Raw genomic sequence first — 144,179 nt, forward strand, 5'->3', positions numbered from 1 at the left:
ATCCCTTGGCTTCTTTCTTAGATGCTACTATACTAGCTTGTTGCCTCAGTCCATATTCATCATTTTTTTCCTTTATATTCGAGAACTGATTTGGCTCAAAGGAATCAAACGCCTACTGGACCATTTGCCTTTAACTGTTCAGATCCAGCCTACCATCCCTGAGCAAGAAAAAGAACAGATAAAATACTAGAAAGCATCCATCTAGCCTGGTAACCCACTGCCTTATTCAGGCTATTGACTATTTCATTGCTGATTCATAAATTTAAGATGAATGATTTGTAAAGTGAATTAATTAATAGATTTGTGATTTCTAGACCGCATCTAAAGTCAGAATGGTATTATCTACTGATAAATAATAGTGTTCCTTTACAGAGTACAATGTTGGAGTTATGAAAAAACTGATTTAGATATCTGCATCTCCAATATTTTATAGCTATAGCTTCTCAAAACACCGTATTTTTCCCTTCTGATCAAGGGAACTTTGGGTATGGAGGTCAAACATTTTCTATCAGATAATTTAATAAACAGGTACTATTTGGAAGAATGGGATAACATGCCCCCAAATCCCACTGTTAGTTTCAACTTTAGCAAATGGAAAAAAAAAGAAAAAGAAATCTTAAGAAGTCTGTTTCATGAATGATTACAGGAATAAAACCCAAACTATCCTGTGATTCAAAGTAAGATAAATCCATAATCTTACACCAACAATCTGTAAACCCTTTTATGTATAACTGGACCCACCCCCACAAACTCCATGTTGGTGAAAGCAAAGAAAAACAAATTTTTTCTAGCATCACGGGAGAGACTTGTATCTGGCACTAAAACAGGGTTACAGCTTTGAGTTGTTACAGAAAGCAACTTCATGCTAAAACTTTTTGTCTTTTTAAACTTTTTTTTAATAGGGAAAGAACCCTGCTAACACCTACTTTCACATACCTAAAACTGCAACACCAAAGGGTGCAGGAGACACAGATGCTGTGAATAAGGAAGTATAATATTCAAGTATATGAGGAAGTATCACAAATGGCCACAGAGAAATATATATATATTTATATCTATAATACTGTATCAAACAGATGGAAAAGGGGTGTGAAACTGGTAGTGTGTACACAAATCTAGCTGATCAACCAACGTTCTAATCAGACACGAGTCCACCCTAATGAAAGTGCTTCACTCCTAAGAGATGCACTTTATACCACTTCCTCAACCACAGCTCAAATGCGTCGTAACTATTTCTTAATTAGTTAAATAATTTATTGGATTGACTTATACTCTGATATAATTATCCAGGTCCCAAATGTTAATAACTTAATTGAATCTTTCTTCCCATTTATACAAAATAACGCTTTAAAAAAAACTTATTTCTTACATGCTCTTCCCTTCCTGCAATCAGACTCCTTGATTTAATTTAACCTGTAATAAGTTACAATGGGCAGCTTTTTATCTTTTCACCCAGCAACAAAATAGTGAAATGAGCAGCTTGGATTTTAACAAGGCCTTTCAGGATGTAGTGGATAGCCTTCAGGCACATGAAAGGTAGAAATGCAATTTTTAAAATAATATTACTCCATGCAAAACAGAGCAGAGCAAAAATAATTGTCCAATTGTACTCATGTAAAGCCAGTATCTTCCTTTTACAAATGGAAATCAAGTCAATTTCTGCATATACTATTCTTTTTTAATATAAAATTGTAACAATTACTACAGTTTGGGAATGAGATTATTTATTTTATGGTTTGTAAAGAATGAATATAACACCTGCTCAGAGCCCACTCCTGCCAAGAGCTCATGCCTAAATAGTATTACTTCAATGCTAAACAAGAAATATTCACAAGCCCTGCTTAGCGAGTGCGGCAGTGACATCCTCGGCCAGGGTGGCAAGCTGGGGGGATTCGAGCAGATTGATGCTTCCAGAAGAGGAGACGTTGCTGAGTCGTCGGGGGGATGCCACGCTGGATCTGCCTGGGGACTGCGTAATGATCTCAGCCCCGTGGTCCACACGGGCCTTAGCATGCTCTCTGAAGTTCAACTTTTGGCTGTCAATCTGTTTAAGACAAGCATCAGTCCTCGTTAACTCAAGCATCTTAACTGTTGCTTAGCTCTTTCTCTATATCCCAGAGCTGACGTTCATGTCACTTCTATCCAGCTCTACCATCCCTACTTCTAGATGTCCAGGCCTTCAATTTGGGACCCATTTTGATGAAGAGTATTTCAGAAGGATTTTTTAAAAAGGCAAGATCGGCTCAGGATCTTGTTTCTTACCTTGACATTACCACCTCCAGGTACGTGGTGAGCATTGTCAAGTGAACCAACTTTAGCTTGGGCCTTTTCTTTGAAATCCAGTTTCACACTCTCAATTTTCACACGCCCACCACCTACGTAGGAGAGGAGAAAGGCTTTTAAATGCCTTGCTAAAATTAAATCTTATATTTGTGGTGACTAGTTCCCCAAAATGATTATAGTAGGTAGACCATGGCAAATGACAAACTTAATGAACTCTACTATCCCTCCGACCATGGATGTGAAAGGAATCTTTTAGATTTCTAGACTATACCATTTTCCCCACACCATCTACGGTAGTGACATCCTTTTTGTACCATTACGTGGATTGCTCTACATGTTAATTCCTTTCTCCTCTACTCATGTCTAACCCAAAATATCAGAGGGGTTTTTCTTGTCTGTGTGATAAAAACTCTAAAAATAACACAATGAAAGTATCATATGTATCCTTTCTCAAACTTGGCACATTTAGTCTCTTATTTCTAAGGGAGCAAATTAAATTGCAATGAAGCTCTTCTTTATTTCTCTTAATGGTAATAGGTCACTTGTTCAAAGAACTATTAGGCTAGCAATGGAGTGCATGTGGGTAATATTACCATTTGTCAATTTTCAGCACTGATAGCTTGACTGATGAAACTGGAGTCAGGGGCTAAGTTGCTTAAGAGCTTCCATTTTAATTAGCAGATGGAGTGATAGGAAGAGACTCTCAGGAGATCCCATTCTTTTCCAGATGCCATAGGACCAATGTGACTCTGACTTTGATCTGATAATACTGAGACGGAGTTTTGACCATGCCATTTCCTTAAATGCTAATTAGTCTGAAACTCGAGGATCTGCCGATAGATGAGAGTGCCATGAGCCACCCTTCTGTGGCACTCCCCATTTCTGCACACCTTTCTCAGGCTTAGGAATGTAAGGAGTTCTACATTGAGTTGTCCTTTAGCCTGTTCTTGAGCCTGTCTGCTGATGTCTTTGACCTGGAAGGAAGCTGGATTAGATACCTTTACCTGTCTCCACCTAAGAGATTAGCTTTGACTTGCATTATTAACTTGGTTTTGGCGCTATGCATTTTTTTGCAAGGCCAGTGGTAAGCCATGTGACCCTCTACTATCATTGCATCTCTCCTGGGATTTTGATTTGGGAAGAATACCTGAGGGACTCTATGGAAACATGGAAGAGATTTTTCAATTTTGGACTCTTGCTGCTTATTTATCTCTGTAGACGAGAGAAAGGTCTGTTAAAACTTTACAGGTCTCTTAGGCCTGTGGTGTTTTTCTCATGTGATACCTGGACATTTATATTAACACCCAATTACCTGGCCAGGGGCCCCTTGAAATTGTATGGTGTTACTGGATTAAATTTTGAAGATTCATTCATTCTCCTCCTGAAGGCTTAGGATGTACATGATGTTATTTAACTCACGCTTACAGAAGACATGTAGTTGTCCTTCCCTCAAAAGATGCATAACTGCAGGAGTGTTATCCTTCCAACATTTTACTTGGCCCCATGGGTCTCACTTGTTGGTTGTTACAGGATTAGTGTGATTCATAAAACATAATTATATTGGTTAGAGTCTAGAAGATGTTGAGCTTTCAGCTACATGAGATCAACTTTCTTAGGATCTTACTTTTCTATTTTTTGGTGGCCTCTGATAGAAATTGTCTTTTCAAGTTTTCTTTTATGGTTATATGTTGTATCTATGTAACCTTGTTAAAATTTTTTTGAACTGTATTTTGAGAGAGAGAGAAAAAAAAAATAACAATGTAACATTGACCCAAAATATATTCAGAAAAGGAAGACTGAGAACTCTATTTCTGTTGAAGTCCTACTAGGTATTTTTACGTAACTCTTAGAGAAGCCCATTTGAATTCAGACATCTCTGCCTTTGGTTCTGAAAAATTCTGGCCCCCTCAGGAGCAGTAACTGCAGAAGACTATAATCCCTGTCAAGCTTCATATGTCCCGAAGTGAAGTCCACAAGACCGGATATTTCAATCTGTGGCTCCAGGTATCAAACTGTTTCCTTTATTTTCTCCTTAGATATTCCACAATCCAAAGTAACTTTGTGAAAAGCTTGCTATTGACAAGGATCATTGTGCTAATACATCTTTATGAACTTAGTCACCTGGTTCATTTATTACGAAGTAAGAGCTAGATTTAGAAAAAGGTGGGAGTCCATGACAATAGCCTTTTATGACCAGTAAAACATACACAGAATATTTTCTTATCTATATAAGATTTTTCTGTGCATCAAGACCCCAGGTGAATTTAACTAAATGTATACTTACTGTGTGGAATGAAAGAATCCGATATTGTCTTTTGTATTCTGGAAGAAAGTAGGCAGCATAGCCAAATACTTCTATCATACTGTTGACACAGTACAAAGTCAACTAAATGTTTGTAGACTTAAGTAATAGATGGGGGGTTGTGAAGATACCCACATGGGAACATATCCCTGCTGTTTCCTAAATGACAGAGAGCTAATTCCAGGGTAGCAATTCTGAAACCAGGAATGGAGATTCCTTACTCGTAGTTTCTAACTCCTTGACTTGCCTTATGAACACCGTTTGACAAAGAGAAGCCCAATTTCTAGATATGTTTCCAGTTCGTTTATCTATTTTGAAACATATCCTATCTACCTTTGTTTTTCAACTAATAAATTCTTCTTAATAATCTCCTGGTCAGAAATCTCATTGGGCTCAATTATTCTTATACCTTGTTTTGATAACATTTGAGACAATGATTAATGGGAATAACCTATTACCTGGTTTAATTAAGATGCCAAGCATAGATGGTTAAAACCAATTGCTTCCTCTTGTCCTTCAATGGTATATATAAATTGTGTCAAAATATTCTCAAGAAAATTTACAAATTTGACAGTTGTCCATTATTTACATATGCATGGAGGTGGATTTAGCAAAAACATAATACATGATACTCAGAAAAAGTGACTCATAATACATTAGAGGGAATTAAAGAGGGAAAAATCCCCAGCAAGAAGAGTAGAAATTCTACCTTAGAGCATCAGTCTTATGAGATATTCTAGAAAAACAAGAAGTCCATGGTCAAATAAGTTGGGGGAGACATTGCATTCTGAGGATTCACAATACTTATAGACCTGGATCTGAGAAATTCAGCAGAAAAGTTAATTTTTTCAGCTTTGCTTAAGCACAATCCTTTTTTCACATAATGCAGAAAAATAATTTCTTGAAAAATCTTTGGAAATGCTTCTTTCAGTGTATGTATTATGTATAAATACATGGCCCAGTGTATTTTATAGACTATATATTTCCAACGAGCTCCAACATGCATGTTGCGTACATCGAGATAAACGCATCTCATGTACCTTTTAATTTTTATTTATTTATTTAATTTTATTTTTTTGTCTTTTTCTCTCTTTTTTTTATTGTACCTTTTAATTTTTAACATGTCCTATGATACGTGGCCTGTGTGTGGTAACTAAGTTTACTTGTCCAAGTGAAGATGCCTTGAAATTTCTCATGTAAATTTCTATTAATAAAAGCATGACGTATCAGGATTTGGAAAAGTCCTTCCAATTAGATATTTCACAGCAACACAAATTTCGCTTGTCAATTTCTTGAATCCAATCTAATATCTCCCAGACTACTAAAAAGTACGGATTTACCTGGCCTGTGGCGGATGTTTTTCAGAGAGCCGCATTTGGATGTCACGTGGCTTAGGTCTATCTTCTTGGTGACAATCTGTACCTGTGTGAACCACATAAAATGTGCTTAAAATAGTTTAGACATAAACAACCCCCAAGATCATACGTCAAATCTAGAAACATATCCAAACTCACAACATACAACAACATATACATACAAATGGGAAAACACAATCTTCCATAGATCCTCCCACATGTTTGGTTGGAAAGAAAAACCAAAGTGAAGGAAAATCCTAGAATAGAAGATTTTATTAGCAGAAAACAGATCATGCCCCAAGGGGATAGAAACACCTGGATGCATACGGCAAGCTTCCACCCAGAGAACGAAGCCACATCGTGTCAAACCTTTCCATAAGCAAAGAGCCAAGTGAAGAGAGAAATTATGCTTTAAAAAGTGATTTTTACATAAAAGTGACCAACTTTGCTCATAGAAACAAGAAGCCCAACACTGCTTTAAGATAACAAGAAGAAGAAAGCTCTAAACATGCTTTTTTAAAATACTATTGTCATGTCTTGGCTAAATGGAATTTTTATTGCACACCAAATTATCAATATAAAATGACAGCATTTTTTCTTCTTTGTGTCTTGTTGAAATTATTTCATCTCCCAATATTTGAAACAGTGCTTTCCAAGTGTGGTTCCTGGTCCATTTGCATCAGAAATACATGGGAATTACTTAATTGAACACTGGAAATGGCGTCAGGGAATCTGCACATTTGAACAAGTGATTCTTCTCTAGGGGAAAGTTTCAGACTACTGTTTTGGAGGTTGGAAGCTCCCTTACTTACTTTAGAGATCATTAGTTATCTCAATTTATCCTTTTCCATGTAGGTGTTTTGACCGGCAGCACCTGTAGTAGAGGGCAGCTGGGTCTACCCTCTGATACCCTCAAATTATTTCCTAGGACCAAGATTGCTTCTGTGAAAGTACCACATGGTGTGAGCTTACAGTCAGGGCAACAGGAAGGAGGGCAACCTTGTCAGTGTAAATGCTGAGCCTGAAGCTTAGCCCTGCACCCTGGAAAGAGCCCAGAAAACCTTGCTGTGGTCCTCCCACATGGCATATTTTCACACCCAGTGGAGCTACTCTGAACATCAGGCGACAGCTCCTGCTAGAAGGCACTTGCTTGTCTCTCCTTTCACTGCTTGACTCCATCTCTGCCCAGTTGAGGAGCAAGGAACCAAGAGTTATTAGATAGGTGAGAATTCCGGATTTGATAATCTATAAATTACCTGAGTCACAGACGGTCAGAATCTGAAGTTTAGGTGACAGGATCTGTAGTATAGAGAGTCACCCAGTTCGCCTTTTTTGTTATTCTAATTTTACAAAGAACCATGCTTTCTTTAGCTTGAGTTTGCCTGTTTCAACTCTTCCTCAACTACATTTGAGAAACACGGATTCATCTTTCCCTTTCTCTCATAGGATATTATTTTCACTCAATTTAAGAGACAGGAAAAAATTCCATCAAGTCCAGTCCAGAGTATACTGGGACTTGAATCTTTTCACTGAATTACAGATGAGCCATGCTTCACCAGTTTTGTATTATTCCAAATGATATCCCAACTCTCATGAATAATGAAGCACAAAATATTGACATTATACAGTTTGGGTACTTTCAAGTACATCAGACTTTGCCCCAAGAGTAACTTAAATGGAGCTAGAAAACTGTGTGCACAGCTGACTTTTACAGGGGCGTAGAGACAGCATGAGAAAATACCTTGAAGCCAAAGGCCAGCAAACAAATTGGCAAGTGAGGTGGGTTTTCCATCTCCCCGAAAACCATGGCGTACCCCATTAAAAAAGCAAGAATTCGCCAGTGATCTTAGAGGGAAGGATGGGAAGGCCATCACCAAAAATGCAAGGTTGACAAGCTCCCAAACCAGGGGGACGTGTGGAGCAGCAACAAGAAGGGGGGAGTGTGTTGGGAGGGAGGCAGGAAAGGAGACCAAGTGCCTGCTGTGCAGATGGCTCCACACAATCAGGACGGCTCCTAACAGAAGCTTCTACTTACATTTCCGCCCCCAGCAGAATGTTTGATGTTATCCCTGGAACCACATCTGGACTGAACCTTGCTAAGATCAATCTTCTGGTTTAAAATCCTAACCTAAAAGGAATTGGAAGTAACTTCACTGTGCATTTTTCTTTCCATATGCTGGGTACAGGGAACCAGAAATGGGCAGCACCAGAGGCTCCAAACTCCCTTCCACCTACGTAATCATTTAAGAGAAAAAACTAACACTGAAACTGAAGAGCAGATCTATCATATGAATATGAGCCCCTTTTCTCCTGCACCCCGCTCCCCCAAGGGCCAAATGCTTGAGAGCCTTAGATATCCCAGCCGTAGGCTGCTATAATCTGGAAACAATATAGGAAAAGAAAAATAAAACTTGAATTATCTGTGAGGAGGAGGCTTCTGATATTGTGGGCAACGCTGGGACTCAGGTCCACTCTCTGGAAGGGCCAAGATTGTAGTTCAGCCCAGGATCCTGAAGGATACACCAGTGCCCTTAATCCCCCTTAATCCCTAAAGGGTCACCCATCACAATTGTGAATCACCTGGTACACTTGACTTGACTATGATTGGTCCACATAGAACAGGTGAGGTTCACATTGGTCTGGCTGAATGCTACAGGTGAGGGTTCTCATTCATCCAGGGGAAGAAGCCCTGGTTTCCCAAGACGGTCAACAAGGAGGCTCTGAGCCTCCTCTCCTGAAAGGATTTATGATTCCCTTGCTGGTCTGGCTCGGTAGCCTTTTGAAAGGCCTCTCTCTGACAACTGCTCATAAATAGCCCTTATTCTTGGATTTGGTGTGAAAGCATTATTTCCGTCTTTAGAGGGGAGAAAACCAAGGACCATTAGCTAGCTGACTTGTACTGAGTCATGAACAGGTAGTCCAGGCCTTGGTTGGGCCCAACAGATACGAGGTTAGGTGTTCTATGTCTATTTTCAGCAAGTCCAGTACTCACCTTGAAGGCAATAGTAAATCCAGGTAATAGCAACTCCAGATCTGGAAAGATATTACTCCGGTGTAATGTAATGTGCAAAGTAATAACTCTTGTAGCTTCTTTCATGTGTTTTTGAGTTGTGCGTGTTTTGGAGGGCCAACAAGCAATGTAAGAATGGAAGGAAAGGTTTATTTTTGTTTGTTTTATCTTACTTTGGCTACAACTACCCCCCAATAGCTAAAGGGAAATCCCGTCTTTAGTGGACAATTTATCCTCTTATATATGAAAAAAAAAGCTTAATAAAATTACCCTACATATACAGCTGTCTCTAAGAATGGTATCACATCTCTTGGTATTCGCAAAAAAGAGTAAAAAATTCAAGAGCACATTGAATCCTGACTATTTTTAACTAGACAAAGCTTAAATTGCAGCATCTGCCTAACATTGACAAGATAGCTCGTTCCTTTCAGGAAAGTATCATTCACAGCTCTCATCGGCAGCCCAAGGGAAGGGCCTCTCGTCAAAATCTGAATTCAGAAGACATGATGATTGGGCCACTCTCTAGGGTATAATACAAATTCCTATTAAAAAAAGGGGGGCTATCACAGAGTCTGTATCTAGCCATATGTGTAGTTGCACTGTAAGAGTTTCACATAAATTGTAGATGCAGATAATGAAGTCACTAAGGGCCACTACATTTCAAACCTCACAGGTAAGTTATTTTTAGAAAGCAAATAATTTTGATTTGTTATTTCTAATAATAATACTTTAAATTATTCTCCATAAGGATCTATTTATTTTGGCAATGAAACAGAATTCATCTAAGCCATTTTTCTAATCCTTGGGGATATACAGAGTCTCATATTTCATCTACAAATTTTAATTTAGAGATCATAAGAGTACCAATCAAGTGACTCATTACCAAGTGACCAAAAGCCAAATGTTAAATCTGACTCATCTGTTGCAAAAACGGAAATTCCAAATTCAGTTATATAAATTTGTTTGACTCTAACTTTTAATCAATTGTTTGACAATTTTTATGATTTCGAAAACGAATGATTCAAACCCAAAGGGGACACATTGCCTGCATTATTTAGAGATGATTTAAATCTTAAATTCTAAAACTTCAAGGCCAACTTCAAAGTCGATTTTCCCGAGAATCATAGATTTTCTAGCGGAAAAAACTAGCTGGCCTTTTTTTTGTTTTTTTTGGTACGCAGGCCTCTCACTGTTGTGGCCTCTCCCGTTGCGGAACACAGGCTCCGGACGTGCAGGCCCAGCGGCCATGGCTCACAGGCCCAGCCGCTCCGCGGCATGTGGGATCTTCCCAGACCGGAGCACGAACCAGTGTCCCCTGAATCGGCAGGCGGACTCTCAACCACTGCACCACCAGGGAAGCCCTAGCTGGCCTTTTTTGATGGTAGACTATATTAATCCATGTTTGCTTAATTTGACATGCATTAATAACACATTCTTTACATATTTCCATAATTGAAAAAACTTCATGGTATATATATATATATATATGTATATATATATATATATAAAGAAGATGTTGGGGGTAGGAGTTTTTATTAATTAATTAACTAATTTTTGCTGTGTTGGGTCTTCGTTTCTGTGCGAGGGCTTTCTCTAGTTGTGGCAAGCGGGGTCCACTCTTCATCGTGGTGCGCGGGCCTCTCACTACTGTGGCCTCTCTTGTTGTGGAGCACAGGCTCCAGACCTGCAGGCTCACGCACAGGCTCACGCACAGGCTCCAGACGCGTGAGTTGTGGCTCACGGGCCTAGTTGCTCCGTGGCATGTGGGATCCTCCCAGACCAGGGCTCAAACCCGTGTCCCCTGCATTAGTTGGCAGATTCTCAACCACTGCGCCACCAGGGAAGCCCCATGGTATATTGCTTTTGTCTAAAATGAGGCAAAGTATGACATTCATTTTGCTTAATGGTTGAGTGGACAGAAATAAAACCACTCTGGGCAGTGAATGTTTGATGTTCAGTAAGTTTTAAACTCGAGCTTGACAACTTATATCTGAGCCATGTGACTCACATTTATGCCTTAGCAAAATTACAAAATACTTCATGCCAAATATCTCTAGGATCACTGGCAAATAACACCTTAGAGAGTTAATTCCACAAATACAGGCAGTCTTCAGCAACCATCCCATAAAATAGAAAAATAGATGACTGCTGTGAAGCATAAGGCTTTATTTCAGATTAGTTTTTTTTTTTATCAGAGTTGAGTTTAACTTTCTGTTCTCTGTGGATAGATTGAAATAAAAACTACTTTGTTTGGGAAGAAATTTTCATTGGACTTTTGTTTTCCTAAAGCCTATGTCAAGAAAAATTATGTTAACATCTTAGAGACTGCCTAGAAAAAATATAATGACCTTCTAATTTACAAATGAACTAATTTTCTATTTAAATGATATGAAGGAAAAATTATTTGAATAATCATTATCCAACATTAACTCTAAATCACACTTTAATCTTTGTTAATTTCTTTCAATCAAAATTTTTACTTGCTCTATTAATGCAAAGAATATGACAACCTTTCCTCCTGCATACTTCATAGTGGAAGTGAAATGTATTATTGTATCAATCAACTGGATCATCCTCCTAAAGCTCTGACTTATTCAAAATTCTACCAAACTCCCTATTTCCTATTAAATGCAACAAAACTTTTAGCCAGGCAACCAGGGTTTGTAGCAATTCTGACTTTTGAGTCCTCTCCTAATACTTTACATTTCATCCAGACTGTCTTCTAGTCCATATTAAGGGCCTTGTTACATTTTCAGGTTCACCCCCATGCTTTCTTCATGTTCTTACCTCTTGACAGAATGCCCTCTTTCCAAGTTTAGTCTGTAACAGATCATCCTTCAAGGCTCAGCCAAACCAGTCCCTCGAAGTGGGAGACTGGCAAAAAAGGACTTTATTCTCATGGGCATACATTGATTACTTGTATGCACACACCACTGACTTTTCATTCATATAAGGGTCTTATGAGCATGAAGAGTTATAAAGAATAGGTTAATGTAATTGAATAATTAATCAGAATTATTTAATTTTAATTAATTCTATGTATTCCTCCACAATGTTAGGGAAGAACAGAATAGTTACTTTCTGGATATTCTTGATGTGAGTCTAGTTGAATTTTACCATAATGGTTCAATTGAAGTGATCTGCCACTGTACTCTCTCTGCATATAAGTTTAATTGCTCCTTTAGAGAAATGAGCTTTTTGTTTTCCCCCCCAATATGGGGTTACTCTAAGAAAGAGCAGGAATACAAAATGCAGGCTATGCCTGTAGACAGGAAAAGATCTCTTACTAGAGATTACTTGGAAATATGAAACATGAAAAATGAAAGAAAATACAATCCTAACATAGTTTTTAGTAAAACAGTAAATAAACCAGAGGCATTAATCACAGCGTCAACAGGATTTCTTGAGCAACAGAAACTTGATTTTTTTGACACTCTCTGCTGCTGCTTATTTAAGTAAAAATATCCCCATGTCAGCTCAAGATAGCAAGATATGGAAAGTAACTGGGAGTCCGAAAGTTTGGATTCTGTTCTCAGCTCCTTTACAATCTGGTACTAGGTCTTTCAGGTATCTTCTAGGTATGAACCTCAATTACAAGAAATTTCTTTCTTTCTCCATCCAAGGTTGTCTTAGAAAGAAATTCTTTTTGAAAGGTAGTGGACAGTGACACTCAATTGACTTCCCTTCAACTTTATGGGGAATTAAGCTTTTCCTTTGGGTTTGCATCATTTCTCAGGAAGGCTTATTAAGCTTTCCTTTATACTTGCATTATAAAAACACTTTTCTGTCTTTCTCAAAAGTATTTCCTATTCCATAACATTCAATTTTAATGAAAACTATTTAGCCTCTATAGAGTCCAGAGGTATCATATATTAAAACAAAAATATTATTATATCATATATTCCTGAAGATTGAAAGTTCTCTGGAACAGATGATGTTCATCAAATATTCATCTGTTAACAACCCTGTGCTCTGGTCAAAATGCATACAGGTATACAAACATTATAGTCCCTTCTGAATTTTAATTAACTCTACCAACACTGATCAATAATTTCTTCAAAACTAAGTATATAAATATAAACAATAAGTATATTTCAATACACATTTTAATAGAAATAATAGTCTATGTGAAAACATACAATTCCACAGATCTCTAAGGAAAAGAATATGGAAGAGGGCCTATTAAGGCATCAGCCCAATTTTCCTGTGCAGACTGTCAAAAAGCACAGAAGGTAAAACCTTGTTGAGAAACCTTGGGGTGAATGCACAATGCTGAAAAATTTGGAAAGAACTTTTTGGTGAAACAGACATTGAGTTTAGCCATTAGAAGCACTGTTAAATATTTTAAGTGGTCTGCCCATGGGCACTGGAAGGAAAGTTATGAATATAGCAGTCATTGTGACTCATGAAAATTAACAGATAATGAGCTTTATCAAGTTCATATGTCAAAATCGTAACATTACATTTTTTTCTTTAGTTTAAAATTTTAAGGAATACTGGACCAAGTTGGTAAGAAAGTAACTTTTTGAGAGCCTGTTCAGTTGTTTGAAAACAACCTGAGATTCAGTGCTGTTCCCATGTCCTTGCTTGGTTTGTAAATGAACAGCAAACAAAAAGAGACTCTACAGGCCACAACTTTGTAAACCCAAAGTAATAATTTTTCCATAGTTTTAAATAATTAATATTTATGAAGCTTAGCTCAATAACTTTTCATTACCTTAGAAAAGATACTTGAATTACAGTTATAAAATTCTATTGCATAAAGACAGGGTCCCTCAAAGAGAGAGAGAGGCATGGACATATATACACTACCAAACGTAAGGTAGATAGCTAGTGGGAAGCAGCCACATAGCACAGGGAGATCAGGTCGGTGCTTTGTGACGGCCTGGAGGGGTGGGATAGGGAGGGTGGGAGGGAGGGAGACGCAAGAGGGAAGAGATATGGGAACATATGTATATGTATAACTGATTCACTTTGTTATAAAGCAGAAACTAACACACCATTGTAAAGCAATTATACTCCAATAAAAAAAAAAAAAACCTGAGGGGGAAAAAAAAAAAAGACAGGGTCCCTGATCTCAAGGAGCTTTCATTTTGAGATAATGATGAATTTGAGAGCAAAAAAATGCCTTGTAATGTATTTTGGTGAACAGTTTTTCTTCATGCTGGGCTGCATTTTACAGTGAATGGGATATTTTATTATACTTCTTATTTAGCATTTATTTGGAGGCCTAAGGAGATGGAAAGAATGGCTTGGAAAAAAACTTAAAATTAAATAAAGGCAGGGAACTAGGGGAGGACAAGAAAAAACAAACAAACACTTTTTTTCTGCCTAGATTGTAGAGGCCAGGGGATGTTATTGTCATCCATTCCCCTTTTATCGTATAGTGCCCAGCATAGTCTTCGTAAATGATGAAAGAATAAATATACAAATGAGAAAAAAGATCTAAATAAGCTTCAGTCTTTCTTTTTTTTAATGAAATTTATAATTTGTAAATTTGCCTATATATTAATAGCACTCAGTAGACCTTCACAGTGGTGACCATCATAATTTTATATAATGAGAAAAAAATCCTGTTTTACTATAACTTATCAGTTGCCTCCAGAATTAATTCCATTCTTTCATTTGAATATAAAATTGAAAGCAACTCATTCAAGTTAGCATGTGAAAGGCCAAAAAAAGTCTCAGGATAATGCCTAAAACTTTATAAGAAAATATAAAAAAGATTCCATTCTACATTTCACACATTTCATTCTCTCCTTCCTCCTTCCCATTGCTCCCCCTTCCTCAATTACACTCCTATTTCAGAAACACTGCTTTTTCACTCAACTTCAGCTGGCCCTTTGTGGCACAAATATTTATGGAGTCTATTAGAGTACCTAAATGAATGTTTTTTGATGAGCTGCAATGCAAAAACACTGTAGAACCATGGATCTGAGAGCTTAAATTATCCACATAGTTTATTTAAATGAGGTGGTGCTATATACAGAAACAAGTATTATTTTGTTGCTTCTATCCTACAAATAAGAAAGTTGAGGGCTACCCTGGTGGCGCAGTGGTTAAGAATCCGCCTGCCAACGCAGGGGACACGGGTTCGAGCCCTGGCCTGGGAAGATCCCACATGCTGCAGTGCAACTAAGCCCGTGCACCACAACTACTGAGCCTGCGTGCACTCTAGAGCCCACGAGCCACAACTACTGAAGCCCACACACCTAGAGCCCGTGCTCCACGACAAGAGAAGCCTGTGCACTGCAACTAGAGAAAGCCCACACACAGCAACGCAGACCCAATGCAGCCCAAAATAAATAAATAAATAATTTTTAAAAATAATAATAAACTAAAAAAAAAGTCGAGGACCAGAGAGGTCAGTACCTAAGGTCACACAATAATTTAGCAAAAAAGCTGGACCAAGAACTCAGCTCTTACATTCTGATCCAACATTCTCTCAGCCAAAATTCACTGTGGTCCCAGCGTGGGGTGTTTCTTTGGGTAATAACTGTAACAGCTTTAGGCAGTCACACTCATTCAACAAGTCACTAGAAAGAATGCATCTCTCGATGCATACAGTATACTACATTCATTCAACTTTCACTCAACAAATATGCCAAATACCTACCATATACTGAACACTGAGGACAAAACAGACCTCAGTCCTGATTTTATGGAGCTTATGGTCTAGTAGGTGAAACAAGACAGACATTAAATAATCAATTATACAATGGAATGTATAAATATGGTGAGAAGCCCTGGCTACAGTATCGAGAGTATATCAGATAGAGAAAATAGCAGAAATATTCTACTCAATATTCTGTAATAACCTATATGGGAAAAGAATCTGAAAAAAATGGATATATGTATATGTGTAACTGAGTCACTTTGCTGTACACCTGCTACTAAGACAACATTGTATATCAACTATACTCCAATATAAAATAAAAATTAAAAAAAAAGAGAAAAGAACAGATGAAGGGAGACTAGTTGACAACTATTGCAGTGATATCAACAAGAGATGACATACCCTGTGCTACGGTGGTGGAGAGTGGACTGAAAGAAATGGGTAGAATACGTGCTGTTTGGGGCACAAAATCATTAGCACCTAAAGATGGCCAGGATATGGAATGAAGGAAAGGGAGATGAAAAGAAAACTCTTTGTTCTGATTTGTGAAACCACCTCATTAGTAACTTTCAACTATCACAAGGTGCTTTGTATACTGATCTTCATAAAGCTGACAGAGAAGAAACTTGTCAAAACGTGTAGGAGTATTCCATATAAATCCAAGTGCCTGTAAAAAAAATCTGACCCACAGACAGAAAAAGTACCATTCGTTGAGCTGTTGCTTAAATTTTTTATGCCACACATTTAGAGAAATTGTTTATTTTCTTACCTTTGTTTAAATCAAGCAGCCTAGTCCTTAAAAAGCTAACACTTTTTATTCTAAAATTTAGCTTTAGATTTAATGTAGCTTAAGGAGCTAGGTGCATTGAGATAGTTTTAAATTAATACACTTAATAAGATAGCTTTACCTATGCCTTGAGTTAAATCAACCAAGCTTACTATCTATAGTGAATCTGAGATGACATATGTTCTTTACAGTAGAATGAATTTATATTTTAGCTGAAAAGATTAACTTTATTGCTTTCTGTAAAGCTCCTCATATCTTCAGCTAGCTTATCTATTCCATTAGGCATTGATTTGCCTCACTGAACTAAACCCTGAGCTGAGCCTCTTTGCCAATAGAAAATTGGACTTCAACAGAAGAGATAATAGCCATAAGCACAAACCTTATACATATGGAAGAGCAATAAATGTTCAAAATGGGGCAAATAATAAAGCTTCCCAACTTGGAAAGTTGTTGAATTCCTAAGACACTATATCTTTCATTATACATTTCTTCTCCCTAATATTAGTGATTGCACAAACTTTAAAACAACAATAATAAAGCTTTTAAAATTAAATTATTTACATACAATTAAACCACTCTGAATTTTATGACAATAGAGTCTGTGCAGATAGTTTGAATTAATTAAATTAAGGTTACATCTACCAATTTACTCCCATCTTCACCAATAAGAGTTGTGTGACTTTTTTTCTTAATAACTATAGATGACATACGTCTATTACAAAACTGGGCTCCTACAGAAGGTATCAATGTTGTCTTGGTCCTCTTCAGTGATTCTGGGTTGGTCACTGTCCATTCAAATATCCTAGTATATACAATTACTATTGGGGACAACATGCCACTGGCTTCAATTTCCCCAACAGGGTGCACTTATGGATTCTCTGTCAGATAACAAGGGTCTTTAGCATATTATCTTGACAATTTCTAAGAAGCTTTAACATAAAAATTTCTCTTAGTCATTTTATAAAGTTGAACCTTAAAATCCAATCAAAATCCCCAGTTTAACATGTACAGAAAAAGACCCTTTCCTCACTCCCTGTATTTGAGAAGATCATACACTATAAGGAGGCTTCTAGGGGGATAGTGTTAAAGTGTTGACTGAAATACTTTTCCTACAAAAACAGTTCAACTGTAGTGCATCTCAATTTCCCAATTCATTTTCCTGTCTAGTTTAAATGCATTGATGCCATCTATCACAAAATAGAAGGCAAATATGTTCCCTCCATCTATTTCTTATCTTGGTGAGGAAATACCTCCTGCTTCTCCAACAAAAGTCACTTTATAACTCCACTGTTGGAGATTTTTTCCAAGTCACCTGAAGATGCCATAGGATAATTTTGCATCAGGTTACCACTTGCCTCATGGAACAAGAGATTTTCTTCAAATGACATGATGATTTGAGGCTATTTTTGTTCCTTCTGTAATTTTTTGTGTCATATCTTTACTAACCCTAATTACCATAATCTCTAGGGCAGCATTAGTTCAGCTCAAACGAGTGAGACATCTTTATATCAATTTTATCAATTAACAAATATAGTAGAAGTCAATTAAAATTAGACATAGAAATATTCACAGCCAGATATCATAATGAAGTAGAAAGAGAAAATAAATAAGTCTTCATATTCTGGGCTTCGTTTAACTTAATGATTCTAGCAAAGCTGAGGCCAAAACAATTTTTTGTCTGTCTTGAAAAGTCCTTTGAATAAAATCATTTATTGTCAAATTATATCAATAATTATTCCCTTCTTATTAGATTTTCTTTTTAGTTTCAATAAAATATCTTTGAGGCACTTAATATTCCCTTGTGATTCTAAGAAGAAACAGGTTCTTTTAAGTATCAATATTTTCCAGAAGATAAGCAAGTAAACCTCACATTTAGTTAAGGAGAATACCAGGACACTGGGATATTTATAAAAAGAGAATTGATTTTAAATACACATGATAATTACTCTATTTTAGGGGGTAGCTCAAAAGAGCTAAAATAATAAACTTGCAAATTGGTACTAAATTTATTTTATTCAACTTACTCTTTTCAATTATTTATGTATAAATATAAAAATAATATGGCATTTGGATATTTCCAAAAGGCTCAAAATATTTCCTTCTCTTGGATGTGCAAAACTATGACAAAGGCAAGAGTATGAGATTTTTCGAATTACAGGCTTAAACTTGGTAGAACTATTTTTGTTTTATGCTTAAAAAGTGTTTCTTGTAGCTCATATTTTAATAACATTTTTCTATGAAAAAGCATCTTTCTGTGACTATATTATTATAGAATGTTATAGTTGTTCTGAAAATGGCATACTGAGTCCTTCGTTCCTTCTTTGGTTGATTTTTGCTTAACTCTTTGGACTTTCTTGAACAGAATCACAATGAGAAAGCAAAGAAGTCTGTTGCTAAAGGAAGAAGCAATATTAAACTTTTGTTTCAACACTGAGTAGGAGTCTTCGACAGCCTCACGTTTTGGCAAGACATTTCTTCTAAACCTGCTGAAAATACATTTTCTTTGGCATGAGAGAGGGATACCAGAAATCAGTGGCAGGAAATACAAGAGATAAGAAAAAGAGTGGAAGAAAATAATATTGAGGTTAAAAAGAAAAGCTGTTTTGGTATATTGAAAGGGCATTACTAGTTTGCTAATATATAAAGGAAATGATTGCTTTCTCTCTTCTTTCACTAACGGATGGGTGTTTTATCTCTTCATTGACAATACAAGTCAAACTATGGGTATATCAATATCACAAGGGAAATATTAAATGATATTTGTATTTGTATTGTATTAGTCCTTCCAGGCTAATTGCTTTGTCCAAACACATAGTGTAAAAGCAAAGTTCAGGTTAAGGTAGAACTCAAAGCCCTCTGGTTGGAAAAATATGTGAATGTTTGCTCTGAAGCTGAAGTTAAGAGTTAGTAGGTAGAATTTTACTAAGAACCCTATTCAATACAATTAATCTGAAATAGATTTTCCAGTAGAACCATATAGAACTGTCTATTAATTATCAACATGAATATTTGCCCTTTGCAATGTCTGGGCAATAGCAGCCAGAGAAGAAACTTGGGGAACCATGTTCTGATTTGGAATGAACATAGGAAAATGGTAGAAGATGTCATAGGAAATCCTTGGGGAGAAGGAAGGAGATAAAAGTGGAATTACTAAAAGATGGTCAAAGGAACTCACAGTCAGGATCTAAAATAGATCACTCAAATTCATATCAGAAGTGTAACTTTAATCTCTTAAGTTAAAATCCACAAGGCAATAGAGATACATTTAGAAAAGATCTGTTAGGTAGTCAACTAAAAGATTCTCTTATACGGTTAAATCAATTTTTATCTAGTAACAACCACAAGCCATATGATTTCCATCATATTTCATAAGCTATCTTTCTCAGATAAGACCCATACCCTCAGCAATAAATCATAACCAGTAACGCTTTAAAACCTCCATCTCCCTTTTGTTTCAAGAACCGTTAGCCTATAATATGAGGATGGCAACATAATAAGTAACGGGATTTTACTTTGGCAGCAAATACGTGTGTTCATGTGATTCTTACCTGCCCCCCTTTAGGCTGGTATTTGATGTTCTCTGTCGATCCAATTTTGGATTTGACATTCTTCAGGTCTGGCAGTGGTTGGTTGATAAGCCGAAGTTGCTTGGGAGTAGCAGGAGATTTTGGAGGCGTACGTATAATGGCAACTTTCTTCTCACTGGGCACCAAGATGGCAGACTTGGGGGTTCCTGGTGTGTGAGGGGTCCTGGGGTAGCTAGGGGTTCCAGGAGTGCCTGGTGTGCGTGAAGAATAGCTTGGTGGGGTACCAGGAGTGATGGCGGTTGATCCGGGGGTAGTGGGTGTTGAAGTGCCACTTTTTCCTGCTCTGCGAATTGGCTCTGACCCTATATTAACAAACAAAACAGAACCCAAACCACAGTGTCAGAAAGTTCTCCTCGAGACACCCCCCTTCCCATCCATTGTTAGAACTCATAATTCATTAAATTTCTAAAGGGTTTAGAATATTTATGAATGACAGCAATGCTCGAAAAGGTGAGAACCTCCTATTTTTAGGCCCATAAACTGGTGACATTCTTTTGATTCTATCAATGTGAAGATAATACTTGGGTTTTCCTGATTTATTTATTTATTTATCTATCTATCTATTTATTTATTTATTTAGCGGTACGCGGGCCTCTCACTGTTGGGGCCTCTCCCGTTGCGGAGCACAGGCTCCGGACGCGCAGGCTCAGCAGCCATGGCTCACGGGCCCAGCCGCTCCGCGGCATGTGGGATCCTCCCGGACCGGGGCACGAACCCGCGTCCCCTGCATCGGCAGGCGGACTCTCAACCACTGCGCCACCAGGGAAGCCCCTGATTTATACTTAATTCTCATTATGAATGTGTCAAAAGTATTTTCTTCTTGTGTGATCATTTAGGCATATGGACCTGCCTTTAGTTGGAAAAACAGTCTGCACTTAACGTTCTTTGTGGGCTCATATTTACTGAAGAGTCTTTGAATGACATGCAGAACACTTGTTCTTTTGTGTAGTGAGTTTATTCCGAGATCCAGGTGGATACACAACATAAAATTGTATATTTAGATCACATGCTTTTGGCTTGCATAGAAAATTATTTAACTCTAAAAAAAAAAATCTAGTTCTCTCCTTAGAAAAGTGGGATGTTATAAAAATTTATTCACAGTCAATCTTGTACCTGATTGTGTTTGCAAATATTTCCTTTACAAGGAAATATATCTTAGCTCTTATTAGAAAAAACAAAACAATTTCTTTCCTTAGAAAAGTAGGGTGTTGTAGCAATATGTTCACAGTGAATCTTGTGATTGCGTTTTCTCCCATACTTCCATTACTAGTTTGCAGTTTGGAGTCAAATCAATAATCCTTCACTGTCTATTAATAATAAAGATATTGTGAGGTGTATTTCTTTGCCTCAACTTGATGTTAACCTCATTTTATCATTTAACTCATTTTCCCTCATTTTCCTATGCTATGTTTCTCACATTGTTTTTTTAATGTGGGTTTAAATGCCATTTCAAATGCTTTTTTGAAAGAATAATGATATAAATGAGGATACACCTTAACAGATTTCAAAGCACTTTTGTGAATACCGAACATTTGATAACCAAACATACACACACGCAGTAGAGGCAGCTCTTATTATGTCTAACTTAACAGTAAGGACATTGAGCTTCATGTACCCAGATGATACTAAATGCTAAGCCAGATATGATATTTAGCTTCTTAACATTTGTTGAACTTTCTCTTAACTCTAAAAATCTTTTGTCTAAAATAATACATTGACTCCAATAATAGAACACTGATTTACATTGTTTACATTTATTATACAAATTCTTTCACTTTTTAAAATATTTTATAGAAGGGCATGATTTTTATTTTTTACTACTGAGTATGTAACTTTGTAAAATCAATGAATCTTCTGGAAATTTTGTAGAGGATAAAGATATAACTCATTAATTTTAAAATCAATGAAGTAAAAGGGATCGTAGAGTCATCTGATGTAATTAATCATCAGTGCAGAAAGTTCTTCCTGAGAAAGGAGACAATTAATCTTTGCTTAAATATTTACAAGGAGTGAGCTCAAGAGCGCTTCTGAGAGAATTGTAGTCTGCAGACAAAGTAAATCTACCCATTGGTCTAGACTCAGTCTCCTGGATAACCAGAATAATTTTACTTCCTCTCTCAGTGAACAGTTTTCACATATCAAGGCAAAGTTGCCCCGTGTCCTTTTGGTCTTTTAGTAAAAGGGCATGACATGGGTAGACTATTCAACTGGCAATATGAAATGGGATTTGAGAAGAGTAAAGTGATAAATTAGTGATTTTTATTGCTTTCCACAAATATGACATTTCAAGACCAGGATAATACAACCACATTCAACTTGTCTTTCTGTAGATTCCTGGCTATAACATTTGTTTATGGAGGTTTTGATGTTGGTTTGAGTCAGTCACTATGTCCTGAAATATCTCTTCAGAAATTTATTTCTTCCTCAAATGTATTCTCTATCACGTCATCACTTTTAAATAGCTCAGGTCTTTTGGGGAGAGGGATCATCTCTGTATTATTTGCCGCTCTACCTAACACTGGTGTCTTTTATGGGGCCTGAACACAGCAGGAGCTTAACATATTTTTTTTTAATGGTATGAATTTGATTCAGAATTTATCCAAGTGTGCTGAGGTATTTTCCACTTCATGGAGACCGAGTTAAAGCAATAATCTGGATGTGCATAACAATATTTACTAAAAGAAACATTTGTGTAAAAGTAAGAGTTATTTCTATACCCCCAGAAAATGCCTTTAAGTTTTGAAAAAGTAAAGGAGGAAGGTTCTGTGTTATATCTGGAGAATGAGAAAAAAACACAAGTATTAAGAAGCTCTTAATGCTGCTGTTCAATAGATATGATCAATTTTTATTGTAATAAATTATGTTCTAGTCATCAAAAATGACAAATTTGACTGTTTCTTATTAGTTCTGAAATGGAGAAGATTAAATTAAATTACTAAAACGATTTTAAAAATATTTATGAGTTACTCTCTGACACTATGTTCTTATTTATCTTGTCATCTCTTCAGTGACAATGTCTTTCCCTCCTCTTGGGCTGAATGAACTTCCTGCATAGCACTTTCTTTCAAATCTTTTCAATAGCTGTACAAAATGCTAGAATATTCCTGTGTGCAGTTAAGGAGATGATCGGCAAATGGGAGGAGGCAAACTGCTTGTTCTGCTAACTGTCCCTATGCCTTTTAGCTATTGCTATGTAGAGCTAAAATAGACCCTACGTCCTAGATTATCAGAGTATCCTTTATGTTCACTGCCAAATAATACAATGTTGTATGCTTATGAGCATAAGTAAAGGTAAAAAGTCAAGGTAGAATTGGCTCAGAACATAAAAAGCAATTTGTATACAGATACATTTTAAAAGGCAGAGTACAGTGGCTCAAAGATGTGGATTTATGTAAGAAAGTGTCATTTTGCTTCCATGGCAACAAATACAAGCATAATTCAAGGTGTGTTTGGGAAGCACTCGGGCCTTTGTGTTGGCTCAACATCCCTGGGGTAATTGCTGATGCTCAATTCCAACTCCAGGTATTTGGAGTTAAATTCTCTTCTCTGGAGATTACTAACTCTTAAACGTCTTCTTTGCTAGTTCATTTGCCTACTTTACATGTGTTAAGGTGAAAAAGAGTGATTTCAAAGGCCTAGCATGTATTTCAAAGGATGTTAATGCTTCATGAATCCAAACGCTGTGGGACACAATGGCTTTAATTATAATAAACACTTTCACTGTAGGCAAAAAACACTGTTTAAGTGTCATACAAAATAGTCACATTTGAAGTGGGGCAATTATCATTAAATACTCAGAAAATAGGTGGTGAAATCAACTATAATGTGATAGTAGTAGCAATTTCCAACACTTTCGTAATGGATTTTAAATGACAGAAAGGCTATTCTCCAAATGTTTCCACAATTTTGTAATAGTTTTTAAATGACAGGGATACTATTCTCCGAGTGGTTCTACAGAACAGTTCCCTAATACTATTTCTTCTAAATAAATATAGAGAAGACATTAAGAGGACAGGTTGTGAACTTATCAGTGGGCTGAAAACCAAATTCAGCCGCTTACTAGCTGTGTAGTATTGAACAAGTTACTGTCTTTAAAAGGTCAGTTTTCTCATCAGTAGATTTAATGAGGTTATTAATACCTAACCATCAGCATTGTTAATTAAACTGATTGAAAAATGTGTCTTAAGATTTTAGCACATATATGTGATTAATAAATGGTAGTATAATGATTGGAACTTTTTTATATTCTTTACATAGACTGTGATAATTGCTGACCATTACATTATGAAATCAAAAGAAATTGAAGCTATTGCACAGAACATGCTATGTTTACAGCCTCATTGGAATGCAAATTCTTACCAAATTGAGCAGGATCCTTAATTTTGATTGTTGATTTTCTAGTTAGATTTTAGGACTTGGAATTCTAATAAAGGTTAAGTTTTTATATTTAAAAAGTCCCTGGACTTCCCTGGTGGTCCAGCGGTTAAGACTCGGAGCTTCCACTGCAGAGAGCACAGGTTCTATCCCTGGTTGGGGAAGTTCGGTACGCCATGCGGTGTGGCCAAAAAAAAAAAAATCCCTGACTATTGGTTTTCTCTACTAATTAGTTCTTTCGAATTTTCTTTTTTACTTTAAACTTCAAGAGAGAATATATATTCTGAAAATGACTTTATTTCAATCCTATTTAAGGGATAATGAGGTAGTATTCCTCCCTCAGTTGTTTTGACTCAAATAATGGTTTTGGACCCATTGATAGCCTGGATCTCTGATTCTTAGGACAAATATAATCTGATTTTAATGCATATTTTATTTGCAAATGTAAAATATAAGTACACTATAAGCTACTCCACTTAAGAGATTTTTAAAAAATGAATGAAAACGAAGCCAAAGCAAAATAAACCTACTAGTGGTCCGCCGTGCAGAAGAGGAGATAGAACTGTTGAGAGAGAAGGAGTTCTCATCTCTGTCTCCTGATACGCCTCGGCGAGGAGGGAGAATGGAGGACGGTCTCGGCAGAGAAGAGCGCTTTTCTGGGCTCTTGGTTACTCCATCCTGGTTGGGGAAAATAAAACGACGTTGGGATCCTGTGAATCTTCGTTTTAATTATGCAAAGTAATTACATTGCTCTGGCTAAGTTTCCTCCTGTATTGATAGATGAATTTCTTTTAATCCACACTACTGACTTTTATATACTTATAAGCATTTCTGCTTCAAAACTTAGAAAGAATTCAGATTTGCCTAGAGGTTTTATAAAAATATATTATTTTGGAGTTAGTGCTAAAAATCGATTGTGAAATTCAAATTCTAAATGATAACATTATGATAAAAATAATATGCTCAAGTAGTCTCCAGGTAATTAATAATTTTAACTGAGAAGTCTTCATCAGCATGATAATGTATTAATCAGAAAGGACTGGCAGAAGAGCACTGCATGTGCAGTATTTAGCAATGATAACCACCATATACTGTGCACTTACGTGACAGGAATGCTAAGTACTTTACATCCATTTATGATTTAATTTTTACAAAAAATGTTACATGCATTTTAGAGCTGAGGAAACAGCTTTCATCAGTTTATGTAATTTTTTCAAAAATCACTGAGCTGAGAGGTAGCAGAGTTAGTATTAAATCTTGATGTGTCTGATACTGAGCCCAAACTGTCTATTATATTATATATAATATAATTTGGTACAATATTATATATAATATGCCACATGTAACATCATATATAGTATATTTTGTATTTGAAATTTTATTAAATATCAAATAAATAATAAATTAATTATGCATTGTATATCTTACAAAAAGACATTTATTTTTTAATGATTAGACTATTTATAACTATTGAAACACTTAATTTGTACTTGTTTTTAATAAGGTCTATTGATTATATGTCAAACACTTCAGAACTGAAAGTCTTTGCTTTCATACATTTACTGAATTGTGTCCTTCTCCCAAATTATGTTCCTTTCTGCACCTTTGATTGGCTTGCTGCCTTACCTTGTTCCCTGATTCTGAGTATGGTAAACGGTCTGTGGAGCCCGCTGAGGTGGGCTGTATGAATAAACTGTCAGAAAATGTAGCCCTTTTAGTCGTACTAGGGCAGGCTGAGCTGCATCGTGGGGACTTTGTGCTACCCTGTAAGGCAGGAATCTTTGACAAGGTAGAATTCTAGCCATGAAAGAAAACAAACAAAAGCACAAAATAAACCAAACTATGAAGTAAAAGGAAAATTAAAAAAAAACATGTAAACATATAAGAAATTAAATGTCTGCTTTTAATAAGAACACATGATAAATGGTTATAATCAATGATAGAGACGTATATTATGTGAGAACAAGAGATTTTCATTGAACACATCTTTTTAACTGGAACTAACTTAAGAATACACATATAATGAGAATATAGATTAAAATATTATTTATAAATTCTATGTATAAGGTCTCTGATTAAGCCATAAACCTTATAATGATTCCATATTTGGAAAATATCCTGAGAGTCTCTTGGAATTGTTCCTTTAATAAACACAGCCCTTAAATGGTATATATAATCAACATTTTGATCACATTTCAAGAACTTTAGAACAAAGTATATTTAAGGCCTAATAATGGAAAATAGTTCTTTTTTAAGTTGAGAAAATGTATTTTCAGATTATCTACACTGATTTCATCAGAAAATTGCAGATTTTATATATAATGAGTTCATTTTATGAGTCAAATGTATACCAGGGACCAAGTTATATCATAGAATTAATAACATTTTTATGCGGAGACCACAGTTTGTATGATGTGCTATAAATTCTAAAAATGAAAGTCAACACTGACTAGATTGCCCATAAAAATCACAAGACTTATTTCACAGGTGTTGATAATCCCTGGGAAGATTGTCGGCAAGAGCAAGTGTAAGTGGGTTGGACATATATATACAGCTTTTGGAGAAAGCTATGCTGGCATGCCACATGTCTCAGGGGAGACTGTTAAAACTACAGACAAGTATGACAAAGCCGAGGAGGTTTTTATCTTCAAATAATTAATATGATTTAGCCGATACAAAAATAGCAGTTGAAACTAAGATTTTTATCTCAAGTTGTAACCTCCGTAGACACTTCAAAGAGGCATAAGTATTCACAGATTGCACGAATCACTTCTTGTTTTACAGACCCAGCACCTTGAGTGGGAAGTATAACTGGGTCAGCACAAGTCATTCTTTTTTGACTGATGCTACCCACAAATTAGTGAATTTCAAAAGTGTGGAATAGGAAAGAAAAACAGAGTAATTGGATTGCCTCAAATTATGAAAGACATCTACTAATCTCCTGCTAAAAACAAAAACAAAATAAAATGAACAAACAAACAAAAAAACTCAAATGAAATGAAAGATTATAGGTTAGGTTCACAATAAAGATCAATTGAAAAATCGGAGAGAACTGTTCTGATGGATGTACTGAGTTAATCTTGAGGTTTTAGGAAACACAGGAGGAGGATGAGGTTACAAGGAAAAAGGAGGATTTTAAATGAGAAAAAGTGAGAAAGAATGGTGGTCTAATCTCTCTTCTTCAGAAGGATGAGATGGGCATTTACAAGGAAAAAGGTTAGTTTTGGTGTCAGATGTATATGGTCTCTGTCCAAGTGTAAGCATTGAATGCTAATTCTTGTTGAGTTACTTGAAGACCAACGGACTTGAAAATTTCTGAAAGATTTTGCAAACAATGTAATCTTAAAAATTATTTTCCTACCAAGAGAAAGCTCAGACTTACTTTCCGTATTTGCTCCTAAAGACTTCCACTTTAAAAAAAAATAATAATAACTATTGCTGTTTATTGAATAAATACTATGTTCTAAGCACTATAGAATGTATTATTTCATAAAATTACTGTACTTAGTATTTACAACTCACTTATGATATAGGAATTTTTACTCCTCCCTTTATTTTTGGAAAATTAAGACACAGGAAGAAAAAGACCATATAGTTAATAAACGTTCAAAACTTGGATCTGGCCTGTTTCATGGCCCTGCTCTTAACCAACACAACCCACTAGTTCCCCATCAGAAACAGAAGGGAAAGAGATACAAATCTTGAAATAGCAGTGTGGTCAAAATAAGGACTAAAATTACCAAAGCGATAAATGGATTCTATTGCTTGCCATAAGTTCAGGACTATGTCTGAAAACATTTATATAATAATCAAATATACATATATTTTTTAATCAACATAAAGTCCCATGGCTTCAATATGATATAAAAGGTTTGGCTGTCATTGAAAATGAATTCCTATTTTTCACAATAAATAAAAAGAAGTCTAAAATTTTATTAGTTTTTAGAAAGCTAAACAAAGAATTGTGATTTACATATCATACATGATGGCTAAGACCCAGAACACTGTGATACATTACTAATTATCATCACTCAAATGATTTGTTGTAATTTTAGGATTCCATGATAAATCTTTTAACTTTTTTACTTCAATAAGAAAGAAGTAAAATACTTTGTGTTGGTTTTGGTCTTTTGAAAGTTTAAAAAACATGATTAATAATACAAAAATAAAATTTGCAAAATAAGAAATATAAAAGATTTATAAACATAGAAGAAGCTAAACATCATTAATACAACCAAATTAAAACAAAATATTTCATCTCCATAACTTGGTAAAAATAGAAAAAGTATAGAGATATCTAGTAATAACGAATACAAGCATGTTCATATACAGCTGGAGGACATCTAAGCTGTAGAACCTTTCTGGAGGACAATTTGACAATATGCAGCAAAAAGTTTAAATGTGGACTTTCTTTTTGAAACAATGATTTTGCTACTAGAATATTATCCTAAGGAAATGCATATGGATACATTCATAGATGTAGCCAAAAAGATTTCTACAGTAATACTGCTAAAATAACAGAAAACTAGTTTGAATGTCAAGTAATGGGAAATTGATTAAGTACATCACTGTAAAAATATAAAATGCAATATTATGTAGTCATTAAAATGATGTACAAGAATGTTTAATGACATGGAAATCTGTTTATTGTTTAATTAAAAAACCGATATGTGGTGTTTCCATCTTTGTTATTAAACCTATAAATGTGTAAAAAAAATTAAGATTTTATGTCAAAATGGTAACTGCAGCATTATCTCCTAGATAAGGAGATAATATAATTTTACTTATTTTTCTCATCTACATTAATTTTCTCATATTCTTATTTTGTAAAACAACAATGAAAATGTGTTGTAAAATACAGTTTAGTGTTGATTATAATGGTTTATCTTGATTCTATGAAAGTAAATAAATTGGGCTCCCCCGCTTTTGCCATATCATTATGGTGTTTCACATGTTTTTGTTTTACTAACAAAGAGGCAGCCTAAATCCCAGCTCTGCCCTCACCAGCTACCATCACATTCCAGAAGACATTCGGACGTGCTTGATTGAATGCCATCGAGAATCAATCTGGGTGAGTGAATGATCTAAAATGTTTTAAAAGAGTAAACATCTAAAGTCTAAATTTTATCTAAAATTATTAAAACATTGCCACTAATACCAAAGGGAATGTTGAATGAAGAGCAAGGAAAAAATTATTTTACTCACAGACACTTTGTCCTTTGCCTGTTTAAATACACTGGGAGCCTGAGCTGATTCAGCACCTGCTGCTGTTGAGAGAGGAGACAAAAACAACCCCCCACTTAGTGGCTAAAGACCACATAAATGCATTTTTAATGCCTTTTGGATATTCAGTTGTGTCAACAGACTAGTGCAAAGCGAATTTTGTTTATATTGAGACTCAAATTCAGTAACTGAAGAAACTCGAATAATAAGAACATTATAGCATGTGGCTCCCACTATAGAGTGTGCTAATTACTATAACCCAGTGTTTACCAAAGCACAGGTAAGCACACCAAGTGATTTTCTATCTGTTACCAATGTACCCTTAAATTAGTATTGATCCTTCAGAATGGAAATCATAGGACAGTAATCCGAATGCTGCAGAATTTAAGGAAAAGGGGAGTGATTGGTTTCTAGGGTGGGCATCACATAAGAATATTCACAGAGATTCCCAAACCTTCTTTATGTAGCCACTGTCATATCTACAGATATTTCTGCATTTTACATTTTAAACTGTCATGGTCTGCCAACCCCTTTCCCTCTGCACCCCTTCATTTCACAATATGAATGACACACTTGTTTGACGTGAAACGGACCACATGAGAAGGGAAGGGAAGAAAAATGGCTTGTCAAGAAGAGAAAACATGAGAAGAATTTTAAGTTCAGTAAAATAGACCATGTTCTACACATGCACTTCCTGTATGAAATTATTACCACATCTGTTACTGTTGTTTCTCTTGCTGCTGTTTTATACTTCTGGTTTCAATTTTAAACTCCATCATCTCTAGCATAATTTCTGCTGATGACTTACCTGACTTGACTTAAATATCTTTCACGACTGAACACAACCCTTTGTTTGGGGAAACTGTCCCTATTTAACAATTGGGCTAAGAAAATAAAAGGCATAAACTTGTGTGTTTACTTCCACCTTAATTTTCTTTCACAAGAGAGAAATCCTCTGGAAAAAAAATACTTATCCTTATAAGCACTCCAAATGAGTTTCAAAAAGGTTTCTTATGCCATGTGCAGTTCTAACACAAAAATAGTAACGGTCTACAATATGTTCTATGCTATTTAGGACTGGCTAGTAAGATTATTCGCAGACTCTGAAACTAATTTTTTTTTAAAAGAAGCAGTGCAAATTATGCCTCTTTACTATTTCTACAATATAGCTCATTTTTTCTGCGACATATATACTTTGCTTTAAGTCAATGAAACTCATCTTTGGTATATGCTTTCTGTTTGGGTATCTTAATATTTGAATAAAAAAGGAAGATCCTAATTAGTCCAAAGATCTTAACTTTCCTTTAATGAATGAAATAAAAAGGCAAGTTATTCTCAGTGTGGCATATTGAATACTAATGACATGCAGGTACTTCACCAAACCATTTGACATTTCCTCTGAGATTGTACGATCCTAATATATTTTTCATCTTTTTAGGTGGCGTATAGGGCTTTTATGCCCCAACCAAGAGATTCTGCCTGTGTAAGCATTTTTCTAACTAGAAGAAAAATTCCAAGTTTAATGAAAATGTACTAAGTAAGATGCACTATAAGATTTAGAGATGTCATGTTAATTCCTAAGTCTTAACTTAGAGGAACCCCTCATTCTAATAAACCTTCATCGTCAAGGTGTGTGTATAATTATGTCTTCTACTTTCAAATCCTGCCTTACATACTAGTTCTTGAAGGATGCTCATGAGATAGTTCCTATATGAAGAACACAAATGAAAAATACTTGAAATTTTTAGTGGCTATCATGAAACCATCAACCTTGATTTTTTTTCTTACAAGGGTTAATGCTGCTCCTAACCCTTTAAAGCCACCCAAAGATTCATATAAAGGCACTTCTAATGTATAATGGATTGGGAAATATTCCTTTCTGACTTAAGAACTCTGATGCCTTCTTTTGTAGACTGCAAGTGTGCCATTTAATCAATGCTAACATAAAATATATTCTAAATGAAGAGTATCCTAATATAATTATACATTTAAAATAAATACTTTGCACTGAAATTTAGGAATAGAGTTTACATTATAGATATTACGTATGGTCTTTTGTGATGGTTTGTAACATGGTTCACTCCTTCATTCCACTAATTTTTTAAACAGCAAAAAACAAGTATATCTGAAGAAGACAGAACAATAAGAAGGTAGGAAAATAGAAATAAACCTAAATTCTAAGATATTGGGAGGGAAGGGGTTTATTAAATTTTAAAGTTATTAAATTTTTGAATACTACGTTATGTAGGGAATTTAGCAGTTTGGATTCAACACATTTAAGAAAATCCCAAGGACAAAATGTCAGCTAAGAAATGTAGTATCACCAGAAAGCCTGGCTAATTTTGGATATGAAAAATAAAATCTGGTGGGAATACCAGACAATTTACTTTTCCATTTTTTTCTTTCATCCAAAAGCAAAGTAATTTTTCAACCACAATTTCACCCCAGATTTGCTTTTCATTTTCCATCTCAAAATCACTATGCATTCTTGGTGGTTCTCAGTAAATTCATCAACATCAGTAACAGATTTGGCAATAACAATATAGAAAATAGGACAAATACATATGGGTTTTTAAGCATGAGGGAGATAAATAAGCAAAATAATGAGAATGCATACCACGGTTATATTCATCGCCATCGTCTAACCAAAAACACAGAATGAAAATAGGAATCCCCAGAATGTGACACTAGAGCACAATGCCAAGATACAATCACTGTTAAGTCTGAGCATGACAAAGAAACAGATGGTCATGACCTCTTCTGCAGGGAGGGAAAAAAAAAAAAGAATAATGATACAAGACACTTAATAGCGAAATTGTTCATGACTGCTGAGATTCTTGGAAGGAAAACAAAACAAAGCTGCTACAGTAATGAGATAAAAAAAATACACGTCCATGTTTGCCAGCCACATTGCAGAATTGAACAGTCACCTGTCGTTTTCCGCTTAACACAGGAGAGATGAGTTGGTCTAGTATATTTGATAGCAGGTTTTAAAATGAATTTCCTGGAGGGAGAGTGGGCCTGAACTTCTGTTTTTTTAGCAAGTTCAGCCTTCTTATAAACTGCTATGAATAAGAAAACACAAAAAGCATACCATCAGGAAAAAGTAAACACTTGGAGCAAAACCGAATGAAATTTCATCAATAATTAGTTACCATGGTTAGGCAGTTTCTTCTACAAAAGAGTAATAATGAATTACTTCAAAAACATTTTTTAAAGAAGTGATTGTTAAATGAACCTTTTTTCCTTCTCACTTCATCTCTGGAGACTGTGCTAGGTTCCTTTTTAGCTATTTTTCTTTCAGGAGTGGAAATTCTGCCTCTCCCGGTTTTAAAAGGCTTTTCTTTTCTATGTTTCTCAAGAGATGGTCTCCGAGCTTCCTTTTCAGCTTTCTCCTCTTTAGGAATAGTTTCTAACTGTTCTGTCATGATGCTCCTATCATCATCTGTGGATCAAAGCAAACCATGACAACAACAACAACGAAAACATTAGTAACAAATGTACAAAATCCTTCATCTATATAAAAAATGCAAAATCAAGAGATAAAGGGTCATTTTAAAATGTTTAAAAATGAAAAAAAAAATTCCACTAGGTTACTGGATTTTATTTGGGAGTAGAAAATTTAAAAAGATAATGCACACCTTGAGTGTCCACCCAGAGGCTGTCAGCGTCCATGATGGAGTCATCAATGGTGGTCTCGTCTTTGTAATCGTCATAGGTTTCTGTCTTATATTCTGAGAGTCCAACCTCTTCTCTCTCAGGGGAAGCCGGAGCTTCTGGGGAGCCATCCTTGGGTTCAGCCTGGGCTTCAGCCGCCTCTTCTACTTCAAGCTCTTCCTCAGCACGGGGGGATGGTCTCCTTTCTACCTCAGGCTGCTCTAAGGCTGCAAAACGCACACTGTGGGAACCCGACTCCCCTTCATCAGTTGTGGTTTGCACGACAGTGATGAAATCATCCTCGATGGTTACAACGGACTCAATCACTCCCTTGTGTTCACCAGGGCAGGTCTCCACAAATTCCTCCCTGACACCTGGGACACCCAGGTCAGTAATCTGAAGGGTGTCTGAGCGGAAGAGGAGTTTATCATAATCTCCCCGGGCTTCTATCTCTTCTTCCTCATTCTCAGCCTCTGCTGGTTCAGCTCCAGTGGCTTCAGGCAATGGTTCTGTAACATCAGAGGGCGTGATAGATATGTCTGGGGTCTCCTTGTTTTCTTCTTTTGGCAGCTGAATAAGTTCCATCTGGACGTCAGCTCTCTCATCTGCGGCTAAATCAGCCTCTGAAACAGCAGGTGCACAGGGTATTTCCACAGACAATTTGATGGCAATCTCGTCTTGAATCAGAGAAGATTCTGGGGAAATTTCCTTCTTGCCCTCATCAGCTTTCAAGGACTCCATGGTGAGGCTTTCATGCTCACCGCTGGACTCATAGGACTCCTCTTTGTCTACAGCCTCCTGGTGCACCAGGTCAGGCTTGGCCACCTTCTCCTTGACTTCTGTCTCACTAACTTTTGTGCCTTCTTTCACGTGGCCAGACTCAACACCCATAAACACATCTGCCTCCTGAGGTGCTGTGGATGAGGGGGCGAGGTCCTGGGTAGCCTTGAGTTTAAGCTCTGCTGCCTTTCCAGCATCTATGTGTAGCCCTGAGGCCATCTGTCCAAAGTCACTGATTTTAACATCTAACTGACCCTGGTCAGCTTTCTTTGCAGCAAAATCCAGCTCTGGTTCAGCTTTCTGGGATGGTTCTACTTCAGCTACCTCTGGCACGGAACTAAGACCTTTCTCTGCTTTCTCAGCCATGAGAGGTGATGCATCTTTTGAGACTGCCAGTTCTTTGGCTGAAGCTTGCTCATGGGTTACTCCTAATCCAAAAGTTTCAACTTTATCACCAGCCTCTTCTGTTTCCTTGGCATGTTCTTTTGAATCGGCATGTTCTTCACTTTTTTCTAGTAAAGTATCCAGCTTATCATTCGCTTTCTTCTCCTGATCAAACTCCCTACTCAGTCCTGATTTGTCACCAGAGATAGGCGGGGATGCTTCTTTCTCAGCACTGAGTTCATCTTTGACTCTTCCAGCAGCTGCCAGTTTGACTTCAATCAATGAAAGATCCGTGACCAAATCTCTTCGTGCTTTATCATCAGTGCCTTCATAAAAGGAACCACTCTCCCCAGATAAATTCTCACTGTCTTGAACAGGTGATGGGAGTGGGACTGTGTATTTATTGAACACACAGTAGCCCAGGTCTTCGAGCTGACTGTCAGTTTTAACAATGACGTGGTTTTCATCAGTGACAGGGGGGAAGCCAGTACTACTCTCCTCCACCACAGTCTCTGATGGGACTGATTTTCTCCTGGCAACCTCAGCATCTGCACTCATGGAAGCTAATCTTGACCTTGTGCCTGCCAGGTCTAGCATCTCAGGCAGGTCAGGTGCCATGACAGTACCATTTTTGTAATAATCTTTGGCTAGGAAAGGTGACTCACACGATGGCTCGACTTGGGTGTTTTCCTCTCCAGTAGCTTTTTCCCCCTTTATCTGTTCTTTTTCTTCTTTGCTTTCTGTTGGGAAGCAAGGGGCTTTGTCCACTGCAGGTGTCGTGGCCGGAAGGTAATCATCTCCTTCGTCCATACTTCCACTAGTGTTGGTTAGAATATCAGAAGCAAGGGGAGAAAGATCATGCCCCCGACCAAAGTTAAATCCAAGGGCTATGGAATCCAGGCAAGACATGGGCAAATTGATTGACATGCTCCTTTGCTCTATTGCAGACCTACCACCAAGTCCTAAACTCCTGCTCAGTGTCAAATCATCCTTATTCTTACTGTGGAGATCCCTTTTCTCCCCATACACTTTTGGATCAATAGTGAACATTCTTTCTTGAGGAGAAATGGGTTCTTCAGGTAAGTCAGATGGATAACTCTGTGCAAGAGTGCTGTAGCCTCCTTCTTGTGCTACAGCACTGGGCTGGGAGTCTTTCTCTGCCGTAAGTGCCTTGTCGCCGTTTTTATACATGGAAGATACGGTATCAAAAGACTCTTGGGCACCTTCTCTTGTGTCACTCAGTTCATAGTAATCACTGCCTGGCTGGATACTTTTTGTCACTTCTTCTTTCAAGGCAGATGTTTCAAAGTACTTGGACATTCCTGACTTATCTTCATAAAATGGCATGTCAAGCTCAGCTGATGTTACAGCTCCAACTCCTTCAACATTATCTTTGTCAGCAACTTTTTCTTCAAAAAGCTCCTGGGTGGCACTCTTTTCACTTAGTGCAGCTGGTTCAGTCATGACTTTTTCTGGTGTCTTAGAGGTCACGGCTGAATCGGTAACTGCTTGCTCCAAACTTACAGGGAATGAGTCCTGTTTTAATATATCTGTGGGAAGCTCCTGGCCTGTCGGTTCTTCTTTGGAGTAAGTGTGCTCTGTGGAGGGCTGAATTACACCTGTTTCTTCATCTGTCAATTTTGGGGCTTCACTCTCTTTTGACACAGCTTCTTCGTCAGAAATGGTTGTTTGTTCTTCAAGCTTTAGGTGAGGTTCCTTTTCAGTAAGCATAGATTCCTGTTCCCTGAAGGTGGGAGTCTCTTTTATCTGCACACTCTCTTGCTTTATTGCCCCTTTCTCTTCTCCTAAACCTTTCTCCGGAACATAGTCTTCCACAATCGAAATGTGAGCATCTTTGGGTGATGTAACTGCCTCTGAGGCTGGTGCTTCTGCCATTTTGTCAGGTTGATCCATATGGGGCTCTTCAACTTTAGAACTATCTTTGGCAGTCGCTGGGCTACCAGTTTCTTCCAAAGATTTTTTGTCATCTGGCTGTAATAGGGCGGGGGCAAAGGGTGATGCTGCTGCAACAATGTCATTCTTTGTGACATCAAAAGGAAGAGTGAAGCTTCCACCCTGAAAGGGACTTGGCATGGGAGAATCAAATTGTTTCCCTTCCCATTTGGGGATGTCCTCAAGTACGTCTTTTTCCTTCATGGGTGTTAGGGGGCCAGGAGATACTGGAGCAACTAAACCCCACTCGTCCTTTTTTGCTTCCATTGGCATTTGGATGAACCAGTCCTTTTGCTCTTTTGCAGCTGAGGGCTCTGCGGGAAGGCCAATACCAGGTACCACTAGGCTCGGTTCTGTCTTCTGTTTTGTGTCTTCTAGGCTGGCACCCAGAGTATGCCCAAACAGAGTGGGAGGTACTTTTTCTTCTTCTGTGTCTTGCATGTCCTTTTTATCAGGGGAAGGTTTAGTTGTCTCAGGCTGAGAAACTAAGGCAGCATGTTTAAGGTCTTCACCAGGCTTACTTTCTTCCTCTGACTCCTTTTCCTCCTTTTCTAATGGCTCGGCTGGAGAGGGAGTCAATTCCTGTTGATCATGAAACTCCATCTTCGAGGCTGTAAGCAAACCTGAAGTAATTGGGTTGATTTTTAAACAAATAATAGGCAAGTGCTTTCAGGCAGTAAGCTTAAAATTATATTTTGAAATGGCAAATGAATGGTAGGGTATAAAGAAAAACTATGAAACATGCAAGCATGCTACTCATTTAAAAATCAATATGAAAATGTCAGGACTGAGATATATTTGTACGATGGCTAAAATGAACTCCCATTGTGAATTAATGTGTACAGAAATTGTAAAAAGAGTATATTTTGAATACTTTTTTTCCCTTTGTTTGGTCTCTCTAAACAGTATGTGATGTATACTGTAGTAGAAAAAAAATTTCATGTGCCTTCTACAGATAAAATTACAAATTAAAGAATATTGAATAAGTACTTACATTAAGGTACAAAAGAATCTATATAGTAATCTAAATATGGGAAATAATTTATTTCTACTGAACTTTTTCTTTTGTTTTCTAATTTGTAAGTGAATTTGCAGGCCATGGGCAGAAGGACAATTAGGTTATAGTTATATGTGTTAAATAAATTCAGTTAACTGGATTGACAAGTTCCAGGACCAATTTTGGGGGCACTGAAAGGTTACTAGAATAAATTTTTAGAAGTCATCTGAGATGAAATTTCGGTAATACAAATAAATGATTACTACTGACTTTATATGATATGACCTAAATATTGACAAGTCAATTTCTATCACATATCAAAATTCTTCAGTCCTAATCATTACTTACTCTGTATGGTAGATGTAAGAAAATCTGAATTATACTGATAATACTGGGAAGTCATGTGACTAACAAAATTTTAAAGAGTCAACTCTTAAAATTCTTTCTCTCCTTGGTCATGACCTCATTCTCTGGAATGTGACCAACTGGCGAAGCACTGACCAGTATTGGCTTTAGAGATGCTTCACAGAGATTCAATGACTCTTTTTAATTTTTATTTGTTCACCAATCCAAAAGGCTTCAGAGTCTCAATTGTATTTTAAGGTCAAAGTTATTTTACTGTGGTGAATAGGGCTAAATGAAAGTATCTGGAAAATAAAACTCAGTCATCTCCTGAAGAGCAAGTGAATGGATGATTATTACCTTATATACTTGTGTGTCTTGTTGTCACGATAGAAAAGAAATACTACACGAACTTTCTCATAAAGATTAGATGAATGAAAACTCAAGAGATATGGTGATTATCAAAGGAGTTGGCTGCCATGGAAAGGAAATGATATGAGAAGCATCAGCAGGCGCTTTTAAGGAAACCAAATCGTATTCACTGAAGCATAAAAAAATAGAGCACACTGCGGTTGCAAACAAAAACGATTCTACCGTTTAAGCCTGTATGTGCCAAAATCCATCTCTACAGTCTGAAAGAAAAGCATATGAATTGCTGTCCCCCAAAATAAAAATAAAAATATACATGTATTGCAATGTGACTGGCAAACATTTGAGATGAAGAGCGGGGGCGGATAAAAGCTCACATAGTGTCATCAGCCTGGCTGCAAAGCGTATTGTATCATGGCAAAGTAAAACCAGGAATCAGCTGCAGCAGTGGAAAATCAAGCTGCCACACAGCACCGGCACAAGCCACACTCTCTGCTCGTTAAGTCTCAAACAGTGGTTTTGGGATCATGAGAAGACCCAGCGATGGAATAGCATTGGAAAGGCATCAGGTTGGTAAGCTGCTGGAGAGATCTATCTTTTGCAACAAAACACATGCAAATCCTAAGAAAGACACACCTTCCCCGGCAGAGGAAGGGGTTTTTACTTCTGGAGACACCTCCGCGACCTCTTTTATACTTTTCTCCTGTGGGGTCCCTGCTGGGGCGCTCTCTTCAGGAGCTATTTGGGCCTCCGCACTAGACTCCACTTGGCCCTCACTGAGGCCCTTGGGCTGGTCTGAGGCCTTGGCAGCCTCACACTCTTTCCCAGGAAGAGTGGCAGGTTTCTCTTCCTCGGCCATTGGACTCGCTAGCATTTCTTCTTCTTAGGGAGGAAAAAGATGTTGACATCATGACCACAGAAACATACATGAAACAACAGAAATATTATTCAAGGAACACTTTCAGCTCGATTATATTGACCTCACAAGAACCTCTTTTACCATTTGGATGTGCAAATTAATATCTTAATGCAATGGACATTATGTATTGCTTGGAAAATTATTATGCATAATCTGCAAATCATGATGCCTTTTACAGTCTCATGAAAAGGCTCTTTATTTTAAAACTTGAGAGCTGAAAGGGTTTTATTGCACTATTACCCTCAGTGGAAATGGCAGTAAGTTGTACACAATGTGGAAAGCTGGCTGGAAATAAAGAGATGGTACTGCCAGATAACAGATGGTTGTGAAAAGATAGAAGCATTGATGTGCTGAAACAAACCTTTAAATTTGTTAGACATGTGCTGTTTTCTCCAATGCAGGAAGCCCCTACATACGAATTTCTGGTTACTTAATTTAAAACACGCAAACTTCGCTAAAGAGATCTTTGGGAATAAAAAGCCTGGTCTCAAAATAATATCCAATCAACTACCTTATTATCAGCTTTATCATGAAATCCATCAGAACTCTCTAAAATATAATTTATTTAGTATTTTTAAGGCCAAAGACTACCAAACTTAATTTTACCTTCATTGCATTATATGACTGGAGTATGTAAAAATTTTCAAGAAGTAAGTAAAGTATTTTGAAAAACAAGGTCCAGGTAAGAGTTAATTTCACTACTATTGAGAGAAGTCTACCTCTGGGACATGACTGTTATCAGATTGTTCAAACCACTGAAATATCAGTAATATAGTTCTTGTATAGTTCTCTTTGACACTGAAGAAAGGAAATGTGCATATCATAAAGCCTCATTTCTGCAATTCAAAACAAAACCACCAAGGAAAGATAATTGAGTGGAAACAAAACTGCCAAAATATCCTCCCCAAAGATGTATATCACACAGAAGAATGTTAACAATCAAAACGTAAAAAACAAATTTATGAAGGCCATGAATTATCGTGTTCATTTGTTTCTCATTTACACTTCAAATGTCAGTAAAATAAATCTCATTTTATTGCTTACGAAATTAGAGGGAGGGACTTCCTTGGTGGCACAGTGGTTAAGAATCCGCCTGCCGATGCAGGGGACACGAGTTCGAGCCCTGATCTGGGAAGATCCCACATGCCGCGGAGCAACTAAGCCCATGCGCCACAACTACTGAGCCTGATCTCTAGAAATCGCGAGCCACAACTACCAAGCCAAGGGGCTCTCTAGAGCCCGTGGGCCACAACTACTGAGCCCATGAGCCATAACTACTGAAGCCTGCAGGCCTAGAGCCCGTGCTTCACAAGAGAAGCCACCACAATGAGAAGCCCGTGCACCGCATAGAAGAGTAGCCCCCGCTCGCCACAACAAGAAAAAGCCTACACGCAGCAACGGAGACCCAATGCAGTCAAAAATAATAAATAAATAAATTCATATATACAAAAAAAACAAATTAGAGGGAAATATATAAGCTGTTTTCTAGTTCTGCAAATGAATGACTCTTATGAAATTCCTATGAAACGATTATACATTGTTTAAATGGACCTATGAGAAAGACTACAGATGGAAAGAAATTTTTTGAGAAATATTAAAATCCTTAGAGGGGGAAAAAAAGAAGACGACTTCTATTTTCTCACATTTAGCACTCAGAAACTTTCATTGTTGTAATTTAATTATGTCAGTAACATTTTAAGCATTCAGATTCTAACTCATTATTAAGGCAATTTTTATAATGCCATAGAATTAGACATTTTGATTAAAGCTAAGAGACTTTTAATATAGCTGCTTTAATATAGCACCTTATTGGATGAAATCTTATCAACTTAATTTACATGTTTTCCAAATCATGTAATTTTTTAGCTTTCCATTTTCTCATTTTGTCTAAATCATGTTTATTTCCACACCTGTTCTTTATTCAAAAATTCACATAGTTTTCTGAATTGTTTTAAGTTCACTTAGCTGTACTCAATATAGGTTATATTTCTCCATCAGAGTGTCTGAGCCACTGATGCTCTTGCCTTGGAACTCTCTGCCCTTACATTAAATATTGTGCCATATAAAAATAAACTCTTCATCTAAGCAAGTTATCTTTCCTCATTTGAAAATAACTTCTTCACCTAAGCAAAAAAAACCTTGAGCGCTGTTTTTTTTCCTTATAAAACGACCTTGTTAGAATGAGACAAATTGCAGCCCACTGCCCACTTATTTTATCCTCACCAGAGCCAACGAAACATAGGGTCTCCGCCTTCATGAGACCGGAATGACAAAAGCTTTGGAGCATTTCCCTCATTTTAGCTCACTTCTACTTATTTGAAGCAAGATTTAGGTCACCGAGGGAAGCCTCTGTAGTTTCTGTAGATGATTAAGTGATTTGGAGAAATAAATTCATTCCATAACATTTATTCTACCCTAAACAGACCTTTCTCTTTTAAAGAGTTATCACATTAACATAGCACTAAAAAGAAACCTCACTCTATTGAAGTCTGGTCCTGGAAATATTACGTATCCAAGAGGATAAAATTATATTAAAGTTCATGTTCTTTGGTTTGGGTAAGAGAATATATTCTTCCCCCACTGATTTATTTGCAAGGAGCAGAAAGAAGTCATACTTTATTTGAACTTTTTTTTGCTTCCTTCTCAGAAGCCGTGAAAAAAAAAGGAAGTACTCACATGTCTCAAATAAGGCTTCTTAGACATAAATTGTTGAGGCATTTGGATGGACTGAGCTATATAGGGACTTCACTTTCATATGGAGAAAGCAGGCTCCTGTCCCTCCCACTCCACACATGAAGGCACACTTAGTATGATGCATGTGGTCAGAGCTGCAGGCAGGGGAGGGGGAGCAAAAGGGGACCATGCTTGGTTCACCTTTCTCCTGGTCTAAGTGGGCCTCTGCACTCTGCGCTGGGACACTGGGGAGCACACTAGAGGTAGTCCACTGTGAACTGAACAAAGGATTCTCATAGTACTCCCCATCGGAATTTGAAGGGTCATCATCAGGCACAGACACCGAGATGGTGGAGGGGGCTAGGAGCCTACGCCTCTCCCCACTGGTGGCAGGTTCGTGGCTGGGCAACCTGTGTAGAGGACCCACTTGATCCTCAGCCCCTTCATCTACAAACAGACACACAGGAAGAAACTGCAGGGAGAACTGCAGGGAGAACTGGACAAGACAGACACAAGACAGACGAGACAGACACCTGCACGAGGACATGGGGCCATGGAAGCAGCAGAGCAGGATGGAGGATGGGAGACAGTGAAGTCTCATGCTTCAGTAGCCGCTGCATTTCAGCTATCCCTTCAGTAATCTTGCCATTGATCTAAATGAATCAAATGCTCTGACACCCCCACTGCATAATAGAAATTATCTTTACATTCCCCTCAAACAAGTTAAAACAACAACAGGACACTGGAATAGAAACAAAGCACTATCAAACAAATACATTTGTTAGAAGAAATTCTTTCAAGTACATAAATTTTCCTCATGCTTTTATCAATATATGTATAAGTTAAAAAAGAGGAAAGCTGTTAGGATCTGATGCCTGCACAATTATGGGGGAAATCCGTCCTGTTGACGTAGAACCTTAATTATCTAGTATGCTCACATGTTTAGCATTTTGGTTGATTTAATTCTTAGTTAATGACTTCAACCAGAAAGTAAGTTTTAATTTCAGTCCTGTTAAGAAAAATCTAGAATGCATTATCTTTCTTTCCTGTCTTGCTTAGGGGAGCACAGTTGGCACAGCTTTTTCTTTGGATGCAAACTCCTAGGCATCTTTTTAAACCCTGGTTCTCATTTGCATGGCTGTGAAAATATTAGAAAGTTTTAGAAAGTACCTAGCAATATACAGTTGTTTTCCTGTGTTCTGCTTCTCTTCTGAAAGCTTAATAGAGATTACAATTAGCTGAGAATTTCTACTGAGTTGGCTTCAGATTCATCAGTATTTTATTCAATGCAGTTTCACTTGCACTACTGGCTTCTGACTGTTTTTATACCTCAAACACCTCATTGCATATTTCTCATTGAAATGCCAAAGGAACTGCTCTCATTTCTCTCCTTTCCTGTGTCTTGGCTTAGAAATCTGCATTATTTAAATATACTTCCTTAGTTACACGAGTGTAGATAGTGTAGATCAATCAGTTTGCTTAGCACTTGGATTCTTGCATATTTCAATGAGCCTCAGGGATGATGACAAAGAACAATATTTGGCTGCTGATGTAGTGCAGACACTACACCTCAGGTCTACATGGCAGGTTACTAAATTTGCTAATCACTATTTATTTACTTATATAGAGAAATAATTTTAGAATTTTGTGATTTTCAAAATTTGTACTATCTATATAATTTTTATTTCTATCAAAATTTAAGTTGACAAAATTACAGCAATAATTTGAAAATGCACTGTATTTTTAGGGCAATAACTTATTTTCAGCAAACTGAGTGCTGACAGCTGGAAATGAACCTGAAATCATAAGGATGCTAAAATAACATTTTGAAAGGAGAATACTTTTAATCTTTTGAGCACATTATTTACTGATTGTTCAATGGAAGTTGTTTCTGGATGGGTGCTCAGAACTTTCTCAGCCAGGATGCTTATTATAACATGGGATAGAAGAAACCTAAAATTACATTTGATATTCTTAGTTCAACTCAGCATGATTTCTCAGCTGAGCAGACAACTGGCTGAGATGTGGCCTACAATGCTGGCTGAATCCTAAGTCCTGGGCTTGTCACAAGTCCCAGCCATTCATATTTCCTCTAGTGACTCCTGAGGCTGTAGACTCCCTATGGACACAAGTTCCTCCTAAAACTTCTAATACTTTCAACAGATTGCATGGACAATCAATTAGTGAAAATGACATATTTGCCTCTCTGCTTTTCAACATGTGCTGGGAAGTAGAGCAGACTACAGTTCAAAACTAAAGAATTTAAAGCTGAGAGCTGATAGCTTAAAGGCAATACCCCGTGGGTGTTTTAACCTTTTGAAGATTTCGGCTTCCTCTTTCTTGTTGCTTGTTGCTCTTTTTTGCAAGTGCCAAAATGTGAAAACAGCCCAGAGTCTTGCTTCTGATCTATAATATTTCAAAGAAACAGTACTTTCTATTCTGAAAACTTTGACTAATCAGAGAACAACAAAAACAACAAAAACTTTAAGTGCTTCAGTGGAAAAGTAGCTTCTCTGTAGTATTTGTCTGGCCCTTAGCCAGGCAACGCCAAAAAAGAATGTCTGGCAAACCCCAGTCCCGTCTGGGTACTGTGAGCTGTATGCACTCCAAGTCTCTGTTTAGGACCTATGAGCCTGCAGTCCATCTACATTACAAGTCCCAGAGATGTGCCAGGCAAGTGAAACTTAGAGGATCATGGCTGGCTAAGTTCAGACAGTGTACCAGTGCACGGGCTTCCAATGATAATGCTAGAAGACAAGAGATCCTCGTTTGCTACAGAACTGTGTATGGCAGGTGGTCTCAGTTCATACCCAAATAGAGGTGGGACACATAATAAATAAATTGTAAATGAGTAAATTATAAATACATAATAATTATAAATATATTATAAATGAATGAATTATTTACATGGGAGTGGTTTGGATAAAAAGGAAATCAGTCCAGTGGCTTGTAACCAACAAACTCTCATTAGAAGATCACTTCACATTCATTGTCCCACAGTAAAAGCCTAAATAACATACAACTTTAGGGATGCAGTGAGGCTGTTTGTAGGGAGTTAGATTTGGATTTAAATTCTGGATAAGCCACTTACTAGCCATGACATCCTGGGCAAGAGTGGAAGTGAGAATTATCTGTATGGGTTGCTTGGAGGATTAAATGGGAAGGTATTTGAGAAAGCACCAAGTATCATGCTCAATTCCATATACATTAGCATCTCTGTCTTCAGTATATCAGACAAGTTGTCATGTACCTTTGCTCTTTACTTTCATTTGACACATCAAAGCTAGACTTGAGAGATTTATGAAAAATGAATTCATAACAGTTTTGTTCTTTAAGACCAGGATTGAATGTCTCCTTTTACTATAAGTACACTTGCTTATGGAATCTCTGCTTCTGCCACCAAATAGTCTGTTTCATTTAATAATGTGATATTTTAAAGGATAGGGTAGCCTTATGAACCTTGGACTTTTACATAAATTTCTTTGCATAATGATAATCTTTAAAAATGAAGTTTACCTGGTTTCAGTGGAAGAATACATTTTCCCTAATTGGCTTTCACACAAACCTTTTTTTTTTTTTTAAAGCATTTGAAAATTTATATTGGGTAAAGTTTGCCACACAAAATTCAGTCTTGGTATGTCAGTCCCCTTTGGTACAAATGAGTAGTCACTTTTATGAGAGACTGAGTCTCTTGGGGTATCAGTGACTCAGTGATTTTGCCTGTCCTGGCATCACCGCTTCCGCCCCATGCCCTGGGGCAACTGGCTCCACTTACATTGTTTCCTACCATCTCTAAGCCCTTTCCATTCTACAAGCTTTTGATGAGGACTCCTCAGTTGGCCCTCTGTGTCTGCTGCCCCAGAATGTTATGGAGGGAAACTGCTTCAGATCAGCAGTTATAATGTGGCCAAATCATTGACATAGGAAATCATCACCCTAGGATTTGGAGCAAACCTAAGAGGGCAGAAGGATTCCTGGTTCTGTTTCCAGATGTTTCCACTGTTCGTGCACGGGCTTCCAAGTTCTAACAGTTCAGTCCAAATGACAACTATTATGGTTAGGCCAAAAAGAAAAAGGAGATTAATTTGAAAATATCGTAAATAATACAATATTGGTTCACTGTACCTGGGTTTCATTTCTATGCGTGCTACTTATTTAATTTTTTCATTAAAATCCCTTTGTTTCCCAGAATAAGCACAAATTCTGGGAATTATGAATATTAAATCAGTTATAATAAATGGATATTCATAAATGACAGTAATTAACATCTTAAATTATTTTTAGTGAGAGCTTTCATGCTTCCCCTTTGGGAAAGAACAGCTTTTAAAATGTTTGATAATTAATAAAAAGTAAGGATATCCTCAAAATCATTGAATTACTCAATTTAAGAACTCTTTTACGTTTGTATAAAAGTGTTGAATTGTGACATTCACTGTGCCTTTAGATTAAAGTTGCTTTGAGAGTGTTTTGAGGAGGGTAAAAAATCTCCTAGATGAAAAAATCCACATGCTTTCTTTCCACCCAGTGCACTATGAGCAGTAGTATATCAATGGAATTTTGGCTTGGTCTTTACAAACCAACTGGTTTGAATAATTGAAAAGCTGAATCCTGTCATGCGGTTTTTCACTAATTTTTTCTGATAAAACAAATAAGTTGTTATATGTACTTTAAGAGCGGTTTAAAATAAAAGAGAGGGACTAGTTTGATTGCCTAGATCACATATCTTTCATATATTTAAGGTGAGAATATCTGGTCTTTTAAATGAATGAGGTAGAGTTTATAAAGTACATACTTTTTTTCTATATAACTCAAAACTATGGTTATCCTTTTAAAAGCAAATCATTAGGCCTTCGTATAGGTTAATGCTTTTGTTTGAAAAAATAAAAAATAATAATTCAATAAAAATACAGGTTTGGTTTGAAAAATGTTAAAAATAAGATATCTTCCAATTACTTTCAGTAGGAAGTAAGTTGACATTTTCCCTAAATATACTGAAACGGCTCCAAGAAAACAATCCCGAAATGTGAAGGAACAGTTACTTTGGAAAGTGACACCTAAGTTACCAAAATGTGAAAGTGATTCTATATTTTATTTATATTTTCATTATATCCACTGTACCACCCTGCAGAAACAGACTGGGTCAATCTCGGATGGGAGGACCCTGCTGCCCTTTCGGCTCCAACTCCCATAAAAGAGTAAGAAGAATAAATTACGTGACCTCTAGCTGACTTTGGAGTCAACATCATACCGTTCTCTGGGCTAAGAGGATTCTCTGACACTTGGAAGGTTTTAAGTACAGGTTCAGAAACATTTTCAGTGACCTGAGGGAAGCACAGCTGTCACGGAAGGGTTTCTAATGCATTCAATAAAAGCCAGGTCCCTGAACCAAGTCAGCTGCTGCTTACTCCCAAGCTCCTTCAATCCTCTACCCTTTCTCACACATTAGTCATAGGACTCCTTCAGTTCCTAGAGCACTTCATGCGCTTGTCCACCTGAGAGCCCTTGCACATCCTGGACCCTCTGCCCAAAATGCCCCTTTCCTCCTTCTTTGCTTGGCCAACACCTTCTCAGGCTTCTGAGATCAGCTCCCAAGTTGTCTTCTCCCCATCCAATAAACTAAGATTACTCTTCTCTCTTAAAGCTCCCTGTTCTTTTCCTTCCTAGTGCTAAGCTTATTGATTGGATATCTGCTCTCCACCAGACTGCATGCTCCTTATAAGCATGGATCATGTCTGTTTTGTTCACTAGTGTATACCTAGAACTTGAAGACTGCAAGGAACCTTGGGCTTCATAGGTATGTGCTGAATGAGCAGAAGAACATAAGGCCAAGATGGATCTTTCAAATCTATGAATTAAAAGATCAAGTCACATTTTCAGGGAGTTAACTAATAATCAGTGGCTATAATGATGCTGATTATATGCACTGCTTGTAGCCCTCAAATTTTCTTTTATTCCTTAGACTAATTTAGTTTAACATTATATCAGGCAGCAAAATTAGAAAAAAAGGCCTCAATTTAAGAAAAAAAGACCTTGCTAAAAAAAGGTTTAAGTTTATAAATCTGTGACAAAAATAAATTATATTTATTGATAGTTTATAGTTCAGTAATTTAGAATAATCTCCATGTAGGAATTCAAAAAGTATTTTAAACAAACCTAATTACAGATTATAAAAAGACAGTGGGTCTTTTGTGACATTCTTCCATTTTTAGCACAACAAAATGAGCTCTAAAAGGGACAACAAAAGGAAAAATAAGTGAAGAAATAAATGAATAAAATGGAGAAGTATCAACATTCTGATTTTAGTATACAAAAACTAAATTATATTGAAACAAGTAAGCTTTCAATATATTTTAAAAGCTTTCTTCTGCCTTCTCCTGTAACTCTCAAACAATAGACAAAAGTTACCTGATCTAAGTCAGAGAACCAATAATAGTTTGCTTTTAAATAGTGCCTTTCATCTCGGATTCTAAATGAATATTCTTCAAAGGCATCTGTCTGCTTCATCACTGAGAACTGAAGAGCTGACATGGCATTCCATGGTGAGTAAATGCATTAAAAAATTCATGGACAATAACAGGTCTCAGCAGGAAAGAAGCCATGATCGCAGTTTCCAGTTCACTACTCTCAATATCAGATTCATTCACTGACTTCTTCATTTATTCATTAATATTTATTGAGAGTTTGCTACAGGCCATGCCCTGGGGAAGCCCAATACAATAGTGAGCACAGCAGAGACAGTTCCTGCCAACCCTTCCATAAAAATGTGTTGATTTCATCAATAAATGTATTTTGGTTCAGTCACTTATAAAATTAAATTGTATCTTTTCTGTCAAAACATTCTACATGAAGTAAACTGGTTCTCTGTAGTTATTTTAGTTAGCCATTTAAACACAAAGTTATCTTTTCCTTTATCGAGCAGATTTTTCCTTTTTTATTTTACCATATTCATCGACTTTTGATTTTGTATAGAGAAGTGATAATACATTTAATTAAAGTCTTTGTTTCTTCTTGACTATTTGAAACAGACAGCTCCCAAACTGCGTCACATACTAACCCATACAGAAGTACAGCGCGTATGGGTTGAGGTTTATTTACCCTTATTAGAAGACAAACCTCAGAGTCCAGCAAGCCTTACCTTCCTCCACTGTGACAGTCTGTTCTGAGGCTGGTGATGGGGGTGGAGAAGGAGGCAGATTAGCTGTCTCTTCAGCTGCTGAAGAGCAAACAAACGAAAAAATGAGATACAACAATTAATCCTATTAGGCCAGTAGATGTGTAGGCAGTTTTGCTATCTGTAAAAAGGACTCGTTGTTAAATTCAGGGAAAGACTCAATAGCAAGCTGCATTTGACTTATTTTTAGCCCCATTACCTGGTTCACGTATTTTTGAAAACCTAAAAAAAAGAAGAGCATTTCATATTTAAAAAAAAATCATTTTGTCCTCTCCATAAAAATGGATTAGAGATGGCTGCTAAAATTCTATCATTGATCCCATTAATTTGTGTCTGCTTGTTCAATTAATAAAATATTTCATTCTGGTCCTAATTTACTATATTCAAACCTACCCAGGCAAGCATTTTAGTTTGGATTTGGCTTGACTGATTAAAAAAATGTTAGAGCTCTCTATTGTTCATTTTGATATGGAAACTAATCACAGTTATTTTAGGAGATGTATTTTTTAAATAACATTTTGTCCACTGATGATAATGTTGAAACCCATCCTCTGTATGTATTCTTAGAAAAGAAAAATGAAGCTGTCACAGCTTGAGGCAACCTTAGATAGAAACATGTACTAGTGGGAGCTGAGAAATATTCTACCCTTGGCACTACACGTGAAGAAGGACCAAAGAGAGAAAGGTTCTAAAAGATGGAATTCATTCACATTTCACTCCAAGTTTTCCTCTTCAAGACCCTTACCTTCTTTATGACCACTCATATGAAGGTAAGGGATTTTAAAAGGAAATATTTATCAGTCAAGGCCAGTGGTAAAATTTATTTTAAATAAGCCCTGTGGGCTTCTAAGGCATATTTTAAAGTTTCCATTTTTAAAAAAAATTTATTTATTTTATTTATTTATTTTTGGCTGCATTGGGTCTTCATTGCTGTGAGCAGGCTTCCTCTAGTTGAGGCAAGCTGGGGCTTCTCTTCTTTGCAGTGCGCGGGCTTCTCATTGCAGTGGCTTCTCTTGTTGCGGAGCATGGGCTCTAGGCACGCAGGCTTAGTAGTTGTGGCATGCGGGTTCAGTAGTTGTGGCTCGCGGGATCTAGAGCACAGGCTCAGTAGTTGTGGCGCACGGGCTTAGTTGCTCCGCGGCATGTGGGATCTTCCGAGACCAGGGCTGGAACCCGTGTCCCCTGCATTGGCAGGTGGATTCTTAACCACTGCGCCACCAGGGAAGCCCTCAATCCTTTTTTTAAAAGAGATTTTTCTTTTAAAAATGAATGAAATTTTGTCATTTGTAGCACCATGGGTGGACTTGGAGGGCATTATGCTAAGTGAAAGAAGTCAGAGAAAGACAAATAGTGTATATCACTTACATGTGGAATCTAAAAAATATAGCAAACTAGTGAATGTAACAAAAAAGAAGCGACTCACGGATACAGAGAACAAACTGGTGGTTACCAGTGAGTAGGGGGAAGGGGCAACATAAGGTTGAGGGTGTGGGAGCTATAAACTACTGGGTGTAAGATAGGCTCAAGGATGTATTGTACAGTTCGGGGAATGTAGCCCATATTTTGTAATAACTGTAAATGGAAAGTAACCTTTAAATTGTAGTAAAAATTAAAAAAAATTTAAAAAGGGGGGTTTTGTTTTATTTGAAAGAATACAAGTAAACCACAGAAAGAAGGTTAATGTTTTAGATAAGTTTTTCCCTCTCTGTTTTAGAAGAAAATAATCCTTGATAATCAAAGAACATTTTATTGACTATAATGAGATTATTTTTAATTACTATTCTGGGAGAGGAGAAATTTTTATTGTTTAATTTTTAATAGACAATGGAGTGCTAATCAGAAAATCAAATATTAAGGATACATTAGATTGAAAGACAGAAAAATAGATATGTACTATTTTTAGGCTTTAAAAACCATACCTTTCAATGTGTTAGTTATATGCACCTGTGAAATAAACATATATGTTCAACATAAGAGAATTTCCTTTTTTATGCATCTCTGCATGTACATACATCTACATTTAGCATCTATCTGTCTCTTTATCTATCTATCTGTCTATCCAGAGTAGGGACAGGGAGCCTTTGGTTGAGAATGCTTTCCTTGGTGACCACCATTATGTTACCTGTTTGGCCCTGCAGGGCATTTGACTCGTAATGGAGAGGGCAAATGCTATCTCATTTTCCTTAAATGAACCAAGTGAAGACCAGTACACTATATGAGATACAATGTCACTGATGATTCTAACAACCTCTGGCTATAGGTTTTGTGTAGCCTGTTCAGGGAGACCAAAAAGAGACTGTAGTATAGACAATAATTAACGAAAACCCATAAAGGGAAAAAAATCATCTCTAATTAAAGCATTAGAACATTTTCTTTATGAGTAGGGGCCATGACATCAAAATGCACTGGCTTTATTTTTATAATAACTATCTCCAGTGGTCTGGAAAAGGAAAATTAAGGGCAATTTAGGGGCAAAGTCTAATTATAAGTTGACTGTCCTAAAGACTACCGAAATACCACGAGTCTGTTGAGGAAGGTGAAAATAGATCCCAGGGCGTCCCAACAGAGATGTTTGAAGAATGTCACAGTTAGGGATGAAGTAGGAGATATGGCCTGTCTTTGAACGCGAAGACTTGATTCTGTGATCAGGGTGCAGCAGACACAGCCCCTGACCCGAGGCTCTTTCTCATTTACCTAAAGGCAGAGCTGCAGGCTGATCTTTATGCTGAGCTTCTTTCTCTTGTTCACCTTTCAGAACTGCTACAGCTTCCGCCGTGACTACTTGAACTATCCTTGCAGACACCTCCTCTGTAATAAATAGTAACAAAAGAAAATAAAATGATGAGCCATCCAAAACAGGTAGCAACAAGGAAAAATAATCAAACAGTATAGTCAATTAAGATTTTATTTTCACTGTCTTTCTCCCAAAGAAGTACAACAGAATTTATTAAATTGCAGATAAATACACACACACACACACACACACATACACACACACACACACACACACACACACCACACACATATAAACCAAAAAAAAAAAAAAAGTGAGAGAGAGAGAAAATAAAAGGAGTTGGCATTCTGGGAGCTAAGCAAAATTAACACAGAACGAAGGAAAAATAATGAACCTGTATGGCAGCTTAAATTTTAAAAACTGTTTATACAAACAGAAACAATGTAACATTTTGTACCTAGTAAAACAAATTCTAAGAGAAGAGAGGATTCATTTTAGATTTAACTTAAAATACTGTTTTATAGTTTTCTTACAGTTTTATAGAAAAGTATATTAAAATAATCTTCTATGCTAATTTGCAGAAATACCATGATTTAAAATCGAAAGATGCTTCAAAATGTGAATTTATGATTAAACAGCACTATCTGGGATTAGTTTGAACACAAGAGATTAAGAAAAATCTGGGAAGATAAAATCTGAGTGAAATACATGGAAATGATATATCAGATGGTCTCTTTCTAAAGAGCTACTACTTTTCTAGACAGTGGATGGTTTAAAGATCTTTAAGGTCATATGATATATATTCAACCTAGTCAGTGCAATAGTTTCATTAAAAAAAAGCCAGGGTGGGAGGGAGGGTCATCATTAAAATGATCAGTCTGTGAGATGCCTGATAACTAGTTTTTGGCCTGAAATGGCATCCGCTGAACCATTAACAATGCTAACTTCATATAACCTAGTCAGAAAAAATTCAGGAAATGATGTTCCATATATCATCAACTAAAAAGGAAAGAAGCCTTTTGAGATTAAAAATATTTTCTAAATTAGAAATAAATCCTACAGAATTTAACTTTTCATCATCTTTATATAAAAACATCTACCGTACTAGGAAATAAACCCACTTATAGCCTTAATAGAAACAAGTTGTCCTGGATAAGGGGATGGGTAGGGATTTGTTCTCATAATTTTAATCAAGATTTTAGAATAAATATTTCATTGAAATTATGGTTCCTGATTGGAATTAACACATTCACAAGCAGGTTGGGGGAGATCTGCCTGTTTTTACCTGGCTGGTTCATTTAGACACAGCCTCCTGTAGAAAGGCTTCATCACCCCACCCAGGATGAGAGAGACCATAGTGCTTGAGAAGCAGGCTTCTGGGTAAGCAATCCACTTGGACAACATTTATCTGAATTTTAAAAGCTGGATTACCTGATTGAATACATTTGCCTCTATATGTTTAACTTCCTGATTTTTTAAATAGCCACTTGACACTATACCCTATGTATATAGTCTTAAGGGATGCACTTTAAACACTCTTATCTACAGCCAGTAGCAGTAATAGCAGGAGAAGCAGTATTTTAAAAATATTATAGTGCTCACTACGTGCCAAACACTTTGCTAAGGTGGTTGCTCTCATCATTCTAATGCATTATTTACTATTATTACTCCCATCTTTCAGATGAGGAAACAGAGGACAATAGGATTAGATCATATAATCAGACATTCTTATACATATCATAGTTAGAATACCAATTTTCAAGTAATTAGTATATTATAAAATGCCTTAAATACTAAAACTAAACTAAGTGTGATTTAATATATTTTAAAAATTATTTATTTTGTTTATTTTTATTTTTGGCTGTGTTGAGTCTTCATTGCTGCGCATGGGATTGCTCTAGTTGTGGCGAGCAGGGGCTACTCTTCGTTGCGGTGCGTGGGCTTCTCATTGTGGTGGCTTCTCTTGTTGCAGAGCACGGGCTCTAGGTGTGCGGGCTTCAGCAGTTGCGGCTCGCGAGCTCAGTAGTTTTGGCTCGCGGGCTCTAGAGCGCAGGCTCCGTAGTTGTGGCACACAGGCTTAGTTGCTCCACAGCATGTGGGATCTTCCCGGACTAGGGTCCCCTGCATTGGCAGGCAGATTCTTAACCACTGCACCACCAGGAAAGCCCTGATTTAATATTTTTTTATGTTTGAAGTATAATTTTAAGAAGCTGGAGTCCTAATTTAAATTTCAAGTATCCAAAGAGCAAGTATGGATAGGCTACTTAAAATTATTTCTGAAAAAGCTTTAATTTCTAAGCAAGGCTCCAGCAAATTCATTTCATACATTTATATAACAAGTATTTTTCATAAAGCAATTTTTCAGACAATACACTTTGCACTCAATTTAGTTTCAACAAGGAAGGATCTTTTTTCTTTACTATTGCAAAAATGTACAGAATAATTTTAATATCAAATAGTAATGATACAATTCATCCTTATAAGGATGTTTTAAACTATACAATTTAATTCATAGCATCACATAATTTTAGAGCTGAAAGAGCTCTGAGAGATTTTGTCTAAATCCTCTCATTTTGCAGATGAGGAAACAAAGGCTGGGTATACTGATGAGATTTGCTCAAGTTCAGACAGCTGATGGAGGTAAACAGACTAGAACCCAGGTTTCCTATTATGGTGTTTTTTCTCTTAAATAGAAGAACAGAAGGACTAATAGAGAAACAACCAGAAAATTCTCTAGTAGTCGTGTGAATGGCTACTGGAAATATATGATCTTTAAAGGTATGAACCAAGGAAACATACTCTCAGACCTGCTTGTCTATTCATCTATCTAATGTACACTATTACCATTCCTGATTATATTTTGAGACTATGTACCAAGTGATTGACCATGATTGAGTAATTATCTATCTATCTGTAATTATCTATCTATTTATCTATCTAATCATCTACCTATATATCTTGTAGACCATGTTAGATACTGTAATAGATAATTTAACTCAAGAAGATGAATACTTTATTTCTGAGACAGTACTATTTTATTAGAATTTTTGTTCTATTTTAGTGTTTGAGCAGAAATTTTCATAGTTGTTCCAGGTAAATAAATGACAATAACAATCATCAAAGCACTGTAAGGAATACTAACTGCTGTGCTATTTGGTGGGGAGGGCAGAAGAGGAGGAAGGGCTGCGTGTTTTCATGAAGCCAGGCTGTTGGGGAGGCTTTCTCTGAAAAATCCCTGAAAGGCTAGTCTCTCAAAGTGACATTTTCAATGGGAAAGAATACTGCAAAAAGGGCTACAGAAAGTTAAATCCACTTTGAGACACCTCTTTGTTGTCTACACTGCTTAATAATATGGCAAAAAGAATTATTTTATGTTTTGCGAATTGCCACTTGCATATATTAATTTTCAATGCAATTCAGACCTTTAAAAATCAAGAGTGCTTTTTAGCACTTCTAGCATCCAGGTGTTTTATGGAAAACTGGATATAATGGAGAGGTGGAGCAAGAATTGCAGAAAATGGGACATATGTAGAACCCATGCGTCTTCTGGATCATTCCTGCATCTCCTTGTTGGCACGTATACAAAATTTAGTATCTCTCTATGGCATTTAGTAAATACATCTTGCATGGAATTGTGTCAGTACACAAGCCTTATCTCCACTACCATGTAAAGTTTCCCAAGTCAAGGACTTTCTCTCTGTCATACCTGCAATTCTCGAAGCTTCTCTCATTGAACTTTACCCAGACTGAATGCTTAACACAAGTTTTTGAAAGGATGAAAAATTAACATGAAAGGAAGGCTTGTTTATGATGCTTACACAAATTCAGAAATAATCTGTGCTTGTTACTATATTTACTAACTTAACCCCCCCAATTTATATCATTTATTGTATTCTTGTTTAAGTTTTTGATGCATTTTAGAATACTACTTCTTAAATGGGGGTTCCAAATTCTTCTGTACCTACTGAAGAATTTTCCAGGATCTAAGAGTAGTTAACATAAATTAAATTTGTTTAAATTGGGAAAATAATCCAATAAAAATAAGTATCTACTAGTTTATGTGAACAAATTACAACTGAGCTATACTACATTATTCCAGTCTTTTTGTTTGAGATTGTATTTAGAATAATTTTGAAACCGTGGAGAACTAGTTTATATGTTGTTGGCTAATGAGAACAGAGGTGAACTTAATAAAGAATGCATTCGCATGAGGTGTAGGCCAAATGACATCATTAGGCACTGTACAGACTTTCAAAATATTCTAAACAGAGATAAGGGAAAATTGAATCATTACTTATCTCCAGTCAGTTTAGACATGTCCAACCTAAATAAAATGCACTGTATCAGCTGGTACCACATATCTTGTGAGTGATAATTTAGTCTTAGCAAAACAATATTATTTATTTAGATGGGAAGAGACAGGACATTTGAATTTTATTGGTTTTGTTGTTTCAGAGAACATTAATTTATAAATGTGTTCGAGTTTCATAGTTGAATAAGCTGATTTTATATTTGTATGTATTTAATCATAACTAGTAAGAAAATAATTTAGCCCACTCTTGGGATAATTGATCATTTTTTTTCTTTAAAAGAATTTAACAGATTATAAGAAACGTTACTTTAGAATAATCAAACGGGCTGTATGGGAGTCAAGTTCGTGACGTGTTATCTTCCGTTTGGGGTAAAAATAATACTGTTAAAACTTTAAAAACAACTATTTTCTAGTGTTAATTTCATAGTGTTAGGAAAACATGAGTATAGGATTGCTCTGGGGGTTTCAATTGGTCCAGTCAATTCAAAAATCTTCCTCTAAGAAAGGGCTGTCATCAGTGCAGAGATGGTAGCTTCCCCCACGGAGGATGGCCTTTTCTCAATGGAGGCCTAATCAGCAGATCTCCTGAGTGAGGCTCACCGTTATAGCCTGGCTCCTGGAACAGGAGCAAATTCACTCAGGGTTCAGGTAAAGTTCAGGGAAGATTAATGGTAAACGTGTCAAACATATACAAAAGATAAAGGAAGGCAGTCACAAAATCAGACCTTAAAAATGATAACATAAGAGCTACAATGTGTGTGTGTGATTATATATGTGTATATATATATAATTATATGTACTTAATTTTATAATTATATAATTTCTTTATTCATTCTACAAGTATTTATTAAACGCCTCCATCCATCCTCCCATTCATCCATCCACCCATCTATCGTATCTTTCTATCTAGGAGATTACTGTCTTTTATAGTGTGCATTAGACAAAGTCACATGGACTTTTAATTCATAGAAATGTGGGTATAAACTCCAGCATTGCTACTTTCTAGTTACTTCATCCTAGGAATTTTACTCAAACTCACTGAATTTCAATTCTTCAATCAAAAAATGGAAATGATAATAGTACCCATCTCACAGGTTTTTGTGAGGAACTCAATTACAAAAATATATAACAGGCCTGGCACATCAAAGAACTCAAATAAAAAGAAGATCTCCCACTAGTTCTTTACCAAGATGTTTTTATTTTCTCTCAGCCATATATTGTTCTGAGTCTTCTACCTTTATATTTCTACTTTAAAGAAAGAGCAACAGTGATATGCCCTAAGGGTCCAGCCCAACTAGGCTATCATTATGATGAATATCAGATAATATGGTTAGTCTGCAATCATCTATGTTGATGGCTAAGGGCAGTTTTTTGTTTTTTTTGTTTTTTTCTAGACAAAGCTAGAGGGATGTTATTATTTATTCTCTGGCTTTATACCCACTTCTTTGGCCGTGTAGGTTCTGGTCTACCATCTGCTATAGATTGCAGCCAGTAAGTCCCAATTTAGGACTGTCTTCGAGACAGTGTTCCTAAAGGCATGATAACCCCTATCTACTGCTGAGGACAATTAGCAACATGAAACATTCTTTTTGTAATTAAGAGATTAGACATTTTAATTTTTCATCGCTCACTTGTTCTACCTCCTTATTGCCTTTCCTACTTTCTAGTCTAATTCTTTGTTGTTATTTTTTCTTCCAAACATTATACGTATAAAATTTTGAATAGGACTTAGCTGTTCAGAAGATTAAAGATGAATACAGATTATGCATAAACTGAAAAAGTACTATTCATTATACTTCATTGAAAGTTAGCATTGATCTTCACAGCTGAAAACATGACACATCTTACTGTAATCTGAAATTTTGAAAGGCTCGGTTATGTTTCTTTTGAACGTCTAAAATTTTCTGGAAGTGGACACTTTTAGTCTATGTTAGAAATTGTCTTAGTTAAGGAGCTTGTATAATATGTGTTTTATTCTCTCTTTTGTTAATGTCAAGGATTTCGAATTTCAGTGAAAACCTTACAACCAGTATTTGAGTATTAACTTGGCGTTATTTTATTAGCAGTGTCATTATGGTAATGAGACAGTTTTTATAAATAATACAAAAATGGCTCATGAAATGGCTGTAAAGTCCCATTATGCCTAAGCAAATGAATAACTTGGAATTGATCTGATAAGTGATCTCCCTGTAAATCAGCTGGAATAAAAACATTAAAAGCCTCATTTTTTTTAAACAAATTCATCTTATAACCTCCAAATAATGTTATTGATAATCGGCTGATATAAAACAAGGGATTTAAAGACACAGCCCAGGGAATAGAGCAACAGGTGATATCATATCATCACTATATAGATAAACAGCTACAGGTAAAAAGTGAAGTCTGTCTTGTAAATGTATTCTGGATAACAGATATGGGGTCAGTATTCACAAGAGGATCAAAGCAGTCCTCAGTAGACTGAATTGAATTCTGGAAAGAAGAATGTTTTTTCTTGTTATTGGATAAATATATTTGTGGAAACATATACCACCAATAGGAGTAAATAGGTATAAGAAACTAATTGAGGGACTTCCCTGTTGACTCAGTGGTTAAGAATCCCCTGCATCGGGTTCGAGCCCTGGTCCAGGAAGATCCCACATGCCGCGGAGAGACTAAGCCCGTGCGCCACAATTACTGAGCCTGCGCTCTAGAGTCCGTGAGCCACAACTACTGAGCCCGCACGCCTAGAACCTGTGCTCCGCAACAACAGAAGCCACCGCAATGAGAAGCCTGCGCACTGCAACGAAGAGTAGCCCCCGCTTGCTGCAACTAGAGAAAGTCCACGCGCAGCAATGAAGACCCAATGCAGCCAAAAATAAATAAATAAATTTATAAAAAAAAAAGCAACTAATTGAGACATGCTCTCATCCACAGGAACCTACTTGATAATACCTCAAAGATATGATGTTAAGATACTTACATTATCATAAATAATGAATAAGCATCATACTGCAATACAAGGTTATTAAACAAGTTGCTACACTAGGCACTTTTATTTCCTGTCAATATTATTTAATCCACACAGTAACACATTTTCCAGGTTGGAAAACTGGCAAAATAACAGATAAAGGCAATTTACTGTCTCATTTGAATATCATTTTGATTTACGTCAGTGCAGTACAAATATTTTATATCAGAGTAGATTCTGGTGTCAGAAAATCTGGAATAAAATTCTCTCTTTATCTCTTATTATCTGCAAGTAAGTGACAATCTCTCTAACCCTCAGTTTCCCTATCTGTGAAGGGGAATAGAAGTGATATTCATCTTTTGGTATGTTGTGACAATTAAATTAAATTTATATATCAAGTGTTTATTTAAATTACATATTACTGTTTTAATCACTTTTACAGTCTTGTTATCACCAAGTCTACTATCATCATTTGATTGCAAAATGCAGGTAAAGACCTGAGGGTTTTTGTTGTACATTAGGACGATTCTCTCATTTTTCCCAGTGAGTACTTTCTTGCCTGAATTTTGTGTCACTGTCTAACAGACTCTATCAGGCTCCTGCCACTTATTATTTAAACTAAAAAAGTAAATTTTACTCTACCCTTGTACCATACTATTCAGCATTTACAGTTGGGTTGCAGCCCTCTGTTTTCTTCCATGATGCTGATTCATGCTACACCACTGCTATGCTCTGCTGGTCACATTATTTTATCACATCAAATTTTGTTGCCAGTCTCAGAACCAGTTTTTAGCACCTATTTTTAATTTAGTTATTTTGTTATATTAATCTATCAATATTGTTTCATTGATTTATAATAAAAACAATGGCGTTGAAACTTTCTCTGTGGTCCTGACAATTCCAAGTTTGTCCTGAGCAACACAGGACATTGTTGGTATGCACAGAAGTCTGATTTTGAATGTGTACCTTTTGGGTTTTCATCAGAACCAGCTGTGATTACTTGAACATGTAAAGTCTCATCAATTAGACTGTGAACAAAAAAATCCAAGCAAGTTGGCATATGCCTGAGAACATATTTTTGTTGATTTCTTTCAGGTTGTTTAAGGGAAAAGTAAGAGACATAGACAATAAATTCAACCACATGGAATATAAAAGCCAGCAAGTGTTTCTGCTTTTAAGAATAATGAGCATAATAGTGCTGTGTTAAAAGAAATGACAAGTAAGCCTACCATACACTTGTGAAAGAAGGAAAACAAAACAATTTTAGAACGCTCCTGTCAAGAAAAGGTTTTTCTCAGTAGGGTACAGAATGGTTGCCTAGGAAACCGATGCTAATTGCTGCTGCTGATGGAAACTAGTCAACAAGGAAAGCACTGTGTTCGAAGCGCCCTGCCAAACAAATACCTTAGATAAATTCATAAAAACAGGAAAGAAGGAAAGTTCCTTGCTTTTACTCCTTGCTTAATTTGGAGAGTAAATATTCTCTCTGAAGCTATTTCCTGTAATCAACTGGTGATGAAGGAAATTAAAAGAGCAGATTGGATTTTTGTTGTTGTTTTGTTTGTTTCTCTGGCACCTTAGCACTTATTAAAGAGGCCAGTGTTGGCATATCCCTCGCTAGTCAGACTCCCATTGATTCCAAAGGGTCACCCCGGCCAACACTACAGCTGTAGATCTCTGCATACCAGCTTTTTCAAAGATTTCTTCCTAAGACTTACTGACTAAACCCAGGATAAATTTAATCTATGGGGGGAAATGCTTTTGCAGTAAAGTTAGTCTATGGAGATAAATGCACTTAAGATACACGATCATGACTGCACAAAGTTTATTCTGATGGGTACTTAAATTTAAGAGAATTTATATCGCATCCACTATAAATGATGGAACTATGCTTAGTCATTACGGGGGCTACAAACATGAGTAAGACATGGTGTTCCTACATTAAAATTGTGCTTGAAAGCGGGGCAATCTCATTGAAGGGCATGGTTTTGTTTTTTAAGATTTTTCTTGTAATGGCCACCGATTTTAGCTGATCTCACCATAATCACTCATATGGTCCTCTTCTGAAATGCATCTGGGCTAGGATTAGGAGTACGGTGTACGATTATAGGAGAATTTTCCCTCTTTCGCTCTCTTTTTTCCTATTTCAACCTGTGTGCTTAAATCCATAATCTTGTTTAGACTGACAATTTAATTTACTCAAATGGAATTTTTAGAACTTGGATAGAATTGGCCTAACATTTAAATTTAGTCAAAGGGAAAGGCTTAGTAAATTAAGATGGTTATCAGTGAAAGCATACTGCAGGTTAAGGATATTATAGTATGGAATCAAAAGTAATTACAAAAGCAAAGCATGGATCAAAAATAGTACCTACTGGAAAATTTTACTTGTAATTTTAAGGGTACAGCAGAAGAAATATAGTAAGCAAATATGGTCTAGCTTTATACTTACATATTCTAGTTAAAGATTTGTGCTCTTGTTGGTATTGGGGGAACCCAATATAGTAATGTGTGTATATTTATATTGTTGTTTGTACTTCATATATTAAACATTTACTAATTAAATCAGCTTGTAATATTTTATTGATCTTAAATTAATTTGAGAAAGAAATGTCTTGGGGAATATGCCCCTCTGAAAATTTCAAATAGCTTAATATTAATAAATTGAATGCAATAATTAAGGCACTGAGGGAATTGATAAAATGCTTTTAGAGCTTTGAAACGCTCAGTTTTGCATTTTGTCAAAATCATTACAAATGTACTACTTCTTGTAGACTTTGAGAATTTGGATTATCTTCTGCATTATCTTGAACACATCACACTCTTGAAGGAAGGTAGCATAAGACATTATTAATAACATTGATGAAAAGGTGAAATATCAATAAAACTAAGAGAGCTTGAAAAAATTCATCCTTAGAGTAACTGTGGGATAAACAATACAAAATGTACCATGCGTGCAGAACAGCACTTGCGTACACGTGTGCTTATGTGAGTGTGAGTGTGTGAATTCTGCATATATGTGTGTGTGTGAATTTACGTATGTGCCATCATTCATGCACATGAGGGTCTCTCCGTGTCTTCAAAGCTTCATCTGTATTTGGGTATCTCAAAGGACTTGGGCACGAGGCGCAAGTCTAAGATTTCATATGGGGAAATCATTGCTTCTACAGTTGCAAAACCTAGGAATGTCTGAGGCAGAGGATACAATGGAAAAATGGAAAAACATTCTAGATTCCAAAAAAAGTCACTGGAGTGAACTTTTAAAGTATAAGTGCTCCATACACCAGGAAGAGTCTTTACTAGTTACTCCTATTAATTTAAATATTTCATCTAGGGAAAAACTGTTAGAATAAAATGGTAAAAATCACCGGCTTAGCTACCTTTTGTTTGCTCCTTCTAACTCATTCCCAGCATAATAACTTAAGTAAATCTTTGGAGGCCTTGTGACCTAGAAGCATACAGAATTTAGGAACTATGTGATGAGAAAATCACGTTGTTCACAATACATCATACGGTACATTCAATCAGCAAACAGATAAACCAACATAACTTCTGTGTAATTACAGTTTGCTTAAGCCTCTAGTCCTAACATCATTCTGAGAATGAACGTGCAAATAGCAACATAACAGCATCTACCTTATGTGCTTTCTTCTTAGCCAGTCTCTTGTGAACTGTAAATATTTTAAATAAGTGATTCTCCATCTTCCATAACTGCCTATTTTATTTTTGCCATTGGAGCTCTATAAAATATTGTCCACAAATATTCTCTTTATATCAGCCCTAAAAGGACTTGGCAGACTTTAAGTCACTAAGTGCACATGGTAATTCTTTATAATTTTCAAATTATAACTGAATATATATAACCTGAGAACAATGTTTCAATCATACTGTGGGTAAAGGGACAATGGAATTAATTACATTGTGAAATTCTGAAAACTAAAATGCTATGGTGAAAAAGAAAACAAAAGAAAATGAGAAGATAATTTTGAGTCATCCTTCTTTTATCCTTTACTAATGTTTGTTAAATTAAGCTCAGTCACAACCTGAGAGAAGGAGGACCGCTTCCCTGGAAAAATTCCAAACAAGCAAAACTGTTGATAGTTAAAGACTTTTTTCCATCGTGTCTGAATAGCAAAATCAATAGACTTTGCAAGTGAGAAAATAATTTTTTAAAGTAAGAAAATAAGTGTTAGGTCCAATGTTATATTTGTACTATTATGATAGTATTTAAAAAGCAAAGACTTTAATATAATTTTAAAATTTCTTTATGCCAAAAATTATTCTAGAATAAAATTTTCTTTTGTGTTCTGGATTAATACATCCCATGGAAAATACTATTAAATGAATTTCTCTCCAATCATGGGATACAAAAGTTCATTATGTTAAGACAAACAAGAACAATAATAGTAATTTCAAAGTTATCTTCAGAAAATTTAAAATAACATACAAATCCTACTTTAGAAAATGCCCCTTAGGGATCTGTTGAAATAAAATTTTACATTGATGATTTTGCTTCAATGTTGTTTACTTATTTCAGCCTATACCTCTTCTCTGTGTAGTGGGTCTCATTGTTACCAAGCACACCTCTAGAAATACTTGCCAATTGTGGGTGCCCAGGGTGATATATCGCACTTAAAACTGTCAAAATATTCATTCTTTATTTGAAGACACTGACGCTTTATATCAGAAAGCAAATGATATCTAGGAAGCATAAAATTGTAACTCATTATGGCAATAGCTCTGGTTGTTCTACTGTAGGAATGCAGCAGAAAGAGAAAGGTAGATCAATATTGATGGAGTGGCAGTGTTGAGAAAAATGCGAGAATGTAACGCTAGCTAGGTAGGTAGCCTAACATGGGGCAAGGCAACTGCGCTTTGCAAATGGCATTGAGAGTGGGATCCTGGGCATATGTGGTATCTGCAGGTGACTGCTGACAACCTGAAGAAAATGAAGAAATAGGATTCAGGAAGCAAATGGGAGGGTGCTCAAGGCAAGTTCTATTTACTTCATAATTTAGCTTTGGATTGGCAGATGCTACTGTAATCATACGCTATGCAAAGTCAAAAAACACAGAGCTTCATTTGTCATAAAAAACACAGTCCTGGGGAAGAGTTATAAGGGGCTCCCTGATAATATGAAAATTCAAGTTTCCTAAAAAGGTCCTGAATTTTTCTTAGTAAAATATAGCAATGAAAATTCAATTTACTATGAAAATATCTATTATTTTCTTCCTGACATATAAAAAAAAAATTTCTAAATCAGGACTTGTATTTTTTCAAAATGAAATTACAATTTCAATATTTCATATACAATAGCCCTGATTAAGAAGAGGCTGGCCAAGTTTTGGTTCTAAGAATATGACCCAAAATAGCTTGGTTTCTCTGATTCATCTTCATTCCCCTGCTACATTATCAGTCACTCCTTCCCAACTTTTACAGAGGTCCTTCACCCTTAAAAAATGTTTTATTTGAGCTTGTACTTGGGTCTGATTTCCTAAAGAGAAGTTTGTTGTATAAGTAAGAACTCTTACGAAACCAGGGAACTTTGTGCTCTTTTTTTTCTTGGATAATTCTGAAATGCAACGTGAAATGCAGAAGCAGGGCTGACTTGGTCTGACAGTAACAAGGTGATCAAAAGCTACGGGAAGAGAAGTTCAGTTTTAATGCAATCATTATATTATTTGAAGCATTACAGTTAAAATTTTATAGAAAAAAAATAAAAGAAACACCTTGACATTTTAATCAAATAGATATTAAAAATACTTTCTAACATTTTCCACAGACCTAACGAAGAAAGGCATTTTGTATTTATAGTTTTTTTCACACCTATTTACATCAGAGAACATAAGGAAGAGTTGAAACACCATTATCTGAGCATAGGAGACTCAAGCATTTCTAGTTAGAATTGAAGAAATGCTCATTATTTTAAAATTTACTTTAAAAAAGTTAGACATAATTTGGGAGGTTTTTATTCCTTCACTTAAAAAAAATAAATCAAACTTCTCTGGTGATTCCAGTCCTAAGACGCTAAATTATCAGCTAGGGTAGCTTCAATTCACTCATAAACAGTGAAATCCAACTAGAAAGGAAACGTGTGTCACCAAAACAGCCAAATCCTTGAGCAGTGTTTTCAATACAGCATTCAGATCATATGTGCAAGTTCACTGTGGTCCAAAAGCATTTCAAGTACTAAATTTTTCTTAGGTCGGAGAGCAGATATTTTCATGAGGTCAGAAATCACTGTTATCTTGATTGAATGAACTTCCTCTCCTAAAATGTGACTTTTGAAAGTGGCATCTGTATTTGCTTCAAATCCATTTCTCTGTTTCTTGTTTTACTATGATCAAGACATAAGAATTGGGTGAGAACTGGCCTGGAGGACTATCTTACATGCTTTGTGACTTAGGCCAAATTAGTGCAATTTTCTTTTTGAGAAAAGGAAATTCTGGTAAAGCTCTCAGGGGAGGTTTATTCCAATCTTTTCAGTGCATTAGTCACAAACCTTGGTTTTTCAAGCTGATGAGAAAAACAGCCAATAGGTAATTCTTAAAGAAAGAGAAAAATATAATTTGGCTTTAAGGTAAAGAATAGCAACGTGCAAAATGCAACAAGGAGAAAAAGTATCCAATGAATTGATTCATTTCAAAAATTGCTTATAAAAGTAATAGTAGTTGTTTTTCTTGTCCTTTTATTATTTTCCTCCTTGGAGAAAAAGAAAGTCCTCTAAATACTGAAAAAATTAATGATTAGAATTAGAAAATGTAAATGGGAGCATCTTTCATTTTAATATGTCAAAAAGAAAAAAAATTATCGATTACGAACAGCTTTTATCATTTTTTAAAATAACAAAACTAGAGAAGTATATCTAATTGAAATTGAAATATTTTCCCTAAAGTTAGTGAATAAATATCCCTGTTATTCAATAGGGAAATGCTGTTTATTACCTAAGAACTTATCATTTTCAAATAATTTTATAGACTCACAGATGAAGTAGAGTAAAAAAGAACATTGGTGATATTTTATTCAGGTTAACCTTCAAAAGCAGGATACATAACATCTCTCCAAGATAATACTGGTATATTCCTTTACAGAAGTATAATTAAGCCTATGATTTAGAACATCAATTTGCTTTAAGATTCAGTTTGTCCATTTGTCAGAAATGAAATTTGTGTGACCTCCTGATCTATAGCAGTGAGGCAATCCTTACCTTACAGCCAGAGGATAGGATCAACAAAGACGTTCATTTTAGAGTTTTGTTTGCAGGATATTTCAGTATCATTTTCTATCGAGGCCAACTCTATTACATGAGGCTCAATTTTGCAGGAATGAACAAGAAAAGTTGTTCAATATCTGTATACTTCTTAGCTGTTAGGTTATTGATGTCTCTTAGAAAGGTCATTTATCCTGTTTTTTCATATTCTTCCCAGTTCAGCTGTTTTCATCATCAAGACAATATTTCTAATCAAATGTCTTACTGCTATTTTAAATCAAAGATATATTTTCTTTCTTTGCTTCAAACCTTCACTCCTATTTTCAGAACATATCAGAACATATCAAGTCTTCTGCTATATCCCTCCATGACATTCCCTTTATAACCATATTTCAGAGTTCCTACTTGATTGTCCTAATCAAGTTCTATAGTCTTTACTTTGAAGCTAGCCTCCTCTCGTTGTTCCTCCATCTGCCTCTTTAGTTCCAGTATTCCTTTCTAACATCATCTTTCCCACAAATGTATTGCTTACACTGTGGTGTAATTTTTGTAGCCCCATTTTGTTGATGTCATTTCCATTCTCAAAACAGAACATGGATACTAACGCTCTTTTTCTTTATCTCACTTCAAAAAAATGTTTATTAGCACCTACTATGGAACATAAGCATTGCATTATATACCAGAAGGAACATGAAGATGAATGAAGCACAGCTTCTACCTCAAAACACGTAGAACCTAGTGATGGGGATTAAAACAAGTAACAAGTAACCTCAGTAAAATGTTCTGATATGATCGATGCTATTATTAGCAAGATATAAACATGGTACATGGGGATGTTTGAAAGAAGAAGAGATTCATTGGAGAAAATAAAATTAATCAGCTCTGGATCTTTGAACATGGACTTCTGATAATCTCTTCTGTTGTATGTACCCTTTCAAAATATTTTTCCATCACTTGTTTCACGATGCTGCACACGAATGAAACCATAACAGATTGCTTGGGCAAATTATCTTTGCTTGCAAAAGAGAAGATTGTTAGTTCAATCAAAGGACTGACCATTCATGCTAGAGTCACTTATGCAAGAATCAGAGGTGCTCAGCTCCCAGCACCGCTTGGACCTATGTTTCCAAACACAAAATCTGGACTGAAAATATTGAGTCTAATTTTCAGGCTGCTGAGGCCGAATCATCTCTATTATACATGATTTTTCTCTGAACCTTGATTCCTCCCTTGGTATCCATTTTGCCTAATATCTTCTGAAGTTTGAGTTTTGCTGAAATCAACTGTAAAAGCAGATATTTAACTCTCATTTCTGTGTTCTAATAACCACCTACCATTTGCATATTTGTTCAAAGTTGCCATGAGAGCCTAGGACATATGCTTTCCTCTTTCTCTGCTTATCAGCTTGGCTGGTTTTAGAACTGTATTTTCTCTGAGGGTTGTTGAACGGTGACTCATTCCGTGAGGCGAGTAACACAGTGAGAGGGCAGCGAGCGTGCCGTGTCCTTTTCCCCTGGGGGCTCATGATGCCAAGTCAGATCATGCTTCAACTACCAGGTCTGCAATGCAGCACCAGTTGTTCTGTTCATCTGCTCCTGGTATGAATTTCCAGGCTCCCCAGACAGTCAAAGCAGTGTTTTACGTAACATGCTAAGGTGCAGTGAAGTGTGAGAGAGCAAGAGGGCTTGATATACTGAAGCAGAAAGTCAGTTCATCTCAAGTAGCTCGGGGAGAAAAGAGGGAGGTGTGATGACTGTTTGGTACTCCCCAGCCTACTAACCTCCCAACAGCAATAAAATCAAACCTGAAGCCAACCCTCAAGGGGGTATTTGGTATACAGATACTTTTCTCAGGTATATACAAGCAATATAATCAATTTATATATACATCATACTTTTCAAAAAACACATTATTGATTGATGATGAATACATTCCCCAGATATTAGGGAAACTTATTTGTTCCAAATTAGCATTAAAGTTTTTCTCATCTTTTTTTTTTTTTTTGTCTTTTCTCTTTTGTGAGGAGAGAATGCTTAGAAATTGAACAAGGGACAGATAAAGGCTGTGCATAATCCTAACCAAAACACGGGCTTAGAGGGTTGAAAAATGAATCAAGGAAAACTTGTTTCCATGACTGATTACTGTCATCTACTCACTACGAATAAAAAAGATTTTATGAACTGCTTAGAGATCTTCTCTTAGTGGAGATTTTAAAAACCTCAAATAATTGGAATATATTAAAAGAAAAATATGATGACCCACCATGACAGCAAATTAGGAGAAAATCTGATAAGGTCTGAAAAATACAGGATTAGGAGAAAGGCTCAAGTAAAAACTACAATGGTATTAAATTATATTTACATCTAGAAACAAGCGAGACAATAATTTTTACAAGTAGTTCTGCATTATTCTTAGCTCAAATCTGTTGCATTGATTAAGATTCAAATTCAACACAATTTTTCAAAGTGTCAGTAGACCAAACAAAATGATAAAATAGGTTTTTTTTAAAGTGTTTGTGACGTGGTTCTGACATTTAACGCAAAACAAGACAATAAAGAAAAGAGAATGATTTCCGCAAGCGCATGGGAGGAATTTTCTGGAGGACCATACATGGGAGTAAATGCGTATGCAAATTAACCTTAATTTTAAAATATCATATATTATATTGTGTTACATCGAGCCTTGCTTTTCACAACTCGAAGTGTTTGTAGGCAATTAAAATTCCAAGGAATAAAATCATGTTTTATTTGTTGCATCATTGGGTTTAGCCAAAAGGAGTCTAGAGAAACCAAGTTTTCCTTAAATTTTGTTTCATAATTACCGGCTTAAGACAATCACATTCTACTCTAAGACTTCGGCCGAAGAGCAAAGAAAGATATAAGGTAATTTTTTATAGGAAGAACTACCCTCTAACTGCACATTTAAATAAACAACTGTATCTGGTACCTGTCTTTTCTTCTAATTTGTAAAACGTTATAAGCTCTAGTTAGCAATACCTGCTATAAACAAGCTCATACCTTACCAAGGTTCTTTATGACAATGTCCACGCAAGCTAGCCCCCAGTTAGGTTCAGATCCTTCTATTTACCAACAAGACAAGTCACAGATGATTGAAGCCAATCTCCAAACCTGCCTTCAAATAGTATAGAGACCACATAGGACAAAGCAAACGTGACAAATACAAACCTCATGCCTTTTCTATCAATCCTTGTTTTTCTCACTCTTTCTAGCCCCCGATGCCTAACCTTTCGAAGGAAAACATTGAAAAGATCCCCATTCTCTGTCCTTATCCATCGGCGCCGCCGGGCCAGACACTCTGCAGTGAGGCTGTGTGCTTTTCTGCAGATCCGCCCTGAATGCTAAATAACTGCTCAGCACACTCCTCTCTGTGGAGCTCAGGGAAATGGCAGCCAGAGCAATGAGTGGTTGGCATGACAACAAGGAAAGGAAAATCTGCAACCTCTTGTATTGTTAGGCCAGCTTGTTTATTTGCCTTAGGGGTCGTGCGGATGCCTTCAGTCGTTTCACAGGAGAAATGGTCCTGTACTATTTCGCTCTGCCTACGTTAATATATATTACATACCATATGCCACAGTTTAAATGGGATGGTGACTCCTACCAGTAACTCTCAAATCTGAGGATGGAGGAGGGGAGAATGGGGAGGTCAGAAAAGGCTGAATTTTCCAAGATCGAAAAGGGAAAGAGAGAAGTTTAAAGGTATATTCATATTTTTGCTTGTAAGTGATGACAACATTTTTCTCCACTGTGCATTTTCAAGCTTAAATTTATAAATTCAGCAACAATAAACTTAGATATCCGACTATGTTCGTGACTTGGCTGCTTGAGTCATGCAGATGTGAAAGGGCAGGCCAGGCTTTAGAAGGCGCATCTCCATTGGAAAACTCTAGAAAAACTGACCATGCATAACCCAGAAGAGCTTTTACAGATCTCACTGCTTTGACAGGGAGTAGACCTGGGAAGAATCCAGGGAAATGTTGGGGAAACACAGCAGCCCTGGGAAATCAAGGGGCAGTTACTGAAGGAATGCCCTTGAATCTTTAAATTTACTCAAAGAGATACCTGATGCTGGCTTTTGATGATCATGAAGGCACTTTATACTGTGACTGGTGTTTTTACTAGTATTCAAAGCATTGTACCTTAAAACAGTCAAAATCACGAAAGCATGATTTTAAATACTTCAAAGTTTTGCTATCTGTAAACTTCTCAGAATTGCCTCCTTTCTTTCTCCATTCACGCTGAAAACTGGGAATAAAGGTCTCATTTTCTGTCATGCTTCAAGGTACATGGATGTGACCATTCTGTAATGGAAGAAGAATTGCCTTCTTTGGCTATCACTGGTAACAGTCGCAGCTGGGCGTGTGGCTCTGAATCAGGCTGCGTGGGGCAGTGGTAAGATCACTCGCCTATAAAGCAGGAGACCTGCATGTTGGCGGTAGCCATGTGATCTTGGATGGGTTGCTAAACCCATAAAGAAGAGTGTGAAAGGTCATCTTACAAGCTAACATCCAGTTATCTTGATATTATCATGATATGAATTCTCATATGAGTTTGGGCCCCACCTATGAATAAGAAGCTTAAAGATGAGGCTCCTAATTTTCACTCAGAGTTCAAACTCTATAGCGACCAAAATGCATTCTGCTTGCTTTCTTCAACGAAGATAAGGTGGAAAAGAGAGGAAGGGTTTATTACAAGACTTTACTCTTATTATTCATGTAGGGAAAACAATTTAAAAATGACTGCTTTAGTCACATGTTTTATTCACTTATCAATAATAATAACTTTACTAAATGGCCTGATTCTCAATGTTTTCTCACTTCTTTTGCTAGGCTTCTGTGGCATGGCTTCTAAAAAGGACACGTCAATAAACAAATGTAAGAAAAATTCTTAAAGTAATAGGTGAGCATTTAATACTATCTACCTTTCCATGGATTAGCTTTAAATTGGAAGCTAATTTGGAAAGAGACAAAAATCTAGAAGGGTAAGCTGTAAAGAAATATAATGTAAAGTATAATTTCCTTCCAGCTCTTCCTGTGCAACTCCTACCCTCCTGCTGCCTCCCCCACCACCTCAGGGCATAAGATCAAAGATAAGCTGACTATGGCCTTGTACCTTTACAAATTAAAAGTTATTATGGCCCAGAAATGAAGGTGCACATTGAAAAGGGTAGATGAGAGACAATGAGGCAGACCTTTGGGTGAAGTAAGCCCACTCTGATAAAGGAAGGAAGAAGGAGGGGGAACTGATGATTACAATTCATTTGTTATGTGATCTTGTTTATAGAGATAAAAATAAACAATGTTGAGGAAAAGGTTTATTTCTCAGAATGAAGAGAAGGCTACAGCAAAGAAGGAAAGTAGAAGAAAGGTCTTCAGCTTTAATCAGGAATGCTCTGGACACGATAGCATATAGCTGAGGATGTCACTGGGAAACGTTTCATGTTCACAATGTCCTGAGAAATATCCATTATAGGGGAAATTGCAATATACCAATACATTATATGGAATGATAAAAGAGTGGGCTAATATATAGCCTGGTCCTCTTTCAAATAATCACCTCAAATTATTGATATAATGCCAGCTCGTATCAATGGTCTCCATCATCAAAGGACAGCATTTTTAAAGAACATATCTAAGATTTGAGAACATTTCTTTTTACTGGGGATAACTTTTGTTTGTGATTTGTGAAACAGTTATATATAAACCATCATAATATAATTTATTCTTTTATTAAGCTAAAGTTTGGAGAGAAATTTAATTGCACATTAACTTATCACTGGGAAATCCTCTGTGGGTATGAGAAGATAATATTTTACACTTTTTCCTCTCCTACTGCTTTCCACATGTGGATAATTGATGGATTCAATACTTGGCCTGTTCTTTCTGGAGGGACATTGATTTAAAATCACATCATAATTTGGACTGAAACATCACTCTGGTAACCTAGAGCAGGCTGTTTACACAACCTTTGTCACTTTGAATATACGTACAAAACTTACATAATTGGTCTCCCAAAGGTAATGTAATATTCATTTGATATATATTAAGATGAATTCAAAACTGTCTCTGGATGGTCCTGAACCCACAATTTAAAGAAACATCTGTTAGTCTCTTTTTCATTTATATTATTTTCTCAAAGAAGCTGGCAAGGACACACTGACCTGGCAAATACATTTTTCTGATGCTCTTAAATAATTAAGACCATTGAAAAAAATGAAATAGTGAATGACGTTGGTTCTCTACTGCTTGACCAAGCATGCTACAGTGGTTTTTTTACTTGAGTATGTAATAAGCCTCCATAATAGTCAGTGAGAGTCAACTAGGGAGACTTCAAGAGACAAAATAAGACTTTCCAATAGTTTTCACCATTAATTTGAAAAGGACTTTCTTCTTTTTGCAGCATTCATTCAACCACTCACTCAACACACATTTATTGAGTCCTCGAGGTATAATGTCAAGTGCTGCGGGGGACGATGATGAGAAAAATCTTGGTCTCACGTTATCTCCTTCCTTCCCACAACCATTTTGTTCTAACATGTCCTCAACTCTTTGTGCCTCAATCCCTTCAAAAGTTTCCCAGTTAGTGCTCCTGACACCCAAGTCCCACCCTCTTCAAGTTGAATTACACTCAGCTGTAGAAAAATATTCCTAGACCCAGAGTGCCCTGTTGTCCATATAGATACAACTACCACCACTGATAATCATAATAACAATAATGGTAATTAATAGACTATTTCTTGAGTCATTCATTTTATATACTCTACTATCTCTTTCAATCCTCCTTGTAACCATGAAAAGTAAAAATAATATTTTTATTTCATTCTTAACCACAATTTCTTACTAATGCGACATTTGTGCCTATAGGGCATTGTACAGCTTTTCAAATCTTTGAATTAGATTGGACACTGCCACCCTCTTTTTCCATTCCACATACATCTCTGCAGGGTATTTGTTTTTTTATCACAGCAACTGCCAAAATGCAGCTTCACAAAGACAGGGCATCTTGAAAAGGAATGTGGTGTGATCTAGTAGTGATATGGAACTATCTTGAACTAATAGTTCACGTAGTATTTGAAAGCCATTGAGTATCACGGTGTTTCTTCTGAGTATTTAGAACACTCTGCCGTACTCTTGTGCCTTTGCCGTGGCACCTCAAGATGCTTCCGTGCACAATTTGGGAATTTTGTTTGGAAACAATCCCTCTCTAGCTTTGTCCTCCTATACTGCTTATTTGATACTTAACACACTGTGCTCTGTATCTGAATTAATTGTATGCACATGTCTAATGTCTGCTACTAGATCATCTGCTCTGTGAAGTTCAGAGTCCATTCCTTGCACATACCCTGGCACAGCTTGTACGTAGAAAATGCCCAATAGTAGTTTGTTGAATGAGTGGATTAAAAAAAAAACATACTATATTTGAAATGCCTTTCATACTTGCCCATTAAAATTTAAATATATTTTTTGAACTGAGTGTACAGTGCACGTGTTACTAACTAACTGACTGTAGAAAACCAATCTTTGAATAAGTACGGGACGATTTTGAAGGCGGTATAGCCTTTCTAACTAGTAGTTTACTTACTCTCTTTGGAGTAGCATGTCAGCAAGTTGCTGTGTTTCAAATGCATTAAATTCTGAATTACGCAAAGAAGGGAAATAATGGTGTAGAATATTATAGGGCAGGCTAGTGTTTCTCTAAGCCATTAATGACAATATCATCAATAGTAAAGAGGACTATTGGTAGAAATTACACTTTGAAAGGAAGTACTTAAGATTATATTACATTATGTTCTCCTTTAAGCATTTGTATATTAGTTCTTAAAAAGCTATCTGAGGAAGTATTAAGTGGTTCCTGTGTATGTATGTGTGTGTTTGTTTTCTTTGCTTTTTCTCTTTTATTTTTTAAAGGCTGGGAGATAGACTCTACATTCCTTTCTGCCCTAAAAAGTAAGTATGCTTCTTATCAATTTATCGATTTAAGTCCAGTATCATTCAAGAGTATCAATAAGAAACTATTCGTGAAGTTTTCTTTCAGTAAGTTACAGTGCTGACAGTTACTAGCAAAACATGCACACATCAAGCCATTTGTCTACCAAAATTAAAGTGGTAAAAACTAAATAGGGAGATGAGATTGAGCATACAACTAATTTGGGGGAAATGTCAGGCTAGTTCCCATGATTTTTCTCTCCTTTTGGTGTCTATTTCCCCTGACCGACTAGAATTTCAGTCCTAGCACTAGTGAAAGAAGATCAGTGCTGTAAATTAATTCACTTTCAGCCTAAACAGACTTCAAAGCACAAAGCAAGCCCTGGTGACAGAAGAGCCGTTAGTTACCTGCTGTTTCTCTGTCAGCTGAGGTCAGCTCTCCATTGATCCCATTCTCTTTGGTATTTGAGTAGGTGTCCTGTGACCCATGTTCTCCAAAGGCGCCCTCTTCATCCTCCCTGTACGGGAATCCATTGGCGCTTCTGACAAGTCCTTCCCCTGCCCCACCTTGATCCTTGATCTCAGGTGGATGTGGGTGGGCGGATGCCTCTGTTAGTTGAGCTGAGGTCCAGTGAGGCGCCTTTGCTTCATCTTTCCGATCATCTGCCATTCTTCAACGTCCTGTGACTTCTCCTGTGATTGGAAGAGGAAAAACGGCAGCCATGACTTTGGAGAAAGCTTATCTGATATTAGTCGTACTAAGATAGGGAAAATTTATAGCAAACTCACTAGTTAGCTATGGTCAAAAAACATATTCGACAACCCACTTTTTTTTTCCATTTTTTGCGGTACTCGGGCCTCTCACCGCTGTGGCCTCTCCCGTTGCGGAGCACAGGCTCCGGACGCGCAGGCTCACGGGCCCAGCTGCTCCGCGGCATGTGGGATCTTCCCGGACCGGGGCACGAACCCACGTCCCCTGCATCGGCAGGCGGACTCTCAACCACAGCGCCACCAGGGAAGCCCAACAACCCACTTTTAATATCAAGAGGTAGCTATTGTTAACACCTTGGTTTTTACAGATCTTTTCTGGAATATCTATTCTTTTAATATAAGATCACCATCAGTTTACATATACTCTTTTTTTTTTTTTTTTTTAAACTAGTGCTTGGCATTTAAGGACATACCTGAGCTAACTTTCACTGACATGTGACATTGTACAGTAAAGGAATTCTTTAGTATAGGGAAAATCTGTAGGGTGACAAAACTGGATAGAAAAGAGTGGGGAAAAGAATGGCTGAGGGGAAATGCTGGATTATGGAAAATTATCCCAAATACTCTTTTAAACCACAATTCTGTGAAACCTAGAAAAGACAATGGCCAATATATTAGCCCTTTCAGTTTCAAAGATGATCAATTCAAACCAGGTAGATATGTTTTTCTGGATACTGTGTATTAAGAGAAAGATCGTTTTGACAATTTTTCAGCAAACTTTTCTAAGCCCTATGTCTAGATTACAAGGGAATGAAATTTTCTCAGTATAAATCTTACATAGAGAATAAAAATTATAATATCAGGCCTATGTCATAACTTACAGTTTTATTTCACAATTAAGTCAATTAAGTTAAATCACTAACATATATTAGGTGGCCGTAAATTATAGTAAAGTTTGAATAAGTCGTGGGGTAGGTGTTCTGTACATGTTAAGCAAATGGCAGATACCGCACGGCCTTCACTTATATGCCGATGCCACTAAATTTAGAGATGCAGTTGATGAGAGGTGATAAATCACTCAGTTTTGAAAAGCTGTTGCCAGCAATGTAGCTTTGTTGATGGTCTATCGTCCCCACACTCATGATAACATAGACAATGAGAGTCTCTGATGGAAACTAAGAACACTTTCCTTTCTTTCAAAAACAGTAACTCAAGCAAAACCCTCTAAACAAGGAAACAAAAACTGTATTAAAAGAAATCTACTTTTGGCTACCAAGCTCTGCTTAGAGACATCAAAAATAAATTAAGCTGTAAAGGAAGCAAGCTTCCTATCAGATTCCTAGTAAGGATCTGTCTGTTTTTTACTGAATTTCAATCTATTCTCAGGTCCCTATTCTAATTTTCTGTTCATACTAGGAAGAACTAGATGAATCAACTCATTTAAACTAATTTGATGATAACACACCCCGAACCCCAGCAATTGCTTCCCATAAGGATTCTGTTTATTGTCTCTATGAGCATATTTAAATAGGAGATAAGAAGTTTAACTTTTAAAATATTGATTGAAGGGCTTGTGAATAAACCAAAGAGCATCTGCACAGCACTGATGATGTACAAAGAACTGTATGCGCGGAAGAGTTTCCTCATATATAAAATGAGGACAACGATGCCTAGTTTATTGGTTTGTTGTGAAGTTTAAACAGAATAAAATAAAGGGCTCAGCACAAGTCCCTGGCAAGCTCAATAAATAGTAGTTACTGCCTTTGTTATTATTATTATAATTACACTAACAGTCATCATACCACCAGTCATTACATATAAAATATTTTCAGTAGTTTTACTGGAATTGCTGGCATAGGAAGAAGAGCCTGAAAACTTGGTAAGTCCAATAATAATTACTTGCAAATCTGCTTCCAGATATCACAGAAAACTGAATGAACGTCCCAAGACAGACACGGCAAGTGACTGGGACATGAAAGCCTGATGGGAGGAGTGTGTCCTCAGAACTAACCACTCCATGTGTACACCTGAAAACTTAGCTACATCTTTTATAAAGACAGTTCTGCAGTGTTCTAGACTCCACTCTGCCATTGTCTTCTAGTCAACTATCAAAGGACCTAAATTGGGAGTCTGAAGATTATGTTTCTTCTGAGAAACATAATCTTGTTTCGGCATCTTCATATATCTAATGGGCTGAATAAATTATTTACATTCAAAGCATGACTCTGATCACAATATTTTATTGCTAGCGAGACTGTTGCCTCAGCACCCTTATCTTTACATGCCTTGATTCCTTTCCTTTTCCTTTACCAGAACAGCTTAAATAAAATTTCCATATTCTTCTACGGTCCAAAATATTTTTTGTGCAGAGTGAATACCTGTAAATAGAAAAAGTTTTCCACAAAAAAGTACATGCCTGGCTAATACTGTTTTTTACAAACTTTATATTTTTAGAAGAGTTTTATATTTATAGAAAAATTGAGCAGACAGTACAGAGATTTCCTATGTATCCCCTGTACGCAATTTTCTGTTATTAGTATCTTACATTAGTATGATACATTTGTTATAATTAATGAAACAATACTGATGCATTATTATTAAGTAAAGTCCATAGTTTATTTAGATTATCTTAGTTTTTTCCTAATGTCCTCTTTCGCTTCTAGAACCCCCATCCAGGATTTTACATTACATTTAGTTTTCCTGTCTCTTCAGGTTCTTCTTGGCTGTGAGAGGTTCTCAGACTTTCCTTGTTTTTGATGACCTTGAGAAATACTGGTCAGGTAAATTATAGATGCCCCTCTACTGAAATCTGTCTGATATTTTTTCATGAATAGTCTTTGATTATGTGTTTTGGGGAGGAAGATTACCAGCAGTAAAGTGCTCAAATAAGCTTGAGAGATGCTGAGTTACATGGGCATGTATAACACAAGCTTTCTGAGAGCTTTTGCTATTCTACTGCGCATGGGACTCTCAGGGAAGGCAAGTGGTGTGCAAAGCATCTCAAGCAATTGGCTATAGAACCTTCATCTGATGCCATGTTTATTAACATCTCCAAAAGGATTTGGAAAATACTTAGGTTTGCACTTTAGCCCATGTTTAACTCTGGGCATTCTAGCCATAGATATTCAAAGGAAATAAAATAATATGAGTACCCATAACTCCCAGCTAAAATTGGCAATTCTTCCCCTAGGGGTATCTGGAAGAGATTTTTCAATGACTAAAACTCTTCAATTTGAACCTAAAGATCCAACATGGAAATGCGCAGTGTGTTACTTGGTAATCATCCATTTGGCACAGTGGTTGAGGGTCCGCCTGCCGATGCAGGGGACACGGGTTCATGCCCCAGTCCGGGAAGATCCCACATGCCGCGGAGCGGCTGGGCCCGTGAGCCATGGCGGCTGAGCCTGCGCATCCGGAGCCTGTGCTCCGCAACGGGAGAGGCCACAACAGTGAGAGGCCCGCGTACCGCAAAAAAAAAAAAAAAAAAAAAAAGTTATGATAATTTGTTTTCAAGAGACCAGGCATTCAAAAAGTGAATTCCTTAGTGTTTAATACTTTAGAGTTTTTAATTCTTTCTTTTTAAGTAATCAATAAAAACTAATGTTGGAAGAAGAAAGGGCAGGCTGGCTACACTGATTTCACTTACTATCAGAGGCACAAATAAAGTGAATTTATTATCTAAAATGCATCATCTGGCTTCCTGATAAGACTACTCAGATAATACTCCTTAAAATGTATACAGATCAGTCAGATATCACTTTCTAATTTGTTGGGCTTTTGAAATGTACATAGTCTAACTCTCTATTAAGTGACAATCATTTTAGGAGATTTCAAGCTAGAACTGGCATTGCTGACAAGACCGACAGAAAATATGATTTGCAAAGATTTCCTTAGGTTTTACTGAAAAGCAGCTGGAAACAGAGGAGACACTATTTAGCTTCTCTCACTTAAAATCACAACATGGTATTATTAAAATACCACCCATTCATGGTAAATTTCACTTAAACTCCCAATCAATGTTTTGGGGTCACAGATTATCTCTACTCCTCAAAACGGTGTTAAAACATAGTTAAAAGTGATCACAGCTTCCTTTAATTTCTTCTTCCTGATGTATAATATTACTTTTACCTGAATCTCTCTGAAAATTGTGCTTGTGGAATTAAAGAAGATAAGAAAACTGAGATAAAGGCAAATTCTCTCCAACTCTATTAAAGACAACTTGTGAGGTACCAGGAATTGTAACATCCCATTCCTACTGTGTAATGGAAAAGACTCCTCTCTCCATATTGCAAAAGATCACAAATCCTCTTTGCTCCTAACTGCTGAACAGCTGGGCATCCGCCGTACAATCTTCTGGATGGACAAAGCAAGCTGAGAAACTACCTACACTCTTCTCCTTCTCCTCTTCCCAAAAGCCTAGCTTGATAATGTGAGCAAGGAAATTCCTGAGTTTTAAAAAAAAGGTACTAAGGCCAAGACATTGACCTACAATTCATAATAAGTTGCAACGGAATCTTAGCTGTTAGGGCTAAACACAAATGCCAATATGAATGAGGATACAGATACCTGTAATACGGATTTTTAAAAAGAAATCCAAGAAGTTCAAATTTCTATTTATTTGATTTGAGAATGAGATATTTCACTTGACTCTATCATATCATGGCTATTATGCTACATAAAACAGGGCCCCAGTCTTCTTCCCAATTAAGATATACAGTTGGAAAGAAAAGCTAAGAGAAGGTCTTGTGCCACCACAAATGTTATAGACTTGAGTGGTGAGCTTCAATCTTTGCCACCATTTGTTATTAAACAATTTCCTTCTGATATTTGAAAGTTCTCTAAGGACAGACATTTCTTCTTTCATCAAAATCCCAGCTTTTAAAATTCCAGTTCTTCCAGTTTTTCCCTTAATAAGCCTCAGACCTGGCTCTCTCAATCTAGTGCTCCTTGGTAAGAGCATGCAGGTTTTTTTTCACACCAGCTGTTGAACCTACTAATCATGGCTACATTCTGATTCATATCACTGATGGATAATTATGAAAAAATGTAAGATTCTTTAGTGTTTGGCAACCTGTCATTATCCTTTGATTATAATGACATGAGCCAGACATTACGATGTGGCATTGATCAGATTTCTAACTTGCTGAAGATTCAACCTGTATCCTCTTATATCATGATAATAAAACTGCTATAACCTTAATGGAAACAGTCTTTCTACAGAGTAATTTCTACGTTGAAACGGTATAAAAACTAATTTCTTGTCTATTTAATGTATGTAAAATTCATCAGTTTTGTTTTTAGGTAGATTTAATGCATATATGTTTAATGTTGCAGAGTAAAAAATAAGTACCTTCCCGCATGTTGATTAGAAGGTTTTTATTTCTATGGATCAGTAGCCTAAGAATTAGCCAAGGCCCTTAGATAATTCTAATTAAGAAATACTGAGAGAGAGACAAAAAGCAAATAAAAGACTGGAAGGAACAACAACAAAGAGCAAAAGAAAGAACAGAAAGAAAAAAGGAAATATCCAGCTCAACATAAAACAAGGCTGTGATGGCAAAACTCAATTCATGGTTTGGGATAGACATATTCTAATTTTCAATTACTTAATAGAAAGTGTTTATCTTATATGATAATTAATGTAGGTTCTCGGAGACCGATTTTGTAGCTTATGGGTAGGTCTGTCAGTCAGTACTGCTATTACTTAGATTTCTAGAATATTGACTACAACATCCATAATTTGATTTCTACTATATGGAGAATCACTTGTATTTAAATGCATCTGCTTTAAAAATTGTCCAGGCCTAAGACTATAATGTTCTATGTTTCAAAACTCTGAGACTTTACTTGAGTACCTGTCCAGATACTTAAATAAATTCATATTTTTGTGTGTGTAAGAAAAAATATGGATTTGCCCACAAGCAACCTAAAAGTCTGCCTCCAAATCTGTAAAATCACTCTTGAAAACAGTCTTTTGTGATATGATTGTTCCTTGCTTAAGGATACACCCAATAAGTTAATTTATATTAGAATTTAGAAATAAGATGAGATAATGTATTTTGCTTATTTCTGATATTTCTTAGTCAGGTAATATATCTGTTCCCACATTTCCCCTTAATCACCAGGAACTCTTTTAATGCTTAACTCCAGTATTTACCTCATTCTAAGTCTTCGGTACTGTGTCTGTTTATAGAAATAAATTATATATAAATATAATTTATATATAATTTAATTGTAAAACTTATCAAATCTTTCCTCAAGTCAGGCAGGATATATATTATAAATAAATAATAACTGTATCTGTTGCCTTCTGACATTTTATTATAGGGTACCATTCTTTTGAGCAAATTACATAATATTATTTAGCACACAATAGCTCTGATATTAACCTTCATGTATATAAAGTGAATAAAATACAAAACAGACATCGATCTTTTTCATACAACATGTTTTATAAAACTTCACTTAATATTCTAGATCTTTCAGACAGGTTATAAGTTAAATTCCAATAAAAATATAATTTCTTAGAAAAAATAACACATGGCTTTTTAAAAAAGTATCTCTCCTTTATTCATTTTCCCTAGAACACTCTTTTAATTAACATCCAAGCAAATGCTGCTAATAAGGGAATGATAACTTTAGAATGACAAAGTATTTATTATTTTGAAGGTGGCCAAATAATACAGTTTTGCTGGTTCTCCCTAAAGGTTACAAAACCATATGTGTACATTAAAACTTAATGTGTTTAAAGGCTAGTTTAAAAAGAGAAGCATTTTCATCTGGACCTTGATCTATCATTGAACTGCCTGCATATTGTACATTAAAACAAATTTGACATGCTTTGATAGTTCCTGTATTTTTTGTTCTTTAAAGCAAGTGGTGAATGTATTTATTTAAGTGAACCAAACAGTAGTTCCTGAGCACATATGTCCCAAGGGCTTTCAGATACAAAGAAATAAAATAAAATAAGGTACATCTGTCACATTTCCTCCACTATAAAGAGAAGAAACAAGAACTAAACAGAAACACTCAGAAGAAAATGTCCCTGACTGCTCTGCTGTCTGAGCTACCAATGAATTTCATTTCTCAGGGCAAATCCAGGACTAAGAATGCAAATCAGAGATACATTTTTACTAAAAAAGAAACCATTCTCTAATTTTCTGCCTACTTGGTTGGAGCTTTTCATATTTTTCCTTCAAAGTATGAAAAGGGTTATGTAAAAGTAAGATGCACACAAGCAAACCATGACAGTAATATTCAAACCTACCAAAGGGCCATTTAGTCATAAGCTGGGCTTCAAACGTTTGTTGAATATTGAATTAATTAATACATCCAGATAAACACAGGGAAAAAGATTCTGTCAGCTATAGATATTTGGCCAATATTAGCTCAATCAGTGAGAGAAGAATGGTTTTGAAACCTAATTTTCAGGCATGGTAGAAGAAGCGACTCAAGTTCTAACTCCACTGAGAGTGTATGAAAAATAATGCTTAGTAGAACAAACTTCTAGACCTAGCATACATAGTAGTGACCATGCAACATACAGGTTTAGAAATATCTTTAAGATAAACAGTTTCATCCCTCTCAGAAAAAGGCTTTGAAACATGAAACTAAAACGCTCTTTGGGGATCATCTATTCCAATGTAACTTAAAGTGTCTTCAGCCAATCACCTCCAACATCCATCCAATAAATGAGAATTTCCGGGTATAGGGCTTGGAAATTGGTATTTTAACAGGTTTAACAGATGACTCTGAAACACTGAAGTTTGAAGATTGGTGCTTTCAGGCAAGCCTGCTGCACAGGACCTCAGGAAAGAATGGGGAGTGATAGAAATGCACACATGAAATATCCCTGTAGAATAACTGGAGTAAGGGGTTAAGGCAATTATCTTGATAGGTCAGGCAGTCATTCTCAAAAATAGAAGCTGGATCTCTCATTGCCTTAGTCCAGGACATTTATGATGGTGGGATGGAGTCCAATCACTGCTTTCAGTCAGCTTCCTGGGAACACGCCAGTCCTTTGTTGTGTCTAATCCTACTTGAGGGAAGCAGAAATGTCTCAGAAGAATGTTTAAAGTTACCCATCTTCTGTGGTAAAAAACCTACTGCACACTGTGAAAACAGTGACTAGTCCTTGGTCAGTTTAACAACATATTCAAGCTGTCTTTAGAATATTTATTTCAGATACTTCTTGGCACTCGTTAACGGTTTAGGACAAAAATACACTTTGCCTAAAATACCTCAAATCCAGTTATAATCTTCTTTATCTGTTAGATCACTTTGGAGATGGATGTGGGGTAATAGGCATGGTGTGAATATGTGATATTCTGAACTAGCAAAGCCCTCAAAGGAGTAACTGAAGGATTTAATATCTAGATAGTTGAGATGTGTGCCGAAAATGTCATTTAGTCAAGAAGAACTTTTTTCTCTTGGGATTCCCACAAAACCACAAACCTCACTGTTTTTCTTTGGATTACAACATTAGAAAGGTCACAAAACACAGAAAGAGTCACTGATTATAGTTATTACCAGGCAACATTAAATACTCTCAAAAATTGGCAAAAGGAGAAACAATGAAAGCTTGGAAAATCTAAAGGAAAAATACACTGTGTGCTAGATAAGCATGTCTCCATTTTTATAATGCACTTGGCATTAGCAATTCTAGAATGTTTTCTGTGATATGCTCTGCCCTGTCATCATGTAATGTGCCAGTTCAGTAAAAACACTGGGATTCTAATTTTGTACTGATACATATCCAAGGATGAACAAAAGAATACAACAACAAGTCCTATAATACAATTAAGCATATGAATATCGTTTCCCTTTCCCATGTAGGCTCAATTATGCTTCATACTACTAACTATCCATATCAGTACTACAAAACAGAAACTTTTGTTTGGGTCCCTCACAATATAAGAAATTTATGCAGAATCTGTATCTTTCCTAACAAATGCTGAGGAGTTCTAAGCTTAAATAGCTGTTGACTAACAAATTACAACCCTATGTATTTTCTCTTTGTCTCTATACAAAACTGAGGAAAAGTTCTTGATGACATGAAAATGTGAAAATCCAGGTATTTGTTTCATGTCTTTTCTGCTCTTTTCAGGCTGATTGTAAAATACCGACAAGGATGATCCATTCTTCACCACACACCATGACTAATAAACAATTCACATCAAGAGAGTTGTTGAGTGCATCATTATTTCTGATGATAATGGACACAGAGTATACAACAAGCCAATGCTATGTTATTGATAGAATTAGATAAGGTAATACAAATAAAGCATAATTCCAGGCAAGTTGGAAGTGCTCAACAAATGTTACCTATTATTTGTTATTTTGTGGCTTTTATTTGAACATTTTTAGCAATAGGATTCAATGTATGGTCTGCCACATACTGAAAAACTGAGGCCAGAGAGAGTAAATTATTTGACAGTTAGACACTTCCAGGGAGATCTGGAATGAGAAGCCAAATCTACTAATATCCATTCCATTGCTTGCTCTTTCGCCAAGGAGTTGGTGGAATGGGGTAGGAACTAGGAGAATCCAGTCCAGATGACACTAACTTCATACATCCATTCCACTGATAACAGTCTATCATATTAAACTGGGTAAGGAGCTTTATGTGACCATGGCATACAACCTGTACTTCACAGTTGTATATTATTTCTGGCCCTTTTTCATATTATATAAAAGAACTAATAAATACAGAATACATACCAGAAATAAATAATATTTAAATGCTCTAAAGCTTTAGCCTCTACTGATGATATTTCGCTAAGGACCTGGAGATATAGTGTAATAAGTAATAGATTTCTAACAAGAAAATTAGGGTTGAATACTGGTTCTCCCATTTACTAGGTGTACAAACTTAGACATGAACAAAACCTGAGTGTGTTTCATAAGCAAGGGAACTCTTGAAGGGATAAATTTTGACCCTTACATCAATACTTTTCTTTTACCATATAAAGAAAAATTCAATCATAATAATTTTAATACAATTTTCTTTAAGCATAAATAAAAAGGATAAAAAGCGTAGGAGGGAAATTTTAATTTGGATTTTGACAATTAATAATTTTGTTTTAAACTTTTTCCAGTTTGAAATCTGATTCCAGATTTGTCAGACTTTGTCCAGTGTCACATAATAAAGCACTGTAAAAATAAATCTCCTTTGGGTACAAAGCTAAGGCCTATTCTATAGAATTACAGGTTTTCCAAAAAAAAAGTATGTCCTAAGTATTTACTGGCACCACCATCAGATGAAGATCCTTTAGTTTCAGACACCTGAGAACCACCTTATAGGGAACTGGTGGGGTGTTAAAGGGGCTACAATGTAAGAACAGCAATCAGTGCTTGAGGACAAGATGCTTCAGAGATTTCTTTACAGGAGGTGGGAGCAGGGTCATGACCCAGGTAAACTTGGAGACTGTGCTATACATCACAAAATAAGATGCTAGAATTAAAGACAAACAAACAAACAAAACAAAACGTGAAAAGTTGGAGAAGAAAATAGGAGTTATGAAAAGAAAAAAAGAAAGGATGGAGAGTTGGAAGTGAAGGATTTATTTAAAAACTAAATACTTTATGGTTTTCCATGAATAGGATCTTCTTTCAGCTATTTAAGACAAGAAAGGATGAAGTCCTGGGAAGTTATAAACAATATGCCACTTGTGCTCTTTTCTGCCACTTTATCTGATCTGCTCAGTCCCTTTATCTTTTGATGAACAATTCCTCTTTCACAAACACAAGCCATGCGACTGAAGCTCTGCCTCTGAACATGTTCAGATCAAAATCTTGTTCTAAATATAGTAAGTGTATATGGACTTCTAGGATAATCAGTTGCCCCATTTGTTTTCTGCACTTCTTTGAACTTAATGCACTCTTTGTCAGTGGATGTGTTCAAGCACAAGTTGAATGCCCATCCTGTCATGAACGTTATAGAATCAAGGGGATGTTGGCCTATATGACTTCTAAAATGCCTTCCAACTGAGGTTACAAATCTTAATTCATTAACCAATTAATTGTTTGAGAAATGTCTCCCAAACATTAATGGAAAGGCTCTATGTATCATAGGGAATGCACTGGGGATACAAGAAAAAATATATAGCACTTATGCTGAAGGAGCTCACAGACAAACCGACAACAAAAAGTCATGTGGTCCATGCTGTGACGCAGATAAGGACAGGAAATTGTGGAGGCACACAGGCAGTTCTTATCACACTGGGAAGTCAATACTTTCCGGAGGAGGTAACATCGAGTTGAATTTAAAGGACAAGTAGGAGTTAGCCAAAGGAAGGAGGGGAAGCTTTCTAGGAAGAAAGAGTCTGGGTGACCACATCCTGTGCTATTTTTGACTTGGGCTAGGCAACACCTTCCAGGAAGATACCATAATGAGCACGATTTTGGCATCCCTAACTCCAGTTTTCACTCTATGTTAGATGTTCCTCCCTATTCGTCTGTCTTCCTCAAGAAGCTGTGAGCTCCTGGAGGGAGAGGGTTTCATATCTGCATCACCTGCACCTGGTACAGTGTGTCGCACAGAGTAAGCTCAACAACACATGTTTACTACACGAATGAATGAGGAACGTGTAGAGCACAGGATTGTTCGCTGTGGTCCAGAAGTGAAGTGGGACATGGGGAAAGGAGGCGGACAGGCAGGCAAGGGTAGAATCATAAAGGGGTATAGTAAGCCATACTTAGACTCTCCTGAAGGCCAGAGGGCACCACAAAAGATGTGACATAATCAAGTTTATTTTTTAGAAAGATTGATCCAGCAATGGTATTAAAAGTGAATTGGAAGGATGCATGATTCAATATGGAAGCAACCCTTACTGAAAGCTACTCTAGAAAAGGAGCATATAGACCTGGACTTGGTGATGAGATCAGGACTGAAATGAGAGGCTAGATTCCACGGTCAAAAACTTAATTAAAATAAAACCTGTCTTCTTTTACCAGACTGCTTATAAATTAAAGTTTCTCTATTTTACCTATCCATCTATCTACCTATCTTATCATCTATCTATTTACAAACCTTACTACCAATCTGTTTGTTGTGAGAAGTATCATGGTTTATACTATTTTGACAGGCCTTTACTTTATTATTTTCTTGAGGTCAGTTTGTAACTCAAGTTCAGATTTCTTAAGTTCAGTCACATACCATGTTCTGAAGAGTGCTTTGAAGAGTGCTCTTTCATTAAACTACACAGTGTTAGGGAATATTTTGCTTGATTTTTGATGAACACTGTAAGATGGGATTCTTTTTTTTTTTCTTTTTGGTTTGTTTTTGTTCAGCGTGAGTCTCATGAGGTTCTTTTAGACACCACTTTTAAAATTTTATTTATTTTGTTGTTATTTGAAATGTGCTAGTGGGTTACAGAGACACATGAGCCCGGTCAGATCTGGATTCATCTGATGAGACACTGAAGCAAGAAAATGGAGAACGCTGAGAAAAACAGAGCCTGAACAGACTGAAGAACTGGACTTTTCCTTAAGAGGCACTATTTATAAATTGCTTTAACAAAGTACGTATTGAGCCTTCATTTAACTTTCAGGTTGTCATCAATTATCGATTTATTTATTGTGCTTTCTAGAATCTTATTCAATAAACATTTATTAAATACCAGCTTCACACCAAGCTATTAGGCGCTAGGAATACAATGATGATTAAATTATGGATTCTGGCCACGAACAGCTCACACTATACTGAAGAGGTCAGATGTGTTTGTAATATATACGCTACAAGATAACACAGTTAATGCAGTGATAGAGGCCATCACAGGTGCTACATGAATATAGACCTAAGTCATATATTTAGAAAGAAAAATGGATAGATGCAAAATATTTGTATAACATCCATTTTTAAATATACTAAACTACTGCATCCAGGGAGAGTCCAAAATCTAGTTAATCATAATAAATACTAATTTTCTTCTAGGGAAAGGTAAAGTATGAGTCATATAAAGCAGATCCACTTTTTTCTATTTTCTTTCTTTTCGGATTTGGGTCAGGCTGTGTGCCATGTTGCACAGTGCGTCTGCTGGCTCTAATTGTGACTCAGGAGAATTCTGAGTTAAGCTGAAAGTAGCCTTGTTCACTCCATCGCTGAGTTGGGCCGAAAAAAAAAAAAAAACCACACCTCACAGAATCCTTATCATTTGGAATTCCCTCACAACTCATGTCTGATCCAAGTGGGTCCGTCAGTCCTCATATACTGTTTGAGATATTTCTTTGAGCTGACATATCTTTATGTACCCTGGAGTGAATTCTAGAAATCAGTTCAACTTTTATGGCTTGTGACTTGTATTCTGCTAACCTTCTGGAGTGATATGATGTGACATAAATTTGCTAAATCCTCCAGGCCTGAAATATATGTAATTAGACTATGTTTATGAGATGATTAAAAATGAGCTGAAAGAAATATTCACAATAATTAATTTTTCTACAAAGACAAATATTCCAATCTTACATGTAGAAGTCTTAATGCATGTATAGGCATTGATGTGGCAAAATTATATGGTGAGCTCACAGATAAAAACATTTTGATATAAAAACAGACCCATCTTAGGCAATTAAGGCAAATGGGACCTGGCCAAGAGCAAATAAAAACATGGTTTGGAATGTAAAAAATGCTAAATTAATTTTTAAATGAAACATGTTTCTATGAAAGTCACAAGAATTTTGAGGAAGCACGTTAATTTTTTAAATATGTTCTTTGGGCGGTGCTTACTTTTTTTTTATTAAACCCAATACGTTTTTAACACTTCATTATAACCATTGCATTGTTAAAGGATAGGAACTTTATGCTTTTTTAATGGCAGTAGAAGGGGAGAAAAGGGGACAGATAAGGCTGATGATAAACCTCTGGGCAGGTTAGAGGTGTTGCTGGTGATAATATCTCTGAAAAGGAAAGAGAAAAAGGGCTACTGTGGACTGTGCCTCGTCTGCCTGGGATTGCAGATGACCTGAGGCAAAAGGAACACAGTAGCAGTAAACCTGCTTCATTCAGGTAGGTTGTGTCTGAGCTTTTGGTTGGCACTCTGATTTTTAGATTTCTAATCTATACATCCAAGAATTCACCTCAGTGTTCTTACAGAAGCAATAAATAGGCAAATCTGGAGAATCTTTCTGTCTCTGCCACCGTTAATCTCTAAAACGTTTTTTGAAATTCTTTTCAATTCCATGCTGAAGAACTTGGGTACCACAAGTAAATCCATAGATTAAGAATTGGCTTTTCAGCAACAAGCAAGCATATGGATTATTTCTACATTGTCTTCTTTTTAAATGCTTAGAACCTATTGTTTCAATACAATAGGGTTTTTTTCAAAATGAAGAACAGTTCACAAAACTTCTACTTAGGTTTCTCAAAACCCTTAGACATTGATCATTACAATGAGGAAATTTTTTTTATTATTTCTGGAAGCCTATAAAGAAAGTGATGTACTATTATAAAAGAGAAATATCAGACTGTGGCATCAGATCAGAGGACATGGGTGATAGGACTTTCAGAGCATGGCTTATGGGTCTCCATTTGGTCAAACCAAGTACTAATAGACCACTCATTTCCACTTGGCAGTTCTCTTGACACTAGATGAGACTATTGAAAAGTGTCGGACAGAAATAGATGGAAAAAGCACTACCCTCACCCACTGAAGTATGGGACCAAAAGAATTTGCTTCTTTTATTTTTTTAAAATCTTTTACTTTAACTAAACTAAGAGGTAAACCAAGGCGAGGAAATACTCCAAATTTAGGTTAGAAAGTCAGCGTTAAGCTATGTAAAAAATGAGAACTCAGGATGGGATCAAGAAATTCAGTGAAATAAGGTAACTGCATTACTCCAAGAAAATGGCCATAAACAATTGTCATTTAGCTTCACATGAGATCCATATTTCCAGTAGGCATTTTGGTTGAGAATTTCTAAGCAGCAAGATTTAATTTTATCTTTGTTACCTTTTTCTCTCTGTTTTATCTTTAAAAAATTAGAATGAATAGTTTAGCTTTTAAAACTAAAACTATATTCCATGTCTGGCATTTTAATTGTAGAGGCCAAGGGAAACAGACATTTCAATTAAACATAAATATTTTCTTGGTAAGGTCAGGATAATGCAAATTAAGATGCACAGATATATCTCCTTTGAGGAACTACAGACCTCAAATGTAAAGGAAACCAAAATTTCTTAGGAAAAAATAAGTCTTTTCAGAAATAATTTGTAAATAAGAAAGAGACTGCCTCACTCATTCTTAACTAAAAGAAAAAAAAGTGACACAAGTGCCTTAATCATAAGCAGTAGAAGAGAGACATATGAGGTTAGAAAATGTTCTCTTTTGGTGAAATTTAACAATATTTATTAAACACCTATTATGTCACAGGCATGTTTCTAGATGCTCAGGATAGGTAAGTACTAGCAAGACTCAGCTTTTGGTCTTAAGAAGCTACTGAGAGAAATCAACATGACGTCATACAGTTAAGTGACGATATGATAAGTGTTTTAATAGAGGTATACGGGATTCTATGGAAGTTCCTATGAAATCAAAAAATTTGTGGGAGGCTTCATAATGGCAAAATGTGCTTTCAGTCTTGAAGGGCGTTCATGGTGGATAAGGGCGTAATTCTAATTACAAGATCAGCAACACTAAGACATGGGGGTAGGAGAGAACTGGCAACATGCTAGAAAATATCAAGGATGTTTCAGAATGCCAGAAATAGGAGAGTGGATGTGCTGCAGAGAAGCAAATGTCCAGATGATGAAGCATCTTGTCAGCCTGTGTAGGATAAATTTAAACATTATTAATGGTACATCACTGAGAAACTTTAAGCCAATGATGAATGAGAAAATGAGCCATAGGAAGGGTTACAGAAGGTTATGATCAGAAACAGGAAAAGTAGATAGATGGTCAATAATGTGATAATCAATGAGAGTGCATATAAGAATTTGAATTAAAGTAGTGCTGGTGGGATTGGAGATGGGGGAAGGATATAAGATATTTATTTTGAAACACAGGTAGGTCACTCAGTGCCCCACAGGTCATGCAAAATTCCCATCCTCATGAAAGTTACATTTTAATGAGGTAATCATATAGTTACCAAACACCTAATTAAAATATTAAATTTCATATGATTAAATATTAATTTATATTAAATTATTACATCTTGCATTTCATATATGAAATAGCCAAAATAATCTTGAGAAAGAAGAACAGAGCTGGAGGACTCACACTCCCTGACTTCAGACTATACTACAAAGCTACAGTAATCAAAACAGTATAATACTGGCACAAAAACAGACACAGATCAGTGGAACAGAATAGAGAAGCCAGAAATAAACCCACACACTTACGGCCAATCAATCCATGACAAAGGACGCAAGAATATACAATGGAGAAAAGACAGTCTCTTCAATAAGTGGTGCTGGGAAAACTGGACAGCTACATGTAAGAAAATGAAATTAGAACATTCTCTAACACCAGATACAAAAATAAACCCAAAGTGGATTAAGGACCAAAATGTAAGACCAGATACTATAAAACTCCTAGAGGAAAACAGGCAGAACACTCTGACATAAATTGCAGCAATATTGTTTTGGATCCGTCTCCTAAAGTAAAGAAAATAAAAGCAAAAACAAACAAATGGGATCTAAATTACATAATATAGTTACTCAGGTCTAAAATGAGAAAATTATATAAAAATTATACATCAGTATGTTACTTCCCTACAGAGCTTCATTGAAGAACTTCCCTGCCCTCGTGCTCCATTCAAATAACACTTTTGTAGTGTATATTTAAATGATCCGTAGATATATGTCTATATGTTATAGTTAAGTGTGCATGTATGTTATGTTATATTATCTTAAATTACTCTATTTTTCAATTTCTCTTCCTTTTAAAACAAAGTTTCCTTTAGAATTCTTAGGTTTCAAAAGCAAGACCTGCTCTAGTTGTAAACATATGCCAAAAAGGAATACACAAGCCTGAAACAAAGAGGCTTACACACTGCTTCCCAGTAGCAAGAACTTTCTAGTACCACAGCAGTCTGTCTTGGAAAAAAGTCTTTTTGATTGTTTTGGTCCTTTGCTCTTTATTCAAGATTGATTACTACCGGATCTTTCCTAGGGCGCTGTTCACAATGGTTTTAAATGACTCAAGCTTTGGCACCCCCTCACTAAAGTATTTGCTTTAGTGAATTCTAAATTTCTCTTACAGAGACTACAACTGTCTCGGAATCAAACTGCCTTCTGTAGTAATTACTGAGCACATGGTACAACAGGAGTCCTTGACATTCATTAAAAAAAGTGCAGCGGGTGGGTGAGGAAAAAAAAGAGTAAGAAAAATTAATCACAAGAAATTAGCATGTTTAAGTAAATCATTATAGTGCTCAGGAAGAAAGGTCTGACAGAGACACTCAGAAGGAATCAGCCTCCAGGTTCAGCCAAGTTGGAGTTTTGCTTATCACTTCTCATTCTTCTTATACAGGCTGACGCACTAAACCATTTTTCCTTATATACTTGCAGGAAGGTCCATTTTTATTAGGGTTCCTTCATTTTAAAATGCTCTCTGATGCCATAAGAACTTGATTAAATTGCTACCCATTCTTAAAGGGAAAAGGAGTTTTAATCTTCAAGGAAAAAACAGTGATCATACACTTACTGCAATGCAATATGCTCACAAAAACCCAAGCGTTCCACAGTCACAGGAACCTGAAGCTTTGCGACAGAATTATTAGCAGGTAAGTTGATTTTGCAGAATGTTTACCTGATTGAATGGCTTTTAAACAACACTGTAACACAATATTCTGGTCACATAAAATTATATGCACAGCTACCCTCCATATAAACAGCAATATTTACTACTCTCCAAATAAATGGTACTGATAAAACAAATAAAAAATATAATATGGGGCCTATATTATTTGTGAATTCATCCAAAAATCAAAATTCTTTAAAACTTTTTGCAAAAGTACAAACTGTGGGGTTTTTCCTCAATATTTTACCTTTACTTATTTTTCTTTAAAAGGGCACCTCTTTTTTCAGCTCAAAATGAGTTTTTACTTTACCATCCCAACTCAAGTCTTTTTATAATGCATTTTAGAAACTCATCAGAGTACAAATATTTATTTTGTTCTACAATGATGCTTTCTACATTTATCAATTAATAATTTGATTCTTTTAGCAAGCAGTTATTGAAGAAATCCAAGAGCAGTACCAGGCACTATGCTTTTTGAGCCATTATCCTTTTGGATACAACATTTATTTCTATAAGGAGTGTTTTAAAAAATATCTTATTTGTGTACTACTGTATGAATTAACTTCGATAAACTGAAGTATCTCATATATTTACTATTTTAACATGATACTGAGATTATGATTCATAGTTTTATCTCTATGGTATGAATGGCATGTATTCTTGTCAGGGCTTGAACTATTTGATCCATATGTTCAAATATATTAATTCCATAGACAGATTTTCTTTTGGTATAACAGAGACTGCTAGCAGTTTATCAAAATCTTTGTCTTCTTTTTCCTCAGCACACAGCAGGATTACATCACCTAACCTCCCTTGCAGTTAGATGTGGTCACATGACCCAGCTCTAATGGAATGTGAGAAGACGTCATATGTTCACTGCTAGGTCTCACTTACACACATTTCCATGTGCTCCTCCTTGGTCTTTGCCCTTCTACCAGCTGGATGGAGACAATAACAAAGTCACAAATAAAAGGAGTCTGGATACCTAGTTGACTATGAAGAGGGAAGACAGCTTCCCAACCCAAACACTAAGCTAGGACTGTTAAATGAGCAAGAAATAAAGTGATAACACACTTCTGAATCTACTTGTTTTAGCAACTAGCCAATCCTAACTAATATAGTTGCAGAAAAGTTTGAAGAACTATATTATGAGATTAGAAAAAAAAAAGAATGAGACTAATAGAAGCAACAGGGTTAAATGAAAGAAATTTCAGTAACTATCCTCCATTTGTTGCCTACACAGCAAATCCCGACAGCACTAGGACAGTCCATGGGTGTTGGAGTGGGAGAAGGGAGAGAGTCAACTTGAGGCAAGAGCATTTCCTGCTGCTCTTCCTAAATTACCTTCTTCATGCCCCTCACTTTTCCTGGTATGGATGGTGCCAAGAGTCCAGCCTTCAGGTTGGTCCTATTCAAATGCCTGCCTTGAGGCCAAGGTGGAGACAGAATTTGCAATCATTTTCAGAGAATCTTAGGACAGTTTGATGGTTGCCAAGGACAAAGTGAAAGCACTGCCTTTCCTGAGATGATAGAAGACTTTACACCTGGTCTATTTCCTGTCTCCACAGTCCTTCTTCATCCTCCCTTATTGTCTTCACTTTATCTTAGAACAGGTGGCCCTTGCTTTTGTTAATATTAATATCTCCACTTGTTCTTTAGCAGATCTTTTCCCACCTCCTCCAAAGCTTTGTTTCCTTAAATATTCCCTTTTGGAATCACAGTGTCAGCTTCCTCCTTCCTTCTGACTATAAACATACTCTTTTTTCTTATCCACAACAAACAAACAATCACACACACAAGAGAAATGACAATTAAAAAACAACTACCGTCATAAAACCTATTTTGTAAATCTGCTACCTTGGGCTAGAGCTCATTTGTTTTTCACCTCTTTAACCCCTCATTTATATACCACCTACTCACTCTTTCAATCATTATTTACTCATTATTTATTGTTGTTATTAGCTATTAACAATTTGTTCAATATTAATTTGTTTCACATCGAATAGCACGTTTCTGGAGGCACAAATATGATGAAGACAAAACTTTTGCCTTTGAGGACTTCACAGAGCTGGGGAGAAAGACAGATGAAAATAATTACACAGCAAGATGATTTTTCTGTAGTCTAGATACACTTAAAGGGCTATGAAAGTGCCTCCTCCCTCAAAAGGTACAATTAATACTACTTTTCAGGCTGGAGAAGAAAGCTTCATAGAAGGAATGACATTTGAATTGAAAAGACATAAGCTTTTGTAAGCCAGACAAGAGGAAAAAGAGTATTTAGGCAGGAGTCGCAGAAATAACAAAGGCAATAAGTAATGTGAGAAAAACATGGTGTACAAAGAAATAATTAAGTTGAAGAAACAACAAGTAGTCTGCTGTGGTTAGAATGAAGGAAAGGCAATTGAGTAAGAGACAGGGATTGGAGATTGTCCAGAAGTGGCTACTTAGAGCCCTAGTTTGAAGGGTCTTTAGTGAGTTTGGACCTTTATATTATAGAAAAGTTTTAAATAGGGAAAAGAAGCGATATTATCTATATGAAAAAGTCACATGATGGAGAGTCAGGTTATACAAGAGTCAGGAAGAGGGAAGCTCATCAAAGGCCATTGAAAGCTTCAGGTAAATGTACTGGAGGCCCATACTGAGGGTTAAGAGAGTCCCGCACTTGCATTATGAAGTACCTCAGTGACCATAAAATAATTTTCCCTCTTCTGCTTAAGCAAAAAGTAGACTTATTGACTTTGACTCCTTCCCCAAATTGACTGAGAAAAGGCTACTGCAACAGGTCTACAGAAATTTCTAAAGGCAAACATCCAACAACATTTGGCTTTTAAGACCTCCCACAGTAAGCCTCCCTTATTAAGTGACTTGTAGTTATGGCCAAATAAAAGAACTAAATGCATAATAACTATTACTTATTCTAAGCATTAGAAAAAGTGCTCATCAGCACCCAATTTTTGTCTTTTCCTATCTCCATCTGGCCAAACTGTTAAAAGGCAAGACTTAATAACAGCACCCTCATGAACGAGAACTAGAGCCTTTTGCAGCAGGTGGTGCCCACCTCTGCCTACAGAATTGCAGCCCAAACAATCTGCTGGGAATTGCAGAGAACTCAGTAGAATGTGCTTATGACTCAGCCTGTTAAGTAGGAGGACTGTCATTGTTATTTTAACTCCTGCCAGAGTATGTGGGCAATGCTCCCTCTTTCTGTCTTGAGTTAACCAAGAGACATCCCTCTTCAAAACCTCACCCCAGAATAGGTCCTTGCTCAGTTAGAGCCAGAACAGTTTGGGGTCTGGGTATGACTGCCAGCTGATAGTGCAGATTAGAAAAGGCTTTCATAAAGGGAACATCTGATATCCTAATTTACCAATAGAATTTTATTTTTAGAATGTTTAATCTGCCTTTAAAACTATTCACACAGAGTGCCACAGACCAGAGCTGAATGCTGATGAGACAGTAATCAGCACAAGTCAAGGTACTTATTTTCGGAAAGGATGGTGAAAATACCAGGGTTTCTTTCTCTTTCCCTTAACTCTTGGGGTATTGTGGTCCTCCTGTTTGTCTTTCTCTTGCCAAATGTTCTCAACAGTGTAAACGTTCATCAAGTGCTGCTCCTAAGGAATACTGTAAAAATGAAACCAAAAAATCAGCCTATTTTACAGAATATTGTCTTAAAGGATAAACTTCACCCATTGATGTATGATGAAAAGATGTAAATCTATTCTGAAGATAAAGCAAAATCTAAGCAATGTCAGGTTGTGGCAAGTCTTAGTATTATGTAGACAAAAGACGGTGTGGAATAGGAAAACAAATATGTTCTGCTTTCAAAACGGTTTTCTCATTTCCACTCAGCTAATTTTTCTCTGTGTTTCTGGTGCTATAAATTACGATTCAAGATTACATATCAGTAGAATAAAATTTTGTCATAATGCTATAAAATCATGTGTCAAAAAGATGCAGGAAAGCTCCTCAGTATTCCAGAAGCGAGGGACTCTATTAAGACAAACTGAAAGAATCGTGAAAAGGGCAACAACCATCACTGGTGTGCGTGAAAGATAGCATGTGTATTCCAAAGTAACCTCTCTAGGCCTTCAAAAAGTGAGGGTCCACCAAGATAGAGATACCATTCTAGACACAGCTCAGAACATCACATAGTCTCTGCCCTCAGTGGGGAAAGAGAGGATGTTGAGATGACATCAGGGAGGTAGAAGATGTCAGCTTATATAGCACCTTCCTGGCCACAGCAGGAGTGTGGGTTTTCTTCTGACTATTAAGGGCAGTCATTGGTGGATTCTGAACAAAAGAGTCATATCAACTGATTTATAAAAGATCAGACTATGTGAACAATACATTATACAAAAGCAATACTGAGCACAGGAGGCTACTGCATTTGCTAAAATGAGAGAGAGTAGATTCCAATGATACAGGTAAAGACAATGAGAAATGATTAGATTCTGGACAGAGATGAGCTTGTTACTGCTATTATCTGAAATAAGGCTTAAGAAGGTTAAATAATATGCCTCTAATAGGTAGTGAAGGCCAGAAATAAAGCAATCGTCAGGGTCGTTTACTACACTTTAAATGTCTACATGGGACTTTTGTGTCAAAAAGATGCTGATATTCTATGAAGTAGTCAGACTTAAATGTTGGCGAGATATAACAACCTTTATACTAAGAACTACATGTATTAGGTTTGAAAAATTCAATTCTAAATTTTACAGAATTAGTAATATTAGCACATAATTATAAAGATTTTGTCATTTACAAAGCATTTTCACTCCTATTATCCCATTCAATGTTAGCACAGCAAAATAGAGATATCTAACAGTCACATTTATGATATCACTGAAGTGTCAACTACAAATGGGCACTCGCCATTGGCACTTGCCATCTACCTCTACAAGGATCAGATCAGGTACTGCAGCTGCTGATTTTCAACACCCCCTGAAAGGAGTTCGGGGTGGACAGCAGAAAGGAGGCACTCTGTGCTCCGGGGCGGGGGTGGGGGGTGGCGTAAACAGGCAGAACAGGCCTTCAGATAGTTAGATATTCTCAGGAGCTGATTTTATGAGCCCAATTCTTATATATTCTCAGATCTAGAAAAGCAGTAAAATCCTTCATGGTGACTTCTGCTTCCCGTGACTAGCAGTAACCTGCACAAGACTAGCAGAAACCTTCTGTAAAAAAATATGTGCTTGATTGCGTGTATTCCCCCTTCACCAAAATCACGTATATACTGACCTTCCCCCCTGCCTCCTTGGAGCGGTTTCTCAGAGCTATCTGAAATGCTGTCTCCCCGGCTGCAGTCCTCATTTAGCCCCAAATAAAACTTAACTTACAACTCTCATGTTGTGCATTTTTTAAGTCGACAGAAGGAATCTTTGCCATCCTCAGTAGTTTGTTTTCTTTTTTTAACATCTTTATTGGAGTATAATTGCTTTACAGTGGTGTGTTAGTTTCTGCTGTATAATAAAGTGGATCAGCTATACGTATACATATACCCCCATATCTCCTGCCTCTTGCGTCTCCCTCCCACCCTCCCTATCCCACCCTTCTGGTTGGACACAAAGCACCAAGCTGATCTCCCTGTGCTATGCGGCTGCTTCCCACTAGCTATCTATTTTACATTTTGTAGTGTATATATAAGTCCATGCCACTTTCTCACTTCGTCCCAGCTTACCCTTCCCCCTCCCTGTGTCCTCAAGTCCATTCTCTGTGTCTGCGTCTTTTTCCTGTCCTGCAGCTAGGTTCTTCAGAAGCATGTTTTTTTTTTTTTAGATTCCATATATATGTGTCAGCGTATGGTATTTGTTTTTCTCTTTCTGACTTACTTCACTCTGTTTGACAGTCTCTAGGTCCATCCACCTTGCTACAAATAACTCAGTTTCATTTCTTTTTATGGCTGAGTAATATTCCATTGTGTATACGTGCCACATCTTCTTTATCCATTCATCTGTTGATGGACACGTAGGTTGCTTCCATGTCCTGACTATTGTAAATAGAGCTGCAATGAACACTGTGGTACATGACTCTTTTTGAATTATGGTCTTCTCAGGGTATATGCCCAGTAGTGGGATTGCTGGGTCGTATGGTAGCTCTATTTTTAGTTTTTTGAGGAACCTCCATACTGTTCTCCATATGGCTGTATCAATTTACACTCCCACCAAGAGTGCAAGAGGGTTCCCTTTTCTCCACACCCTCTCCAGCATTTATTGTTTCTAGATTTTTTGATGATGGCCATTCCGACTGGTGTAAGGTGATACCTTATTATAGTTTTTTGTTTGTTTGTTTGTTTTGGGGGTACGCAGGCTTCTCACTGTTGTGGCCTTTCTTGTTGCGGAGCACAGGCTCCAAACGCGCAGGCTCAGTGGCCATGGCTCATGGGCCTAGCCGCTTCGCGGCATGTGGGATCTTCCCAGACCAGGGCACAAACCCGTGTCCCCTGCATCAGCAGGCAGACCTCTCAACCACTGTGCCACCAGGGAAGCCCGTCATTATAGTTTTGATTAGCATTTCTCTAATGATTAGTGATGTTGAGCATCCTTTCATATGTTTGTTGGCAATCTGTATATCTTCTTTGGAGAAATGTCTATTTAGGTCTTCTGCCCATTTTTGGATTGGATTGTTTGGTTTTTTTTGATATTGAGCTGCATGAGCTGCTTGTATATTTTGGAGATTAATCCTTTATCAGTTGCTTCATTTGCAAATAATTTCTCCCATTCTGAGGGTTGTCTTTTCATCTTGTTTATGGTTTCCTTTGCTGTGCAAAAGCTTTTAAGTTTCTTATGTCCCATTTGTTTATTTTTGTTTTTGTTTCCATTTCTCTAGGAGGTGGGTCAAAAAGGATCTTGCTGTGATTTACATCATAGAGTGTTCTGCCTATGATTTCCTCTAAGAGTTTTATAGGGCCTGGCCTTACATTTAGGTCTTTAATCTATTTTGAGTTTACTTTTGTGTATGGTGTTAGGGAGTGTTCTAATTTCATTCTTTTAAATGTAGCTGTCCAGTTTTCCCAGAACCACTTATTGAAGATGCTATCTTTTCCCCATTGTATATTCTTGCCTCCTTCATCAAAGATAAGGTGACCATATGTGCATGGGTTTATCTCTGGGCTTTCTATTTTGTTCCATTGATCTATATTTCTGTTTTTGTGCCAGTAGCATACTGTCTTGGTTACTGTAGCTTTGTAGTATAGTCTGAAGTCAGGGAGCCTGATTCCTCCAGCTCCGTTTTTCTTTCTCAAGATTGCTTGGGCTATTCAGGGTCTTTTGTGTTTCCATACAAATTGTGAAATTTTTTGTTCTAGTTCTGTGAAAAATGCCAGTGGTAGTTTGATAGGGATTGCACTGAATCTGTAGATTGCTTTGGGTAATATAGTCATTTTCACAATGTTGATTCTTCCAATCCAAGAACATGGTATGTCTCTCCATCACTTTGTGTCATCTTTAATTTCTTTCATCAGTGTCTTATAGTTTTCTGCATACAGGTCTTTTTTCTCCTTAGGTAGGTTTATTCCTAAGTATTTTATTCTTTTTGTTGCAGTGGTAAATGGGAGTGCTTCTTTAATTTCTCTTTCAGATTTTTCATCATTAGTATATAGGCATGCAAGAGATTTCTGTGCATTAATTTTGTATTCTGCTACTTTACCAAATTCATTGATTAGCTCTAGTAGTTTTCTGGTAGCATCTTTAGGATTCTCTATGTATAGTATCATGTCATCTGCAAACAGTGACAGTTTTACTTCTTCTTTTCTGATTTGGATTCCTTTTATTTCTTTTTCTTCTCTGATTGCTGTGGCTAAAAATTCCAAAACTATGTTGAATAATAGCGGTGAGGGCTTCCCTGGTGGCACAGTGGTTGAGAGTCTGCCTGCCAATGCAGGGGACACGGGTTCGTGCCCCGGTCCGGGAAGGTCCCACATGCTGCGGAGCGGCTGGGCCCGTGAGCCATGGCCGCTGAGCCTGCGTGTCCGGAGCCTGTGCTCCGCAATGGGAGAAGCCACAACAGTGAGAGGCCCGCAAACTGGAAAAAAAAAAAAAAAAAAAAAGTGGTGAGAGTGGGCAACCTTGTCTTGTTCCTGATCTTAGTGGAAATGGTTTCAGTTTTTCACCATTGAGAATGATGTTGAATAGCTTGTTTTCTCTCTCTGGGTAGATACTGTGTCTTCCTTACTTTTCTAACACCAGTCCCCTCAACTCCCATAAATGAATCCTAATAATATTGGTGGAATAAATGAAACTGCAATTTAGGTATCAAACAGGTTAAGTTTTCCCCATTCTTTTTCTGGTAGGAGTATAGCTTTGAAGTCTGAGAGAGATGAATTTGAATCTGGGCTCTGCAATCACTATCTGATGGTAGTAAGTTACCGAATATATATTGGTCTTGATTTCCCATCTGCAAAATTGCATTGCACTTGTGACCTGCAAGCTTGCATCAAATCTTACAGGTACTCATATTTGCTCAGCAAGGGTTAGTTAATCTCTTCTTTCTCTCCCAACTCCGTCAGAGTAGTTATTTACTCCCTTCAGAAAATAAAATTGTTATGAAATATTCTATGTCTATAAATATTATTATATATTGATATTTCTTTTACCTTAAACGAATTGTAACATTAAATGTAGTGATAGAGAAAATTAGAAAAAAATCCTTTTATAAAGTTTCTCTCATGATTTTTGAAGGGCATATGAACAGATAACATGGGCCAAACAAAAGTGTTTTTCTTTTATGTATCTTTCAAATTTCAAGGGTAGTATTTACATTGTTTTTGGGAATAGTCAGTATTTCACCTATGGGGAAATAAAACAAATTTCAATATTGTGTTATGGCAAAAGCAGTAAAAAATACGAGTACCATTAGTTAGCAATATCCTTACAGCCAAAAAAACAAAACAACAACAAAAAAATCTTTTCTAATAGGAAAAAATGAAACAAATAGAATTGGCATGACATCACATATTAAGATAGTTGGATCTCTTATATAGAAATCTGGGAGAAGCTCTGAAAGCCATACTTAAACCATTTTAGCATTAAACCTTCAAAATGCTGAAAGTTGTTTAGAAATAATAGTTAATAATACTGAGCACCAGATGATTGAAACATTACAATGAGTCAACTTTACCACAGAGTGAGTCAACCAGATCTTTATGTATCAATATGGATGAATCTCTAAATATAATGTTGGGTGAAGGCAAGGTGCAAAAGAATATCTGCAGTATGATGCCATTTATACAAATTTTCAAAATGTAAATGATTATACGGGACATTGTTTCATATATATGTCATCAAATTTAGGACATCATTAAACATAGGAAGGTTATATCATCTTCAGGATTATGACACATTTTAGGAAGAAGGGAAAGGTTTATTTCTTTAGAAAAGATTTCAACAAAGCTGAATGTTAGCATTTTTTCAAATTCATGTGGCTGATACTCAGGTATTTCTTATAATATTTCCCATATTTCACTTTGGAAATTTTGTAAGCTTTCTTGATTAAAAATAAAATAATAAAGAAATAATGAAAAGAGAAAAGTGCATACAGCTACAGCGGATTTAAGACTGGATATTCAGTACTTCCAGTAACAAGAGATTACATGAAAATGCAGCCTTCATGTCCTAGAATAAGAAATCATTCATCTGTACTCTTTCTGAAATATTATTCTGCTTTTATCAGAGGAATTTTGAGTTCAAAGACGTAACATGAAAGAAAATATTCTTTCTGCTTGTAAACTGAGCTAAAGTGTACACACTCCTTTATTTACTCATGCAACAACTGTAAAGTAACAAGTACAAACCTAAAATAAACGGTTCCCTGCCATCTCTTTGGGTAAGTGCATTGTCTTTTTTTCTTCCTTAATCAGAGAGAACCAACTCAACACAAACAAGAATCTGATGACTAGGCATTTCTACCACAACTAGCCTCACAATAATAGCTGGGCTGACATTCTTTCCAGTGCCTTGATCCCAGATCCTAGGATACAACCTTGGGTGAACTTCTATACCTATACCTACCTACCTCCTCTCTCTCTGCCTCATGCCCCTAATCTATAAAAGGAGCACCCTTATATCTACTCACAGGGTTGTTATACAGAATAAATGGTTTAGTTTATGTGAAGTAAGTCATGTAGGATCACAAATGGCACATAGGAAGTGTTGAGAAGACACTATTGGTATTGTTAACCACAGCAGGAGAGACAGGCTTAGTTCAATCCTCACTTCAGAGAAAGATTTTTTCATTCATTTACTATGAAATCATTCAAAGCATTATGAAATGCTATTTTAATAATCCTAAGTCTATTAGCTGTAGAATGCATGTATATTTTTCCCTTATCAAAATGAATTGATACTTATTTAATAAAGATTTTTTTAAAAATGTGGTTAACAAAGGTTTAGTTTCCACAATTGTGGGTTAACTCTTTTATTGTAGAGAGGATAGGGTCTTACCTACTCAAAGAAGTAGTAAAATGGTAAAGTTTGTTATATTGTGTTCTCAAAGGGTTGATAATATGTTCTGGTTTCTTTCTGTAAAAAAAAGAAGTTAGGAAATTAATAATTTAATCTCTGATCCATGTATATCAATTACATCATGTAGGTCAATACTAAATTCAACTCATGGCTTTATTCTTATATTGGGTAACTGAGACTATGAGATAAATTTCATGATGGTTCCTTATAGTCATACACTGAACTAGGTCCTTTTCTGAGTGTTTCGAATAGAGAAGTGAAAATGCTAACTGTTGCAGATTTTTTCTTATTTTTTAGCTTCACTCCAGTGAAGCTTTTAAAAAGAAAAAATAATATTTTAAATTGTTTTCAGCTAATAAATAGTAGGCAATTGTATTCTCTCCCAAGAGAATATATTTGTCCTGGTAAATTGTTAATTACATCCAGTAAGCTTTAAAGCACTGGGCCTCTAGCCCAGTCTGCACTGATTCTCTACAGCACAGGATGGAAGGGAATTTTTTAACAACTAATTACATTTTCTGTCTAGAGTACTAAACTTATTTTGACATTCAGAATCCTAACAGTCATTCTGGATTAGTAGTTCTGCTTAGAAATTCCACTAGAACAATACAAAGTATTTCTTACTGAAATAAACACAATTACTAGAAGGCACTAGCTTTGTTTTGTACCTTATAAGCCATTCAGGTGTACTCGCCCTCAATATATGAGTGTATTAAATGAAAGGGGCAGAGCTGAGCCTCATTTTTAAGTCCTGCTCTCTTACAATAGATGTCTAAATCTACACATCACTATGTGTCTCCACCAAGGACTGTGCGATTTTCACATCTGGTAAAACAGACCCCATCCTGTTCTCAAGGAAGATGTTGCTCTACTAGTAAGGAGACCTAAGAGTTAAACTGAGAGCTATTAATTCTTCTTCAAGACCCAGAAGGAAAGGCAAACTTGGAAAGACATAAAGCAGGTGCCTCAGTTCTTCTCTGTGACGCTTCAAAGAAAAATGTGTATATGGATATGAGCAGACAAGGTTTTGATTCAAAAGTGACAAACACTGACTGGGCCAGGACCTGTATTAAGTGCTTTTACATGTATTAGCTTACCTAATCTGTGAGCATCCACATACAATGTACAGTAGCAAACAAATCTATTAACGCATATTAAAGATAGAAAGGCTTAACATTTAAAAAAAATAAAGAAAATTCTGCAGGCAAGAAGAAACACAGTAGAATTTTCCATTCCCTCAAATAACTTGATAGATATTTTAGGGAAAAAAAATTTGACTACCCAGACCTCTGTACACAGCTATTTTTTCCTTTAGTCCAGCTCAGTCGTTCTCAAATTTGGAATATATATAACATTATTATACAGAGTGCTATACACAATAACAAGACTCTATAATATAGAGTTCTATGCACAATAACAAGACTAAAGAACTTTTCTTTTTGCAAATGCTCGATGACTTTTGTTGAATTGTTAATGATTTCAATAACTGGAAACAACATCAATAAATTAGTTAAATAAATGACAATACATTTGAAGACTAGAATATTTTGCAGCTTTTAAACAGTATCAACTAGCGTTATGAGTACTGGTATGAAAAGATAACCAAAACATAAAACGAATGTTTAAACAGAACGTAAAGTGAAAATAGCAAGTTGGAGAATGCTATACATATAGTAAGACTAAAGAATTTTTAAGGGTAGTTTTGATCAAAAGCAAATTAAACCTCACAAGTTGATTTTAGAACAAAAAGAAAATGGTAAATCAGCTCTGGACCTTGTTCAGAAAGAAAGTTTTTGGGTAATTAATCAATGAATACTGAATAAAATATCATCCTTTATTTCTTCTTTAAGTTCCTTCTTTTCCTTAAATTCTTTAACATGCATAGTTTTTTCACTTCATCTTCATGATTTTCAAATTAATGTGCACACACATGTATGTGTGCAAGTACAAAATTATATATGTGTGCATGTATACTTTACTCTAGTAAAAATAAGAAAAATAGGAATTCTCTAAGAACAGGGGTCAGCTAATTATGGCCAATGGACCCAGTCCATCCTGATGCTGCCTGTTTTTCCAAATATAGTGTTCTGGGCACACAGCCACATCCATTCATTTCCTTGTTGTCTATGGCTGCATTCATGCTCCACTGCCAGAGCGGAGTAGTTGTGACAGAGACCGTGTGGTCCTTTATATATTTACGTATCACCCCAAATATTTACTATCTGGCCCTTTATAGAAAATGTTTGTTTACACCTGCTATCAAGGAACATGTTCGTCATTTGAGTAACACTAAAAACAATATTGAAAAATAATCCCCTGTCTTTTAAAGTTTTTCCAAAATTTAACTCAACAGTTATATATGAATGAGAGAAATTCCAATCTTAAACACTTAAAAACTAATTTAATTCCAACAGAACTGGAGAATTATGGGCCAAAGGATGAGATGATTATTTGAAAGTTGACCGTGCCCTGCCCAATACCTATTAGTCATAAAAATAATACCCCATTTACCCATCATCCAGACTTTTGTGTGGTTTTTTTGTTTGTTATAAAATTAAAATGACTATCTTTTTTCTAGGCTTTATTTTATGAGAAAAAGATAAATGCCATCTGGGAATTATTATTATTATTTTTTTTAGTTAATTGTTTATTTGTTTTATTTTGGGCTATTTTGGGTCTTCATTGCTGCGCACAGGCTTTCTCTGATTGTGTTGAGCAGGGGCTACTCTTCGTTGCAGTGTGTGGGCTTCTCATTGTGGTGGCTTCTCTTGTTGCGGAGCATGGGATCTAGGCACGCAGGCTTCAGTAGTCGTGGCACACAGTCTCAGTAGTTGTGGCTCACGGGCTCTGGAGCACAGGCTCAGTAGTTGTGGCACACAGACTTAGTTGTTCCACAGCATGTGGGATCTTCCCGGACCAGGGCTCGAACCCATGTCCCCTGCATTGGCAGGCGGATTCTTGACCACTGCACCGCCAGGGAAGTCCCTGGGAATTACTTTTAAAAAGGAACTTATGGCCTATTCCATAAGGCACATAAAATCGAATAGTCATTTTAAATTAACACAGTGCAGTTAGAGGTGATCATTTTTATTCCATACCAAAAGGTTTACATTAACACAGTTTTTGTTAAGAATATTATTTGGCACAGTTTTAGTATTTGATATATTATATAGATGGGCTGCAACACCCCTAAAATAATATTAGCAAACACTTACACAGCACTTATTATGTGCCAGACAATGTTCCAAGCACTTCATATACATTAATTCACTTATTCCTCACAATCACCCTCTAAGGAGGCAACTGTTGTTATCCCCATTTTACAGATGAGAAAACTGAGATCAAGAGACTTTAAATGCCCTTCCCAGCATGACACAGCTAGAAAACAGTCAAGCCTTGCAGCCTTTATAGACCCTGAGAGTTGGTTTTAGATCTTCAACTCTGGTTAACGACAAGTTCAGACATAAAGGCTTTGTGGCTTCTCTGAGAAGTGGTATTTCACCAATGAAAATTGCAGTTTACTGGAAATACTTAGCACATCTATTATTCAGTATATTCAGCTTCTTGAACAAATTGAAATTTACTCAGCTGCTCCATTATTTCTGTCAGGTTTGCTTATGCCACTTTCCAGAGCTTCTTAGAGCTGGGTCTGAACATTGTCAAGAATCATGACTGACACCTGACAAAATCAACAGGTCGACAATGATATTTAAGGGTTGCCTACCCATGATAGAGAACAGGATGTGCACTGGCATCACAAAGTAAGATGTGAATCATTTAAGGAGGAACCCAAGACAAACACTTGTTCAGCTATAAACAAAATCAGCTTTTATCAGCTGGTTACTCAGATAAATAGGACATGCAGTCCATGCACCTAGGCTGCATATAATCCATGTTTGGCTGTGGTATATTTATATGCAAGTTATGTGACACCTATAGGGTTGACGTTAGAATGATAAATTCATGCAGACTTTCAGAATCTCGTAAAGAAAATATTGCCAAGGCGTGGTTTTCCCAACTGATATAAGAACCCAAGTTTCATTAAGCAACAAAGTAATGATGAAACCTTTCCTGGATTGCCAGACCAGGATATACTTTTCATTAACCTTTGAAATACATTCTAGCATTAAGTATCATTTGGTTATTTTTCACATTTCGACAGACTTTGTTAGGTAACCTAAAAGCTGAGATGCTTGAAGTTGCTGGATAATCCTGAATAGCATTTCTGCCGGCTAAGCTTAACCTCATTGGCTAGCGTTAGCCTACTCAGTTAGCTCTCAAATAAACAATATTAACATCATTCTCCACCTCTATCAATCTGCTTTATGAGGTTTTGAACAGTTCATGTAATTCAGTGCACTTGTCCAGGATAACAAGATTTCAACTAAATTGCCAATACCGCTGGGAAAATATCCACAATCCAAGCAGTCTTGAAATAGGAGAACAGCTACCAACATAAACCATTTAGTCGAACATACTACTAAACCATTTCTATTCCCTGAAGGTTCAGAAGCAGTTCATTAGCACTGGTTATTTGTGGGTAGCTGAAAGTCACAGTGAACCAAACTGATAGTTGGACAGATCAGAGAAAAGATCTTCCTTTCTTAGCGCTTTTGCCAAAGTTCTTTTAGGAGAACATTATGTTTCTTGCAAAGGAAACATGCTTAAAAATATACACTGGAAAGAACTAAGGACAGTTAACACAAGCCCTATTCAGAACATATGGTCTCCAGTTGACCAGAGAATCTAGGTAAGATAGACAGTAAGAATTTCCCCTTTTAATCCCCAAACCTGCTACTCCAGGCTATCGCCAAGGACTAGCTGACTGCATGAAGGTGACAATAGAAATTATCTAGTCTTGTCCAAAGAATCTCAACATAATTCAGGGCAGTAAAAATAGGCTACAAATAGGTGAAGGGTAAAGGACTGGATTAGTCAGAAAAGTCAGTCAAGTTTCTGAGTCTTCACAAAATAAAGGTTTATATACTGTTCATACAAATCCTGATGTGAGTAGGGTAACTCTCCTAGTGGAGACCCAGTAATCTGACTGTATTCTTCTCATTGCTCAACTAACTCATGGCCTCAAGATTGCTGCAGCAGGAAAGGAAGCCATCTGGAGGGCTGTGCATTGGTTCCTCCATACTTTAACATGGAAGGGACACACCTCACTGCCTCTCACAGCCTCCTGGACTGAACCAACAACACGGCTCTGCCTCAGTGCAAGGTGCTGAGAAACAGGGAAGACACATGGAGGTTTGCTGAGCAGTACAAGTCTCCATTGCATGAGGGACAAGGCATGATGAGATGCCCAGTGGCTGTTTTAGGGCCCTGTTTAGATTCCCTCCTTGAGAAGTGTTGAAAAGAAATAATGCTCAGTGAGATCAGCTAAAAACTTGTTTTGCTAAATTAACACATGCTGACTCTGTGTGTGTGTGTGTCTATAAATAAATAAATAGATAGATAAATAAGTAAATATTTTATTTTCTTAACATGAATTGGCACTGCAATATAGACAACCTTGGGGAGCAAGAGGCCACCTGTCAGTGTTTTCACTTGCTGATGTATTGCACTGATGTTTTCTGCTCAGAATCAGATACAGCTGAAGAACTAACTAACTTCTTTGCTTGACAGAAAGCCATCTGTTCATTTGTTTCTAATTTTTATACAAACACTAACCGTTTTAAAAATGGTAGAATAAGTTAATGCAGATGCTCAGGTTCATGAGGTGTAAGGGAAGGGACTGGGTGGGGAGGGGCACAAAAGGAAACAAGGCTGCCACGAAAATTATCGTGCCAGATGTCACATAATGATTTTACTCTCATGTTCAAAACTTTTCTGTCAAAGTGATAAAGACTAAGTTTCTTGGCCTGGCCTCAAGGGCTTCCATACTGTGACTATACTCTACTTTTTCAAGTTTATCCCCAACTTTCTACCATCACAAGCGCTCACAGGCTTCTTAGACTAGTTATTTTGTAGACCTATTAATTGCCCTTTTCTTTGCAGCTTCATATTTTTCTTCCCTTCTGCAAAGTCCTCTTCTTTTTCTTTTCCGTGTCTTCTTGCCTCCCTGCCTCCCTCTCTTCTCTCCCTTCCTTACGCCCTCTAGGTTTGGCAACACCTTGTGGAACTGAAGCCCTCTTCTCTAAGATCCACCCCCACCCTCCCATCACCTCCAAGAATGCCCACTGCTGCCTGGTTCTTGTTTTTATCACTTATTTGGCATTCATATGAACTACTTTGTGTTGTTACTTAAGCTTATTGAAATGGAAACAAGTTCACATCCCCACCCTTTTTTCTGCTTTATTTCAATTCTAGAAGTCATTGGTTTCTATCAAATATATGAATTTTTTTTCATAGTACTTTGAGTTCAAAACAAATATAAGTGAAGGACAAAAAATATTAAGCCATATAAGAATATACAATGCACTTCAAGTAAGGCTGCCATATTATTAAATTGTATTAGCAATTTACACTTCTATTTCCTTACACCATCAGCAGCACTGTGTACTATTAATTTGTTTAATGTCTACCCCCCCTCGCCTCAACTAATCTGTAAGCTCTAGATGGCCAGGGGCCATTTTCTTTTGTATGTACTCTCTTTTGTATTACTGCACTCCCTGGCTGGGAGCAAGTACTTAATAACTATTCATCAAATGAATGAAAAATTGAAGTATGTACTCCCAAAATGGAAAAGTATGCTGATACTTTAATTGTGAGTATATGAACTCCTCTGTTTCAAGCAGTGAAATCTCCTTATCTACCTGGCTTACTGTTTTCCTGATTTGAAAGTGGGTTCAATGAATGAAAGAATGATAGCAGTTTATTTCCCTAAACATTCTGGTTAGAACTTGGTTAAATTAGATCTTTGAAATAAAAATAACACAAACTTTAGATATGAAAGCTGTTTTGCAACCCTGGCCTATCACCTACTGGCTGTGGAATACTGGGCAGAACTTCTGACTTTTTGGATCCTCAGTTTTATCATCAGTAAAATAGAGATAATCCATGCTATTTCCCTTACAGAGCTGCTGCAAGAATTAAATAAAATCATCTGTAGAAAAGGGCTCTGACAATTGTGGGAAATTGTGATGTGTCAATATCAGTCTTCAAGTAGTAGTTCTTCACCACTTAGCACAACGACATACACTTGCGAAGAGATTATGTATTAACTTGAACAAACCTCATGCCAATCCAAGATTTCTTAGCTTCAACTCTTCTCTTTACTTTTGCTCAGCTGCCAAATCCCTTTTGTAAGTTCTTAGGACACAGGATGTCTTTGGGAAGGACTGTGTCAGATAAAGAAAGAATCTCATTCACTAATAGCCCCAAGCTCACCTGCTGGGAGCCATCTGTCAACCTGCAGCAGCGTATAGAGGTTTCACCAGGAAGGCATTTGGCTGAACCCGGGTGACAGAGCACCAGGCTATTTTTGAGGTCACAGTGAGCACCAAAATTCCAGCTGTGGCCTAAAGAAATAAGAATTCAGCCCACTGGTGATGTTCTTTGCCTGAGCTTCTGCACTCTCTGAGGATGACATTCTTGACTGCTGTTATCATTTTAAAAGGCATGCATTTAGAAAAGAAGACTTCCACCAGAGAGAGGAAAATACATGCTGTGCTAATAGTCATCTGACCAGAAAAATAAAATTCTGGCAAATCTACTTTTCATCCGAAGAGCTGAAAGCTCTGGAAGCAGAGGGATTTCATCAACTTACTGGAGTGTTGGGGAGGAGTTTACAATTAAGGGTGATCTCCAGCTGATTCAGGTCCTTCATCTTTTGCTGCATATTGTTCAAGAGGCAACCTGGAATAACTTAATTAGCACAGTGGGGACTAAGTTGCCACCCACCCCTCCCCCTTCTGTAATGCTAATTTGAAATATCTTCTTTTCCTCCTCAAGTTACTTTCTTAACAGTGGCAGCCAACATTTTATTACTAAAGAAATGGCCAGTAATGACCTATTTTAAAAAGTGAAGATTTCTTAATGGAATGAGAATATTACTTGCTTGCTGAGAGAATGTATCAAAATAAAAGCTAGCCTTGAAAGGTACTGAATCTGTTATATTAGCACTCCAAGGTGTTCTGGAAATTCTATAACAATATTTATGCATGCATGATATGTCCCATCAATAATCTTAAAAATATTAAAACACACAAGGATAAATCATTAAGATTTCACCAAACAAAAGGGGAGGACTTGGCATGGAGATGCTATTAAAAAAAAAAAAAAAAAAAAAAGAGTTTCGGGGCTTCCCTGGTGGCGCAGTGGTTAGGAATCCTCCTGCCAATGCAGGGGACATGGGTTCAAGCCCTGGTCCGGGAAGATCCCACATGCCGCGGAGCAACGAAGCCCGTGTGACCCAACTACTGAGCCTGTGCTCTAGAGCCCGCGAGCCACAACTACTAAGCCCGCGTGCCACACCTACCAAAGCCCAGGCGCCTAGAGCCTGTGCTCTGCAACAAGAGAAGCCACTGCAATGAGAAGCCCGCGCACCGCAACAAAGAGTAGCCCCCACTTGCTGCAGCTAGAGAAAGCCCGCATGCAGCAACGAAGACCCAATGTAGCCAAAAATAAATAAATAAATAAATATATTTTTTTAAAAAAGAGTTTGCCTCCCTGTAAATAGGAGGCAAAGGAGTAGGCAGAACATCTGCTGGGGAGCTCTTTAAAGCGTTTTCTCCCCCTCTTCTATTATTCTGTCAGTGGCTCCTCTTCTATTATTCTGTTGGTGGCCATGTAATTTCCCTCCTTTCTGCTCTTTTCAGGAGGGTGTTCTATTATTATGCTTTATTTAACTGGCTTAGATTTAAGTAAATAAATAGACACCACTGAGTTGAAGGGCAGTTGGAATGGAGGGAAGAGGAGAGCAGAAATTCAACACAGGAGGAGGGGCACAGAGAGATAGGGACTGCAGGACTGGAGCCAGATAGCAGAGAACCCAAGCACTGCATGTTAGTGAAAGGCTTTTATCTAAAGCTCCTAGTGGCCACTTACCATTTATAATCAAGCCATATGTGTCTGATTTATACAGAAACATATGAAAATAAGATTAAAGTCTAAGCATTAAAAAAAACCAGCAAGTGAGCCAATGAGATTGCAAATATTCCAGCTGCTCTAATTACTGTTGTTCCAAAGGAAATGTGAGGGCTGTTGATGCCTTGCTTGGGTTCCCCTGGGACCACATCAGCCACCTTTGGTATTTGCAGGCACAGAAGTTTGCTTCAGAGGTAAGGTTTTACCCTCATACTCTGAGAGTGGTTTTTAGAGCTACTCTACGCCAACGAAGAGGCAACAGTCTTTAAACAAAATTATTGCAACTTTAAAGGTGTATAACTGGATCACTTTGCCGTATACCTGAAACTAACACAACACTGTTAATCAACTATACTCCGATATAAAATAAAATTTTTTAAAATTTATTATCTTTTTAAAATTGTGGCTTCCCATAAGTACACTAAAAAGTCTTGGAGTCTTAGGGTGGTCTAACTCCACGTGCCAGCCTACTCTCCCCCCAATCCCACTGACCACCCCCATCTCTCAGGATCTTCCCAACACAGTGAAGTCCAGCAGCCTGTCCTGTGAGTGCCCCCTGCACCTAGTGACTGGCATTATGTCATCTTTAGCAGAGGCTTGACTTCAAAGACTTTAGAAGTACCTTCTCAGTGAAGGAGCCCAGATCCTACAGGACAGTGGTTTTGTTTGTTTAATTTATTAATGATTTTACTTTTCCCGTCTCACATCCATCCTATTTTTAATGTAATGACAAGCTGAAAGTCATTCAGCTAAAAGAAAATTCATGCAGCTAAAGAAAAACAAACAAACAAAAAAAACAGATAAAAAAGAGACTGGAAGCCATTTGTGACCTTCTCACATTTTGGATGCTCTATCTGGTTAGCACGAACTTGAAATTTTCGCCAGGCACAGCAAGTCTGCTCCAAGCTCTCCACTGGTTCTTTGGAGATTTCCTAGTGACCACAGAGGGGGATTAGGCCCTGATCTAATGGAAGGTAATCTTACCAACAGCCTCCAGAAATTCACTGAAAGCCACTATAGTACAGCACAGACATGAAGGAGTGAGGACTCATTAGATACAGATATAACTTTAAAATAATACTAAAATCTGGAACACAGATTTCTACTAAATTGTTTGTAAGAAAATACATATACCTCCACTGCAGGAACAAAAGATACAGAACTTTAAGCGTCAGAAGGAAGTTATAAGCTTCGCTGTCCTCAAGATTCCCTCGGAAACTTGTTCCAATGTGATTTTATGCCTTACAGGAGCCCATGCACAATCACAAAAGGCCCTTCACTTCTCACCATGTTCTTGAATCTTATATTGACTGAGTGTAGCATCACCTAACAGTTTCTAAAGTTTCAGTGTAAATATAAATGTGTATTTAATAGTTCTCTCATTCATTTAACTACTTGCTATAGGTGGCTCCTGAACGGCAAAGTTTCCAGTGGGGACCATAAGGAAGAGCATTTATGCCATTATATGCCTGGTGATAAGCCCAGTCATAACAGCCCCAGGTGAAATTTCTGGTTTCCAGTTTCCCAGAGAATTCGTTTTGAACATTATACAAACCAACAGTCATTTCTCTTAAATAATTAATTAAATAATTAAAATTATTTTCACCCCAAAGGAATAGTCTGTGAAGGTATCTTCAAATAAATCATTGTCATTGTAAGAGAACCTCCTTAAAAGTCACATTAAATTTTTTAATCTGATGATTTCATAACTGAAATGCCAACATTTTAAAAATTACAACTGAAATAATAATTAGAAAATTTGTTTTTTGTCACTGTCAAAATTTCAAGAATTGATTAAATTATATTTATTAGATTAGCAAAGAGATTTGAACTCTTCTCAAGTAAAAGCCTATAAAATAGATGATTGTGAGGATTTTAAAAATTTGAGTAATTTAAGTATTAATGCCCAATGAAGGTGTTGAATGAAATAAAGCATACGTCAGGTGATACAGCACACACATATCACTGATTTATCAACCTTAGGCAAAAATCTGATAAAAGCTCATGTTTTAAAGAAGCCCCACAGACCTCTCTTCCAGTACCTTTACTGGGTTACACAGAGCTTTCTTCCTTTTTTTTTTTTTTTGTTCGATGGTGATACATGCTGGTAGATTTTAAGGTCACTTTGCATGATGTAAGGCTTGCTTTTCCTGTATATTTTCTGCTTGTTAAATTGTTACAACCGGAAGCAATTTTCTTATACTCACACTATTCCTGCCTATAAAGTGTTACCTCTGGAAGCTTCTTTTAGACATGTGTCAGCCAGTTGTACTTAGCAAAAGAGGCTCATGTGTTATACTTTGTTTATTACAAATCTGCAATTTTGTTGATGACCATGGACTTCAGTGGATGTTGACTAGGGTTGTGAGACTCATATATAACTCCATTCATTTTCTTTTTTCTGGATACTTCTTGCAGTGGGTCACTAGTAGAGCAGTTACAGCAAGAGGCTACTTGACAGAGTGGTAAAAAAGGCTTTGGAGCCTGCAAGACCCCTATGTAGCAAGTTATTTAATTTCTTCATCTATATATTGTGGATAATAATATCTACTTTCCTGCAGAATGGTTTTAAGAACTAGGGGTAGGTTAGGGAAAGTTTCTGATACATATTCAGTGTTTGTTACATGGTAGTAGTATTGGGTGCTAGTACCATTACTACTATACTTAATGAATTGGGTAAGGCTGGTTTATCAAAACACTGAACAGAGAAAGGGTATTGCTACTTACTATGTTTTTTAGCACTTTAAAAACATGGGTAGACATCACAATCACCTGGGATCCTGGTTAAAAATTCAGATTCTTGGCTTCCATTCTAGGGATTCTGACTCCAGAGGTCTGGAGTGGGTCCAGGAATCTATATCCCCTCACAAGTGCTCAGTATGATCCCTAGGAGGGTGATCTGCGGATCACAATTTGAGAATAACTGCTATATAATAGAGAATTAATCCTATTGGTATAATCATGATTATTTTGACTGTCACTATATCAGTTTTAAAAAAATAAGAATATTGTTCTCAAGATATTAGCTTAGTTTAAATGTTGCTGTTATTGTTGTTTTTTAACTGTACAGGCTTTAACTTCTATAAGTGATATGAAATAAGCCCCAATATTTTTTCCTAATAATTTATGGATTGTTTCTCTTGTTAAAAAGCCTGATTTTTAGCTTTTTGTGCATGATAGACTCTAAAATTTAATGAAAGCTTTGGATTCACACCCATGTAGGCATGCCCTTTATTGGTATAAAGGCTTCCTGGGTCCCATTCATATACTTCCTGGGAGGCAATGGACCCCAAGTTAACAGTATTTAGGTTAAAGAATTTGGTATTAACCATTTGCTGTTTAGAGAACTATTTCTGTACTCTTTAGATTTTACAGGTCTAAAACATGGTTATTGTGCAATGGAAAAATAAATGTGGCCTTTAAATATCTATTTATTCCCTCAAATAGCTTTGATTGCTTATCCCGTAGGAGGATTGGAAAGAATAGTTCTTTACAAAATTGAATTGGAAAGTTCTAATAAGGAGGCTGTTCATTCTGTGAAAAGAACACAAGTTTCTACTTTGGATAACAAGGAATTCGATAAAAGCAAACTTTAAATGCTACCACATTAAATTCTACCACAAGTTTTGGCAAAGCAGATATGTATTACCCAGCAAGTTTGATAGTTTGTAATGCAACTAAGCCCTAGGAGAGAAATGTAGGCAATGCCCAGTTTCTTTTTGCTTGCATTACCCGGGGGATTAAAATACTTCAATGGTCCAGTGCTCTCAGGAAAAAGACCAAAACCATTTCCTTGTCTTGGAATACCTGGCTTTATTTATCGCTCCAGCCTCATTTTATACCTTGCTCCCCTTCCCCTCAGTTCTCCTGTTACACTGGCCTCCTGGCATCCCCCCCTTATATGCCATGCTCCTATAGCCACAAGGCCTTTGCATGTGCTTTTGCTCCACTTGGAATGCTCTTTTCTGCCCTCTTTGCCTACTTAATTATCACTTACTCAAAGATCACAGCTAAATTATCCTCCCTGACAAGGTCAATTCATGAATCTCTTCTACACAGCCCTCATCATATTTCTAATTTTGCATTTATTTATGATTATTTGATTATAAGCTTATTCCCCACTAGACTGTAAGCTTCATAAGGACAAGGACCATAACTGTTTTTGCTACCTAGACCGTAAGGACTTGGGGCTCTCAGACTATTAACTATATGGAAGAATGAATAAAAGAATGAATGAATGCTTGCATCATATTGTATCAACCTAGCATCTAAACTAATAAGAAACAATAAGTATCTAGATAAAGGTCTAGGAGTACCTCTTCGAGCTTTAGTTTCACATGCATAAAAGGAGAGCATTTGAGTAAATAATCACTGGGTTCCTTTTCAGTTTTAAAAATCAGTGATTTAACAACCAAATGTTCATCAACTGACGAACTAATTAACAAAATGAGGCAGATCCATTTGGTGGAATATTATTCAGTCAGGAAAAGCAATAAGTACTGATACTTGCTACATCATGAATGACCCCTGGAAATATTATGCTGAGTAAAAGAAGCCTCTCACAAAAGACTATACTGTATTACTTTATTTATATGAAATGTCCAGAAGAAGTGGCAAATCCACAGAGACAGAAACTAGATTAGCAATTGCCAAGAGTACATGGGAGGTAGAAATGGGGAGTGACTGCTAATAGGTATGGGGTTTCTATGGGGGTGATGAAAATGTTCTAAAATTAGATAGTAGAGATGATTACATAACTCTGAATATACTAAAATCACTGAATTGTGTATTTAAAAGGCTGGATTTTATATGTGAATTATGTCTCAATATAGCTATTATTAAAAAAATCAATGACCCAGTGGCTACATTAATTCATAGCTTTAATATTAAAATCTAAAATAATTCAGTAAATATTAATTTTTTAAAACATTTGTTTTCGAAGAGTTAAGCCTATCTTCCCATAATAGAACAAAACATTCAGAATATCCATTCTGAATATTTCTTCATTTGTTACTATATATTAGACACCGAATTATACCCCCTCTACTTAGACCTTATCAAAAAATGCATGAAACATCCTCACTGATTTCAAGGAGCTTATATAATCATATCTGGGATGGTAATTAACTATAACACAAAACACTGGATTGAGAGTTTTGTACAGAAGAAAAAGTACAAATCAGGGATTATGCTGAGCCAAAGGAAAGATTATACTGAATTCCAATTATTCAGGAGAGCCTGGTATTTCAAATGAGCTTTATAAAGTTACATATGATTTGGGCAAGCAGAGGATGAGGGATAGAAGAAGAAGAAACTGAGAAAATAGCAGAAGCAAAAGAATAGAAGCAGAAGAGAATGAGGAAAGTAGTTCTCATTAGAACTACAAGTGATTGGTGACACAAGGAATTTGGGGAGATAGAATGGGAAATATAGGCTGGGGCCATATGACAGGGAGCTTGGAATCCTAGTTGGAAGACTGTATATCTATTCTGTAGTAATAGGGTTTTAACTGGAGGTTTTAGGTAAAATATCATAAATTAGTTGTGTTTTAGGAAGATTAATCTTGAACTGAAATGGGTGAGTTCATCAACCATGTGTGGAACGAGTGTCTTGGAATGGACCAACAGTCTTGGGATAGACCAATGGTAGGGTGGCAGGGTGAGGAAAGCTAGTAAAGACAATAATGAAGGAATAAGACAAATCAATATTGCAGAATCTAATGAAAAAAAGATTTCAAGGAGAAATGGATGGCCATGAACAATATATTTTATGTACATGTGCAGTATTTAATCTTTAACAGTCTTCTGATGTATTATAACCTGTTTGAGGTCTCACCGTCAGTTGTGTGTGGCACAACAGTCTTGACACAACAGTCTGTTGTGTCTGTTGTCTTGACACAACAGTCAAGACTGAAATCAAGTTTTCAGTATTCTTTTTGCGGTACCATTGCTGCGACAAAGAGAAGTCATTCAGCATAAAGGCTAAGAGGCAACCATTCAGTATTTTAATAAGATTCAGGGGATCTCTCAAAAAGTGTTTCACCAAGCAGTAGGGTGAGGAAAAGAACCATTTAGCAAAATGCTAAGAAGAGAATGGGACAGATAAACGAGGCAGTAAGTAGAGTGGCCATGTTACAGGAGTTTGGATAGCAGAGGGAATGAGAAGACGGCAGCTAGAAATATTAGCAGGTTTAAGCAGTACGCTTTTAGTCTGGGACTTGCAGAATAAGGATTCTGGAGGATTCTGGAGTAAAAAGGTACCAGACTAGTCAGGATCCAGCAATGGAGCACATTCACAGGAGTAAGGCAGCCATAAGATATTACACTGAAGACAACTGAAAGGGAGGGAATAATTTACCTTATTTCCAAAATCTGTTTGATATGGACTACTGACCCTGATATCAAATTTTATATTTTCTCTTCATTAATTCATCTTAGTCAATGGTACAGTTGTTTCTCCTTGTATTTAACTATATCTCTTAGGACAGTGGAAGGAAAAAAATTAAATATTCAGCCATCCCTCAACTTTTGACAACATTTTAAATGTTAAATTGGATCCAATGTCCAACTCTATTTGCAAGTGGATGCCACCTACTGGAAATGTGTCTTGAACATGTATACTGCAACACAAAAAGTGTTGGAGATTAGATGAGTTTTGTTATCATTTCATTATACTAACTGGCAGATGCTATTAGTTTTTCTGATCATTAAAAATAGAACAACTTCAAAATACATTTAAGGTTAACACATATTTCTGCTGGAGTTTAACAGGAACACAACAGCAAACGATACATTTAATGTCATTAATGCTATAAGTTAACTGTGGAGTCCTCTTAAAATAAAAATATCAGTCCTGCTTTACCACATGTCATTTGAGTCTCTTGAGCATTTGACTACCTGCTGTGGTTATTGTTTCTTTAAATGACAATTTAATTATGGGGTTACTCAGCTTCAAAAAGGAGCCTCATAGATGCAAAAATAAATGACTCATAGACATGATCTCAACTATCAAATGTCAATTATTTATTAGATTCAAAATGATGTCATCAAAAGAATGATTTGTACTGATTTTTCTATAGCTTCCCTATATGCCCAACTTAATAGAGATGGATGCCAATTAGTTTCTGATTACAGTGGGTCCACAAAGTGAATCTACTATATTTTTAACATCTTTTCAATTTCCTTATTCTTTCTTCACATGTTACTACAAAGAGGAAACCTGCCCTTTAACTGTGTCTGAAAACAAAATATGTGTAGTCATGGCTGGCAACTCTATTTCTTTCTTTCTCTCTCTCCTTTTTTTTTTTTTTCTTTTTTAACCCTTGGACATATATTTAGAAACAGTTTTCAAGTAAGTTTTCTGAAAAAGCCAGAAGTCAGAAAGACTGAATAACATTACTAATGGCCCTCTGTTGTGGTGTTAAGCAAATGGATACTTTCTCAAAGAAAAGCCTTGATACATGATTTTAAGTGAGGAAGACTATTTTCCAAATTTGGAAAATTTCTTTTCAATTTGATTCTTTCATCATAGCATGAACATAGGTCACGGACTAATGAACTGACCATTTATAAAATGAGTATGCACACGAACAGCCATCTGTTCTCTGTTTAACACTAGCTTCTATCCCTTCTCAAAAGGTCAAGGTCTTGCTCTTTAGTTGATTCCCAGATGACTGTCTGAAGTTGTTAATACCTGACAAGCTACCTGAATTTGATACCATCAATTGCAAGTTGAAATTGCAAGTCATGCAAAAGATGCAGGATTTCTTGAAGAGCATGAAGGCAACGTTGGAGAAATGCTCAAGTAACAGACAAATCATGGAAAAATAAAGATCTGGTATGGTTAGATCAGTTCCCCAGGGAAGAACAGAAAATCCACAAGGATGAGGACATAATATTCATTTTAGCAGATAATTATTTGTATGTCACAGTAATTATAAAGAAACTAGAGAATATTGATTAAGCTCTTGAAATTTTTATAAAAACAGCTTTTCTAAGGAGACACTGAAAAGGTCAAATGAGACATGAAGTATGTTGAACTGTACTATACTAAAATTTGTAGGGAAATGATTCTCAACAAAACCAAACAACACTTGATTCATTCCTTTTTCTTAGAATCAGCATATTGTTGTAATTATAATATAAATATTTCTATGAAGAGTGATAACAAACTTATTTCATAACATCTAATTTTACTTTTTCAAATTAAAGGTTGCCTCACACTTTCTTCACTGTTTTTAGTGAAATTTGATCTGCGTTTGAAGAAGAGGTACTTCAAGTGTCCCCTATTCTGATACCAATTCTTGTCAGTTAATGAGGGCCTCTTGTACATGTTTAACGCAAAAGATCTAATTTTGAATAAATCTGTTTCCATAAGTGCTACCTGGAAGTCGTACAAAACTGTCTAAGATATTGAATTATCACAAAAATAGTTTAGTGGAGAAAACTACTAACGAATAGCAGCTAGAAGAAACCTCATTTAAAAAATTGTTTTCTAGAACAGTCCAGTTACTTCTATCTAAATATTTTTCTTTCAGAGCTTATTATTCATGTTTGCAGTCTCTCTCTCTCTCTCAGAATATTTCTGCTGCACTAACTAAAATGTAGTGGGAAATTCCTGATTATGTTTAAAATCTCCATCTCTTTGGTTGTGCATAATATACTATAACTCTATAGTCTTGTCAACAGCCCCTGAAGTTCTCAGCATTTCTGTGGGGAGGCCATTAGATGTGGGAGTTTATTTCAGTAGCAAAAGTATTCTGTTTTTGGATTTGCCGACACTAGCACTTTGTCTTTCCTGCCCCCTTCTATAGCATGCCTGGCAAACTATAATTATCAGTATTTTCTTCTATAGCAGATAATTATTTGTTATTTTTGCTTAAGCAATAAAAGAACCTAACAGTGTTCTCCCCACAAACAAGACTCAGGTGCAAAGGGTTATAGCCTTGTCTGCCTGCACAATATGGAAAGATCCCAACTGCTCTCCATAAAGCAGACTGCCATTGTAAGTCACTCCAGTGAAATATCAGACAATTTTATGGAAATCCTTGACAAAAAGCTTCCAAGAGAAATCAAGATAGTCACATTTAAGAAGATCTCCCTTTTCTTAGTTCCAATTATCTTTTAACTGCTGATGTTCATACCAGAGAATGTATCAACAAAATGAATGCTGGTAAGATTCTTAAGGCCAGGAGCAAAATTCTTTTTGCTAGAATTTATGATTATGTAGCTAGGGTACTGAACTCCCTGTGTGACAGTCATTTTAGTTAACTCAATGGTCAAACTACCAAATTAGCTCATCTGGATTAGGGCAGATTAAGACAGGGATTTGTGCAGAATTCTCGTCTCAAAGGCGTTGGGCACAGACTTAATGAATACCTCAGGATCTGCTAGGAATACTAAATCGAAGTTATGATTAAACAAATGCAATGGTCCTAAGATTCCAAGTCTGTTCATCCGTCCTCGTCCATACCCTGATCTATAGCCTCTTTTTGGTACCTCTCCTTAAGGCTGGAAAGATCCAGTGGATCTCGAGGTAAAGTAGTACAAACTGGTGCAAACTAGTGAATGCACACGGTATGCAAAACAAAATCCTCCAGCAGACTATGGGACCTGCCAAAGTTCAGCAAGGCAGAGCCCTTAGCTCACCGGAATGTGTAACATGTCCCCCCAGGCGACTGCACATTCCTCTCTCCAGCAAAAGCGGGACATCTGTGGTTTTACTGTGGCGTTATACAAGCTTTTCCAAATCTCTTTTTTTGCCATCTGAGCATACATAGCCCTAAGATTGTTAGATCAATTTTAAAACCAGTAGTAGTAATCGTGGGTTGTTCCACAGATGAAAAGACTTGGATGGTTACTAACAAGAAATGTTCTCTTACAGTATTATATTTACTTCAAAAATTGTCAGAGATTCTGTCAAAAATGTGCAAAACTGTGGCTTCTCTGTTATGTGGTCAAAAAAAGGATACAAAGGGAGGAGAAACAGTCATAGAGGGATAAAAGAGTGTGGGTAATTCCTCTCCCCACTTAGCTGTTAACATGGAGCAAAAGGGGCTGCCCACCATCAAGCAGAAAAGCTTTGAATATGTGCCCTTAAATTATTCTGTGCCCTGTTTCCCCCTTCTACACATACAACAAGGTCAATGGTCTGGGCTAAGCCCCACTTTCTTTAAGTTTCTACATCAAATGAGACAATAACTATGAAGGCACATTGGAGGTGATAAAGTTCTTTCTGTTGATTATTGATTAGTACTTGGGCATCTGTCATGAGCAACATGCTAGGTAGAAAAAGTAATAATAGCCATGCCATATTGTACTTTCTACATTGTACTTTAACCTTAAATAAATGGAGGGGTTTATTTTTCCCAGAAACTTCTTATTCAGACCAGGTCTGAAGCCAAGGTCTGAACAGGCAGTCCTATTCAACTAACTATTATTGTCCCCATGATTGAAGCCAGTTGGACTCCTGGTGGAGTTGAATGAAACAATGACAGTGCACAGCCAGTAGTCCTCTTTGTTAAGGATGTCTTATCTTTCTTTGATATTTGAGGTTGAGCAGTTTCTTTTGTAAATGGTCTCAGTTCAAGCTACTGATTTTTGAACTAGAGATGTCTGCCTGAATCATTAGCCTCCCTCCTAGGGCTGCTAGTGAGGTGTGGTCGCCAAAGCATCTCTTGACACTTTGCTTCCTATTTCCAGAAAATGGGGCAAGTTGTGAAGCCATTTTAAGATTTGGTAGTAAATTTCCAATGTGTAATATTTACTTCAGCGAAGTGGCCCCGAGCACCATAGGTAGCTCTTCGCTCTTATGAAAACCCCAATGGAGTGGAGATGAAAGCAGCTCTTTTGCCTCTTTCTTGTTTACCCATTTCTGTCCCCCTGTAACCTTATAACCCTAATTATAGGAATGAGATCACTAAGCAGTTGAAACTAATTCCTGATTTATGCTTTTCTGAATGCACACCATGCCCTGCCTAACCTGCCGATTCTTTTCCTAGATAAAAAGAAGTAAGAATGAAGAATGAAGTAGTTAAAGAATGATTAGCTATCTACAGGCAACAGCCCCCTAAGGAGTCCTGCAGGCAGATCACTCCAGCAAGATAACATCTGAAGAGAGAGTCAGCCAGTCTGCATGCAACGGAGAATGATGCAGAACCCAACCTCCTGCCTTGAGGATTCATTTTCTTCCCCCCATCTTTTCCTTTAAAAACTGTCCTGGATGACAGAATCTTCCAAGTTGGTCTCTGAACACGTGTCCAGTTTCTCCCCGGATTGCCCGCTTTTCTGATTAAAGCACCTTTCCTTTCTACTGACACTCGCTTCTCAAATTATTGGCTTTTGAGCAGTGAACAGCCGAACCTGAGTTTGGTAACAGAGTTAGTCCAGTTTTGGCATGCTCAGGATCCACTAAGGTTCTTACAATAACCTGAGTCTTCTTGGTCTCTTTCAGTTGTCAGGAGACCTGGTTCCTGTTCTGCGAGCTCATTAAAAGAGATCGCCAGTATAAATATGTACTTTTATCGGTAGTAGGTATTAACTATCAATACTAGTAAAAGAGGTTTAGGATTTATTTCCGTATTCATCTTCCTATTTACAGTAGCTCTTTAACGTGCTGGGATTCTGATCCAGAGAACTTACAAAAGGCTCAATCTTCTGACAGCTCAGGGAGGCCAAGGTGACTCCAAGCCAGCTGAAGAGGAGTATGTGAAATCAAATGCAGCGTTTTCATCAGCATTTAGTTTATCACCGAATGGGTAGCCTACTGCCTCTTGGCATATTTGCTAATTCTACCTAAATGAATTTGAAGATAAAAAATTTTAGTAGTTTTATATTTGTTTTAAAAGCCAATGACATTTTTAACCTCCGTAGTAAATGCGATCTGCCAACTTTTTCTTTTTAACAGAGAGTTGATTTGTTTCATTTTGGGGGAGAATATAAAAAGCAAATTAATGGTTGACCTTCATTTGAGCTGAAAACTGAAGCTTAGGCATATCAGGCAATTTCCTTTCAGACTAGATAAAATTTAAAAGATGAACAGGTAGTTTAGAAAAGCAACAATGACAACATTATATGCTTGAGTCAGATGTTGTATACATTAGTTTGGGAGATTTTTCACACAAAATGTCTGTGAAAAGAGGAATTTATAAAGATGAAACTTAAAGCTTGGAAGAGTTTATGCATGTCACATAAGTAAACAAATGGCCTTTCTTTAAATGCCATTAAGTAGAAAGTCTGTTTTACAATTTAATTTTAGTTTGTAGATACAAGGTGTCTTTGAAAATTAAGATTTATCTTTAAAAATATAAGTAGTACTCCTTCAAAGGGGACTAAGATGCTGAATATCCCTTATCCTTTCTTATCTGCAGGTCCTAACAGAAAAATATATTGCCAGTCAAATGTGACAACCTTCCAGAACTGATTCGCAGTAAACTTAAGAACCATTATTATTATTTTTTTTTGCGGTAAGCGGGCCTCTCACAGTTGTGGCCTCTCCCGTTGCGGAGCACAGGCTCCAGACGCGCAGGCTCAGCGGCCATGGCTCACGGGCCCAGCCGCCCTGCGGCATGTGGGATCTTCCCGGACCGGGGCATGAACCCGTGTCCCCTGCAACGGCAGGCGGACTCTCAACCACTGTGCCACCAGGGAAGCCCAAGAACCATTACTGATGGAACCCAGAATTAATCAGTATTTTTCTCATTTACATACTTGGTAAGTCATTAGCAAGAAAAGGGGGAAAAGACACTAAAATAATTAAACTCCCAGGAACAGACCTCTATAGCATACTGATTTCCAAGCTCACTGTTATTTTGGCCATAATTCATTAAAGTTCTCTTTATAAATAATGAATAGCTATTTACCTTTTTTTTAAAAGGATGTTTTACATGTCAACAATTATTAAATATCTTATGAAAATCAATAGCATTTTCCCTCTAGATTCAAAAATTTATTTTCCTTAAGTATGAAACATGGTCAGAGTTAAGCCTAAAAAGAATAAGGAATAATTCCAAATGGGAATGTTCCAAAAATAAAATGTTCCAAAAATAAAATTCTCCATTATTTTGACTAAAAAATAAAAGAAAGAAAAAAAGAGGGAGAACTGGAAAAGATTAATTGACGAACTATAACTAGTGTATGTCACTAAATATAAATAAATACAAATAAAATAATTGGAATACCAGCCTCCATTTACTGGCCATCTCTAAGTACATACTGATTTGTAGTAGAAACGTCGTTAGGTAGAGAGTCTGTTTTATAACCTAATTTTAATTTATAGATACAAAGTCTAAGTCTTTAAAAATTAAAATTTGTAAAGTACTTCACAATCTTGCTAGGTACTTCACAATCAATGTGACATTTATTCCTCACAACAACTCTGAGGCAAGTATGATTGAAATTTACTGGTGAGAAACCTATCCCCCCAGAGTCACTGGCCAAGAGCACACACCTGTCCACGGGAGACGCTTAAACCTGAACTGACATGAGCTATTAGCCTCTCAACAATATGCTTGCTAGTCATAAAAAACTGGGCATGAATCTGTGCACGCAAATTAAGCATAACCTGAACCTGCAGGAAGGGTTGCATAGTCACAATCCTGGCTTAACTGATGGAGTCCTGCAGAGAAGCAACAGCAGAGCATTTGAAATCAGTCGGCCCCAAGTAGCACGAACACCTAGGGAAGGCTGCAAATTCTAGGCAGTGGCCTCCGAGCTACCCATGGTGTCTCAGCTCCACCAGCCCTACAAGGAGATGTGTCACTTTTGATTCTGCAACAGGGGCTGATGGAGAGCTCCTGCAAAAGATCACATCTATGAGGCCAAAGGCAGAGAGTGGGAAATAATTACTCAATAATTCACCTTTCTTTGAGTCCGGCAATAATGGACCCTTGCAACTCTGGGGATTGGTAGGGATTTTGTTTCAAATTCGGAGGGGACAAACATCTATCCAGAATCGGTTCTGGTGGTGGATGACCCAGGAAGCGTGTTGTAGAGAAGATAAATCCTATTAAGCCAGCTGGGAGGAGTGAGAGCAGCTGGTTGGTCTGGAGGCTGAAATAGCTAGGAAAGGCTCAGAAAAATCTGCATTGCAGATAAGCCTCAAGGGAGACCCCTGAAACTCTTAACATCTCCCCAAGTCAGCTTCTCGCCTAAGAGCAGAGTGGCCTCAGGTGGTGTAATTTAGAATGTATATAATTTTCAGGCTTTTCTGGTGACCTTGGGTGATTTAACACAATTCTACCTTTTGTCTTGCTGCTTTTCACCTGTTATTGTCTTTTTTGTTTTGGTGGGGTGGGGTGGGCAGAAAGGAAAGGGGCACAGTAAACCAAACTGTGCAGTACCTTCCACACTTCTTTTATAAGTCTTATTTTTTATTTAGTGTTAGGTTTTACCTTTATCAACTTTATATCACTCAGCATCAAAACAACATAAAGAACTGAGCATCCACCTTGTCTGTTAAGAAGGGGGTGGAGAAATATAAACTTGGAAAGTCATAATAATCACTACCAAATATAGAGCTTCTGCTATGTAAATTATCTTCATTAATTCCTGCAATATCCTAATGAGGTTGTTATTATCATTCCCGTTTTATACAACCGAGTCTTGATAAGTTCCCAATTTCTCATAGCTGATGATGGGCCAGATCCTGGATTTGAACCCAAGGGTATCTAACTTCAAAGTCTGTACTTATTTCACTGCATTATAACCCAGCATTTGTTAAATGTCTTTTATGTGCCAGACATTCTGCTTGCAAAAGGCAATAACAGCCATAGCCTCCAGAAGTTTCTGCTCTGTTGGGATGAAGGCAATTATAATAAACAGCTTTTTAAATAGAGGCTGTTAGTATTAAAAAATAAACTTCATATTTTCTAGAATGTGTTCCCAAATAGTAATTCAAGTCTTATATATGATCTCAAGAAAAGTAATTATTGGTAGGAGGGAGAGATGAATAGGTGGAGCACAGAGGGTTTTTTAGGGCAGTGACAGTGCTCTGTATGATACAATGATGCACATATATCATTATGTATTTGTCAAACCCACTGGATGTACAACACCAAGCATGAACCTTAAGGTAAAAACTACGGACTTGGGTGATTATGATGTGTCAATGTTCACCCTTGGTGAAAAATGTACCACTTTTTAGTAAGTGATGCTGATAATGGGGGAGCTATGCATGTGTGGTGGCAGGAGGTATATGGGAAATCTCTGTATCTCCCTTTCAATTTTGTTGTAAACCTAAAACTGCTCTAAAAAAAATGAAGTCTTTAAAAAAATGGGTGGGGGCAGAAAAAATACAATAAATATCTAATTAAAAAGTGAGAGCACATGCATGGTTTGGATGACCCAGGGAATGCATGGGATTTTGATAAGTGGAACTCTGGTTGAGATGTCAGTTAGCTATGCTTTTTAGGGAAAAAGAAGAAAATAAAGGATCAGTCTGTCAGTCAGTCAACATTGTTCTTTGAGCACCTACTCTGTCCCAGTTCTTTCAGTGGGTTCTGGGGTTATGGTCAGGAATGGGACAGACACTCAATGGACATTCTAGTCTTGTGGGACAGACATGCATTAAGTTGATAAATATAAGTGAGAGAAATGCAGAGTGCTATGAGAGCATGTGATACACAGGCCTATATTAGACCAGAGGCTGGGAGATGGCTTAAGGCTTAACCATGAAATCTGAGACATAACTAATGAGCAGGACTTAGTAAGTAGAGGGACAGAAGAAACAGGAGTGGAATGGGAGGTGAGGAGAGTAGAGAGAGTGCTCCAGGCAAAGAGGAAAATAAGTGCAATAACCCCAAGGCAGTAAACTCAGGATGGGCTGAAGAGTCAGGCAGAGGCCACATCACGGATGGCCTTGTAGCACAGTTTATAGATTCCTGACTTTATTATGAATACTATGGTTTTCAATACAGGCATATCATGATTATATTGTATTTTTAAAAGATACGTCCAGCTACTACGTGTATAACGGCTTGTATGGAGCAAGTGCCCACGCAGGAATCTGTCACAGTTGTTAAGATCAGAGATGATGGGAGACAGACTAACACAGCCTTTGGGGATAGAGAAATGGATGGATTTGAAAACTGTTTAGGAAGTGGAACTGATGGGACTTAGTAACTGACTGGACAGGTATATTTTAGGTAGCAATTTTAATATAAACATTATTTATATAGTCAACAATAATACTTGCTAAAATGACATTTCAGAGTCTTTTCTTGAAAGTAAATATAAGGTTGCAAAGTTGGTATACAAATGATGACTAGGGGGCTTCCCTGGTGGCGCAGTGGTTGGAAGTCCGCCTGCCGATGCAGGGGACATGGGTTCGTGCCCTGGTCCGGGAAGATCCCACATGCAGCGGATTGGCTGGGCCCGTGAGCCATGGCTGCTGAGCCTGTGCGCCCGGAGCCTGTGCTCCGCAACGGGAGAGACCACAGCAGTGAGAGGCCCGCGTACCGCAAAAAAAAAAAAAAAAAAAAAAAAAAAATGATGACTAGGTTAGGCTGTAAGTAATGGGAAAACTCCAAATAACAGTGGCTTAAACGAAACGGAAATTCATCACAAGATTATTTCATATTCAAAATGGTTGCTGAAGCTCTAGCCATTACGTATGAATTCCCACCAGCAGAAAGGAGGAAACAGTGATGAATAGCACACTCCTTCTTTTTAAGCAGTTGAGCTAAGCTTCACATACAACTTTCGTTCATATCTTTCTGTCCAGAAATTAGTCATATGGTTACACCTATATACAAGGGAGGCTGGAATTCTGGATCTTATTCTGAATGGCCATGTGATCATGAATCCTCCAAAAAGTTGGGGTCCTATTATTACTGAGGAAGAAAGAGATAATCAATATTGGGGGCAAAAGTAATCTGTACCACCTTAATTATCAGCTAAGGTCTTAGGCATGGATTAGAAAAAAAATAAAACTCATAAATTGTACCAGGCTTTTAAAACAACAGAAAATTAAACCACATCAAAATGAACTCACTTTGAATTAGCACTATGCATTTGGCCTAAGTTGCCAAGTACAGTTTTAAACCTCAATTACAATATAGATGGGCTGGGTAAGTTAAACAGAGCTTCCCCATCAATAAATATGGTTTCGTACTGCCACAAAGCAGACTCAGCTATGCCAATATTTGAACATAGTTGTTTATGGTCTCATTTCCTTTACTTTTAATAGTGGCCATAAAAAGCCAAACAAATGCATTTTATTCACATTCCTTTGAATGAGGCCTTGAATTTAAATTATGTCACTGGATCCACTAACATTTAACTATGGCTGGTGACTTATCCTCTACAGACATTCAACTTTGGAATAATAACTGCATGCAGAAAATGAGGATTGATAGCAGTCAGATAGCACATCGTATATGCGTCACTCAGCATACATTCACATTGATTTATTTCATGTTTTGTCTGTTTGATGTGTTCTCAGTTTGTTTCTAATAATAAAAGCTATCAATAAGATGTTGGGTTTTAAGAATTAGGAAAAATAGTCCTTTTATCAATTATCCACAAATGGTTCCCAGTACGCTGAAGTCAAAGACTCTGTGACTCTTAACTTTCTTTCTACGTTTAATTTTTTCTTAACATTTTTTTTCAGTTTTTACAATTAAGCCACTCTACTGTTACTGCCATTTAAAAATTTTTCCTCTTCCTGGGTGCTTCAAGTCCCAACTTCACTGAGAGAGAAGAGACTTTCAATGAACTGAAGCCATATGAAATAATATTTTTGATAGCTAATTAACAGCACTACATTATACTCGTTATTACCTAAATATTCACATTCTTAATTTTGTCAAGAAAAAGGATCACACAAAATTAAGTTGTACATTCTATGCTAAACCTAAAATTCACATTTGTTTAATTTAACTACAGTATTTCAACTACATTCTTGATCTACTTTTATCTTCGTCCTTCCATTAGGTAAAAAAATATATCCATGAACAACTGCTTATTTTAGTATTGCTACTAATACATAATTTCTGGTTCTTTTGTATCGCATACAGCATTTTAGTTCTAATGTCAACTTGGCATCACCTTGCAATTTCTACTGGGTAGGGAAGGGGTTTTCCTGTAACTGTGGCTAATCTCCAGGTTTGGATTTACTGGTTACTCTGGATCCTTGACAAAGTCTTCTATATAAAGATAGCTTATATTTGTTTTCTACTTTACAGCTTTCAACATGCATTCATATGTTCCATCTCAACCCTCAAAATCAGATACCATCATTATTTTATAGGAAAAAAAAGGCCCAGAAAAGGGAAATAATTTTTCCATTAGCTAGTAAATAGTAAAGGTAGAACAAGGTAACTAGCACAAAAAAGTGCAGTGTAAACATATATGGATGCTATGAAAATGATAAAAATGTTGAAAAGTAATGTAACTCTAACAAAAATTTTGAAGATATTCTAGAAGTCAGAATACAGATAGGCTGAGATAGAGAAAAAACACCAGGGAAACTGCTGCTAGGAGTTTCAGCAGGTCCATCCCAAGGAAACCTGGAGAAACTCCAAGCTGAAAGTCTTCAAATACAGAGTCCAAGGGGGCTGTGAGACCAATATGGCAATTCACTAAGAAACGTATTCAGAACAATTGAGACCCTTTCTCTTCTTCTCCTTTGCTACTACATTTTTAGCTGATGGAAGAAGGTTTTGCCCCCAGCAGTAAAAATAAAAACTAGTCTTTAATGAAAGCAGGTTATCAGTTTTGGAAACAGTTCTGGTACGGATAAACCCATGAAGAACTGAAACACATTGCGGAATTGTAGGGACCCTAACCTGTTCACTTGCTAGTTCCACCTCCATGCTCCTGCTGGGATGCCTGCTCCTGACGAAGTCAGCTCACTTACCCAGAACTTGCAGTCAGCCTTCTCGGTGAGGAAACTTACAATAGCTACCTATGATCCTCAGCCTAGTTCTTCATTCATTAAAACAAACAAACAAACAAAAACCCTTCAAATCAAGGCATCTGAGAAAAACCAGAGGCATGAATAGAAAAATACTTCTAAAACTGACTCCTGGAAATATTTTCTCCCATTCTGAGGGCTGTCTTTTCTGGGGCGAAGTGAGGGTAGCATCGACATATGTACACTACCGAATGTAAAATAGATAGCCAGTGGGAAGCAGCAGCATAGCGCAGGGAGATCAGCTCAGTGCTTTGCAATGACCTAGAGACGTGGGATTGCGAGGGTGGGAGGGAGGCTCAAGAGGGAGGGGATATGGGGACATACGTATGCATATGGCTGATTCACTTTGGTGTACAACAGAGACTAACACAGTATTGTGAAGCAATAATACTCCAATAATGATCTATTTAAAAAAAAATGACTCCTGGAGAAACAGAGATGATTCAGGGAACAGAAGAAAACTTATAATTATAGGCATCTTTTTCAGAGGCATGTGAAAGAATATTGCATACTTTTTTTTTAATTGCATACTTTAAAAATAAACTTCCTTCCAAAAATGAATTACAGAAAATTATCAGAGAATAAGAAAAAAATTCCTGTAAATTAACATATGATTTAAAATATATAATTAAAAAATAGAATTGGCAGGACTAAAGGCAAATAATAATTCAGCTGATTAGAAGAATAAAAAAACTCCTTGAATGTAGAAAAAGTGAAAAAAGGGATTTTAAAAATATGTGAAAAAGGAGATGAAACAGATCAATCCAGTAAGTCCAGCATTTATAAATAAGAATCCTCTAAATATGGGACAGAGGCAGAGATAACCAGAAAAAGAAGAGAGGAAAGTGTCTTTTAGTTTAAAAGATTTAAATAATTTAAAGTAATAACTAACTTTAAATAATCTTATTGTCAAATGAGATAAATATTAAAAGACCTACATATAGACACATCCTTTTGAAATTGCACAAAACTCCTAAAATTTACTATAAAGAAAAAGAAAATCAAGGTTATTCACAGAAGAATGAGAACCTGACTGATATCAGAATTCTTATCAATAACACTGGATGCTAAAATATAATAGAGCAAAACTGCAGATCTAGCCAAATTACCAATCAAGTATGAGTACTATATGAAGACATGGTTTGAGACATGTAAGAACTCAAATTTATCGATAACCTGCCATCTATGAATAAATGCCTTTAGAAGAAGCTCCAATAAAACAGAAATGGAATATAATAAAAGATAACATGAGATAGAAAGTACAGGGAGAGAGGAATATAGCCTAGAAGAAGGGTTGGGAAATTATGGCCCATGGGCCAAATACAGCCACCACCTGTTTTTGTAAATTACGTTTTATTGGAACACAGCCATGCCTATTCATTTACTTACTATCTATGTTTCCTTTGGGCTACAATGGCTGTATGATTAGCTGTAATGGAGACTGTATAGCCCTCAAAAACTAAGAGTATTTACTATCTTCCCCTTTATAGAAAAAGTGTGCTGACCTCAGTCTACAAGAAAGAAATTTGGTTGCAAGAGATTAAAGTCACTGAATCAGAATCAGAAGAGTTCTTAAGAGTATAGCAATTATTAAACTGGCTTTCACTGGGATATGAGGTTGAGGATGGGTTTAGGGAAGAAGACTCTAATTTTATTTTGGTCCCTTTGTTTGGCTTGATTGTTTTTTTTTTTTTTACCATGTGCAGGTATTTGATTAATTCCAAAATAATAAATTCAGCACTCATTCAAAAATATACATTGCATGCCTACTCTACAGTAAGTAGTTGTCAATGCACTGGGGAAATAGTGGACAAAGCAAAGTCCCCATACTTTTAGAATTTAAATTCGTTTGTGGGAGGAGATAGAAAACATACAATCTTGGCATTATTATTGACATTTGGAGCCAGATAATTCTTGGTTGTAAGGAGTTCATCCATCCTCATCCATTGCTAAGGATACCTAGCAGCGTCTCTGGCCTCTGCCATTTAGATATCAATAGCTCTTGTCCAGTTATGACAATCAAAAATGTCTCTGGACATTTCCAAATGAGCCCTGGAAGGGGGACAAATTGTCTTTGGTTAAGAACCACTGGTACAGGGTAAAAGGTCTGGCTTTGGGGCCAGCAGACCTGGGTCTTACTTCGTCCTCCACTAATTATTAGCGATTTATCCTTGGGAAATATACTGAACTTCATTAAACCTCATTTTCATCTTCTGTGAACTGGGGATAAAGAAACTACTGTGTGGGTGGCTTCTGCTGCTGCTTCTCCTTTTCCTTCTTCCTCCTCCTTTTCTTCTTCTTTTTCTTCTGAAAATGTATGCCCTTGGTACATAATACACATTAAATAAGTAAGAGCTATTATTATTTAATTATAATTGTAGCAATGAGGATGAGGGAGAGGAGGAGAGAAGTGTGTGGAGTGGAGTGTGTGCAAGGGTAGTGAGGGATGCAGGAGTCACTGTAGGCCTTGGATATTCGGGTGAGGGTTTGGTTATGCTCTCGCCAAAGAAGCACTGTGGTGATGGACTTGTACTATGATATGTAATGTTCTATAAAAATAATTTGGCTGTGGAGCACTTGAAATGTGGTCAGTATGACTAAGGAAGTAAACCTTAATTATCTTTTGTTTTAACTAATTTACATTTAAGTAGCTGCCTCTGGCTAGATGCTACCACATTGACCAGCACAGCTCAAGAGAGCAAACAAGAACCACTGGAAGGAAAAACATGGGAACACAAAGAAGAGCTTACATTACAGTTTCTCTGTGAGAGGAATGGGGTGATGGTGTTCAGGGCAGGGAGAGCAGATAAAAACATTTTGGTACCTCTGGCATTGAGAGCCTGGATGAGGGTGGTGGACAGAAGAATTTGGGCAAGAGGTGGGCCACTGTAATGAGGATGTCCTCAGTGGATTCATTCCTATTGGTGCTGCCTTGAGACACTGACCTCAGCTCTGACCCTACTCAGTGGCCTCTGAGGTTATCGTTTTTCTTTACATGTGCTACCCTGAGGTCAGAACTGAGATCCACAGCTTCCAGCTCAAAATTCTTCATAAGCTCTTATAATTATCCTAATATTAGGCAAAATACAATGCCTGCTTTTTAAAATGTTTTTCCATAGATCTGATTTTCTGAAGCTTTAATCATTTTCTTTGTGATCCTGGGTTCTTGCTGAGCTGTCTACCACTTGACTAAAATTCTGTGAAACTTAGAACTAAATAACGAATTCTTATTAATCTATCCCTCCGTCAAACGCTTTTTAAATCAGTAAGCTGACATGTTCTGTGATATATTTAGACTTAGCTCCTTTTCATACTGAAAAGTTTAAAACCATTTCAGTAAAAACTGATATTTTTTTCTAGTATTTACTGAGGTCCACACCATGCTCATCCAGGATTCTAAAGAGCAGGAGTCTTTGGGGAGAGCAGGGAAATCCACTTAGTGGAGGTCACAGCTATCTTGGAATGGGTTATTTTAGCAGTCAAGTCAGTGCATTATTAAAATAGTCTAGATTTAGGACAATATACTCATTTATCTGTTTTGGCTGCATGGCAGTAGAAAGTAAAGGTTTCAGGGCCAGAACGAGTATACAAGCCCAGGTTAACTATCTTCTAGTGGAGTGACTTGGGTAGGTCACTGCATTCTTCACACTTCAGTTTTCTCATCTGTAATAAATATAACAAGATCTGCCGTTCCCATTCCAGAGATTGTTGTGAGCTTTGTGATGTCATGTATTAGAAAATGCTTTGTATCACTTAAAAAGAGGTACTGATTTTTTTCTTCTTAAAATCTAAATGCAACTTCTTAGCTGGTCACATTTATTTTAACAATTTTATATTCCAAAGTCTACATCCTGGGTCTTTTTGTGAGCATAACATACAGAGTAGAACTAAAAATGCATGCATATATTAAGCTATATAATACATTTATTATGTCCCTTTGATTTACTGGACTATCCACTGTCTTGTAGAGGAAAAGTGCAGCAGTGTGACCAGAGTTATTTGAATTACTCAGGACCATGAGTGCTCATATGATTTAAATTATTTTTCATTGTTAGATCTCATATTTCCTCAAGTACCAAAAAAAGTCTTGGAAAGTCAGTCATTTTAGGGATTTCTGTCCCCAACTATTTAAAGTATTGGCAGTGTAGGTGTGCTTTTTAAGATTCTAGAATATCACAAATTCACCTGCAGCTATACCCAAAATTGTGCTAACCAGTTGCTCTTAGACACTATGTGAGAAGAATCCTAAACGCCTACGTGTTGCATCTTATTCTGTATACATAACAATGAACTCTTAGCATGAGAAAATTCTACAATGAGCAAGAAAATATTTTTAAAGAAAACTAAGTACAAATATTGTTCACCTTGGAAATAAGACATAAGATCTTCCCGAAACGAAACATCATTTCCTAAATTCCTACACAATGCAAAGAAATATATGTTCATCGTAATCTGTTAAATGGAGTAGCTTTCTTTTAACAATTGCCAGATGTGGATCAATGTACTTCCGCTGCTTTAAATGGTCATAATCCAGAGTCATTAACACCAGAGAGAATCTGAAGAAAGGTTAATTCAAACCATCTGAGGCAGACCCAAGTGGAATTCACAAAAAATGACGATTGATTCAGACTTTTTTTTTTAGCGAGAGGGAGAGTTTGCGTCAGAAACACCAGAGATTATCTTGCCTACTCTGAGACTCTTAACGATTGAATGAATGATGAAAGGGCACAGACATGGTATTCAAACTCTGGCAAGTTTACCAATCCCAGTTTGACTGTGCAAAGAAGACCAGCACTGTCCATTACAGAAAAACTACAGTTTCACACACACTCGTTTTCTTAGCTTCAACTTGGCATATGTATTAAGGGCATTTTCTGTGTAGTCAGCAAGGAAGTACTAAGGAGTACTAAGATGCCTTACGACATGGTCTCTCTCCTCAAGGATTTTCCCCAAGTTTTCTCCTTGAAGAAATGTGTTTTTCTATTTAAGCTGACTTCTGTTCATATGAAAACGAATTTGATATTTCCCTGGAATTTTCAATTTAAAGTTTCTAATGACACTGAGCCTGCCTACTTGGCTGTTAAACGCCAAATTACAAAATGACAGTGGCAAAGTCTACAGATCAGGTCATGACATGGCTTAGAGATAGAACCAGCCTTTTAAGCAAAGGATAAATGCTGATAAGTGTAAGGATATCACAGGTGTTCAATATGCACTTAAGGTGTTTTTCCTTGATGACGAGTATGCCGTATTTCTTTGATTTGTTATTTTCTTAGATACTGCATAGCTGAAACATGTGCTGTGGAAGGAATCAACCAAGTAGAGGCACCCATGTTCCTGCAGCTATAAGGGAAGATTGAGAGTTACAGCCTAGCAGTGAGGCAGAAAGATGACACTCCTCCAGATGGAGTCTGTCAAGTCTTCTTGTGAACACTTAGCCCCTCTGAACACTCTAATCATCTACAAACACATGCATCCTTCCTTCAGAGGAATGCAGTTTGCTGTCACCAACCGAAACAGTCCTCCAAAGGGAAATGATTTTGTTGGAAAAAAAAAAATGCATTCTTTAAATCAGAGACTATACTCAATAGCCTCCTGTGACTTTAAGGAGAGTCCTCCAAGGCTTATACTAGGCTGTGTGTGGCAAGAAGACGGGAGGTAAAAATTGGGAAGCTCTGCTACTAAGCACAGACGAACATAAGGGATGTGAAGAGCTAGCAGGCCAGAGAATTTAGCAGGCCAGGACTGTGCTGAACATCCAGGCAGAGAGGAGTCCAAGGAAATGATGAAGCAGGGAACAGAACTGGAGTTAAGAAACTGGCCCAGGGTTATATGCACTCACATCCCCAAACCTGAGCCACAGGAATCCATTATTATATGGCTTGATAAAGCATTGCGCGTGGGCGGAAAGAGCGAAATGTAGCTCATTAGGACTGGTTCAATGGCTTTCATAAAATAACTGATTGGAACTGAAAAAGCTTAGAGCTAAAGAGGGACAAAACTCTCTCTCACCATCAAAGAGGCTTAAAAGTATGTAGTGCTACTGCAAGAAGAGAAGGACTCACATTTGACATGCTCATAACAACAGCTCCTATCATATCAATTTTTTTTTTTTTTTGGTCTGGAAATTTGCCTTCTAACTTCTTGCTAATCAAAGCATGGTCCATGGTCCAAAAGCAACAACATCACCTGGGAGTTTGTTAAAATATAGAATCTCAGGCCCCTCCTCAGACCCACTGATTCCAAATCTTCATTTTAATAAGATCCCCAGTTGATTCATCTCTGCTGTAAAGTTTGAGACGCTTATCTCCCAGTATCTACTCTTATACCTTATCACCAATTCTCTGCATAGCTGACTCAGGAATCTTTTAATTTTGTTTACCCACTGATTATTTCTCCTCACTAGAAAGAAAGTTCCATTAGGGAAGGAAAAGGGCATGGAATTGGTGTTAAAGAAATATTCACTGAATGAATAAGTGAATTTTCCTCCAGTCTGAGATTAAGTCTGGATGATATGTTAAGGTCCCCATATCTTTACCACTAGACAATCTCACTCTCTTTTCTTTCAGTTTTATCTGTAGGGAAGATGAATTTTGCTTGCCAAGCCCAAATCCCTGTCTGTGCTCTTTATCTCCCTTCCATTAGGACCTTGCTCTTTAAGTGTGTCCTTCTTCTGCTTCCATACATAGCACACCCCCCGACCCCCTCCCCTTCAGTTTAGGACTCTCAGTGTTAGTAAGAGAAGGGGAAGTCACCGCCCTCCTTGCCTTACATATTCTCTTTCCTGAGAACCCTGGCCTTCTTAAGAATGTTTCCTATTATTTTCATATCCTTATTTACTTATTTACTTCTCGAGGTCTTGTTTCTGTCCCCACAGTTTGATTGGTTTGAGTCAGACCCAGATTCAAAACTGGTCCTAAAACTTGTGCAATTCTCTCAGTCCCTGGTCCTTCATTTTTTAAGTGGAGATATAAGAATCTACATTGGAGTCACTGTGATAATTAAAGTGCCAGAGGCTGGCACATGGCAGGTGCTAAAGTAATTTTAGATTCTCTTTCTTGGAGGAAAGCTGAGGCTAATTTTGAAACCAGCAGATTATATCTGACCAGGAACTTGACAATAGAGAATACAGTGATTCTGTTGTTAGGAAATATCTATTGGAAATCACTTGAAATATCATGTAAGAGTGACATAACGAAGTATCCCATTGCACTATTGTGATGACAGTGAAAAATTAGGAACAATGGGGAATAAACATGTCCAACGTCTACATGACAGAACATTATGCAGGTGGCAAAATGCTGTAAGAGATGAGTGGAAAAAAAGGCAGAATTCAAATTGTATGGTTCTGATCCTGATTATGTAAATTTAAATGCAATAGAGGAAAAGAAACAAGCTAAAAGGTTTAGAAAATGTTAACCATAATCTCTGGATTGTGTAATTATGGATGGCTACTATTTCCTTCCTTATACTCTTCTTAATTTTATAAACTTTACAAAATGTTGATTTATTGTTTTCATAACAGAAAACATAACTGAAATAAATAATAAATCCAGCAGTCTTTTATTTATTCTCATTCTTCAATTTTTCTGGAGAATTTGCATTCTAGCCTTGTTTTCTGTTACTTCAACTATCTTCTTTTTTCTTTGCTTTAAAAAAAAAAAAATCTTCCTTGAACTTTGTCAACCCATCCCTCATTCTGCATCCTAAAGGTGAATGCTAACAAGAATTTCCTCTCTGGTCCTCTTCTCATCTTTCTTGATAATGTCATCCACTTCCTATTTCCCTAATTTCTCTTCTCAGCTTTGGATCTACATGTTCTGCAATCTACTAGACCAGTCCACCCACATCCAGCCATCATGGCCTAAACTGGCCTCTTCATTTTATTCACTGTCTCACTCATTCATTCAGCATGTATTGGCTGTCTACTACGTGCTAGGCTATCTGCTAGAGTCTAGGGATATGATAAAGATAAAAGGGGGGCTCTTTCCTCAAGCAACTTTTACCTACCTTTCTCCCCTGATTTTTCCAGCTGTCAAATTCAAATGTTAGAGTCACCATTGAGTTCTTCTGCTTTTCATCCCTCCTACTAATCAAGAGGTTGCTATTCTCAGGGTATAAATTTGAGTTCGGAAACGACTTTCACTTTCGTGACCTCTTTTTTAATGCCCACTGTCAACACCCTGTTTGAGCCTTTATTTTTTCCTGGATTATCCTATGACAGCTTCCAAAGTGATGCTTTCTACAATATGCTCTCACACACAACCCTGTCATATACAGAGCTATAAAATAAGTCCTGTGAAAACACAGTGTAGGTAATTGAGGTCTCCTATCCAGAATACAGTCAACAGATTTTCAGTGAATACTGAAAAGAACTCCTCAACTTGGCATTTACAGTCCTCTTTCAATGTATTAGGTTGAACTGAATGAAATTTTCATTTTGTAGTTCAAAAAGGGTAGAATATTAGGCATTCCTAATATTAGGAATATTAGGCATGGTACAACCTAACAGTATTCACGTATATTTCCATCCTTATCTTCTAAGAATCCCCTTCTTTTGCCCTGCATTCCAGAATATAAATGGGATCAGTCTATGCTTTTCTTGCATGTTCACTTCCTTTGGATCCTTTGCTAATATCGTTTGTTCTTCTCAGAGCTCCTCCAGGCATTATCTCTCCCTTGAATATTTCTGTTCATCCCTAAGTTCCACCTCAAAAGACTCATCCTCCACTGTTGAGTCTTCTCAACTGTTAGTAATCCTGCCCTGCAATGAGCCTGGGTGCTACTTCCTGGTTTTAATCTGCTGCACCCAGCTGAGCTCAGAAGGTGTTCTCTTGTATATACTCCCTCTACTCCCTTAGACCATCCTAATACATATTTGTGTAATTGTTAGTGCCCTCAGTTGTTCTTCTGGGTTAGTGAGTTGTACTTTAAGGGCGCATGCGCATTTTCACACTGTTTTCTGCTTCTTTATCCATTTTGGCCGTATGAAACTTCGGCCATGATTTCAATTAAAAAAAATAAAAGCCTTTGCAAGATATGGCATCAGTTATACTATTTAGCACTTGAATTTTCTGGCTAATTTTCTTATATAGATGATGCAATTCAGTAATATGACTTCATTGTAATGACATAGGAGATATTTTATGAATCCACTTATTTCAAAACTAATTTATCTCTGACATTCTTCTTTCAAGAATAAAAATCCTCAGCTTAAATATAAAATATATATTTAAAATATAAAATATACCAGAGCTTGAACATTACAGTTAAGTATTTGAAGATGTATTCACTCCTACCTTATATATATATAAACAAGAATCTACAAGCATACTGTTTTAACCTTATTTCAGTAACATATATTTCATGTGTATAATAAAACATTAAAATGATGATTATGAGCCAAAAAATCTACTAGAAAAAAATGTAGTATTCTGTGATTAATATGAAGGCCTTTGGGCCAGACTTGCGTTGACTGTCCAATTGGAATCTCAGTTCATTCATAATATGGAGACCATACCCATCTCCCCGGATTGTAGAGAGAGTTAAAATGTAGTAACGTATGTTAGGATATTATCTAGCACATAGTTAATAACAAAAATTATAGTTTTATTAATAAAAATGACAAGAATAGCATTCCCTAAAGCTATTATGATTCTAGAAGTTTCCTTACAGATTATATATATGTATATAAGCATATATATATAAAATGATGTCATACTTAGTAGTCCATAATAAGCAACGAAGCGTTTAAGAAGATTATGACATCATTCCTAGTATTACATTGAGAGAGAAAGAGAACAGCCTCCCCGCCCCGTCTGCTGCAGCAAAATTTTGGCTGAAGGCATGAAGAGCAGTAAACAATGCCAAGCCTGGGAGTAGTATTTAGGAAGCGTCCATAAGGCAAAACTCATACTGCAGTTTGGCGTCTTTCCCTTAGCTGGTGAAAGTGAAAGGGGACATTTCAAAAATTCTTTCCATCTTAACCTAAGACCAGAAAAACCCTTTTGCATACAGCCTGAAGAAATTTTGGCACGTGGTTTGCCTGATTTTCTACCTGATATTAATTATCTAATTAATTTTGATTAATTAGAAACATATAATGAATATTTGGGGTAACTGAAAAAAAAATGGACCAAATGTCTGTTTTAGAGTCTGTAATCTCATGAAAAACAAGAACAAAAAAGTAATGGGGGGAAATATCGACAAAGTCATTTATCCATCAAATAATTAAATAAATATTTACTGAACTCCTGCTGTTGTCCAGGGACTATTCTATATGCTGAAGATTTCAGTGAAAAAATCAGTAAAGGAATTAACTAATGTCAAGATGATATTGATTAGAAAAACCATGATACATGTCCCTGACTCTCTGAGAGTCCAATAGCCAAATTCTATTTTGATTTGACAATGTGACAGACTATTTGAATAAACCCTGATTTATTACACAAAATCTATTAACAAACCACAAGATGAATTTTAAAATGGTCCTAGAAAATCTAGGAATCAAGAAACTTTTGATGAGGTAATATGCCACTTCTCTAATACCCAGATAAATCGTAACAAAGCTGATTAATGCCTATTGACAATATACTGAATACATTTTTTAGTGGTTAAATAACAGCTTCATCCTTTTCCAATTCACGTAAATACCCCAAAGTTCAAAATTAATATAGTGAGTTGCTAAATGAGTCTGAAGATCAGGAAACAAACAGTTTCTCACCTGAAATACATCCTGTAGAAATTTAGTTAGATGGTAAAATACCAAATATATATATATATATATATATATATATATATAACCAAATATGAAATGTTTTCACTTACTCTGAGTGAAACCTAAAAAGAGAGAATGGTCCTAAGGGTTTTATAGTATCCAAGAGGAATAGTAAGTCCTGTTTGGAAATTTCATACATGATTCCACTGAGAAATTTCTGAGGAAAAAAACACAATCTATTTCACATATCTCTGAGACTAGACTATTAGATTTTGTTCAATATCTGAAATAATGCAGTTTCCTTTTTTAGAACACACAGATTTATTTTAATGAATTCATTCTCCTGTGCAAAAATATTATGTGACGCTGCCTACACTCTGGAAGGGGGGGGGGTGACAGTGGCATCTGCACCTTCCTTCTCTCCCACAATAACTACCCACCGCAGCAAGGCTCTTAAAAAGTGCTTGTGGAATGAATAAATTAAGGCTTTCATAATTACATATTGCGGAGAAAATTAAATAAGCACAATGCGTTCATCTCCTTCAACTGCTACAAATATTCACACTCACAGGTGTACACTTGCATACTTCTGGTATTTCAAGATCAGTTGTTAAACATTAGCCATTTTTTAAGTACATTTAAGAAAACAAACCTTACTGAATAAAATATTTTGGACTGATACTCGAGGTGAATGCCAAGGAAAGACTTAAAAGATGTATTGATCTTCTCAGCAAGGTGGAAAATGTCTTCTGTTTTTTAAAAGGCAAATTACAAATATTGGTTTTACTGACATGAGCATATGTTCAAGTCAAAGATCATCATAAAGAATTAACAATCCCATAATTGGCATCTCCGATCAATATATATCCTGATGTTGAATTTGAAGATTAATATTTTTCACATAAGGCATAAGGCCCAGGATCAATGATTCAACTGCTTTCACGGCAAGATGAAAGAGTACTTTCTTATGCTGTCAATGCTAAATAAAGCATATGTAAAATCGGTTCTTTCAATAACGAACAACCTCAACCTTTAAATATATACAGTGCTGAAGACTAAAGCATCAGTGAAGAAGTTACAATATTTTATTCGCAAAACCCAACAATACTGAGTCATCCCTGGGCTTTCGTCTCTAGTGCTCATTCTACCTGGGAAGGGCAAGCCATTTTATTTAGCCATTTAAAAAATATCACTTACTAGCAGGATTCCCTCAGATAAAATCATTACTTAGCACATTTCTCTTAAATTCAAATTATTTAATTTTTCATTAAGAGAGAATTTTGGATATTTTTTAAAGCTGTTACAGTGATAAAAATCCCTAAAAAAGCCAGAAATATTGATATTTGCTAACAACTTGCAGCACAGACAAAAAGCATAATTCTTTAGACATCTTAGAATCAAAATAGCCTTGGACAATGGCATTCTCGGCATAGCAAATCATACATGCTATAGACAATGATCAATGTAGGCTTAAGGATAAAAGACCAACCATAGAGAGATTAATTTAAATAAAACATTCCAAATCCTCCCTCATCTTCCCTCATTTAAACACCCAAACAAAACATGTGGTACCTTTTACTTTTCTGAATGAGTAGTTTCCAATCAATGTTTCCTCGGTTAGAGACAACAAGCTGAAGAACCTACCGAAACAAAACAAAAGAAAAAAATTCATATATAGATTTATTAGCTAAATATTGAAAACTGTAACTCACCAGCAAGCAAACGCATTCGTATATCCAGATAATAAATCTACGTCTTGAGATCTGTAGCACAAAAAATGCAGTACTTGAATTTTTAGAAAGCCCAGTAAGGAATTTAAAAGCATTTTACTGTGAGCTCACATATAGCAGATGCTTTGAAAAATGGATTAAAAAGAAAACAAAATAAAATGTAAAAAAACCCAAACCATTACCAGAGCATATGCAGCGATACCACCCAAGTCTAGCCTTTGAGAATTGCTGCAGAATCCTTCTCCCCTAGCATTATCTCCGCGGGCTGGCTCAGGCTCTCTAGTTCCAGACAGACGCAGTCTGCAAACCACCAGCTCCTGTCTGTGTGTGTCGGGGAAAGGGAAGCTGCAAATTAGAAAAAGTCCCCGCAGTGGCGAAAAGGAAAATAAGGCGAGTGGGAGAGGGTGAGAGAGCTCACTAGCCTCAGAATTTTCGAGAATGATGACAAGCCACCCAGTTCCGCCATCATTCACTGACAATAAGATGTAGCCCTGGCATATGATTTAGAGGTTTGCATAGGGGCTTCTGGTATCAAATGCCTGACAGGCATCTTAATTGCCTCCATCCAAGTGTGTCCCCAGGAGTCGAGTCTATAAGCCTATGAATGTCATCATCTGTTCTCCTTTGTGTTAATGCCAGACACATACACACACACACACACACACCATGCTTAAATAGAGAAACCATTTTCCGGCATATAGGATTACAAAGAAGTTGGGCTACATAAACTGGACATGACAAAATAGTTTATGGGAATTTTTATTATCTGCATTCATGGCATCAGAGATTTTTGAGGTTTTGTCATTAGCAGAAAATTACAATATTTTTTGAAACTGAGTATCACATATTGCTTATTTATATTCCAAATAAATAACTGTGCTCATTAGAGAAATGTTTATATTTATGTATATTTTTTAATGGAAAATTCAATCCCCTTGTAACTGTGATAAT

At 36.7% G+C, this 144,179-nt stretch overlaps 1 protein-coding gene across 29 annotated transcripts; it reads right to left on the minus strand.

The window, feature by feature from the left end:
• Nucleotides 1-1,747: 1,747 nt before the first annotated feature.
• On the minus strand, nt 1,748-74,597 carry MAP2 (microtubule associated protein 2; the record flags this gene model as incomplete). Of its 29 annotated transcripts, XM_082658494.1 has the most annotated exons (14): nt 1,748-2,044; nt 2,263-2,375; nt 5,926-6,007; nt 7,976-8,068; nt 19,902-20,242; nt 24,845-24,992; nt 25,941-26,111; nt 29,520-29,581; nt 32,468-32,602; nt 32,776-32,982; nt 33,179-36,934; nt 48,747-48,824; nt 51,477-51,590; nt 74,336-74,597. In XM_082658494.1, the coding sequence occupies 14 exons, from the start codon at nt 74,595-74,597 to the stop codon at nt 1,829-1,831; spliced, it is 5,778 nt and encodes a 1,925-aa protein (XP_082514620.1). In that variant the 3' UTR covers nt 1,748-1,828. The 29 variants fall into 29 exon arrangements, with proteins under 29 accessions (XP_082514620.1, XP_082514634.1, XP_082514633.1 ...); XM_082658508.1 differs by lacking the exon at nt 25,941-26,111; XM_082658507.1 differs by lacking the exons at nt 7,976-8,068; nt 25,941-26,111 and adding an exon at nt 38,656-38,898 and having other exon boundaries at nt 32,468-32,599; nt 33,179-36,922.
• Between the last annotated feature and the right edge of the window lie 69,582 nt (nt 74,598-144,179).

The sequence above is a fragment of the Grampus griseus genome (assembly GCF_964374135.1).
Source record: "Grampus griseus genome assembly, chromosome: 7".
Lineage (NCBI taxonomy): Eukaryota > Metazoa > Chordata > Mammalia > Artiodactyla > Delphinidae > Grampus > Grampus griseus.